This window comes from Phoenix dactylifera, chromosome 8 (genome assembly GCF_051530095.1).
Source record: "Phoenix dactylifera cultivar Ajwa chromosome 8, Ajwa_hap1_PhDact_Kaust_v1.1, whole genome shotgun sequence".
Classification (NCBI taxonomy): domain Eukaryota; kingdom Viridiplantae; phylum Streptophyta; class Magnoliopsida; order Arecales; family Arecaceae; genus Phoenix; species Phoenix dactylifera.
The window spans coordinates 17,793,998-17,938,176 of record NC_143197.1 but is presented as its reverse complement, the minus strand read 5'-3'; the positions used below and the strand labels follow the sequence as shown (position 1 = coordinate 17,938,176).

The following is a 144,179-nucleotide window of genomic DNA, read 5'->3' as shown; positions in this document are numbered from 1 at the left end:
TTGAATAATGTTCATTTTCTTTTCTTTATCTCTCTCTTTTTTTTGTTATTCTCAAGTAATTTATATGAAAGAGCAAAATAAAGAAATAATCTTATGTATCATATAGATGTATATCATGCAAACAACATTTTCATTATGCTCAAGGATTCATAGCTTCTCACAAGTTATTTTAAATCAAAATTTTAAGCATAAACTTGTGTATTTCATGGTTATGACATAGGCAAAGATTTATTTTAGTTTGGGCAAACCATGAAACAATTTCTAAAAGCATAAGTCAATCAATACATATATAGACATGATATCAAGAAATTAATAATTAAAGACTTTAATCATGCCATAATAAGATTTAAGTTATTGACTTTGCTCATCTAATTTATGAGAGAGGTATCTAAAATTACCGATTCATTCTGCATTCTTCAAATCAAATACCTACTAGATTTCTTATGTATAAACTTTTGGCTGAAGAAGGTCCCCTTTCTTGTTTGCATGTGAATGTTTATTGTATCTTATGTGGAGGAGTCCTTCAAATTGAAATCTCTCATTTTCTTGCTTAAGAATCGTGCATTATTAACAAAATCTTTTTCTTTCTTGAAGGAAAGTTATTAGTTTTTCAGGATACAAAACATTAATACAACATATTTCTTAACTGGATGACTCAACATAAGATATGACAATAATTGAATGTTGAGTCACTTTACTCAAGAAATTGCCTAAATATAAGCAAGCACATGTCATTTGAACTAAAAAGATAGTTTCATTAACCAAAATGGTTCAAGGATAAGCATGTGAGGCAATAGGAAGATTCATCAAGGTCAAATCAATTTCTTGTTTTCAGAATCAATTTAGTTTAGATTCTATTTGCTTAAGATAATTATCAATAAGACATGCTATCTAAGTTTTAATCAAATTATCTTAAATAATTGTTTCTATCAAAATTTAGATTATGATTCATTTGTTATCAATAAAATATGATTCATTAGAGTTAGATTGAAGTCTTGCACAAGGGCACATAATGAGCATATAATCTGGTCTATTAACTGTATGATAAAATAATTATTCTGTTGCCCAAGGTGACAACCCAAGAGGGGGGTGAATTGGGTTTTTCTAAATTTTTGGTGCTTGAAAATTTTTCTTGTTAGGAGCGGTGGAAGCTTTCTTAAATTACTTGTGTGAACTTACCCTAGAGCAAGAATCAAATATAAAGCAAGAATAAATACAAGAACAAGCACAACACAAACAAGACAATGTATAGTGGTTCGGTGCACTCCAAGCACCTACGTCCACTCCCCAAGCCTCTCCTTAGGAATTCACTATAATCCCTCGGATTACAGTTGGATTGTTTTCCGGGCTCACAATCCAAAAATCTTTACACTTTGGTTTTCCGGGATCACCAAAAATCTATGTTGGTTTTACGGGCTCACCAACAAACCTTCACAATTAGTTTTACGGGTTCACCAATAACCTATATATGTTGGTTTTACGGGCTTACCAACAACCTACGTTGGTTTTACGGGCTTACCAACAACCTACGTTAGTTTTACGGGCTTACTAACAACCTACAATGTTGGTTTTACGGGCTTACCAACAAACCTTACAACAAGAGTAATAAGTAAAGAATAAAAGCTCCTAAAAGAGCAAATAAAATAATTATGAGCTACAAAGAAGAGTTTAGAATATAGTTATCCCTTTAATAAGGCTCTTCTCTTCTTTGTCAAGATTGCTTCACTCTTCAAGGATTGGTGGGGTTCTTAATGTCTCTTGGAATCTGCTCAACCACTTTCTTTTGGCTCTTTGAATGAAGCAATTGAATGAAGCTTGCCTTGCTAGGATTTTCTCTTGAATGCACTTGATATCTTTTCAAAAGCCTCCTTCCTCTGATGAATACTCCCTCTTAAATACTTCTCCAACCTCCAAATAGTCCTTCCTGACCGTTGGATTGAAGAAACTAGCTGTTTATAGCCGTTGGGAGTCCAAAAAGTACTTCTGCACAACTAGCCGTTATGCTTTTGCCCGTGCTTGGGTCGACCCAAACTTTTCTAGGGTCGACCCAAACCACTGTTCATCAGACTTGGGTCAGCTCAAGCTTTTCTTGGGTCGGCCCTCTCAGAAAATACAGAACCTTGTATTTCAACCTTCCTTCACTTGGGTCGACTTAACTCTTTTTGGGTCGACTCAAGGTTGGGTCAACTCAAGGTTGAGTCGACTCAAGGTGGGGTCGACTCAAGTTCCATTGGGGTCGATCCTCTCAGGGATTCTAGAGACTTGTTTTCTTGAGGCTTAAAGATGGGGTCGACTCAACTTTCACTTGGGTCGACCCAAGTACTGTTCATCCATGCCATAAGTGCTAGAATGCCAGAATATTTCTAAAACGTGCCAGGGTCGACTCCATCTCTTCTAGGGTCGACTCCTACTCTGTGCCAAGTGTTCCAAAGGCGTGCCACTTCGTTCCAAGGCGTACCAAATGTATCGGGATCGACTCCAAACTAATTGGGGTCGACTCTAACCATGTTTTTCTGCATTTTGAAGGTTAGTTATGCACATTGAAACAATAATATGATATTTCAAGCAAATTACGATGCAAGGCACAATAGAGTTTCATACCCTTAATAGTTGAAATTACCGAATTGCCCTTTTAGGTATTTTTAACGTGAAACTTTGCCAAAATGGATTCTTAAGCTTTCTACCATTCTCTATTACAAATTTTATCTCGTTTATCAATTCTTGAGAGTGGTTTTGACCATATAGTCCTAATGTATCGTGAGTGTATCAAGGGTGTGCCATTTATCAATGATGTATCGAGTTAATTTGCATTTCTAATTTGATATGGCCTCAATGGTTGTGTTAATCATCAAAATAACATTATCATCCTCAATCTCCCATTTTTGATGATTACAAAACATTGAGTGTAAGCAAATTGGCAATCATATGAAAAGTTAGATTTAACATTCATAAAGTACTTTTGGTTCAAGAGTTTCAAAGTAGTCTTAATTAGAGTTTGTATAAATGAACCAAGAACTCCTCCTATCCTATCCAAATGGATGCCAAATGAGTTTTAGCTTTGCTCCCCCTTACTCTCGTATTTCATTAAGACAAAATTTTCAAAAGTTTGTGTCAAAGCAGGAGTTTCAAGTCATGTATCGAGGCAAGAAAAATCTCTATGATTATGTGCCAGATTCAGATTTTCTCTTTGTCAAATGTCTCTCCCTTAAGTGTATAATACATATCTCCCCCGTAAGTATATAATATATACCTTTTATATTTTCTCCTCTATACTGTTTTTCTTATAGAATTTGCTTCTAGTTTCTCCCTTATATTTTCTCCCCCTTTTTGTTATCATCAAAAAGATTGAATAACAATGAAATGGATAGCATTGTAATGACAATCACAAAGATCATAACTCAAGAAAAAAATGTATTTCATCATCTTTGCCAAAAGTATAATATTCTAGAGAAGAAATGCAGACAATAATAAAGAGTAGATACTGGTCAAAACAAATACAAAATCTAGAAGACACTAGTCATAATGAACATGCTTCATTATGAGCATATACTCAGATATTTTTTTTCCTTTTTGACAACATCAAAAAGATTGCAAAATAATGAAATATTAAGCACAAGACAATATTTCATTCATTGCATGCCAAATTGTTGCAAGAATATGAATTATGTGACTCAAGGCAATACTGTTAGGGCAAGATAATGAGTATAGATCAGAGCCAATTACTATAGTTTTAAAATTATGATTGGATCACATCAAAATCAAGGATGAAAAGTTTGGCTTTAAAAATGAGACATTTAAGATGTGAGCCAGAAGAGATATCTAAATGTAGATTCCAAAGATAGTTTTCAAATCAAGTGTAGATGGAATCTTTTTCAAGTTATTTCAAGAAGTATCAAGAATAATATTCAAAGAAAGCACGAATGAAAATCCAACACTTTTTTTTTTAATATATTAAGTATATAGCAACATGAGAGCAATCTAATTAATTTTTAGAGTATAGTATAAGAGCAGATAAAGATCAAAACTTATATACTCGAAAAACATAAGATAATGTTGAATCCTTAATTCTTAATGACTTCAAAGTTCTTTCATGATATAAAAGTATTGGGGCATAGATACCAAAACATGAATTTATGCAATGTAGGATACATAAAATTCAGAACTTTGAAAGTTCTTTTAGAGCTCTCTTAAAGACTTTCTTTTACTCCTTTAAAGATCATAGCATCAAAATCAATTAAAATGAATTGGTTCAGGATTGAAACACAAAAGTGCAACCCAATAAGAACTCATAAGTAGATTCTAAGATAAATTTTCGATACTAAGACAGATAGAATTCTTTTCAATTAATTTTTAGAAACAAATGTTTTACCGATGAATATAGATGGAAATCCAACTTTCGAAAGATATTCAATGAAGCACAAAGTTTAATACCACTTTACATTTAGTATTCTTTCTCTCATCTTTAGTTGTGAATTTACACGATTAAGTTCTATATAATCTCTCCCTCTGAAATTTTCTTTCTTTTCCTTAATTAATTATCCCATTTGAGAATTTAGAGTTTGAAGATAATTTTCAATAAAGAGATTGAGTATTTAAAGCTCCCCCTCAAAAGATGCATTTTCTTTTAAACTTTCTTTTCTTCTTTAATATCAAGAATGTAGAGTGATCCAGAATTTTTCAAAATTTATAGCAATCACTCTTTTTAATCTTTCAAGAATAAATTATATTTTTTTTAATTTTTTTTAAAAATATGTATGGAAATATTAATCAGAAAATAATTCTTTTGAAGCTCAAATTTCTTTTAAAAGTAATTACATTTTCTTTCCTATAAGAATTATTGGAGTGAGTTGAAATATTTTAAGCTTTAGGATCATTAACTCTCTTCTTAAGAATAGCTTTTCTTTTTAATGATAGAAGCATTTAATAATGCAGGAGTGTATATTCAAAATATTAATTTCTTAGTCATAGTTTTTCAGCAATATATATATGAAGCACGATAAATCTTTTTAATATCAAAATAATATCATATGTTTAGAAATATTTGTTCGCAATCAAGATCATTGAAAAACACATAATTTAGACCAATTTTAATAAACTTATAAGATAGAAAATGATATGTTTCAGATGCGTATCGGAGCAAACAATCAAGGCATCAAAATTAATTCTATTTTTCTTAGACCGTAGTTTTCATCCAGGAATCATATTGAGTTATTCCCCAAAATGATGCAATCATTGAAGCATATAATGAAAGTTACAAAAATGCAATGATAGAAGCATTTTTTAAATTAAGTTTAAGCTTTTATACAAAATCAGATTCTGAATTTCATAAAAATTTTTAAGAAAGCTTTCAGGATTATAATTTGAGATATGCATCTTCTACATTGTAGCTCATCTTAAATTATTAAGATTGAAAACACATATTTCAAGAACATTAGAGTACATCCATAATCTTTGTAATTCATATTGAATTTTGGTACAAATTGGAGGACATTATGTACTAATGTTAGGTAAGTTGAAAGATAAATTATAATCAATTCATTCTGCCTAATTTGCAAATTCAGATTATCCTTTTCTTTTATTTTTCAGAAGATATTCATTAAAATAGAAGTATCCTTTTCTTCTTCTTTTTGTAAATATATTCAACTTTCAGATTTCAAAGGTGATCATGAACGACAAATCTAAAATTTCTTTCAAAAATATTTTTAGAAAAATTCTTATGTAATTTTTTAAATATTCAAGCATTGGAACCGATTTAATAAGAAATTTTGTTTTTGATCAAAAGAGTACAAGAGAAATCCAAAATATTATTGATGAGTATAGAATGCAAGTAAAGACAATTTTCATTAGGCTTTGGAACACAAGTTATTTCGAAGTCAAAGGTGAAGCAAAAACTTGTGTACAAAGTTAAAGCCTATTCCAAATTATGAGTGTCATAAAAGAAAAATAAATTTGCTATTGGTAGAAACATGTTTCAATCAAATTATTCAAGCATGGAGCATTTCAAACTGAATATTGAAAACATATAATTTAAAATATGCAAAACATAACAAGCATATCATGGATCAAAATCAATTCTTTTCAAATAAAATTCCCCCTATTTAAATACAATTTAGCACTGATTTTATCCTTAAGGTGTGTTTTCAAATGATTGAAACTTCATTTGCTTTTTCACGACCTTCTTATATATTTTCATTTATTTATCATTCATTCCCCAAATTTTTTTTTAATTTCTTTCTTTAACCACTCAATGAACATTTTGATTATCTTCATTTATTTTTCGGATTTACTTTTCTATGCTCTATATTCTATTTGCTCCCTATCCGGTGGAGTTAGAAGGGGCACGAGGTACTACCACTAGCCTCCCTCTTGTGCCGTTCCTAATATATCCTACACTGAATAGTTAGGTCAAATAGTACCGGGTACTACCACTAGCCTTCCCATTGGCACCATCCCTATGATGAGTAATATAGAAAGGTTAAACTGTTATCTTCAACAACAAGATATTCACTCCAAACTCTCCCTATTTAAATATAATTAATTACGGTTATCCCTTCCAAAAGAATGCTCACACAAGTCTCACAAATGTGCCGAATATATTATGCTTGTTTTGCTTTTCTTAAGATTGGAGTATTTGCTTTTACTTTCCTTGAATAATGCTCATTTTTTTTATCTCTCTCTCTTTTTGTTAGTCTCAAGTAATTTATATGAAAGAGCAGAATAAAGAAATAATCTAATATATCATATAGATGTATATCATGCAAACAACATTTTAATTATGCTCAAGAATTCATAGTTTATCAAAAGTTATTTTAAATCAAAATTTGAAGCATAAACTTGTGTATTTCATGGTTATGCTTACATAGGCAACGATATATTTCAATTTAGGCAAACCATAAAATAATTTCCAAAAGCATAAGTTAGTCAATACATCTGTAGGCATGATATCAAAAAATTAGTAATTAAAGACTTTAATCATACCACAATTAGATTTAAGTTATTGACTTTGCTCAGTTAATTTACAAAAGAGGTATCTGAAGTTACCGATTCATTCTGCATTCTTCAAGTCAAATACCTACTAGATTTCTTATGTGTAAAGTTTTTGGCTGAAGAAGATCCTCTTTCTTGTTTGCATGTGAATGTTTATTGTACCTTACGGGAAGGTGTCCTTCAAGTTGAATCTTCCATTTCTTGCTCATAGATCCTGCATTATTAGCAAAATCTTTTTCTTTCTTGAAGGAAAGTCATTAATTTCTTCAAGATACAAAACATTCATAGGACATATATATATATTTTTTAACTAGATGACTCAAAATAAGACATGACAATAATTGAATATTGAGTCATTCTACTCAAGAGATTGCCTAAATATAAGCAAGCACAAGTCACTTGAACTAAAGAGATAGTTTCATTAAGTAAGATGGTTCAAGGATAAACATGTGAGGCAATAGGAAGATTCATCAAGGTCAAATCAATTTCTTGTTTTCAAAATCAATTTAGCTTAGATTTTATTTGCTTAAGATAATTATCAATAAGATAAACAAGTTAGGTTTTAATCAAATTATCTTAAACAATTATTTCTATCAGAATTCTGATTACGTTTCAACTTTCAACACAAGTAATCATGTTTTAGAGAGATAAGCAATCTTCTTTTAGAGCAGATAAGATTTTGTTTTTGACTTATGAGAGATAGTTCAAAGGAATTAATATTCATGCTTTAAAAGATTTTTATGCTCAGATTAAACATGATAGGTTAAAAATAATCAGCAGAGTTCGAGATAATTTTAGAGAAAGATATTAATCATGGATACAATGATTATGCTCAATGAATTATTTTAGTGATCAGATTTATTGATTTTGAATTTTAGAATAGTCTTGAGCATTACTTGTAAGAAGGAAGACAATTTGTTATTATAAAAACTTTTAAGTAAGTTTCTTATTATGATCATAACACATTAATCATTTATGATTGAACCAATTTGAGATGATTATGGTTTAACCTATGATGCATATATGAGACTTATAAAGCAAATCATAATATATTTCAGATAATCATATAAGGAATGAATGGTATAATAATAACATGATGAATTATATTCATACCTTCACAAAGGATAACATAAGATTTCATAAGTATTATGCTCAATAAAGTTTTAGCATGAAATCAGCATCAAACGTTTATACTAGAGAGGGAATTTAGATTTTGTAAACTTGAAGAAGAAGGTTATATATATATCCATTCATTATTTTCTTTATCATGATGCAAGCACTAGAAAGTTTCATGCTAAAATCGTTGAGATAAGATTTAACATATGAGGCATTTAAAAATATTGATGCAGAGAGTATCATAATAAAAAGATAATTTCGATACACGATGTAGAATGTTAAATCTTATACTAGATTTAATGAATAAATTGAGACTTATCTTTAATTATGTGTCAACGCACCCATTTGTATGAAAATTTCATTTATTCCATGGGTAGCTTGGCACACCTACATCTACACCCTCATATTTTCATTTTAGGTACCCAAGCTTGCTTGGGTCCTTGAGGGTTAGTGCATATGGTTCCTTTTGGAACCCAAATCTGTTTAATCGTAATAACTTTACCATTTGATTTATTCGTATTAGAACCATAGGTAAAGTTTTTATGCCCAATCTTTTTATGTTTGAAATAAGTTATCTTATTTGATGGTTTCCTTGGCGAATTGATAACCTTTTTCTTTAGGGGTTTATTGTTGAGCAAAGAAATCCAGCCAAGTCTTGATTTATCAAAAACAGCATGTTGGCTTTCAAACATCGTTTTTAATCTTTTTGAACTTACAGTGAATTTGTTAATAAAAGATTTCAATTGGTTAACTTCTTCACTTAAGTTTTGATTTTCTTTAATTAAATTCTGATTTTTCTGAATCAATTCTTCTGAATTTAATCTTAAGCTTTCATTCTCAGAATTTAATTTGTCTTTCATTTCAGTGGAAGAATTTCTTTCTTCTGACATTTCCAAATTTGGCTTTTTAAGATTTTTATTTTTCGTAGCTAATTTTCTACATTCACCATACAAATCATGAAAAGCATTTAATAGTTCATCATAAGAGAATTTTTCCTGAAATTCATTAGGTGTAAAATCAGATTCAGATTTTACCTTATCTTCTTGTGCCATAAAGCATAAGTTAGTTACCTCTTGTAGTTCTTTGGAGCTAGTATCATTATTGTTGCTCCTAACTTTCATTTTCTTGCTTGACTCTTCCTTGATCAAGGCTTTCTTGCTTTTTATCTCTTTCTTTCTTTCTTCTTGCTTCCTCTTCTTCTTTGTCTTTAGGAAGCTTTTGAACTTTTCTGTGTTTGGGTATGGATCCTTGTTTTCATCATCGAATTCTTCATTTGTTGTTCTTTCTTCCTGATTGGGAGATTCAACATCTTTTTCTGTAGGCTCACTGTTAGTATGTAATTGAAGCACATGTGAGCTAATCTGAATTTTGTCATAAATATTTTCTAAAGTATCCCAGATCTTCTTAGCAGATAAGCATGCAGAGATTTTATTAAATTCAGTTTCATGGATAGCACAATATAGTATGTTCATAGCATTAGCATTCAATTGTGCTAAGTCTTTTTCATTAATAGTGTGAGAGAGTGAGTGAGGGTCATTTGTTATGACATTCCATAACTCATAGTTTTGTGATTGAACAAAGATTTTTATTCTAGCTTTCCATTGGATATAGTTATTTTTATCAAACAGTGGTCTGTTTATGGAAAGTCCCTCGGTAAATAACATATTATGTGGGGTTGCCATGATCTTTGGCTTTAGTCGGTTAAGACTATAAATGACAAGAGAGCACCTGCTCTGATACCACTTGTTGCCCAAGGTGACAACCCAAGAGGGGGGTGAATTGGGTTTTTTTAAATTTTTGGTGCTTGAAAAGTTTTCTTGTTAAGAGCGGTGGAAGCTTTCTTAAATTACTTGTGTGAACTTACCCTAGAGCAAGAATCAAATATAAAGCAAGAATAAATACAAGAACAAGCACAACACAAACAAGACAATATATAGTGGTTCGGTGCACTCCAAGCACCTACGTCCACTCCCCAAGCCTCTCCTTAGGAATTCACTATAATCCCTCGGGAAAACAATCCAAAAACCTTTACACTTTGGTTTTCCGGGATCACCAAAAACCTATGTTGGTTTTACGGGCTCATCAACGAACCTTTACAATTGGTTTTACGGGTTCACCAACAACCTATGTTGGTTTTACGGGCTTACCAACAACCTACGTTGGTTTTACGGGCTTACCAATAACCTACGTTAGTTTTACGGGCTTACCAACAACCTACAATGTTGGTTTTACGGGCTTACCAACAAACCTTACAATAAGATTAATAAGTAAAGAATAAAAGCTCCTAAAAGAGCAAATAAAACAATTATGAGCTACAAAGAAGAGTTTAGAATATAGTTATCCCTTTAATAAGGCTCTTCTCTTCTTTGACAAGATTGCTTCACTCTTCAAGGGTTGGTGGAGTTCTTAATGTCTCTTGGAATCTGCTCAACCACTTCCTTTTGGCTCTTTGAATGAAGCAATTGAATGAAGCTTGCCTTGCTAGGGTTTTCTCTTGAATGCACTTGATATCTTTTCAAAAGCCTCCTTTCTCTGATGAATACTCCCTCTTAAATACTTCTCCAACCTCCATATAGTCCTTTCTGACCGTTGGATTGAAGAAACTAGCCGTTTATAGCCGTTGGGAGTCCAAAAAGCACTTCTGCACAACTAGCCGTTATGCTTCTGCCCGTGCTTGGGTCGACCCAAACTTTTCTGGGGTCGACCCAAACCACGGTTCATCAGACTTGGGTCAGCTCAAGCTTTTCTTGGGTCGGCCCTCTCAGAAAATACAGAACCTTGTATTTCAGCCTTCCTTCACTTAGGTCGACTCAACTCTTTTTGGGTCGACTCAAGGTTGGGTCGACTCAAAGTGGGGTCGACTCAAGTTCCATTGGGGTCAATCCTCTTAGGGATTCCAGATACTTGTTCTCTTGAGACTTAAAGATGGGGTCGACTCAACTTTCACTTAGGTCGACCCAAGTACTGTTCATCCATGCCATAAGTGCTAGAATATGCCAGAATATTTCTAAAACGTGCTGGGGTCGACTCCATCTCTTCTAGGGTCGACTCCTACTCTGTGCCAAGTGTTCCAAAGGCATGCCACTTCATTCCAAGGTGTGCCAAATGTATCGGGATCGACTCCAAACTAATTAGGGTCGACTCTAACCATGTTTTTCTGCACTTTGAAGGTTAGTTATGCACATTGAAACAACAATATGATATTTCAAGCAAATTACGATGTAAGACACAATAGAGTTTCATACCCTTAATAGTTGAAATTACCGAATTGCCCTTTTAGGTATTTTTAACGTGAAACTTTGCCAAAATGGATTCTTAAGCTTTCTACCATTCTCTATTACAAATTTTATCTCGTTTATCAATTCTTGAGAGTGGTTTTGACCATATAGTCCTAATGTATTGTGAGTGTATCAAGGGTGTGCCATTTATCAATGATGTATCGAGTTAATTTGTATTTCTAATTTGATATGGCCCAATGGTTGTGTTAATCATCAAAATAACATTATCATCCTCATATTCTATCATGCTTCAATACAGCTTTAAAACAATAGATCTACCTTGCTCATCCTTTTCAAATTCTACAAGATGGGGTCATAGACATACCTTCTTCATGCCAATCTTCTATAAGAGTTTTCTTGTGGACTAACTTTGGTCAATGAAGATCCCCTTTCTTGTTTGTCTTAATTTGGAGTTCGAGAGAAAATGTTAATTCATTCATTATACATATTTCAAACTCACCTTGCATGAGCTTAGTAAAATCTTCATATAAATCTTCATTAGTAGAACCAAAAATGATGTCATCAATGTATACTTTGAGCAAATAAGATATCACAAATTCTTCTTTTAGATGCATAGTTTTATCACTATTACTTTCTATTAAAAAGTTACTCAAGCTTTTATATCATGCTTTTGGTGCTTGATCCAAATCACATATTGCTTTATCATATTTGTAATGAGTGTTTTCAAGTAAGGTGGTTATTTTACATAGATCTTCTTTAATGAAATAACCACATAGGATTGCATTCTACTCATTCATTTGACAAAATATAAAGCTCATAAAGTAAGCAAATAATAATTGTGATCTTTACTTCTAATCATGCAAGAATTTCATCAAGATCTATTTCATCTTTTCTTGATTGAATCTTTTAGTAGTCACCAATTTTTCTTCATTAAGTGCATTTTTGAAAAACTCAATTTGGTTCTAATTATTAACAAGTTTTCAGATTTTATTGGCAAGATTTCAAATTTTATCTCTTTCAAAAATGATTTAGTTTAACTTGACCAATTATAATATTGTTCATTCTTCTTAAGGTATTTTAGTTTCAGATCGTTATATGTAAGCAAAAAGATTTACCATATACATATATAATTTGATTTTAGTATCTTGATGAAAGATCATTAGTCTCATAAAGAATAAAATGAATTGATATTTCTACAACTAGGATCTTTTTATTGAATATTCTATATACATTACTTGATGAATGATATCCAAAGATAGGAATATCTTTATCAGATTTGGCATTATTTTCATAAGAATATATCAAGCATAACATGTACGACTGAAAAATATGAAAGATATGCAATAGTTCAAATACCTACTCCGAAAATGCCCGCATCAACAAATACCTAAATGGCAGTTAGTGCAATGTTTCTATGACGGATTGACTGAACGAAACTGTCAGATGATCGATGTCGCATGCGGAGGAACTTTCATGCTTAAAAGTGACCATGAGGCATGGCAATTATTTGAAAACCTTAATGAAAACTCTCTCCACCATGCCTCCTCCGCTCGTCAAGCACCCCCGAGTTCTCAAAGAAAAGGGACCATATATAAAGTTAGCCAGTCCATAGGTCTATCTGACAAAGTAGATGCACTGTCCCGCAAGTTGGACCAGCTAATGTCTAGAGAACAGCTTCCAAATTTTTTCCAAGCACAAGTCTGTGCTCTTTGTTCTAGCCCGTCTCACCCTATTCATGAATGCCCTTCGGCAGCTCAATTTTCTGAATTTATGCAAGAACAAGTCAACGTTGCTCAAACACAGTCCCGACCGGGTAATGATCCATATTCCACTACTTATAACCCGGGATGGCGCAACCATCCAAACTTCTCTTGGAAGCAGCAGACTCCCAATACTTCCCAACCTTATTCCCAAAACTTTCAACCATTCCAGAATATTAATCCCTACCGTCCTTCGACTCAATTTCAACACACTCCTCCTCCACCCGATAGAAACACAGCCTTTGAGGAGAAAGTGTGGACCTCCCTTCAAGGTTTGGAAACCATTACACAATTGGTGCACTCTCACACGCAATCTATCGCCAAGCTAGAATCCCAAATGGGGCAACTAGCTAATGCACTGAACAAGCGAGAGGAAGAAAAGCTTCCAAGCCAACCAGTGAGTAATCCTAGGGGACAATACATGGCTCAAGAAAATCAACTAAATATAATTCATCATGAACAAGCCAATGCTTTGATTACCCTAAGGAGTGGACGTATAGTAGACAATAGGATTGGGGAGGATAACAATAAGGAAGGTAAAGAAGAGGATAGAAATGTGTCAAATGAAAATCTAAAACCTTCTTCTTCTTCTTCAGCTAGTCCACCTTCTGCCGAAACTCATATCCCAAAGGCCCCATTTCCTGAAGCTCTTAATTCACCCTCTCCCTTTGGCAAAAAGGGAACTTCACTAGAGGAGATGATGGAGGTTTTCAAACAAGTCAAAATCAACCTCCCGCTTCTTGATGCTATTAGACAAGTTCCCTCCTATGCCAAATTTCTCAAAGACCTTTGTACCCAAAAGCGAAAATCTAGGACACATATGCCTAAAAAGGTCTTCCTAACTGAGCAAGTGAGTTCTATTCTCTAACACAACACCCCACCGAAATTCAAAGATCCTGGTGCTCCCACCATCTCCTGTATCTTAGGAAATAATTTCATTGATCGAGCACTCTTAGATCTAGGGGCAAGTGTCAATCTTTTACCTTACTCAGTTTATGAGAAACTTGGGTTAGGTGAGTTAAAACCAACCTCGGTATCCCTTCAGTTGGCTGATCGATCTGTAAAAATACCACGAGGAATAATTGAAGATGTTCTTGTCAAGGTAGACAAATTCTATTTTCCAGTAGATTTTATCATCCTTGATATAGAACATGAGCCTAATCCTAAGAAACAAATTCCGGTGATCCTTGGGCGCCCCTTTTTAGCTACAGCCAATGCGAGTATAAATTGTAGAACTGGGGTGATGAATATATCCTTTGGGAATATGAAGGTCAAGTTAAATATATTTCGTGCCTCTGATCAACCTGCAAAGAAAGTTGAGTGCTTCCTAATAGACAAAATAGACGATCTTGTAGAAGAAACCCTTCCCTATATTTTGGCAGATAACCCTCTGAAAACATACTTGGCCCATTTTGACTTTGATATAGACAAGGCCATAGAAGCAGTCAACTTCCTGCCCAACAATCAGTCTTCCACAAATTTTCTTCCTTGGAGAACCACGCATGAATCCGGTATGATTTGATAAGGATGCACTGCGTCTGGCTGAAGACGTTAAACTTAGCGCTTGTTGGGAGGCAACCCAATTCTCGTAGGTTATTTTTGCATATTTTCTTGTCGCATTTTTTTTTGTTATTTTCTTAACAGGATCCCTCATATTACTGATGAAACTACGGTAAAATGCTTCTATCCTACATATGCATCATATTTTCGTCCAAAATAAAAAATATAAAAAAAAATAAAAATAATAATATAATATTCAAAAAAAAAACATTGAGGACAATGTCTGATCTAGGTTGGGGGGTATAGGTTTCGAATTTTTGAAGGAATTTTTCGCATTTTCACATTTTTAAGTGAATTTCAAAAAAAAAACCTAATTTCTATGCCTTAGTGCAGAAATGATAATCACACAAAGTATATAAAATCTAAAAAACCCAATGATTAGTCAGGAATAAGTCAATTTGAGTTCTTTTCATTAAAAATTCTTTTAGCAAGTTGTAAGATAATTTTTACTTTGAAATTTCACAACACACATGGCCTGCACTTCTAAGGATGTTGTTAAGTCTGGTAGCAACCTTGAGTCCTAATGAATCATACCTATCTAATTCGCTATTAAAAAAAAAAAGTGAATTTAGTCAGGTACATCGAAAAGGGCTACCTATTGTCAAAGGTCAGCAGGCTTGCAATGATGAATCCGAGCATAGGTCCGTAGGGGAGTCTTGATGCCTAACACCTTATGCCATCTGGTGTGGGAGTGTTGACTGAATGCTCGTTACATGGAGGAATCATTATAAGAGTAAAAGTGCGTAATAAATATAAAATAAAAAAAATATAAAAAATATAAAATAAAAAAAAATAAAAAAAAAAAGAGAAAAAGAGAAAATAATATTGACCTTGAAAAAGACGATAGTGTGAAAGCCGTCGTTGCAAAAATTCGAGTAAACTGGAATATTACAGATAAAGCCCATGAGGTATTAAAGTAGACATCCACAACTCTCGAAATCCTGCAAGGTAGGATGATTTTGAATCAGTGATTAGGTCTTATCTGACCAATTCTTGGAAACTACTAGTTTTAGCAGTATTTTGGAGAATCTAAAGCCTTAGCTTGTGTATGGTCCAGACATCACCGAGCACCCAAGTATAAATTAGCCTTGCAACTCTCTAACAGAAACTTAATGACTTCAACTTAAATTGCATACTGACTTAGGATTTGGGCTGACTTAGTAATTAAAACTTTATGTGCTTTTAAAATTCTTGGCACTTATGCATTTAAAATTAGATTTTATAAAGCAATAAAACAAATTCATTAGGTAGAGACAACAGTTTGTGGGTATCTGAGCCGGAAATCCTCACGAGACAAAACTCGTCCACTAGGGCTACCTAGGGATTTAAAGCCTTATTGCATACGGTAAATGCAATCGCGATTCCTGCGAAAGTGAGTTAGTTTTTTTTATTTTATTTTGCTTGACGACTAGCAAATTGTAGGTTGGAGGTGTGATAAGTGCTAAATAATGCATAAATTCATATCTTATTCATAGCACTTATCATTATTTTAATTCACATATTTTGTAAATTTAACTAAAAAATGTGTTACCCTCATCATTGCATTTTAATAAATTAATTCGAGTTTGTTTTACTTATTTATTTACTGATTGAGTTTAATGTATGCAGGTCAAGTCAAATTCATTAATTTCTGAACCCAAATCGTATGCACCCCGCAAATCAAGACCCTCTCAGATCCATCCTCCCTTGTTTCTTTCCCACATTTGACTCCACCAAACTTTCCTGTGTCACATCTCAGTCACCTAATTTTCTTCCCACACATGTTCCCAGCTGAATAGGATCACATCCCCGAGTCAAGCACCCCCGAGTTCTCAAAGAAAAGGGACCATATTTGAAGTTAGCCAGTCCATAGGTCTATCTGACAAAGTAGATGCACTGTCCCGCAAGTTGGACCAGCTAATGTCTAGAGAACAGCTTCCAAATTTTTCCCAAGCACAAGTCTGTGCTCTTTGTTCTAGCCCGTCTCACCCTATTCATGAATGCCCTTCGGCAGCTCAATTCCCTGAATTTATGCAAGAACAAGTCAACACTGCTCAAACACAGTCCCGACCGGGTAATGATCCATATTCCACTACTTATAACCCGGGATGGCGCAACTATCCAAACTTCTCTTGGAAGCAGCAGACTCCCAATACTTCCCAACCTTATTCCCAAAACTTTCAACCATTCCAGAATATTAATCCCTACCGTCCTTCGACTCAATTTCAACACACTCCTCCTCCACCCGATAGAAACACAGCCTTTGAGGAGAAAGTGTGGACCTCCCTTCAAGGTTTGGAAACCATTACACAATTGGTGCACTCTCACACGCAATCTATCGCCAAGCTAGAATCCCAAATGGGGCAACTAGCTAATGCACTGAACAAGCGAGAGGAAGGAAAGCTTCCAAGCCAACCAGTGAGTAATCCTAGGGGACAATACATGGCTCAAGAAAATCAACTAAATACAATTCATCTTGAACAAGCTAATTGTCAGGATCAAGCGCTACCATTACACCAAAATCGACCGGTGTTAGTGAAGGCGCAACTCTATTTCCTTAAACCCCACCAAAGGCAGCGCCACGAGTCGACTCCGACCAAGGCCTCGCCCAACCCCGGACTCCGACCTGGCCTCGCCATGGGTTCAGGGACCCTCGGTATGACCCACCTACTAACCAGGCCATCACCGTTGGTAGGCGGCAGGACATGCTGACAGTGACCCTCCCTGTGCTGCTCAGGGACCCCGCGGGTATGGCCCGCACAGCGGCCGAGTATGTCCAACATTCCCCCCCCCCAACGCGATGCCTGGGTTTCGAACTCGAGACCTCTGGCTCTGATACCAATTGTCATTTGGGTTTGTTATGATGCATAGTGATGGTTTAAACATAACATTATAACCTCTATCACATAATTGACTAATGCTTAATAAATTATGCTTAAGACCATCAACATATCGAACATTATCAATAAAAGTTGAAGGGGTAATTTGTACTTTACCTATACCAATGATGTGACCTTGGTTATTGTCTCCAAAAGTCACAACACCTCCCTTCTTAGCTTCAAGGGTGAAGAATTGATCCTTGTCACCCGTCATGTGTCTTGAGCAGCCACTATCCAAGTACCAACAATTTTTGTCGACCTTGGCTGCAAGACACTCCTACACAAGCAAATCATATAATGTTAGGTACCCAAATTTTCTTGGGTCCTTCATGGTTAGTAATGTTGGTTCCTTTTGGAACCCAAACCCTCTTAATTTTTCTTTTAGTTTTCCCTTTCCTATAATTACACACATTTGCTTTATGTCCTAAAGTTCCACAACAAAAGCAGGTTATTTTCTTAGTTTTACTTTCCCCTGCTTTAACAAAGAAGTTACTAAGAAGTTTTTGCTTATGTTTAGGTTTATACCCTAAACCCGCTCTATTGAATACCACTCGTTGACTATTAAGTATCATATTCAATTTTTCAGAACTATATGTAAATTTTTCAACCAAGGGTTTGTATTTTTCAAGTTCTTTAGTTAGTGTTTGTTTTTCTGCTTTTAGATCATTTAGTTCTTTTGTGAGACTCTCATTTATATGTTTATTGTTTTTGGGTTCTAATGTTTCTTTGTTCAGCCTTTCATTTTCTTTAGTTAAGGTATTATTCTTTTGTATCAAGATTTGGTTGCTTGTTTTAAGTTCTGCATTTTCTTTGATAAGAACATCTTTATCCTTAACTAATGAATCATACTTACGGAGATGAGTTTGGTTAGTTACTTTTAGTTCTTTGTTTTTAACGTTTATTGTTTTGTATTCATCCATTAATTCATTGAAAGCATCATATAATTCATCGAAAGTAAAATCTAAATGTGGTGCGGATGTTACCTCATTTTCATTGGCCATGAAGCAGAAATTGGCCTTTTCTCCTTGTTCCTCATCCGATGATGATGATGATGTGTCGGAGTCCGATAGGGTGGTGACAAGGGCTTTCTTCTTCTTGTACTTGCTCCCCTTCTTCAGTAAAGGACACTCAGCTCTGATGTGTCCCGGCTTCTTGCACTCATAACATCCAATCCCCTCATTTTCCCTTTTCTTACCTTTATCCTTTCGATAGAAATTTGAGGGGCCTCTCCTTTGATGAAAGGACTTCTTTTGGTTGATGAATCTTCTGAACTTACGTACGAGAAGAGCCTCATCATCCTCTCCCTCGTGATCTTCTTCTTCACTGCTGCTACTGCAAGACAAGTCTTTGTTAGATGATGTAGATTTGAGAGCTATTACCTTTTTCTTATGGGAGGACTCTTCTTCGCTGTGTTGCTTCATTGTTAGCTCGTGCGTCATTAGGGATCCAAGAAGCTCCTCAAGTGGTAGCTTGTTCAAGTCCTTGGCTTCTTGGATTGCCGTCACCTTGGCTTCCCATGACCTTGGTAGACAACGAAGAATCTTTCTGACAAGATCACTGTTAGTATAGTTTTTGCCAAGGCTTTTTAGGCCATTGACAATGTCAGTAAATCTAGTGAACATGCAAGTGATTGTTTCATTAGAATCCATCTTAAATAGTTCATACTTATGAACCAATATGTTTATTTTGGATTCTTTGACTTGATTCGTGCCCTCATGGGTCACTTCAAGTCTATCCCAAATCTCTTTTGCAGAATTGCAAGTAGAGACTCTATTGAATTCATTCCTATCTAATGCACAGTAAAGCACATTCATTGCTTTGGAATTGAGTTGTGCCTTTCTCATGTCATGGTCATCCCAATCCTTTTCGAGTTTGGGTACAGTGACACCCTCTATATAGATGGATGGGATGTATGGTCCATTTACTACAATGGTCCACATCTCATAGTCTTGGGCTTGGATAAATATTCTCATCCTAGCCTTCCAATATGAGTAGTCGGATCCATTAAAGAATGGGGGTCTTTGGGTGGACTGACCCTCAATGTGGGAATATCCAAATGGGGTTGTCATTTTGATCTTTTACTCTTAGAGTAGAAGAGTTTAGGCTCTGATACCAATTGTCAGGATCAAGCGCTACCATTACACCAAAACCGACCGGTGTTAGTGAAGGCGCAACTCTATTTCCTTAAACCCCACCAAAGGCAGCGCCACGAGTCGACTCCGACCAAGGCCTCGCCCAACCCCGGACTCCGACCTGGCCTCGCCATGGGTTCAGGGACCCTCGGTATGACCCACCTACTAACCAGGCCATCGCCGTTGGCAGGCGGCAGGACATGCTGACAGTGACCCTCCCTGTGCTGCTCAGGGACCCCGCGGGTATGGCCCGCACAGCGGCCGAGTACAGTCGGGATCTGATTTTTTAACCCTAACTTCATCGTTTACTCAACACTTCTATTCACCGCCGCCACTGTTCACAAGCCCTAGAGCCGACTCCTAGAGCGTCTCCAGCCGACCTTAAGGTTTTTCCCGTCCATCTTCCTCGCTTCTTTAGGTTCCTTCCTCTTCTCTAGGTCAAAATGCCTCGTAAAGCCGTTGTCCGGAAGAGACCCCAACCCGCGACCGGTGCCGAGCGGCGTTCCAAGGCTCGGAACGATCCCACGAGGCCACAACCTCCGGCTCGTTCCCCGCCGAGGGAGGTTCCCTCGAGGCCGTGCGCCGGGAAGGCGGTCTCCACCGGGAGATATGTCGATTTCGACTATCTCTCCCGGGAGGGCTTTACTATAGGAGAGAGACTGCGGGCCCAGGGCTTAGAGTATTTTTGTTCTCTAGATCTCCCCACATACCCTGGCCTAGTTAGGGAGTTCTACGGTACTGTACATAGGGGCGATGGGGGTATCGAGGGCATGGTAGCCGGTGTCCCATTGTTCATTTCGGAGGATATCATTGCTCAGGTCCTCCATCTTCCACAAGTAGGGGTGGCTCCCACACACTCCGAGGATAGGACTGAGGCCCTTACGGCCATTCTAGGACATCCACCTCAGTCCCCCTTAGATGAGGTGTCCGCTAGCTCACTTTCAGTTGAGATGCGGCTCCTCTTGAGTATCATCTCTAGGTCCCTCTTTCCGAAGACCGGCCGCTTCAATTTTGTATCTGAGAGAGACCTAGCTCTTATGTTCTACATCCTCCAGGACACCCCAATCAACTTTTCCAAGATGATGTATAGATATCTATGTGAGCCACTAGATAGACCTAGGCTCACCCTCCCCTATGGCATGATGTTCACTCTTCTATTTAGGGAGGCCGAGATTCCCATTCCTGAGGGGGAACCCTCTCGCGCATTGCGATGGACAGATCGCATGCGTCCGGGAACCCTACACAGGATGGGGTTTCGGAAGGTCGAGGGAACCTGGGTTAGGAAATCATCCACCTCCACATATACTACCAGACATTCCCCCAGTCCTGACCCAGACTCAGACTATCCTACCTTTCCCTCCACCTCTGCTCCCACCACCTCTGCCGGACCCTCCTCCTCAGCTCCACCTACTCAGCCCATGGAGGTCCGGATCTCTCCTGAGCAGCTCCGGGAGTTGCGGCAGGAGATAGTTAGAGATCTCCGGGACGACCTGCTTAGGGAGCTCCGAGGTTCAGTGCCTGCTCCCTCTCCTGCACCTTCTTCAGCGTTGGTCCCTTCCCTGTCAGCCGTGACTGAGATGACGGCCCATGTGCGGGAAGAGATCTACAATGTAAGGAGCCTGATCCAAGCCCAGTTCCACAGCATGAGCGAAGTCACGAGCACCACTCGGAAGATGCGCGATGACATGCGACACGACATGGGCACCACTACCCAGGGGGCCGAGCGCTTGGCGAATGTGCTCATCGCCAAGCTTGACACACTTCAGCAGTCGGTGACCGAGCTCGATACGACACATAGCAGGGCCACCTCGGCCATTATCCGACAGCTCGAGCACGTCACCAATGCAGTCACACTACTTGCAGAGCGCATGCCCCGGGGAGCCGCATCCTCCTCGAGGAAGCCTTAGATATCTTTTTGTATTTTGACATGTATTCTTTTTGCTTTACTTATTGTATTCACAAATGTATTTACATACACATCAATACAATGAGTAGACATATTCTCTTCAATTTTGTGCAATTTGCTCTCTAATTGATTGCGTGTTATACTCACTTCCTTTTTGATACGATGACAAAAAGGGAGAGAAATATTTAATAGATATGTAAATGGAATCAACATAAAAGAAATCAAAAATTAAAACATAATTTGTTCTTAGTGGATTTGGTACCTCGAGGCTCATTATCTCTCTGTTGGGGCTCCTAATGGAGTAATCTCCAGAATCTATTCAAGGGATATTCGGAGATTAGTTGAATCCTACTCAAGAACAAATTGACAGATTTTCCCTCTAAAAACCAAAAATTTCAGTTCAAAAACTTCAATGCATTAAAAGGAAATTCAGAGAATCAAAACAAAGTAGAATGCATATGTTGATGGGGAGAATCTGAATTTTTAAGAAAGTCAAATCATTAAATATATATAAGCCAAACAATTGAGTGCATGACATGAAGGCTTATATAATTACAAATGAAAGGGGGAGCTTTAACTCCAAAATTTATTGTTTCACACCTTTCAAGTTTGGATAAATTAAAAAAACCAGACACTTGAATTCATTTATAGATTTCATTTCCTTGTTTATTGAGCAATTCACTTTACATATACTCAATGTTTTGTCATCATCAAAAAGGGGGAGATTGTGGAGTGATTGATTAAAACCCTATTTGATTTTGATGAGCTCAAACAATTGAGTATATCTTTTGTTTACTAATGAATTCAATTGAGTGTTTCAGTGAAAATCTTGTCTAAGTGTTTCTAGACTTGGTTCAAGATATTTTGGATAAGTTAAGAAGTCAGTTTGAACCAAAGTCTGAGACTCGAGTCGACTCCGGGATATTACGAGTCGACTCCAAGCGTATCAGAATCACTGGCACGGGCTCGAGTCGACTCCGGATCATTACGAGTCGACTCCGACTGAGAACTGACAGACGAACAGAAAGACTCAACTCAAAACCTGTCAGCGAGTCAACTCCTGAAGTGCGCGAGTCGACTCCGGAGTAGTATGAGTCGACTCCAAGGAGTTACAGACAGAAAAGTCAGAGAGCGATTTTCGACCCTGAGATTCGAGTCGACTCCTGTGGAACGCGAGTCGACTCCGATGGTTGGCAGGTCGACTCCAAAGAAAGCGAGAGTCGACTCTCAGTGGTACACAAGGCAAAAGTCAGAGAGCAGTTTTCGGACTCTGAGATCCGAGTCGACTCCCGCAATGCGCGAGTCAACTCCGAGACAGCGCGACCCCAAAAAGACAGAAGACCGAATTATTGTCTCTGAGAGCCGAGTCGACTCCCAGACAGCTCGAGTCGACTCCAAGGCAGCGCTACATCAAAAAGGCAGAAGGCTGTGTTTCGGAAACTGAGAGCCGAGTCGACTCCGGAACAGTTCGAGTCGACTCCAAGACTGGACGAGCCAAAAGACAGAAGATCGGGAGTTCGGGGTCTGAGCGCCGAGTCGACTCCCAGGATTGTCGAGTCGACTCGAGTGGGCCAAGTTGAAAAATTAGCTCCATGGACTTCATGGGATGAGCCGACTCCAAAAATGGCAAGTCAGCTCCAGAAGTTGGCGAGTCGACTCCGGGTTAAGTCGAGTCGACTCCCAGTCGCGGAGGTCACTTTAATTCAAATCCGGAACAGTTGCCGAGCCGACTCCAGAAAAGCATGAGTCGACTCCCGCTACAGCCGAGTCGACTCCAGATCGCGCGAGTCGACTCCGACCCCAACGGACATATTGTCAGGATGTGCAGAGTGTGCAGAACGGGCAGAAAAAGGTGTCTAATGTTTAGTTTCCGTGGGGGATGGCTTAAATAGCCACAGAGGACTGTAGCAAGGTAGAGAAGCACTATTCCACTCAAAGAAATCAAGCATCCTATCTCTGCCAACTGGTTTTCAACAGAAAAGAAGGAAGAGCGCCATTAACTCCATCCAGCTACCTCTTCCCAGCATTTAAAGAAGTCTCCTCCTGCCTTCAAGTCGACCAGACATTCAAGAGGAGACTCACAGTTCAAGAAGCCCTACTCTACTCCAACTCAAACGTGTTTGAGGGCTCTTAACTCTCTCCAGCTTATATTGCTGTATATCTATTTTTTAGAAGCTCTGTTTTTCTATTTGTCCTTGTTCTTTCCATCTTGTCTTTGCTTGATTCAATCAGGGGATTGAATCAAGAGTGTAGAGGTTGGTTGGTGAGCCGAGGATAAAACCAACGTGTAAGGGTTCGATTGTGATCCCGGAAAAACAATCGGGGTGGTTCTAGTCGGTGAGCCTGGAAAAACCGACCGAGTTCGTTGTGAGCTCGTAAAACAACAAGTTGGGTTGTGAGCTTGTAAAACAACCGGCTGTAATCCAAGGGGTTATAGTGAATTCCCAAGTGAGACTTGGGGAGTGGACGTAGGAGCAAGGGTTAGCTCCGAACCACTATAAACATTGTGTTTGTGATTGCTTGTGTCTCTCTCACTCACTCTCATTTCACTCACAGCACATAGCAACTAATTAATCATCTTGCAAAAGTATTAATTAGTCATCTTCAAACGTTTTAATTGCAAAATTATTTTAAAACCCAATTCACCCCCCCCTCTTGGGTTGTCTATCTGGGCAACACTAATGCTTTGACTACCCTAAGGAGTGGACGTATAGTAGACAATAGGATTGGGGAGGATAACAATAAGGAAGGTAAAGAAGAGGATAGAAATGTATCAAATGAAAATCTAAAACCTTCTTCTTCTTCTTCAGCTAGTCCACCTTCTGCCAAAACTCATATCCCAAAGGCCCCATTTCTTGAAGCTCTTAATTCACCCTCTCCCTTTGGCAAAAAGGGAACTTCACTAGAGGAGATGATGGAGGTTTTCAAACAAGTCAAAATCAACCTCTCGCTTCTTAATGCTATTAGACAAGTTCCCTCCTATGCCAAATTTCTCAAAGACCTTTGTACCCAAAAGCGAAAATCTATGACACATGTGCCTAAAAAGGTCTTCCTAACTGAGCAAGTGAGTTCTATTCTCCAACACAACACCCCACCGAAATTCAAAGATCCTGGTGCTCCCACCATCTCCTGTGTCTTAGGAAATAATTTCATTGATCGAGCACTCTTAGATTTAGGGGCAAGTGTCAATCTTGTACCTTACTCAGTTTATGAGAAACTTGGGTTAGGTGAGTTAAAACCAACCTCGGTATCCCTTCAGTTGGTTGATCGATCTGTAAAAATACCACGAGGAACAATTGAAGATGTTCTTGTTAAGGTAGATAAATTCTATTTTCCAGTAGATTTTATCGTCCTTGATATGGAACATGAGCCTAATCCTAAGAAACAAATCCCCGTGATCCTTGGGCGCCCCTTTTTAGCTACAGCCAATGCGAGTATAAATTGTAGAACTGGGGTGATGAATATATCCTTTGGGAATATGAAGGTCAAGTTAAATATATTTCGTGCCTCTGATCAACCTACAAAGAAAGTTGAGTGCTTCCTAATAGACAAAATGGACGATCTTGTAGAAGAAACCCTTCCCTATATTTTGGCAGATAACCCTCTGAAAACATACTTGGCCCATTTTGACTTTGATATAGACAAGGCCATAGAAGCAGTCAACTTCCTGCCCAACAATCAGTCTTCCACAAATTTTCTTCCTTGGAGAACCCCGCATGAACCCGGTATGATTTGATAAGGATGCACTACGTCTGGCTGAAGACGTTAAACTTAGCGCTTGTTGGGAGGCAACCCAATTCTCGTAGGTTATTTTTGCATATTTTCTTGTCGCATTTTTTTTTGTTATTTTCTTAACAGGATCCCTCATATTACTGATGCAACTACGGTAAAATGCTTCTATCCTCCATATGCATCATATTTTCGTCCAAAATAAAAAATATAAAAAAATAAAAATAATAATATAATATTCAAAAAAAACATTGAGGACAATGTCTGATCTAGGTTGGGGGTATAGGTTTCGAATTTTTGAAGGAATTTTTCGCATTTTCACATTTTTAAGTGAATTTAAAAAAAAAAACCTAATTTCTATGCCTTAGTGCTGAAATGATAATCACACAAAGTATATAAAATCTAAAAAGCCCAATGATTAGTCAGAAATAAGTCAATTTGAGTTCTTTTCATTAAAAATTCTTTTAGCAAGTTGTAAGATAATTTTTACTTTGAAATTTCACAACACACATGGCCTGCACTTCTAAGGGTTAGGTTTAACATGATGTTGTTAAGTCTGGTGGCAACCTTGAGTCCTGATGAATCATACCTATCTAATTCGCTATTAAAAAAAAAAATAAATTTAGTCAGGTACATCGAAAAGGGCTACCTATTGTCAAAGGTCAGCGGGCTTGCAATGATGAATCCGAGCATAGGTCTGTAGGGGAGTCTTGATGCCTAACACCTTATGCCATCTGGTGTGGGAGTGTTGACTGAATGCTCGTTACATGGAGGAATCATTACAAGAGTAAAAGTGCGTAATAAATATAAAATAATAAAAATAATAAAATAATATAAAATAATTAAAAAAATAAAAAAAAGAAAAAGAGAAAATAATATTGACCTTGAAAAAGATGATAGTGTGAAAGCCGTCGTTGTAAAAATTCGAGTAAACTGGAATATTACAGATAAAGCCCATGAGGTATTAAAGTAAACATCCACAACTCTCGAAATCCTGCAAGGTAGGATGATTTTGAATCAGTGATTAGGTCTTATCTGACCAATTCTTGGAAACTACTAGTTTTAGCAGTATTTTGGAGAATCTAAAGCCTTAGCTTGTGTATGGTCCAGACATCACCGAGCACCCAAGTATAAATTAGCCTTACAACTCTCTAACAGAAACTTAATGACTTCAACTTAAATTGCATACTGACTTAGGATTTGGGCTGACTTAGTAATTAAAACTTTGTGTGTTTTTAAAATTCTTGGCACTTATGCATTTAAAATTAGATTTTATAAAGCAATAAAACAAATTCATTAGGTAGAGACAACAGTTTGTGGGTATCTGAGCCGGAAATCCTCACGAGACAAAACTCGTCCACTAGGGCCACCTAGGGGTTTAAAGCCTTATTGCATACGGTAAATGCAATTGCGATTCCTGCGAAAGTGAGTTAGTTTTTTTTATTTTATTTTGCTTGAGGACTAGCAAATTGTAGGTTGGGGGGTGTGATAAGTGCTAAATAATGCATAAATTCATATCTTATTCATAGCACTTATCATTATTTTAATTCACATATTTTGTAAATTTAACTAAAAAATGTGTTACCCTCATCATTGCATTTTAATAAATTAATTCGAGTTTGTTTTACTTATTTATTTACTGATTGAGTTTAATGTATGCATGTCAAGTCAAATTCATTAATTTCTGAACCCAAATCGTATGCACCCCGCAAATCAAGACCCTCTCAGATCCATCCTCCCTTGTTTCTTTCCCACATTTGACTCCACCAAACTTTCCTGCGTCACATCTCAGTCACCTAATTTTCTTCCCACACATGTTCCCAGCTGAATAGGATCACATCCCCTGTATCAAACTCCCAGGATTCACTTCCCAGTCGTTCACCAGTCATTTTTTCCATATCATCTCCATTTAAAAATTCAATATTCCGAGTCAAACCCCAATTCCTTTTCTTAGCGTATTCCTCCCAAACAGTTTATTTCTCCTTCACTCCCACGTTCACAAACAAAGTCTCAACATCTTCACTCCCAGCCGCATCCCTTCATTACCGTTTAGCATCCATCAACAAATTCCACGCGTCTCTCTTCCAACCTCCCCTGTTCCGAGATCATCTTTATCTCGCGGAACAACCAATCTCACGCGTGCATGGCCTCCGCAGCCCACATCCTGTCCGTGATCTTCCATCCTCCCATTCGCGTTGGCCTCTTCCGGATCACTCCCAAACGGCACCAGCTCTCATCCTCTTCCGGATAACCTTCATCACCCACGTATTCCCTGTTGCTTCGGAACAGAGTCCGAGTCTTCATCAATCCAAGCCACGTCCACGAACAAACTCCTCTGTTCATACTCCCAGCCGTTCGACCCACCTCCTAGATTTCCCCAGCCGCATCTCAACCGGATGAGCTTCATCCTTGCGAGCTTCACGGCAACCACACGTATTCTTCCTCTGTTTCGGAATAACCACCAGCCGAATCCCATGATCTTTGCTCATCTTCATCTCCCATGCTTCCGATTCTTCTTCCAAAGCTTCCACGGATCAACCCCATCCGGATTTGTATCCCAGTTCATCTTCCCATCGTATCTTCCTCCCAGCATCCTTATCTTCTCCACATCCCAACATCCTTCCGGACTAATCCCAGCAAACTTCCCAAGCTTATCCCCTGATTTCTTCACCCGTTCGAGTCAAGTCGAGTCCCAAGCTTCATATTTTGATCACTCCCTTCCGCATCCCCTGCTTCGTTATATCTCAACTGCCAACCTTCAAATCCCAAGCCAGCCTTCATCTCATCCGCGGTCAACTCCCAGCTGCCAGCCGCATCCAAGATCTCCTCCCACGCATTGAAGAAGTGGCGATTTCTTCCACTCATCCCATGAGCTAGCAGTGTCCGAGATCCTCTCAACATCCACGTCTTCGCCATCCTCTGCATCCAAGGGAGCAACCGACTTCTTCAACGAAATCAGTTCCCAGACTATAATCCCAACGCCCGGATTAAATCTGCTACGCGTCTCGCCCGTGTCAGTTTCTTGGCCCTTATCTTCCCACGACGTGATGAGATAACAGGGGTCGACAGAGGCTATAAAAGGAGGAGATTTCTCCTCTTCGAGGAGGAAGCTGGGGAGCTCATAGGCCAAATCCCACGGAAACAGAGGAGGGAGAGAAGTTTGGGGCATTTCGGGAAACACTTCCCATATAAAAAAAAAAAAATGATGTGCTGAGGCAGAGGAAGTCGAGATGGGAGCCCGCTGCTGTGCCACTGCTGCTGTCGCCCACGACTCCATGGAAGGCTGATCTCCTCTCTAGGGCTGGATGCAGCCCTAACAAAGGGCCAAGGGTTTTATATTTTTGATTTCTATTCTTGGAGTTGTATAAACTTTATTTTGTTTTTAATGAATATTTTATTTCATCTCATATTTAATTTCTGTGATTTTAAGTATGACGTTTATACAACGGTTTTTTCATGATCACTAAGTTAATGTAAGATCATCCATGCTTAGGGAAGATGCAGTGTCCTGCCGCATTAGTTTAGGGTAGACATTTCATGCTAACTGAAGATGGATATTCCTAAATTACTTTGGTGAAATTTTATTTGAATGCTTATAGGGCTTGTAGCCAATTTGCATGTTAATCCAAGAACGAAATAAATTATAAATAACCCTTGTTCTGATGTTAGTGGTGAATTCCTTGCCTTAGGTTTCCTTAAATTGATATCCCTTTAATTACATTTTCTTTTATTAAATTGCTTAGTTTAATAGTATTCACAAACTCATCCTTTTAAATATTTTTATTTTTAAGAAAACAATTATACCCCAATCCCTGTGGATCGATATCCGTAATCACTATCCTACTAGATACGTGCTATTGCGTGGTCTTTAAAATTGACTATCAGATACTTTTTTTATTTTCATAGTTTGCAAACCTTTTTCATTTGAACGCTTTTTGTCAGTTTGTGTCAATGCGTAAAATATTTTAATTTAAGTGCTAAGAACAAAACTAATGTTAGCTTTGAGAAATCATCCACAATTACAAAATCAAGAAACTTATCTCCTAGGTTCACAATTCTAGAGATCTAAATAAGTTCTTGTGGAGAATTTTCAAGGACTATGAGGTGGAAACAATGTTTTTCAGATTTAGAAGTGATTCTAGTTTGTTTTCCTAGATGACATGCATAGCAAACTTTGACCTTACAGAAATTAATCTAAGTAAGCCAATGACAAGATCTTTTGAGATTAAGTACATACTAGCATGAGTTGATTTTATATGCTAAAAGTGGTTTCTTTAGTCTTGATATTCACAGTCCATATATTCAAAGGCATACCAAGTATATATTCTCATGTCTATGACCAATAAAAGATAATGCCATGGATAAAAACTCTCAATCAAGCATATAGAGAATTCATAGAGTTATTCTTAATAAATTAATTAATCATTTAGCAACTTATCCAACAGTAAGTATAGCATACTATAAAATAAAGTGATTTAATTATATTTTTAAAAATATTATCTATATCACAAAATTGATTAATACCTGCAATTCATATTTTTAATCAGATACTAAGGCAAAGAGAATGATGAGATGCAAGAATTACTAATTTCATTATTCTTTTCATTTCAATTACTTTTCTTAAGTATATTTTAAGTTTCATTCTTTAATATATGTCTAGAGCACCCAATGTCCAAATTAACATCTTTTGTTGGAGCCTTGAGTGCTAGACACACTTGTAGAAAATATTCAGATTTTCAACTTAGGAACCCAAGCTCTTTTGGGTCCTTGTAGGTTAGCTATTATTGTTCCTTTTGAAACCCATATTTTCTTAATAGCTATTTTGTCCATAGGCTTGCAGATTTTAGGATTACAAGGAGTGTATTTCTACATCCTCTTATTAAATTTAACAAACATAGATTTAACATGAGTAGTAGATAAACCTTCAGTTTTCTATTTTTGCCTTTTAGGTTCATCAAATTTGTAATGTACAGATTTAGAAACAACAGAAGAGATTTTGCATAGCTTTTGTTCCTGTTTATCAACATTATAAGAATCTATTTTAAAATAATTAGAAACTGTTTTAACAAACATATTCTTGAAAGATTTTTGGGTGTACCAAGGTTGATATCCCAATCTAACTTTATCAAATTCAGCTCTTTGATTATTTATTATTAGGTTCAACTTTTTAGAGCTCAAAGTAAATCTTTCAACAACAGATTTTAATTTGTCAACTTCTTTAGTTAATCTTCTGTTATCTTCTGAAAGCAATTCATTATTTTTCTTAAGTTTATCATGGTTTTCAGTGAGAAGTTGGCTTTTCTGATTTAGTTCTTTATTTTCCTCAATTAAGATTTCAGTTTTATTAGTTAGTTTCAGTTTTTCATCTATTAGAGTTTGCTTTTCATTCTTCAAGTTCTTGTTCTTACAAATAAGTTTCTTATATTCTACATACAAATCAGAAAAGGCATCATGAAGTTCATCAAATGTAAAATTAGATTGAGTTTCGGCATGTACTTCATCTTTGAATAAGAAATCACTTTGTGTTCTAGTACATACCTCATCTTCATGTCCCACAAAGCAAAGATTTTCAATTTCAAAGTTATATTTGCCAACCAGGGTTCACATCCACCCGGTCTTTCATGTTTCATGGCTTAGGAGGAAAGTTGGAGATCCAAGCATGGGTGTCAATGACTTGCCAATGGTGGATGAGGAAGGAAGGGTTGATGTTCAACCAAAGAAGATATTGGAGTATGGGCAAGTGAGGAAAGGTTGCCAAGTTAGAACCGAAGCCTTGGTTCAATAGAGAGGACTTGCAGCCGAGGATGCTACATGGGAGAGTGTCTAAGTTCTCAAGGAGCAATTTTTTGAGCTAAACCTTGGACAAGGTCGGTCTTGAAGGGGGGAGGACTGATGGAGACACAAGGAAAGCCATAAGGAATGCCACAAGAAAGGCAAGGCAAGCCGAAGCTAAGAAGGCAAGGCAAGGAGCAATTGGTTGCATGCATGGCTCTGTTGGAAGAGAAGAGTGCATGCAAGGTTCGATTGACAAGCAAGGTGGCATGCCTGCCATGCATGGATGGGAGCTAGGCACAATTCTTGGTGGCCGAAAAGAAGGAACGTGCTTAGAAGAAGGAGAGACTAAGGAGGCGCATTCCTATATTTTAGGAGTGGGGTTTAGAAGGAAATTCCTTGATTATGCGCGTGGAAATTGGTTTAGAAAGTTTACTTGCTTATGGAGTTTTTTATTTTAGAAAGTTTGGTTTTGGTATACTCCTTGATTTAAGGAGGATTACCTTTTTTTAATTTAGAAAATTTGAATTTAAAATTTGAATTGTTTTTAAAATTTGAATTGTCCTTTAATTTAGGAAGTTGTTGAGGTCTTTAGGGTTCTTTAAATATTTGCCTCTTGTATTTTGTATTTATATTTTGGATCAATTAAAAAACTTGGAGCACTTTGTTCAAACTTTGTCTTGAAAGAGTCTAGGTGCTAACCCGAGTTAGTTCTAGCTCTACCTATCATTTTCTCTTGTTTTTAGGTGCTGCCTTGAGGTAGTCCTTGAATCACTAACCACCCAATACACCGGTTATACTTAGTTTTTCTATATACCAAAAGAGAGGCTTCCATCACCGTTCCGCAACCACCCTCCAACCGCTTGAATGGCCGCCAATTCCGATCAACTGCTGCTATTCTCGCGGTGGTGAACGAGCCAAAACCCACCTATAAAACCCCTCCTCCTCTATGATTGACCCATCACCGAGCTCCCTCTCTTCCCGCTCCACCATCTCCTCCCTCCTCCTACTTCTCCTGTGGCCGACCCGCCCCAATCGAGCTCCATCCAAAAGTTTTTTTCTTCGTGGCCCTATATCCTCTGTTCCAAGATTTGTTTCGAGCTACCGCTGTCACTGCCACGAGATCCGCTGCTTGACTGCCGGACCGAGCCACCCTCTGTCGAGATCCTCCTCTCCATCAACGTGCCGGTGAGCCACCTTCCCTTTGTTCCATTTCTGGTTAAACCGATTCAAGCTTTTTCTTTCTCCTGTTCCATATCCAAACCGAGGGTGTCCTCGGTTTTCTTCTTCACGGCCGAGCCACCGCAGCACTGTGCCACAGGTTATAGCCACCTCGCCGTCGTTCGCGCCTCCACGAGCCACTGGCTAGGCCACCGCCAGCCCATCGGCCTCCCCTTCCTCTCCCTTCTTCCCTCCTCCCTCTCTTCCTTCTTTTCCTCCTTCTCCCTTGGGTTCTCAACAGGATTAAGAACCCCAATTTTGGGCCATGATTATTCATCTGGGCTGTTTGAATTTGGGCCCAGTTCATTCATTTTGGGCCTTGTTGGGCCGTGCCCATTTTGGGCCCTATTCACTTTGTTGGGCATGCCCATTTTGGGCCCTATCCACTCTTTGGGCTATGCCCATATTGGGCCCTATTCACTTTGTTGGGATGTGCCCATTTTGGCCTCTGTCCACTCTTTGGGCTGTGCCCATATTGGGCCCTATTCACTTTTTTGGGTCGTGCCCATTGTGGGCCAAATATGGGCCCAGTTCAGTCATTTTGGGCCCGTTGGGCCATGCCTATTGTGGGCCAAACTTAGGATCAGTTCAGACATTTTGGGCCCTATTCGGTCATGCCCATTGTGGACCCATCCTATTCACCCTGTTGGGTCGTGTGCATTGTGGGCTATGTTTGCCCATTGTTGGCTTATTCAACTATTGTGGGCCTGCTCATTCTTTATGGGCCATTCACCCATTGTGGGCCCATTCATCCGTTGTGGGCCCGTTGACCCATTATGGGCGCGTTCACCCATTGTGGGCCTGTTTACTCGATGTGGGCACTTTGTGCGACCCATGCCACTAGGTTACGTAGCCATAGCCTATTGATGCTGGAATTCTGATATTAGAGTTTTTGTGAAATTGATAAAAAGTTTCGATTTGTGATTTATTTTTCAATCATTATTTTGTGTTTTAGTTAAATATCTGGCATGTTTGACCCCACATTTGGGGTATTATGTTGCTTGCTGGGCTAGTGTAGCTCATCATCTTGTTTTCTCTATGTTTCAAATTCAGATACATGATCACCCGAGACTCGGGGAGTGTGCTAGATTTCTGAAGAATCCTTTTAGTTATTGGCATTTTAGACAGACTAGTTAGAGTAATTGATCTATGTTGTCATATGTTATTTTGAAACTTTAAAAAAATTGCTTTTAGTAAATTATTGATTTAAAAAAATTAGAAATTTGTCATTGCTTTGATATGATCTGCAGCCTTGCATGCCTGTACGGTCCGCTGTGCAGGCGTGCAGCGTCTATCGCACTTCGGGCTCGGGGCATAACATTATCGAAGTAAGAAGCAAAATTCGAAATATTGTGCAATGGTGTCTGCCTACAACCTCCAGCTGAGTTGTTAAAATAGAATGTAAACAATGATACATTGGTCATGATATTCTAAATTCTTGTAAATTTAAAGTTGCTTGTGGGCTTTCGAATGTAACCGAGAAATATAATCTAAACTGTACCTAGTCTTTCTCAGGGTAAAGTCATCCTCAAATCTATGAATTCGAATTAGTCAATGAAGCTCTAGAACCAAGGACATTACTAGTAAATTAAATTACATAAAATGGGTAAAACCTGTATACCTTACAAAGCAGAATCCATGCCAAATGGAGGCTCAACCTACTATAGAGTTCAGTAAGATAGTCCCTTTCTTTTCAATTTGGTGCTCATCAATGGATCAATAATTTTCCTAAATCAATACCAGCCATTAAGTAACAAGATTTTTCTTCAAACAGAATTTTGGCTTTATAATTTCTTTCCTCCAAATTTAAACAATACTACTTTGCCTATTCCTTGAGTGCGGCCAAAAAATAAAAAGGCGTCATCAGCTGTTCGATCTTAAAACATCCAACAAGCAAACAATTTGTATGGTTATTGCTCTCACCAGTAAGGCTTCAAATGGATCGGGTTGACTCATGACTCCACCCGACCCGTTTTGGAGAACCGGTGGGGCCGGATCGGGTCTTACAATTAGATCCGTTTCATTTTCCAGATCGGATCTGGGTTTACTGAATTCAAACCCAACCCGACCCATTTGAAATTTGGATAATTTTGGGTTTTCAATCCTACGATCCAACCCGACTTGATCCGAATCTATAAAATTATTTTTGTTTTATTTCTGCTTTTAATAAAACTGTAACTGTTCAAGAGTTTATGAATAATTTGTCCAACTGAAATTTATCTTATTGGTGTTCAAGTGATGCTTGAATCTTTTCTGTGGAAATGATGTAATGTTTCGATCTATTAAAGTTCTTTGGCCTGGAAAGGTGGATGAATTATGCACAGGATGGTACTTCTATTAGCATTATGCCATGTGATCTAGTGGTAGAGGAGGCATGCTGAACATTTTTTGAATAATGCTCAGTGCATGATTGAGCACCCTCCCATGCACGGCTGACATTTGCAGGTTAGCAGATTTTACCACTTATGTGATCTGATTTATCTGGTTCTAGAGGTATTTTTTACCTAGTGGAAGTCTTAATCTAAAATTCTAAGCTGACAAGAGTTAAGGTATGATCAAATTTCCAAGTTATGCACTTGTTTGTTCGAACTTCTACTATGGGTATGCCATCAATATGTATTGCATAGAGTCAGATGGGTGGAATGTGAAGTTTGTACAGCTAGTCATTAGTTAGTTTCCTATTGTATTTTGCTGAAACCGATAGATATCAGAAAATTTGTATTTGAACTATTAAAGAATTAATGTAAGTGGATTAGTTTAATTATTGGTATTGTGTGAATTATGCTCATATTTCAGGCCTAGCATATATCATAATTTTTAGAGCTATGCTCTCTAGAAAGTATCTAGCTGTGTCGCATTTCGGACCTAAGTGTTAGATCCGGGGTGTGACAAATAAAGACCTATACTCCAAATCTCATGGCATGCTAATCTTTGTCAGGGTTTTAAGAGGAAGGTTATATGTAAGCCATCGAGTCATACCCCAATGGGGAGGGAAGTAATTGAGATCTCCTCCAAGAAGAGCTTCCTACTTGAGGTGGTGGAAGGATAAGGTGGGTATCGTGACGGGCTTCTTTAATTCCGTCGGCAAAGCGGCAATAGGCAATGAATAAGTGTTCTTTCAATTGAGCGGTGATGGGAAGAAAGGATTTTTTTTTTCTTCAATAGGTAAACAAGCTTTCGGTTAAATAAAAAAAGAACGTGCAGCGGCACTAGGTGTCCCGCGTATTCTTCTAATCTTTTGGTATGCAGGAGATTTCCAAAAAATATAATACATGATATCCAGACCTCGATGTAACTAGGGGTGCAAATGGGTCGGATCGGATCAGATCGGATCCTAAGTAACCCCGACCCGGCCCGGTTTTTTTGTTCGAGTCTTAATTTTGGACCGCAATCCGACCCGGTTGAAGATCGAATCGAATCGGATCTAAGTCGGGTCTGAGTCGGATCTGAGTTGGGTCGGGTTCGAATCTGAATGGTTTGTGCTTTTGGGGAAGGATTTGGGCAAATCTAATTTGGTCATATCATAATTATGAGGTGCTGGGTGACCTATGACTCGAAAGACTTGCAATTAACCTCCAGTCAGAACAGATGACCCGTGACGTACTAACTAAGTCGGTCTACAAGCCAAATTTCATATCACACTATTTTTTATCTATATGACTGATTGGACGGAACTTGGTGTCTCCCAGCTCCCCTCTCACAAGGGCAAAAAAATCCCCTGACCTTCTTCCAAAATCCAATTCCATTGCAAAAAACTGGCACATGACCTATTAGTTCAGCGTTCCCTCACTTTCTCCCTTCAAAAGTTAAAAGAAACAAAAACCAAAAAACAGAATGAAAAAAAAAAAACCAGCTGCTGAGACACCAGACCAGAGGTATCAACAGTGTAATAGATTGAGAGAGAATCCTGACGGGCCGAGGTTCCATTGGATTCTGTGAACCTATGCCTGCTGCTATCCTTCCTACTCTCCTTAGAACTTTTCTCCTCTCTCTCTCTCTCTCTCTCTCTCTCTCTCTCTCTCTCTCTTTCTCTCTTCGGGTCCATTCGGGCCAGGTCGGGTCCGTTCGGTAAACTCAGATCCGATCCAAAAAATGATTCGGATCCAATTTTCGGACCCGACTCGGACCTGCGGGTCCAAAAATTCGGGTCGGGTTGGGTCTACACGGGTCGGGTTGAGTCGGATCACGGGTCGACCCGACTTATTTGCAGCCTTAGACATAACCCATGCTTTTTTTTGGCTTTTTACGCACCCGGAGGTTTTCAAAAAAAAGAAAAAATAACATGGGTATTCACGTCTCAAAGAAACCCAAGGGGCAACGGTTGCATTCACCCTTTGCTTCAAGATATCTGGTCAATGGTGAGGGATGGAGGGGCTTTCTAGGCCAAGCATGTCTTTCGTAAAGCTAATGGGACCGCTGATTGAGTGGTTGCTTATGTAGCCAGTCACTCGAATAGTACCCTGTAGGCTGGAGATGGAGAGTTGTTTCTAACACTCCGAGGTATTTTGTTTTTTGATTTTATTAGGTGCATCCGTACTCGTCTGGTATGATCCATCCGTCTTCGTGAAAAAAATAATAAAAAAAAATAATGTTTTTTTCAAAAAAAAGAATGTGGGATCACACCTCAAAGAACCAACGGTTTTTTTATTTTCAGGAATCTTGGCCATAGGAGCTTCAAAAAAAAAAAAAAAAAACAGGGAGTTTAATTTCTCGTGGGGGTCCTCAGTGGGAGGAATTTTGGTTTTCTGGTATTCTAACGGTTTGAAAGACTCTGAGAGTTTTCGAAAAGAAAAAAAAAAAGAAATCCTATTACGAGAGAGACTTTTAGGAGGCTAATTTTCCTACGTGGAGGATTTGTGCATGGGAGTAAAGTGGAAGCAAATATTCTTTTAGAGAAAAAATTGAAGTGTGTGGGATGTGTGGCGCACCATACATCAAAAAAAAATCCACCAATCGTGGCAATTAGCGAAATGGCATCAATAGTGTAGTTGTATGTAAGGAATGAATATTACACTTGAGACTTTTCAAACAGTCCTTTTATATAGAAAAGTCTATTTTATTGTTATCTAGATTGATGTGGTGTGCCCTAATATCCAGAAAACGATCGATAGTATAGTATAGCACGGAATTCAGTCCACGTGGACAGCGATGGTCGGATGTATACGTGGTGCTACCGTAGGCTACCGAAACTCTTGGTTGCTAGGACTATTAATACTTGTCGATTGTTTTTTTTTATTGGGGCCAAAACCGTTTCCTTTGATTTATGTTTGAGGCTAAAAAGATCAACTTGATTTGAGATCAAAGCGTCCAATATTCCTACGATGAATAAATATGATGGTATCACATCCTACCAATTAATGGTCACGAGGATGACCAATAGGTATCTTACACCACATCGATCATCTTGATTTTGGACTTAGTCTCCAACGTTCATCAAGGTTTTGCCCTTGTCCTCGTGTCTTTGACCCTCTTCGGTATCCAGGCAACGGTCTCCAACGGTCATTAAGATTTTGTCCTGATCCTCATTTATCTCCCACGTCCTGGGTCTCTTCAGCAACTAGGCAATAGTCGTTCAACACCACGCATTCCAACAAAAGCACTCTCATGGAAAAATATCCGCAGCCCTCGCACTGCTGTAAACCCGGTAACCGAGCCCGGTCTATTTGGCGGTACAGAAAATTTAGCCAAAAAAAAAAAATTATATGCTGCACATGTGTGAGAGAAAAAAACTCTTAATAAAAATTTCATTTCTTCCAAATTTATTAGATGGAATACTGACATCGGATTTCAGATGTAACTAAGCTCTATATAGAGTTCCGCCCATCCTCTTGTCCAATCTATCGGAGAACTAGCCCCAATTTAGTTACCGGATTTTTCTTCGATTTTTTCCACAATCGTCGACCATTATCAACACTGTTGCCGCGGTCAAACGTTGCTCGAGGCCAGATGAGAGCCAAAATTCTTTCATTAATCCTTCTCTACTTCTTTTTTGCATTTATGGATCAATGATTCCGGCCGGTGATCGCTGAATTTTTTGCAAAGAAGGAGAATGTTTTATTTCCTCTATTTTTGGAAAACCAACCCTTTTCCTTTCGATTCTGGCTGTCTCCATCATCCGAGCTTGTTTCCGGAGACTTTCCTCGACCCCCCGCAGTGGCTAGAAGACGTGGTGCAATCTCTGGCAACCAAAATGTGTTAGATCCACGGTTAAAAGGCTGAAACCCTATGTTTAGGTGGATTTTTGCGCTGTCGGCCGTCTATCGTCGCCGCCTGCTAGTCGCCGCCAGCCACTAGCAGCTTGTTGGTCAGCCATGGGCCCTCTGACCCCAGCACCACCCATAGCCATGCTCTCCCTTCATTTTTCTTGGTTAGAGAAAGAGAAGCATATTCTCTCTCTTCCCTATCCTTTCTCTATCTTATTTCTCTCTCTACTTGCATTGTCTTTCTACTCTCTCTCTAAGGTTGTTGGACCTGGTAAGGATGTTTCTTAATGACTTTTGGTTCGGCTCGGGTGAAGGGTTCTGATCTAGGGTCATCGAGCGACATACCCACCCCCATCTTGCCCCTTGCTGACCTTGTTAAATTTGGTCACCTTCGATTTTTATTGAACTACATGTACCCTAGCTTGAACATGATCAGATGAGTTTTGCCTTAATTAGGGGTGTTGGGCACTTCCGCTTGGTCAGCCTTATAAGGATGTTAGAATTTAGAGATTTTATTTTTAGAATAATCATGCTAAAATTTTAATGAAAATATAATTTTTGAATATTAGGCTCCAAGTGGGTTGTTTGAAATTAATTGGATCTGTTAGTTAGATTGCGTCCGCCAAGTAAGTAATCTAACTTTTTTCTAGATTTATTAGCAAATTATATAATATTTATATTATTAAGTTTTGAGTCATATTAATTCTAATTTATAAACTTGGAGTATAGTATTTATTTATTGAATATCTCTTATTATGAAATATTATTTGATGCATGATCGAAGGAATCAATTTTATTATGGATTATATTTAATTAGATTCGATATCAGATGGTTTTGCATATTTTTCGATCCGGAGCATAAAATTGATGTATGGAAAGAGAGTCTAATTCAAGAAGATTTCAGAGCCTGACTATGTATCAACACCCTGTTAGTGGAGCTTATGCATTGGTACATTGATACCCTATCCTGCTATTGAGGGTTATACGCTGGTACATCGATATTCTACTAGTAGGGGTTAAATTGATTTTTAGTTTTCGTATTAATTTTTTTCGGCTTTGGACTAACCAAGATCATGATCCAGCTCAAGGCTTATACCATGCATAAGCCCATGGTGGCTTCATGATCCAGCTTGAGGCTGATACCACGTGTAAATCGTGGTGGCTTCATGGCCCACCTCGAGGCTGATACCATGCGTAAGCCCGTGGTGGTTTTATGACCCAGCTCGAGGCTGATACCATGCGTAAGCCCGTGGTGGTTTTATGACCCAGCTCGAGGCTGACACCATGCGTAAGCCCATAATGGCTATCCAACCCACGTTATAGCCCATGGTGGCTTTTCATGTGTCAGCAAGGTTAGTCCAAACCATATCTTATCCATCTGATTTGCCTGTTACTCTTGTCAAATCAACTATCACATATGCAATAATTTTTTCTCAAATTCATTTGTTCATATAATCATGTTCTCAACATTTGAAATGTATAATAACCACATAAATATATTTGTACTGTGAATCATATAAAAGCATATCGTCACATGTCAAATTAATACAAATCTTACAATGCAAATCCAGCGATACAACCAATAAACATGTATATACATCGTGATTCCAGTACAGAGATTCTTACCTTTATCAAAATCCAACCCAACTACAATGCTACCAATTCACACCTAACATGTCTAATTAATTTAATATCATATAATACTAACTTATCCTTCATGAGATACTCGCTATATTAATGAATCAATTATTCGGTAATTACCTAATTTTAGAATTTTAATATTACCCCTATTCTCTATTCTCCTTTAATTGAAAATTAAAATGAATTGTTAGGGCTTTATCTCAATTTAGAAATTAGAGTATAAGAGCTCGTTGGGCTTCTTCCTGCCTAGATGTCTGCATCTCCATACGAATCTAAGGCTGACTATAAAAAATAGAATCGCATAGACAGATATACAAGGCCAGCTAGATGGCAATGCCTAATTATTTGAATTGGTCAGCATAACATAATTTAATTCATCTGATCAAGAAATATTCAATCAAGAAATTGATGATAAATATCAGGGGTTATCAATTATGGGTTCAATGGTAGCTGGCAACAGTGGGGTGCATGATGGACAAGGTCAATTAGGTAGTAGGTTCTAAAGATTCGGGTCAGTTTGTTGGAGCCAATCAAGCCAGTCAACTCATGAAACAAGAATCAGAAATAGTACAGGTAATACATTAGGGACTCATGATGATAGAGTTTTAGCGGTGCTCAACAATGGTCAGAGTAAAGCTAGCGCAATGGATGGTCGCAGCAATATTGGTCCAGGACTGGGGTCTACTGAGGTTCATAATGAAAAGATCTAGGACCCTCCGGCTGGGTCCATAGAATCATGCGAAGAAAGAGATATTAAGAGAGAGGATAGAGGAGAGAGAAAGAAGAGAGAGAATACTCTCTTCTTCTTCCTCAATATAGGGGGGAACCCACTCTCCCTCTTCTTCTTTGAATTAGACTGGTGGAGGCCAAGTCGGCCTGCTTCGGTGGTGGCGGCCTAGGGCGGTCCTCTGGGCGAAGCCTTGACGGTGACGGTGGCCGGCCAAATTGAGAAAAATATGGGTTGATTCATGGTAACTCGGCCTAAATCACGGCCTATCTCTCTGACCGACGGCCACATGATCTCAGAGCACTTAGGAGGTGGCGAAGCTTGGTCAAGCCCTAAGTCCGAATGGCGGCACACATGGGAGGAAGAGTCGCCGAGATAGGGTACCCCAAAAGACCATGAACAGTGGCAGCAAACTAAGGAAAGAAGGAGAGACAGACAGGCGACGCTTACTACGGTCCAGCAGCTCTTTCAACAATGAATCAAGGAGAAGACTCGGAAAAGGAACGTCGAGACTAGTGATGATTTTTAGACTCATTGTGGACAACTTTCAATGGAGGAAGAGTTAAATAGGTGAAATCCTAGAGTTCTAGTCGAACTCGGATTGCTTGGATAACTCCGATTTCCGCTGGAATCGAAGAAGGAAGAAGACTCCTATCCTCTCTGCTACATCGTGCCATAGGGCACGGTGGCCTTGGGCCTGGCCTCTTCAGGCCGACCCATAAGGTCAAGTGCTCGGGTGGGTGCGGCCAGGCTGCCCACGAATCCTAAAAATCAGGATTATTACATGAAATGCCCGATAAATTAAAATCTAGATTTATTATCCAGTTTAAAAATTTTTACAACTTGACCACTCAAAGTCTATGACCTCAACATCAGGGCGGAGTCACATTGACAGGGAGGTCGATGGAAGACAAAGTCAAGCATGGCCTTGGCATCTATTTAGGTTGTCCTCTTCTCTGCTCTTCCATGCCTCACCTGTTATTCAGTAGTATAGCAGCCCCGGCCTTCCTACTCGTCTGCTAAGCTCTTCCATATCTTTCCTCTTATTCCATAGTATTGCAGCCATGAGCCATCCTCTACTCTTTACTTTCCTATTTATCTTCCTTAGCTCTCTCAACATCCCTCACACCTTTGCAGCCAATTCCATCTCTATGAATCACTCTCTCTCTGGAAACCGGACCATAATATCTCAAGGTGGCAACTTCGTGCTAGGCTTCTTCCAACCTGGTAACAAATCCAACCACAACCACTACATAGGCATCTGGTTCAAGAAGGTCTCACAGCTCACTCCAGTTTGGGTAGCAAACAGGGAGAAACCCATCTCTGACCCAACCTCATCAGAGCTCAGAATCTCTGATGATGGCAATCTGGTCCTCCTCAACCAGTTCAAGAAGCAAGTCTGGTCTACAAACCTTACCTCCATAGCTTCCAACTCTACCACTGCTGTGATCCTGGACTCTGGAAACCTTGTTCTTAGAGATGACTCTGACCCATCCAAAGTCTTCTGGCAGAGCTGTGACCACCCAACGGACACATTGTTACCTGGGTGCAAGTTTGGAATGAACAAGGTGACTGGAGAGAGGCAGCAACTCACCTCCTGGAAGAGTTCTGATGACCCTGCTCCTGGGATCTTCTCTTATGGGATAGACCCCCGTGGTTCTAGCCAGTACTTCATGGTATGGAACGGAACCAGGCAGTATTGGAGCAGTGGATATTGGAATGGACATCTCTTCGCTGCTATTCCCGAGATGAAATCAGGTTCTATCAACTACTATGAGTATATCTCCGATGCAACGGAGAACTACTTCACCTACTCTCCTGTCGATGATAAGATCATCGCAAGACATGTTATGGATATCTCAGGGCAAGCCAAGGACCTGGCCTGGATGGAGGGAGCCCAGAAGTGGATGCTCTACTATTGTCAGCCCAAACAGCAGTGTGATGTCTACAATCTCTGCGGTCCTTTTGGCAGCTGCAGTCAGGGGAGCTTCCCGTTCTGCAGCTGTGTGAAGGGCTTCAGTAAGGCCTCTCCAAGCAACTGCGATTTGGAGGATTACAGCCAAGGATGTGCGAGAAACACTCCTTTGCAGTGTCGTACTAATAGGGCTCGTTTGGTTCGCGGGAAGCATTTTCCTTCCTAGGAATATGATTCCTGGGAAACAAATTCCTAGGAAGAGGATGCCTAGGAAAGTACTTTTGGCATGTTTGGTTGACCATGGGAAAGTGACAAATTTCCAAGGTGCTTATGTTTGGTTGGCCATCCACTTTCCTAAGAAAGTTATATATAATTCCTATTATGCCCTTAATAAAAATTAGGTTTTTAATGCCTCTTTAATGCTTCTTTAATGCTGAAGGGACTTTTTTGGAAAAAGTAAAAATGGAGTGATTCCCGCCTCATGGGAAAGTAACTTTCCCATGTTTCTCATGGGAAAGACTTTCCCATGAAATGTGGGAATCACATTCCTATGGGAATACAACTTTCCCTTCTCTCTCCTTTGAAAACTCCAACCAAACAAGAGGCATCTCATTACTTTTCCGTTGACCACACTTTCCCCTCTTCTTTTCCCGCGAACCAAACGAGCCCATAGTTCAAGTGATGGGGATAAAGACAAGTTTTTCATGATGCCTGGTATGAAATTACCTATTAATAACCATTCCGTAGCAGTTGCTAGTAGTAAAGATTGTGAATTAGCTTGCTTGAAGAATTGCTCCTGTACTGGTTATTCTTATAGTAATGGATGCACTGTATGGTATGGAGACTTGCTTAACTTACAGCAGCAGCCGGACGGATCGGCCGGGGAGACCCTTTACCTCCGTCTAGCTGCTTCGGAGCTGCCAAATTCCAAATCAAGGAAGCGACGATTTGTTGGAGTTGGGGTGGGCGTGGTGGTCGGCGTGTTTTTATTTGCAATTGCTTTCATTTTGATTTCAGGACATCAACGTAGACGAATTATTGCTACTACAAAAGCCATGGAGAATAATTTGGTGCTGTTCAAGTATGGTGACTTGCAGCGAATAACCAAAAACTTTTCAGAGAAATTGGGGGGCGGAGGTTTCGGTTCCGTCTTCAAAGGGCTGCTACCAGACTCGACTGTCATTGCTGCAAAGAAGCTTGAAGGTCTTCATCAAGGGGAGAAGCAATTCCGAACCGAGGTGAGCACTATCGGAAAAATTCAGCATGTTAACTTGGTTCGCCTTCGTGGATTCTGCTCTGAAGGGACTAAAAGGTTGCTGGCCTATGATTACATGCCAAATGGTTCTCTAGACACTAAGCTATTTCGAAGCAATTCCATGGTTTTGGATTGGAAAGCAAGGTACCAGATTGCCCTTGGAACCGCTAGAGGATTAGCTTATCTCCATGAGAAATGCAGGGAATGCATCATACATTGTGACATCAAACCAGAGAATATACTCCTGGATGCCTCATTTGTCCCAAAACTGGCAGATTTCGGTCTGGCAAAGCTTGTTGGCCGCGACTTTAGTAGAGTTCTGACGACAATGAGGGGAACCAGAGGCTATCTTGCACCAGAATGGATCTACGGGTTGCCTATCACTTCCAAAGCTGATGTTTATAGCTACGGGATGATGCTTTTAGAGATCATATCGGGCAGGAGAAATGCAGAGCAATCAGAAGAAGGAAAGAAGGCTTTTTTCCCAGTGTTAGCTGTCAATAAAGTTACAGAAGGAGATGTTCTTAGCTTGCTGGATCGCAAGCTGAATGGTGATGCTGACTTGGAAGAGCTTGATCGAGTCTGCAAGGTTGCTTGTTGGTGCATTCAGGATAACGAGTTTCACCGGCCATCAATGGGGCAAGTTGTTCAAATTCTAGAGTGTGCCATCGAAGTTAACATGCCTCCTGTTCCACGGTCACTTCATGTTCTTGCGGAGAACTCGGAGAGCCTGGTCTTCCACTCGCACTTAAATTAACGTCAACCTAAACTAACGTCTACAGCATTCTAGGGGATAAGAAATTGGAGATATTTCATTTTCCCATGTTTGAGTTTGAATGAGTCTGTGCTAATGATAAAAATACAAGGATCTCTTTTCGAAGAGAAGACTAGATTAGGAAAAGTTATACTCCAAAGACAAGCTTATATATCATTCTCAAGTTTTATCTCAGTTGAATGAAGTTACTATTTTGTCTCAAAGAATGAATGCTCATAGTATTGTAAAATTTAATCAAAGAATACGCACCCAAGCAAAGTTCTTCATGTAAGTTAGAAAATAGTAGGGTTGCATGAATATGCATCGTTCATCAAGTGTTTAAATTTTTATATGTTCCGAGCTCTTCTACAAAAATACTGGTACATAGACGATAACACCATTTGACTCTCAGTTCTCATGTAAGTTCATTTGGAAGATTGCCAAAAAATTCATCAAATGTTACATAATTTTTTTAATTCCAGTAAATCTATTATGGCTTGTAGGCTATCTAATTTAATCCACAAATCTTATTTACCTATTGTTTTATTAGCTTAGAACTTTTGACCGCATCTAAACCTTTCATTGTACGTTGCCTCTTGTAAGCCCAAAACTTTTTGACTAGACCATGTCTAAACTTAGAATTTTTGAATATACGTTGATTCTTGCCAGCTTAAAATTTTAGACTACTCGTGAACTTCGACTGGGTAAACTCATCCTCAAATCTGTGAAGTAGAAACTGAAAAACCTCTAGATTCCTAGACAGTGCAGATAAATTAAATTATATTTATCAGGTGAAACTTGGACGGTGTAAAACTTATATATTGATCGTGTTGTCGCGGCAGAGGTTTAAGAATAAGCAAGTAAACGAATTTGACTTGGAATCTATGACTACCTTGACTCCATTTTTAGACTAAAACCAACGCCGGGTAAAGTCATCTTCAAATTTATGGATTAGGAACTTATAAACCTCTAGAATGCTGGAAGACATGACAATACTATAAGATAGGAGCTCCATTCTAGATGATGACATTTGGCCTAAAGTATTCACTTTTCTTTTCATGATTCTGCAAGATAGAATCTCCATCCTATGTATAATTCATCCACTTTTATAGGAAGAAAGAATTATAATGATCGTAACATTACTTTCATATAGATATAATTAACACTAAGTGAGATTTAAGGCCATTCAACATGTCCATTCCACAATATAAGTTGCCCCAAAATTTCTTCATAATGACTCAAGTAGCTTTAAAAAATTTAAACATTTGAACAGGCCTGGTTAAAATAATTTTTAATTTAATTTTAGAAAAGGTTTAAATTTTTAACATTACATTTTGAATAATCCTATATTGTATAATTAAATGCAAGAAGACATGCATTTAATGAACTTCAAGAGTTTAAGGCTTAGTTGGGCAGTGTGGATTTTGGGCTGATGTCCGGCATGTGCGCTCGCCCAACTTGGCGTGGCATGGTGCATGCACATGCATTATGGAAGCGTGTGTGGCTAACATTTTTGGCCACACTCTTCTTAAATTTAAACATCAAAATTTGAAGATGCAAGCCATTTTGATTTATTTCGTATCTGTTGTATATGTAATGTAGGGCTTGTAGAGTTTAGTCTCGCATTTGTAAGCTGGCGTTGTTGTATATACATGCACTTCTTTCACTGCTCCTCTTCGATGCCCTTTTAGATTTGAAAAATTGTGGTTGTCATACCCCCGCTCTTGGGAGATGGTGCGTGAGGCTTGGCGGGTTCTGGTCAGGAGAAATGCTATGTATAGAGTGAGGAGGTGGAATAGGGAGGAGGTTGGTAATATTTTCAGGAGGGTGGAGGAGGCTGAGGAGGCTATTTCCAGGTTGCAGACTTAGGAGATGCAGAATGGAGGGATGTCTTCAGGGGAGCTGGAGATGCTTAGATTCCATTTGTCTACCCATGACTCACTTTTTCGTCAACAAAAAACTTTTTGGAGACAGAAATCCAAGGTCCAGTGGATCAGAGACGGGGATCGAAACACCAGATATTTTCATCAATCTACTATTATCAGGAGGCAGAGAAACTGGATCAGGAGTATCAAAGAGATAGATGGTCAGATGACAGAGGACCCAGATGATATCAGGAGGACACTAGAGCTGTTTTTCAGATCTAGGTGGATGGACCAGTCAGACGGGAGGGGGGGCGTTCTACCATGTTACCACTGTCTCATGCCCGAGTTACAGAGGAGGAGAATGAGGCTTTGGTCCGAGATGTCACGATAGAGGAGATTAGGGAGGCTATGTGGTCCTTGGGAGAGGATAGGGCCCCGGGACCGGACGGCTTCCCTCCGGTATTCTTCAGGAGATATTGGTCGATCATTGGTCTGGAGGTGGTGGAGGCAATACAGTAGTTTTTCAGCTCGGTAGTCCTACTGGCGGATTGGAAGAGGACATTTGTTACTCTGATTCCGAAGAGGGCGGACGCCTCGGAGCTGGCTCATTATAGGCCGATAAGCTTGTGTACTACCCTATACAAAGCTACGGCGAAGGTTCTTGTTACTAGGCTGCATGGCGTTCTACCTAGACTGATCAGCCTAGAGCAGGAAGCTTTTGTAGGAGGGAGAAGCATCACAGACAATATCCTTATTGCCCAGAAGTTTATGCATAATCTACGGAGTGCTCCGAGCCGGAGGAGCTTGATGAGTATCAAGTTAGACATGGAGAGGGCCCACAACAGGATGCGGTGGGATTTCGTGCGCAGTGCACTGATGAGTTTTGGGTTCCATGTGCAGTGGATCGAGTGGATCATGGGGTGTGTGTGTTCTCCATCCTTTGACATTCTAGTGAATGGCTCACCTACACAGTTTTTTGAGTTAGTGACTGGTCTTCGGCAGGGATGCCCTCTATCCCCGCTACTTTTTATTCTCTGTTCTGATGCATTATCTGGGGCCCTACGGCTGGCGGTTGAGCATCAGGATCTAGAGGCGTATAGTCCGGCGGCAGGGGAGTGCCAGATCTCGCACCTACTATTTGCCGATGATTGTCTGTTGTTGGAGCGAGCGACTCGTTGAGCTGCGAGGGTAGTTCGGGATATATTGAAGGATTATTGTTCTGCTTCTGGTCAGATGGTGAACAGGGGTAAATCTATCATTTATTTTAGTCTGAGGACCCAGCGACAGATCAAGACTTCCATTAGTGAGATTCTGGGTGTGGGTGAGCAGGACGGTATGATGCAGTACCTGGGGGTGCCCATTACAGGTCGTCGTCTCTGGCGCAGTGACTGCTCCAAGGTTGAGTTGAGCATTAGACATAGACTGGAGGAATGACAGGTGGACACTCTATCCATGATGGGGCGTATCATTCTGGTGCGGTCGGTTTCGAGTTCGATTCTAGTGTACTTATTGGCGAGCTCACAGGTTTCGGTGTCCCTACTGAGGTCTATGGAGCAGCTATTTAGAAATTTTATGTGGGGCAGATGGGATGGTAGGAGCGGCATTCATTTGATGGCTTGGGAGGTTGTCTGTCAGCCGCTCAGACATGGTGGGCTGGGGGTACCATCACTGAGGGTGAGGCGTGAGCTCCTAGTTGCGACGTGTGTTGCCAGGTTTATCCTGGAGCCGGACAGTCTGTGGGGTGCCCTGATGAGGGCTAAGTATGGTGCCTACTCGACCGAAGTGGAGCTTTGGGCTAGGCAGCATTGTTCTTGCATGTGGCGGGAGATCTCTCCTATGCCCAGATGGTGCTACCGGCAATTCGGTGGGTGGTTGGCGATGGGTAGCCCATTGTTGCCCAGTAGATACAACCCAAGAGGGGGGGTGAATTGGGTCTTTTAAGACTTTTATGCTACTTCTAAAACTTTTTGATTAACTATGCTAAGTTGTATAGATGCACAGTGAAAGTTAAACTTAGCAAGGGTTTGATGTATAGACTTCGACTTGATTAAATATGCTTGCAACTAAAGGATGTGCGGATAAGAATTAAGCAAGCAATTTATCTAAGTAAGTAAGTGTGTTAGTTAGACAATAACTAGAGGCATTACAAACACAAAGGACATATAGTGGTTCGGTGCACCCCAGCACCTACATCCACTCCCCAAGACCTCTTGAGAATTTCACTATAATCCTACCGATTACAGCCGGTTGTTTTACAAGCTCACAACCCAACTTGTTGTTTTACGAGCGCACAACGAACTCGGTCGGTTTTCCCAGGCTCACCGACTAGAACCTCCCCGATTGTTTTCCCGGGATCACAATCAAACCCTTACACGTTGGTTTTACCCTCGGCTCACCAACAAACCTATCACCGTTGGTTTTTCCTTTGGCTCACCAACAAACCTTAACACCGTTGGTTTTTCTTTGGCTCACCAACAAACCTTAACACCGTTGGTTTTTCTTTGGCTCACCAACAAACCTTAACCCCTTGATTCAATCCCTTGATTGAATCAAGTTACAAGATATTAAAATAAAGTATAAAACAAAACAAAGCTTCTTAAACAAGCAAATATGACAATATAAACAAATAGAGTAAAGAGAAGCCCTCAAACGAGTTTTGAAGATGGAGGAGCTCGGCTTCTTCTTTACTTGATCCTCCTCTGATTTGGCATGAAGTAGAGGATCTCCGAGGCAGCACACGGATGGAGAGGAAGCTTTCGGATTCACTTGGATACTCTTCTTCTCTCTATTTCGTTTTGGATGGCCCTTTTGTGCTTATGGAAGATTTCCTTTGTAATCTCTTTGAGATCTCTTTCCTAGATGATCTCTCCCACTTCCATGAGTTCTCCCCTAGCTCTCTTCTTGTTTTTATAGCTTTAGATGGCGTGGAAACAAGAATATAGCCGTTAGAGACAAGAAAAAGAGCCGTTGGACACAGTCTGCATTTCCTGACAATGTTACCGTTGGGATCGGAGTCGACTCACGCGATCAGGAGTCGGCTCGCCTGTTGCAGGAGTCGGCTCGTGTTTTACCGGAGACGACTCGGCCACTGTTCCAAATTTGAATTAATGTGCTTGCCTCGACTGGGAGTCGACTCGTCTTAACCTGGAGTCGACTCGCCAACTTCTGGAGCTGACTTGGCAATTTCGGAGTCGGCTCATCCACTGAAGTCCGTGGATCCAATTTTGAATTTTGTCCTCTCGAGTCGACTCGACTGTCCTGGGAGTCGACTCGAATCTCAGAGCCCGAACTCCCGATCCTCTGTCTTTTGGCTCGTCCAGTCTTGGAGTCGACTCGAACTTCCTTGGAGTCGACTCGGCTCTCAGTTTCTGAAAATTAGTCTTCTGTGTCTTTGGTGAAGTGCTGCCTTGGAGTCGACTCGAGCTGTCTGGGAGTCGACTCGAATCTCAGAGTCAGCAAATTAGTCTTCTGTCTTCTTTGGGGTCGCGGTGTCTCGGAGTCGACTCGTGCAATGAGGGAGTCGACTCGAATCTCAGAGTCCAGAAACTGCCCTCTGATTTTTTTTTTATGTACCGCTGAGAGTCGACTCTTGCTTTCTTTGGAGTCGACCTGCCAACCATCGGAGTCGACTCGCGTTCCACTGGAGTCGAGTCGAATTTCAGACCCGAAAACTGCTCTCTGACTTTTCTGCCTGTGACTCCTAGGAGTCGACTCATACTTCCCCGGAGTCGACTCGGTAAACATTGGAGTCGACTCGAATTCCTCAGGAGTCGACTCGAAGACTATTCTTTTGAATTTTTCCTTTGATTTTACTCCTCCAATTTGAATCCTTTGAACTTTAAGCTTGGGCCAATAAATTGTAGCTTTCTTCCAACTTGAGAGCTTTGGAGGCCTTCTTGTGTTCTCCCAACTTGCTATGTTCCTTGCAAAATAAATATCTTTCTCCTTGCAACATAAACATTAGTATCTATACTTCAAGGTTTTGTGATCATCAAAATCAATCTATGAATCAATCTTTGGGTCATCAATCTCCCCCTTTTTGATGATGACAAAACTTGGAGTATATGCAATCTAAAAGATATTGTTTTCTAGAAGTAATACATAGCTAAGTTGCATGAAGTAGAAAACATATATATTTAAAAAACATACTTCATGATAATGCTTTAGATTTAATCAGCTTAACACAATCAACATATTTCAATTTAAGCTGATTTGTATTCAATTCAAAGCATAAAGGCATTATGAGCATATACTTAGATATTTCTCCCCTTTTTTGACAACATCAAAAAGATAGTGAAACATTAAGCACAAAGATCAGAATGCTCATATATTTCTTTTCCTTATTGTACTCTGATTTGCAAGTCAAATTATTGCAAGGATATGAATCATATAACTCAAGGCAATAATATTAGAATCAGATTAATGAGCATAGATCAGAGCCAATTAAGATAATTTCAGAGCAGAACACATCGAATGTGATACCACAGATAGTTTTCTAAGCAAGTGTAGGTGGAATCTTTCTTAAGTTAATTCAAGAAGTACCACACGAATGGAAATCTAACCTCTCTTCAATAATAAGTATGAAAGCTTGTTCATTTAGGACCTTTTGCCCAATCTATTAAGTATTTTATCAACCATGAGAGCAAATTAATTAATTCTCTTAATGACTTCAAAGTTCTTTTATGATAATAGGAGCATTGGGGCACAAATATCAAAATATACATTCATGCAATTTTTGATACATCTTAGAGCTCTTTTAAAGACTTTCTTTTATTTCTTTAGAAAATAAGCACAATTTGATACATAAAATAATGAATTTGCACAAAATTGAAGTTCCAAAAAGCAAGCCAATTAGAGCTCATTAGTGAAGTTTAAAAAAAATAGATTTTCTAAGAGATACTCAAGAAAATTTAACACATTATTCTCCTCCTTTTTCATTAAATTAGAGGCTCTTAAGATTTGCAATTTGGTTCAAGAGTGATGCATGAGATATACTAACCAAATAACACGCCTCAAGGTGTATCATAAAGATTTTCAGATTTAAATTTCAGATGATACATATTGGAGAGTATTAGAATCACTTTTCATTTAGTATTCTTTCTCTCTCCTTTAGTTATAGATTTATGCGATTAAGTTCCATAAGACCTCTCCTTCTGAAATTTTCTTTCTCCCCCTCAATTGATCATTCCATTTAAGAGTTTAGAATCCTAAGATAATGTTCAATAAAATTGTCAATCTCAAAAATATATTTTCTATAAGTTTCAGCTTATTTTCATAAGACTCAAGGTTTGAGATAAGACAACCTTTATAGAACTCATCTCAAGGTAATTTAAAGCATGTCTTGCAATATAAGGAAGTTCATAAAAATCAATCCATAAGATTTAAGGTATACATCAAATTGAAGTAACTTTAGGATAAGATACTGAATATCTAAAGCTCCCCCTCAAAAGATGCATACTTCTTTAATCATTCTTTTCTTTTGTTGAATTTCAGATTTTAATGACAAACGTGAATAGAACTGAAATTCTATGATATCGAGAATGGAGAGTGATCAAGAATTATTCAAAATTTATAGCAATCACCCTTTTTAATCTATCAAGAACAAGTTATGCTTCCTCTTAATCTTTGAGAAAATGTACTGAAATATTAATCAGAAAATGATTCATTTGACGCTCAGTTTCTTTCAACAGCATTTACATTTTCTTTCTTTTAGAGTCATTTGAGTGAGGTGAAATATTTCTAGCTTTTAGATCATTCACTCTATATATATTCTGATGGAAATCTTTAAGAATGTAGGCGAGAAAAACATATAGATGATCATTGAGGTATATATATTTTTAGAACTCAATTTCTTAATCATAGTTTTTCAGCGATGTATACATGAAGCTCAATAAATTTTTAAATATTAAAATAAAGTCATATATTTTAAAAATATTTACTTGCAATCAAGATCATCGTAAGACACATCATTTGAATCAAAATTAGTATACTTTGAAGATAAGAAATGATATGTTTCGGATGCGTATCGGAGCAATCAAAATAAATTCTGTTTTTCTTACATTAATATTTTATTTAGTAATCATATGGAGTTTAAACTTTTATACAAAATCGGATTCTGAATTACATAGGATTTTTAATAGAAGCTTTCTAAGTCATAATATGAGATATGTATCTTTCACAATGTAGCTCATCTTAAATTGTTACGATTGAAAAATACATATTTCAATAACATTAAAGCACTTTCAGAATCTTTGTGTTTAATTTTGAGTTTCGATACAAAATAAAGGATATTTTAACAAGTATTAGGACATTATGTATCAAAGTTAGGCAAGTAGAAAGATAGATCAATATCAATTTATTTTTCCTAAATAGAGATGTTCTTCTCTTCTCCTTTCTACAATTTTATTTAGCTTTCAGATTTTAACAATGATTGTGAATGACAAATCTGAAATTTCTTTTCAATAAAACTAAACAAAAGATGTTATGTAGCAATTCAAACATTCAATCAAATTGTCCAAGTATGAAACATTACAAAATATTGAGAACCCATAAATCAAGACATCATACCATATGCAAAATATACCATGTGTTAAGTCATGCATTAAAATACTAAGAACAAGAATGTCAAGGATCAAAATCAATTCTTTTCAAATAAACCCCCCCTATTTAAATATAATCTTGCAATGATTTCATCCTTAAAGTGTGTTTTCAAGTGATTAAAAATTTGACTTAATTCTACTTTCATTTACTTTGTTTTTCATTTATAACTTTCTTATGCTCTATACTCTATTTGCTCCCTATCCGGTGGAGTTGGGAAGGGGCACGAGGTACTACCACTAGCCTCCCTCTTGTGCCGTCCCTAATATGCCCTACACCGAATAGTTGGGTCAAATAGTGCCGGGTACTACCACTAGCCTCCCCATTGGCACCATCCCTATGATGAGCAATATAGAAAGGTTAAAATGTTTACTTCAAAACCTCCCTGTTTAAGTGTAATTAATTATGAATTTTATCCCTTCCAAAAGAATGCTCACACAAGTCTCACAAATGTGTCGAATATATTAAGTTTGTTTTGCTTTTCCTTAATGTTGAAGTGTTTGCCTCTACTTGGATTTTACTTCTCTTGAATAATATCCATTTTCTTTTCTTTATCTCTCTCTCTTTTTGTTATTCTCAAGTAATTTTCATGAGAGAGCAGAATAGAGAATTAATCTTACGTATCATATATATGTATATCATGCAAACAACATTTTCATTATGCTCAAGGATTCATAACTTCTCACAAGTTATTTTACATCAACATTTTAAGCATATACTTGTGTATTTCATGGTTATGACATAGGCAAAGATATATTTTAGTTTGGGCAAACCATGAAATAATTTCTAAAAGTATAAGTCAGTCAATACACATATAGGCATGATATCAAAAATTAATAATTAAAGAATTTAATCATGCCATAATAAGATTTAAGTTACTGACTTTGCTCAACTAATTTGTGAGAAAGGTATCTAAATTACCTATTCATTATATGTTCTTCAAGCCAAACTAGATTTCTTATGTGTGAACTTTTGGCTGAAGAAGATCCTCTCTCTTGTTTGCATGTGAATGTTTAGTGTATCTTACATGAAGATATCCTTCAAGTTGAAATTTCTCATTTTTCTTTCTTGAAGGAAGGTCATTAGTTTCTTTAAGATACAAAGCATTCACCCAACATATATATTTTTTAACTAGATGACTCAATATAAGATATGACAATAGTTGCATGTTGAGTCACTTTACTCAAGAGATTACCTAAATATAAGCAAGCACATATCATTTGAACTAAAGAGATAGATTCATTAACCAAGATAGTTCAAGTCAATTTAGTTTAGATTCTATTTGCTTAAGATAATTATCAATAAGATATGTTAACTATGTTTTAATCAATTTATCTTAAACATTTGTTTCTATCAAAATTCAGATTATGATTTATTTGTTATCAATAAAATATGATTAATTAAAGTTAGATTGAAGTCTTGCACAAGGTCACATAATGAGCATACAATCTGGTCTACTAGCTGTATGATAAAATAATTATTCTATCATGCTTCAATACAGCTTTAACACAATAGATCTACTTTGCTCATCCTTTTCAAATTCTACAAGATGGGGTCATAGATATACCTTCTTCATGCCAATCTTCTATAAGAGTTTTCTTGTGGACTAACGTTGGTCAATGAAGATCCCCTTTTCTGTTTGTCTTAATTTGGAGTTTGAGAGAAGATGTTAATTCATTCATCATATTTCAAACTCACTTTGCAATATAACTCTTCATTAGTAGAACCAATAATGATGTCATCAATGCATACTTTGAGCAAATAAGATATCACAAATTCATCTTTTTGATGCATAGATTTATCACTATTACTTTCTATCAAAAAGGTTACTTAAGCTTTTATGTATCATGCTTTTGATGCTTGTTTGAAATCATATATTGCTTTATCATATTTGTAATGAGTGTTTTCAAATATGGTGGTTATTTAACATATATCTTCTTTAATAAAGTAAGCACATAGGAGTCCATTCTACACACTCATTTGATGGACTATAAAGCTCATAAAGCAAGCAAATGATGATGGTGATCTTTACTTCTAATCATGCAAAAATTTCATCAAGATCTATTTCATCTTTTCTTGATTTAGTCTTTTAGTAGTCATCAATTTTTCTTCATTAAGTGCATTTCTGAAAAACTCAATTTGGTTCTAATTATTAACATATTTTTAGATTGTTATATGTAAAAGATTAACCATATACATATATAATTTGATCTTAGTATCTTGATAATAAATCATTAGTCTCATAAAGAATAAAATGACTTGATATTTCTGCAACTAAAATCTTTTCATTGAATATTCTATATGCATTGCTTGATGAATGATATCCAAGGATAGACATATCTCTATCAGATTTGGCATTATTTTCATAATAACATGTACGACTGAAAAATATGAAAGATATGCAATAGTTCATTTTTCATTTTTCAGAAGATCAAAATTTTCATCAAAAATAGAAATCATATGTATGACAAGCAGTGATGATAGTCTTTTAAAAATTATTTAAGTAGATGACTATCATACATAATTGTCTTTTTCATTTCTTCAAGAATTCTATTAATCCTATTTTGCTTATGGTGTCCTTGGTGCTGAAATCATTGGATTTAATATTATTTTCTGTATAACCTTTATCAGGATTTTGGTTTTCAACACTGTGCCATGATACTCTTTATCTTCACAGTTTGGAAACCTTTATCATTTGAACCACTTTTACAAGATTTAGTAAATACAGAAAAATACTTCAGTTTTATTTTTCAAGAATAAATCCAATGTAAGCTTTTGAAAAACTTGGAGATGGAAACAACATCTTTAGATTTAGAAATGATTTTTGTTTGTTTCCTTAGTTAGCATGCATAGCAAAACTTTGACCTTTAAGTAGATAATCTAAGTAAGCCTATGGCAAGGTCTTTTGAGATTAAGTACATACTAGCATGAGTTGATTTTATATGCCAAAGATGGTTTCTTTAATCTTGGTATTCATAGTGCATATATTCCAAAGCATACCAAGTACACATTATCATATTTATGATTAATAAACAATAATGCCATGGATACAAATTCTTAATCAAGCATATAGAGAATTCATAGAGTTATTCTTAATAAATTAATTAATCATTTAGCAACTTATCCAATAGTGAGTGGAGCATACTATAAAAATGAAGTGATTTGAATATATTTTCTTTTCATACCCAAGAAAAAAAAATCACTTATATCACAAAAATGATTAATACTTTCAAGTTATGTTTTAATCAACTAATAAAGTAATTTCAATACGAGAAGATGTAAGAATTACTTATTTCATTCTTTCTTTCATTTAAATCATTCTTTTAAATTACATTTTAAATTCAATTCTTTAACACATGTCTAGAGCACCCATTGTTTAGATAACATCTTTCATTAGAACCTTGGATAGCTAGACATGCATGCTGAAAGAATAATCATATTTTCAATTTAGGAACCCAAGCTCTTTTGGGTCCTTGTAGGTTAGCTATAATTGTTCCTTTTGGAACCCATATTCTCTTAATAGCTATTTTGTCCATGAATTTACAGATTTTAGGATTACAAGGGATGTATTTCTGTATCCTCTTGTTGAATTTAACAAACTTAGATCGAACATGAGTAGTAGGAAAACTTTTAATTTTCTGTTTCTCCCTTTTTGGTTCATCAAATTTGTAATGTATAGATTTAGGAACAACAGAAGAGATTTTACTTAGCTTTTGTTTATAAGAATCTGTTTTAGAGTAATTAAAAACTGTTTTAACAAACATATTCTTAAAAGGTTTTTGGGTGTACCAAGGTTGATATCCTAATGTAACTTTATCAAATTCAGCTCTTTGATTATTTATCATTAGGTTCAATTTTTCAGAGCTGAGGGTAAATCTTTCAACAATAGGTTTTAATCTGTCAACTTCTTTAGTTAATCTTCTGTTATCTTCTGAAAGTAACTCATTGTTTTTCTTAAGTTTATCATGACTTTCAGTGGAAGTTGATCTCTTTGATTTAGTTCTTGATTTTCTTTAATTAAGATTTCAGTTTTACTGGTTAGTTTCAGTTTTTCATCTATTAGAATTTGATTTTCAATCTTCAAGTTTTTGTTCTTACAAATAAGTTTCTTATATTCTAAATACAAATCAGAAAAGGCATCATGGAGTTCATCAAATGTAAAATTGCTTTCAGTTTCAGCATGTACCTCTTGTGCCACCAAGCATGGATTTTCAATGTGATACTGCTCTCCTTCTACACATGATGTTTCAAATTTGTTAGTGCATTCATATTTGTCTTCAAGCATATTCCATATTTCTTTAGCAGTCATGCAAGAAGATATGCAATTAAACTCATTCCTATCTAGTGCACAATATAGTAGGTTCATGGCTTTTGAATTTTGTTGAGCCATTTTCTCATTATGACTAGTGTTTGTGTGTGTTCCATTGACTATAATGCTCCATAAATTATAATCAACTGATTGTATAAAAATGCGCATGCGTATTTTCCAATGTGTATAGTTTATGCCATTAAATAGTGGAGGTGTATCAATTGATTGTCCTTCTCCTAGAAAACTATCTATTTGAGTTGTCATGATCTTTGGCTCTAGTCGGTTAAGACTACAAATAATATTTGAGCACCTGCTCTGATACCACTTGTTGCCCAGTAGATACAACCCAAGAGGGGGGGTGAATTGGGTCTTTTAAGACTTTTATGCTACTTCTAAAACTTTTTGATTAACTATGCTAAGTTGTATAGATGCACAGTGAAAGTTAAACTTAGCAAGGGTTTGATGTATAGACTTCGACTTGATTAAATATGCTTGCAACTAAAGGATGTGCGGATAAGAATTAAGCAAGCAATTTATCTAAGTAAGTAAGTGTGTTAGTTAGACAATAACTAGAGGCATTACAAACACAAAGGACATATAGTGGTTCGGTGCACCCCAGCACCTACATCCACTCCCCAAGACCTCTTGGGAATTTCACTATAATCCTACCGATTACAGCCGGTTGTTTTACAAGCTCACAACCCAACTTGTTGTTTTACGAGCGCACAACGAACTCGGTCGGTTTTCCCAGGCTCACCGACTAGAACCTCTCCGATTGTTTTCCCGGGATCACAATCAAACCCTTACACGTTGGTTTTACCCTCGGCTCACCAACAAACCTATCACCGTTGGTTTTCCCTTTGGCTCACCAACAAACCTTAACACCGTTGGTTTTTCTTTGGCTCACCAACAAACCTTAACACCGTTGGTTTTTCTTTGGCTCACCAACAAACCTTAACCCCTTGATTCAATCCCTTGATTGAATCAAGTTACAAGATATTAAAACAAAGTATAAAACAAAACAAAGCTTCTTAAACAAGCAAATATAACAATATAAACAAATAGAGTAAAGAGAAGCCCTCAAACGAGTTTTGAAGATGGAGGAGCTCGGCTTCTTCTTTACTTGATCCTCCTCTGATTTGGCATGAAGTAGAGGATCCCCGAGGCAGCACACGGATGGAGAGAAAGCTTTCGGATTCACTTGGATGCTCTTCTTCTCTCTATTTCGTTTTGGATGGCCCTTTTGTGCTTATGGGAGATTTCCTTTGTAATCTCTTTGAGATCTCTTTCCTAGATGATCTCTCCCACTTCCATGAGTTCTCCCCTAGCTCTCTTCTTGTTTTTATAGCTTTAGATGGCGTGGAAACAAGAATATAGCCGTTAGAGACAAGAAAAAGAGCCGTTGGACACAGTCTGCATTTCCTGACAATGTTACCGTTGGGATCGGAGTCGACTCGCGCGATCAGGAGTCGGCTCGCCTGTTGCAGGAGTCGGCTCGTGTTTTACCGGAGACGACTCGGCCACTGTTCCAAATTTGAATTAATGTGCTTGCCTCGACTGGGAGTCGACTCGTCTTAACCTGGAGTCGACTCGCCAACTTCTGGAGCTGACTTGGCAATTTCGGAGTCGGCTCATCCACTGAAGTCCGTGGATCCAATTTTGAATTTTGTCCTCTCGAGTCGACTCGACTGTCCTGGGAGTCGACTCGAATCTCAGAGCCCGAACTCCCGATCCTCTGTCTTTTGGCTCGTCCAGTCTTGGAGTCGACTCGAACTTCCTTGGAGTCGACTCGGCTCTCAGTTTTCGAAAATTAGTCTTCTGTGTCTTTGGTGAAGTGCTGCCTTGGAGTCGACTCGAGCTGTCTGGGAGTCGACTCGAATCTCAGAGTCAGCAAATTAGTCTTCTGTCTTCTTTGGGGTCGCGGTGTCTCGGAGTCGACTCGTGCAATGAGGGAGTCGACTCGAATCTCAGAGTCCAGAAACTGCCCTCTGATTTTTTCTTTATGTACCGCTGAGAGTCGACTCTTGCTTTCTTTGGAGTCGACCTGCCAACCATCGGAGTCGACTCGCGTTCCACTGGAGTCGACTCGAATTTCAGACCCGAAAACTGCTCTCTGACTTTTCTGCCTGTGACTCCTAGGAGTCGACTCATACTTTCCCGGAGTCGACTCGGTAAACATTGGAGTCGACTCGAATTCCTCAGGAGTCGACTCGAAGACTATTCTTTTGAATTTTTCCTTTGATTTTACTCCTCCAATTTGAATCCTTTGAACTTTAAGCTTGGGCCAATAAATTGTAGCTTTCTTCCAACTTGAGAGCTTTGGAGGCCTTCTTGTGTTCTCCCAACTTGCTATGTTCCTTGCAAAATAAATATCTTTCTCCTTGCAACATAAACATTAGTATCTATACTTCAAGGTTTTGTGATCATCAAAATCAATCTATGAATCAATCTTTGGGTCATCACCCATCAATGTGCTGGAGGACAGATGGCTGGCGGAGCTACTGCTATGTAGGATGCCGATGATGGTTGACTCTACGAGACTAGCTGGGCTCAGAGTACACAATATGATGGTTCCCGGAGGGGGTCGGTGGGACGAGGTCTTGATTCATGAGGTTTTTGGGGCATAGCTTGCGGAGAGAGTGCTTGCCATGCCGATACCACAGGGTGGTCAAGACAGGCTGATTTGGGCAGCGACTGGGTCTGCCAGGGTGAGGTCGACGAATATCCAAAATTTGGTGAGGGGTGAGATGGCCAGGCGTCGTGATGGGGGCTAGATTTGGAGATTATAGGTTACCCACGAGTGGCACAATTCATTTGGAAGGTGGTCTGGGACTACCTGCCGACGAAGAGCATGCTGGCTAGGAGAGGGGTCAGGGTCTCTCCACCCTGTGTAGATTGCCTTGATTCGGTGGAGACTGTCAGTCATGTTTTGTTTGAGTGCCCTCGGGCTGCCCAGGTCTAGAGGAGGGCATCATTTTCCCTTCTGAAATTCGATTTTGTGGTAGAGGACTTTCTTTAGCAGGTGAGAGCTACTGTACGGTCACCTAGCACTGTTGGATGGGACATAGCTGCGGTTTACCTGGCTTATCATATTTGGCTGGACAGAAATACCAGAGTCTTTGAGGGTAAGAGGGGCCCCCTGAGGTTTGTTGTTGAGCAGGCTCTCCATCAGGCAGTGGAGGTCATTGAGTCGTTTGAGTTGGATTCACCGGTGATGGCTAGGGACATCTGGGACCCCCCCTCCGCTACCATAGCGCCCAGATTTGTTCTTATCTCTTGGGAGCCCCCACCTCCTAGCCATCTTAAGGTCAATTTCGATGGTAGTATGTCTGTTAGTGGAGATTGGGCAGGAGTGGCTTTTGTGATCAGAGACCACAGCGCCAGGCTGATTGCTACGGGAGGATGTCGTTCCTTTGAGGCCTCGGCATTCAGGGCGGAGCTCAGGGCTGCATGAATGGGGCTATCCCATGCGAGATATGTGCTGGAGGTGGATGGGATCATTCTAGAGGGGAACTCTGCTGTCTTGATTGATCGCCTTCAGCTAGAGAGGCGGGAGGTGGTGGAGCACCCACTTTTGTGCGACATGCGACGGCTACTATGGGATTGCCGGGCTATTCAGGTCAGACACGTTCTTCAGGAGGCAAACCAAGCTGCTGATTGGGTCGCCTCCTTTGCTGCACAACATTCAAGAGAGTTTCTATGGACCCGGTAGGCTCTAGTTCCGGATGATTTTACTAGTATTCTTGTTAGTGATGTAGCTGGCTATGCTCATGTGAGAGCTACTTGAGCAACCGAACCACCAAAAAAAAAGAAAAAAAAGAGAGAGCGAGTAGAGATTCATATTAAGAAAGATTTTCTGACTGTCACGCCCCGAATCCAGCACTCAGGTCCGGTATGTGATCGGCCGCATGAGCCCTAGAGCAGTGCCCTAAAGATCATGCAAGGCCTAAGATAAACAAAAATTCAATAAATCCACAACTAATTAATTAATTCAAATTGAAAAATTCAACATGTCTAGATAATCAATTTGGTTCAATTACAAGATCTTCAAATATTCATCGACATCGACATCAAAGAAAGATAAACTAACTAACTAGCTGATGACTTTGATACTCGCGCCTCGCGCCCAACCCATCCATATTTATACATCCTGCAACTCTGAAAAGTGAAAACGAAAAGAAGGAGGGTGAGCTTTACAGCCCAGTAAGAACCCCTACACATCCACACAAACACAATAATAATATAGATTTGAAAACCACGATAAATCGATGCACATTTCATGAAATCATAAACAATTTCCAAAAGACTCAAATAATCAATATAAGTATGTATATCAAACATCAATGCTAGTCCAACCACATAAGAATGATATAGCATATAATAGCTCATAAATCTTTATTACTATTTTCAATGCTTTTTCTTTTCATTCTATATTAACTTGATCCGGATCAATTATCTTTCCGACTTTGGGCTACATCTCGATCATGTTTCCGGCCCGTGATGGGGCAATCGATAGTATCACATTTCCAGCCTGTGATGGGGCAATCGATAGTATCACATTTCCAGCCTGTGATGGGGCAATCGATAGTATCACATTTCCATCCTGTGATGGGGCAATTGATAGTATCACATTTCCATCCTGTGACGGGGCAATCGATAATATCACATTTTCAGCCTGTAATGGGGCAATCGATAGTATCACATTTTCAGTCTATGATGGGGCAATCGATAGTATCACATTTCCAGCCTGTGATGGGGCAATCCATAATAACGAGATAAGCCCAAAGTCCCTGTTCATTTAATCAATTCACAAACACACATCAATCCTTTTTTCCACTTTATTTCCGGCCTAGACTAACCATGGTCACATTTCTGGCCCGTGACAGGGCAATCAATATAACATGGTTAGTCCATAACACCAATTCATTAGTCCAATTATATAAGTGTAAGTTATGCTCAAGTGTGTATCCATCATACTATCAATTACAAATAAACATGATAAATATATGATTTAATACCAAAATATCATAACAACCACATTCATTAATCCAATTATGCAGGTGCAAGTTATGCGCATGCATGCATCCATCATGATACCAATCACAAGCAAATACGATCAAAATATAATTTAATATAAAACTCTTTTTGCTTTTTACTTATCAGGATCATAGCACATCATACATATATAGGTACAAAATATTTATATTATGCAGGTCGGCGTACAAAGATTCTTATCCTTTGTTGAAAACTCAGACAACTAATCATCCGCCCTTACGTCGATCTATGAACCAAAATGCGCAGAACTCTACTCAGCGTCCTTTCATCCAATAAATTATTCCCCTACAGAACCAAGTTAATATTAAAAAATTACTCAAGGCATATGACAACCCAGAATCTTCGAAACAATGAGGAGGGAAGGGCAAAGAAAGAAGAGAGAACCGAGTGGCCCTCCCTCCCTCCCTCTCTCTCTCCTTCCTTCTATTTCCTCCTCGTGGGCGTGCTCGGTGGAGGCAGTCCCTATGGGCGACGATCCCAGCGATCGACGGCCCCAACGTGGTACCGGCCATGCGCCGTCCGACGACAGCAGGCCACACGCCATCCCCGGCGATGAGCCACCGAACGGGAGGAGGAACAAAGCAACCACTCCTTTGTCTCCAAATCTAACGGCTCGCCGGCCGGATTCAAGAGAAACAAGGATCCAGATATTGAGAAAGGGGGAGGGACGACTCACCTTGCCTCCGGCGAGATCCTCCCGACCGGATCGACGGTGAATGCTCTGGTCCCTCCCGCGGCAAGGTAGAACTCCAATCTCCCTCTTTTTTATTTTTTTGTGGAAGGGCTCTCGGTTGATGCCCTAGGGAGAGAGAGAGAGAGAGAGAGAGAGAGAGAGAGAGAGAGAGGAGATCTTGCCTGATTTGGTAGGGTTTTATCACCCTATAACCTTTCTTCCGGTGGATTCGGGAGGAGGGGGAAAATTTCTGAAATAGGGGAGGGAGGATACTCCGATCGGGGGACTCCCTCCCCCTTTTTCATGTGTTGGGCCGCCCTTACTCAGAGGCCGGCCCAACCCAAACGTGAGCCTTCACACTGACTACAAAATTGGTATAAATATTTAGTTCTATCTGCATCACCTTCGGCTCCTATACTTGGAAATTAATTAACCCACAATCAATTGAGATCTTCACTAATGGAACCGTTCACTACTATATTTAGCAAATTATAAGGATTCTCCTTGCACGGAATATTCATTCCCTCTACATATACCAGCCGTTCCCTGTCGATATATCCCAGCCGCCTCGAGGTACTTCGTCACCGAAAGAGAGAAAGAAAGCCCTTGTTGCACCCAGGACAACACTACAGGAAAAGTCGATTTTACCGACGCTTTTTACAAGCGTCGGCAATTTTCGGTCTAACGTCTAAAGTTGGCGACGCTTGTAAAAATCATCGGCAAAAGACGACGCTAATACGCATCGGTGTAGTGGCCTAAGACGACGCTAAAAAGCGTCGTCGGAAGCCAACGACCCCTCTCCAAACAACCCCCTGTCGGAAGCCACCCTCACACGCCTGTCTCTCTCTCTCTCTACCCGGCCACCGCCCTCCTCTCTCTCATCCCTCCTCCCTCCGTCAACCCATTCCAGAGATCGGAAAGCATCTATTTAACCAGTAGTATTACCCATATCTCTCTCGCCCATTCCTCGTCTTCTCTCTCTCTCTCTAGAAACATCGGTCACCCGTGCTTTATAGAGATAGAGGTACAGAGACCAAACCCTTCTCCAATCCCTCTTTTGCTCGATCTTTTCGACTTTTTTTTAGTTGTTTTCTCATATTTTCTTGGGATCTGTTCTACCCTCAGATGTCGATAAGTTCTATGCGATGTGCGATCTGGGTGAGTTTTTTTTTGTTTTTTTTTGGTAAAGATCGGTAGAAGTTTGAGATCAGGGTTGTTTTGGTGTTGGATCTGGTTCTTGGAATCGAGGGATTTGGGTGTGGGTTGATTTGATGCAGAGAAGGAGAACTTGTGCTTGTATGGGCATCTTGGAGGGATGTGGGAGGTGACGTTGCCGGCAGAGGAGGTGCTGCCGGAGCTGCCCGAGCCGGCGCTCAGGATCAACTTCGCGAGGGACATTGATCGGTTATTTCAATTTCAAAAATAAACCACGCAATAGCACGTATCCTGTAGGATAGTGATTACGGGTGTCGGTCCACAGGGATTGGAGACAAGTTATTTTTCCTAATTAAATAATTACTTCAAAGGGGATAAGCTAGAGTAAATGATAAAAACTAAGAATTAATATGGGTGTAGTAGTATGAATTATCTATGGAGAGAGGTGTTTAGGGCTAGATTCCACCGATAGATTTATATCCGTGACGCTTTTCAATGATTGAGTTGTATGTAAGACTTGATTGCTTCCGACTACAAGCCAAAGCAATCACAAAAGAAAATATAACTAATTTCCAGCATGAATCATCTAAGTCTAGCACAAACCATCTACTCTAACGATAAGCATGACCTGTCTAACCTAGCATGATGCATCTGATCATTAAGTCATTAAACATGAAATCGATGTCACATGAATATCTCCCCCAAACCACAGGTGTTGGATTCGATGAAATAGATCAATTTATGTAAAATATTTTATGCAAGATAAATGATTCACATAAATTGGATAAATCATAAGATCAATTGATAAATTCTTCATCATGCAACCTATCTTACAATACAAACTCAAATCAATAAAAATGAAACGAATACTCCTCTATGGCTTCATCAAACCCCTAAACCGAGGCTTAGCTGCTCATGGTGGCCGGAAGTCCTCCCATCTTCATAAAAAAATTGCTCTTCACTCCCTTCCGCTCCCAGCCTCTCTCTCTTCTCTCTTTTTTTATTTTATTTCTTCATCTCCCTCTCGGCTTTCTTCTTCTTTTCACTGAAACAGGGGGTCTCCCCTGTTTTTCTGTTGAACCGAGCTCTCCCCCCCCCCCCCCGCTCTCCCTTCTTCGTCTTCCTCTTATAGCTCGCCGAAGACCAGCAGCGATGGATCCCGAGAGAGGAGGAGGGCGTGATGTTGGGAATGATCTCGGGCGAAGATGGAGCTCGAAGCGGGTGCCGATCCGGAAGGGGCTGGGTTACCGGCTCGTTGAATGCAGTCGGCTGGGATCGCGGTGAAGGCTGAATCACAGGGATTGGAGCTGGGAATCGATGAGAGGAACGCGGACGACCGGATCTCGGAGAAGACGGAGGAGCTGCTCGCTGGTGTGCTCGTTGGATTTGGCTGGAACGGGCTGATGCGGAAGAGCTGGATCTCGGCTGCTGGGAAGAGGGCTGGCCGCGGGATCGACGGGGAGACGCCGGAGGCGTCACGGGCGGAAGAGGAGGCGGAGGATCTGGATCTGGCTGCACCGCGTGGGACTCGTGGCTGGAACGGGCAGCGGGGCACTCTGTGAGGCGAGATCATGGGAAGAATAGATAGAGGGAGGAAGGAGATAAACAGTGAAACAATTTTATTTATTTATTTTTTTATATTATATTATTTCCCACTGTTCATATGAACAGTGTTTTTACGGGACACTGTTCATATGAACAGTGAATCCAGTGATTTTCCCCAAAATTATTTTTATTTATTTTATTATATTAATTATCTTCTTTTTTTATTTTCAATTTATAAATTTTATATGAAGGCTGGTAAGGAATTGCTTTGGGTTTGAGGTGGGTCATGATGGTTGACTTGTCCTTGAGCCCATTGTCATTTAATTCTTGCTAAGCTGCTTCAGATCAAACTCGACCGGTCAAAACCAAGACCATGACTTAATAAAAATATTTTCCATACAATTATAACTTTCAATCTAATCAGGACCAAAACCCATTTAATTATAACCTTAGCCGAGTCAACACAATCTCCTTATATGTTTTTCTATAGTTTTCATGAAAGATTGCAATCAAGAGAGAGAGACAAGTTCAAAATCTGGTTTAAGAAAAGAATTATTTACCTCTTACCATAATTTAAATTTAATTCAATGTTTATTCAATTTCATGGTAAAATATGTATTTATCAGTTTAAAAACATTGATAAGTGCTATGGAAGGATGACTAAATTATAAATTATTAAGCACTTATCACACCCCCAAATCTATGTTTTGTTAGTCCTCGAGCAAAATAAAATTAAAGAAAAGCTCTAACTCACTTTCGCAGGCATCGCGATTGCATTTACCATATGCAACAAGGCTTTAAACCCCTAGGTTACCCTAGTGGACGAGTTATAGTCTCGTGAGGGTTTCCAGTGAAGATACCCACAAACTTCAATATCATTTATTGTTTATGATTAATTTGTTGTTGTTGTTGTTGTTGTTTTTTTTTTTTAAATTCAAATCTAATTTAAGATACATAAATGATAAGAATTTCAAAGCACACACGGTTTTATTTACTAAGTCAGCCCAAATTCTAGATTAGTATGCAATCTAAGTTAAAGTCATTAAGTTTCCGTTTAGGGAGTTGTAAGACTCATTTATACTGGAGTGCTTGGTGAAATCTGGACCGTACACAAGCTAAGGGTTCGGATCTCCAAAATATTGTTAATACTAGTAGTTTCCAAGGATTGGTCGAAAAGACCTGCTCACTGATTCAAAATCATCATATCTGCAGGATTTCGAGAGTTGTGGATGTTTACTTTAGTACCTCACAGGCTTTATCTGTAATATTTCAGTTTACTCGAATTTTTACAACGACGGCTTTCACACTATTGTCTTTTTCAAGGTCAATACAGAACTTTTTTTTTTTTGAAAGATGTATAATTGTGTACTTTTACTCTTGTGGTGATTTCTCCGGGTAACGAGCAATCAGTCGACAACTCTCACACCAGTTGGCACAAGGTGTCAAGCATCAAGACTCCCCTACGGACTTATGCTCGGAGTCCTCATCACAAGCCCATTTAACCTTTGACAATAGGTAGCCCTTTTCGATGTTCCTGACTAAATCCTTTTTTATTGATGAATTTTTTTTTTTTTTTGGATTAGATAAGTATGATTCATCAGGGTCCAAGGTTGCTACTATACTATCAACATAATGTCGAGCCTAGACCTTAGAAGGGTCGGCCAGTGTATAGTGAAATTCCAAAGTATTAATTAGCTTACAACTCCCTAAGAGAGACTTAATAAAAAGAACTTAAATTTGTATAACTTCCCACTAGTCATTGGGCTTTTTAGATTTTATATACCTTGTGTGTTCATCATTCTCGCATAAATGTATATAGATTAGGGTTTTTTTTTTAACAAAAACTTTTTTTTTAATAACTTTTTTTTATTATTTCATAAAAAATAAAAATAAACACATTTTATTTAAAAAAATATTTTTATTTTTTATTTTTTATTTATTTTTTATTTTTTTTATTTTTTTATTTTTTATTATTTTTTTTGACGAAAATCAAGATGAATACCCCCAAACCTAAACCTACCATTGTCCTCAATGTTAAGAAATAATCTAAGAGAATTGGGTTGCCTCCCAACAAGCGCTAAGTTTATTGTCTTCAGCCAGACATGGTGAGATAGTTTTTGCATCTCCTTCTATGAGGTCATCTATTTTGTCTATCATAAAACACTCAATTTTCCTTGCGGGTTGGTCGGCAGCATTGAACACATTTAATTTTACCTTCATATTCCCAAATGATATGTTCATTACCCCTGTTCTACAATTGATGCACGCATTGGCTGTTGCTAAAAAGTGCCGCCCAAGGATCACGGGGATTTGTTTATTAGGATTGGGCTCATGTTCCATATCAAGGACAATGAAATCTACTGGAAAATAGAATTTATCTACCTTGACAAGAACATCTTCAATTATCCCACATTGTGTTTTTACAGATCGATCAGCCAATTGAAGGGATACCGAGGTTGGTTTTAACTCACCTAAACCAAGTTTCTCATAAACTGAATAAGGTAAAAGGTTGACACTTGCCCCTAGATCTAAGAGTGCTCGATCAATGAAATTATTTCCTAAGACACAGGAGATGGTGGGAGCACCAGGATCTTTGAATTTTGGAGGGGTGTTGTGTTGGAGAATAGAACTCACTTGCTCAGTTAGGAAGACCTTTTTAGGCACATGTGTCCTAGATTTTCGCTTTTGTGTACAAAGGTCTTTGAGAAATTTGGCATAGGAGGGAACTTGTCTGATAGCATCAAAGAGTGGGAGGTTGATTTTAACTTGTTTGAAGACCTCCATCATCTCTTCTAATGAAGTTCCCTTTTTGCCAAATGGAGAGGGTGAAGTAAGAGCTTTAGGATATGGGGCCTTTGGGATATGAGTTTTGGCAGAAGGTGGACTAGGTGAAGAAGAAGAAGAAGGTTTTTCATTTGACACATTTCTATCCTCTTCTTCATCTTCCTTATTGTTGTCCTCCCCAATCTTATTGTCTACTACACGTCCACTCCTTAGGGTAGTCAAAGCATTGGCTTGTTCATGATGAATTGCATTTAGTTGATTTTCTTGAGCCATGTATTGTCCCCTAGGATTACTTAGTGGTTGGCTTGGAAGCTTTCCTTCCTCTCGCTTGTTTAGTGCATTAGCTAGTTGACCCATTTGGGATTCTAGCTTGGCGATTGATTGCGTATGAGAGTGCACTAATTGTGTAATGGTTTCCAAACCTTGAAGGGCGTTCAACACTTTCTCCTCAAAGGCTGTGTTTCTTTGGGGTGGAGGAGAAGTGTGTTGAAATTGAGTCGAGGGACGGTAGGGATGAATATTTTGTTGGGTTTGAAAATTTTGAGGATTTTGAAAATTTTGGGAATAGGGTTGGGCTGTGTTCGAAGCTTGCTGCTTCCAAGAAAAGTTTGGATGATTTCGCCATCCCGGGTTATATGTATTGGAAAATGGGTCATTACCCGGTCTAGGCAGTGTTTGAGCAGCATTGATGTGTTCTTGCACGAGTTCGGGGAATTGGGGCGCTGAAGGGCACTCATGAATAGGGTGGGATGGGCTAGAACCAATAGTACACACTTGTGCTTGGGAAGAGTTCATGTAATGCCCACCTATCATCAGTTGGTCAATCTTATGGGACAATGCATCTACCTTGCTAGACAGGTCCATAGAATGACTTATTTCACAAATGGTCCCTTTTCTTTGAGAACTCGGGGGTACTTGACGAGAACATGAAGCATGGTGGAGGGAGTTTTCATTAGATTTTCAAATAATTTCCATGCTTCATGCTCATTTTGAAGCATGAATGTCCCCCCACATGCGGCATCAATCATCTGACGGTTTCGTTCAGTCAATCCGTCATAGAAGCATTGCACTAGCTGCCACTTAGGTATTTGATGACGTGGGCATTTACGGATTAGGTCCCGAAATCTCTCCCAAGTTTCATGAAATTCTTCTCCCTCAGTTTAGGAGAAGCTTGTGATAGCACGTCTAAACTGGTTCGTTCTTCCTATGGGAAAGTATTTTTTTAAGAATTCTTGTTGCATTTGACCCCAGGAATGAATCGAGTTGGCTTCTAAAGAATTCAACCATTGCTTGGCTCTATCTTTAAGGGAGAAGGGGAATAATCTAAGTTTCAGAGCATCATCAGTGAAATTCTGAATCTTGACAATAGTGCAAATCTCAAGGAATTCATCTAGGTGTTTATATGGATCTTCATTGGTGAGCCCATAAAAAGATGGAAGCATTTGGATCACACTAGACTTTATTTCGTATTGTACAGCTGCTACCTCAGGTAATCGAATGCAAGATGGGGAAGTGTAAATAGTGGGAGTAAAAAATTCCCTCAGGAGTTTGGGTTGTTCTTCAGCCATCTTAAGAGGTGGGGATGATCCTAATGTTTTGATCTTAGCTCGAATGTTCCTAAGGGTTCGTTCTATTTCAGGGTCAAAAGGTAATAGGTTTCGTACTCTAGAACGACTACCTTGCATACACTAGTACTTGATCAATCAAGCATGCAATAAAAGATAAACACATCAATCCTTGTGTTTGTCCTGAAACCACTAGACAGCTCCTAACTGGTTTGAAGAGGGCACCTAAGCCTCCAATCCGGTCTAATAAACCGAGTTGACCAGGTAAGCTCCCAGGTAAGTGGAGGGGTCACGATGCGTTCGCAAAGGTCCCACTTAAAACCCACTTGCCTCGAACAGATGAACTGTCTCCCTTATAGGGACAAAGCTTGCCTAGACATCAACTAAGCCACAGAGCGAAATTGGTGCAACCTTCGGTGATCTTCGTCCTATTGAGCTCGAATGTCCCTAGGAGCCAATGTCTAATTGATTTTAATTAAAGTGACACTATGTGAGATTGAGTTCACCTAAGTTGGGCAAGAGTCCGGTGATGAAATCCGGCTCTTATCTTGTTGGGGTGATTGCCCTTACTATGTGCAGATTGATTTGTGTATGTGTATCAAGCATGCATTCACACTCTTGCTGAAATTGAAATCAAACAATCACCACAAAATTTCAAGCTAATAATTAATTTAAATAAGAAAGGTTTAGAGGTTACCAAAGAGAATTTCCCCAGCAATTTTAAATTTTTTTTTTTAGCAAACCTCCAAAGCATTCCTTTCTGATAGCCCAGATCTCCTCTTCGATTCCTGATCAAATAAGACCAAAAGAAAAATTAAAAAAAAAATTAGTAGAAGAGAAAAAGGAGATAAGAAAAGTAACAATAATAGAGAATAATTTATATATATATATATATATATTTTTAAAGTTTTTTTAATTAATTAATTTTTTTTTATGATAGGAAAAATAACTATGCAAGCAATCCCCGGCAACGGCGCCAAAAATTGATCGGTTATTTCAATTTCAAAAATAAACCACGCAATAGCACGTATCCTGTAGGATAGTGATTACGGGTGTCGGTCCACAGGGATTGGAGACAAGTTATTTTTCCTAATTAAATAATTACTTCAAAGGGGATAAGCTAGAGTAAATGATAAAAACTAAGAATTAATATGGGTGTAGTAGTATGAATTATCTATGGAGAGAGGTGTTTAGGGCTAGATTCCACCGATAGATTTATATCCGTGACGCTTTTCAATGATTGAGTTGTATGTAAGACTTGATTGCTTCCGACTACAAGCCAAAGCAATCACAAAAGAAAATATAACTAATTTCCAGCATGAATCATCTAAGTCTAGCACAAACCATCTACTCTAACGATAAGCATGACCTGTCTAACCTAGCATGATGCATCTGATCATTAAGTCATTAAACATGAAATCGATGTCACATGAATACCTCCTCCAAACCACAGGTGTTGGATTCGATGAAATAGATCAATCTATGTAAAATATTTTATGCAAGATAAATGATTCACATAAATTGGATAAATCATAAGATCAATTGATAAATTCTTCATCATGCAACCTATCTTACAATACAAACTCAAATCAATAAAAATGAAACGAATACTCCTCTATGGCTTCATCAAACCCCTAAACCGAGGCTTAGCTGCTCATGGTGGCCGGAAGTCCTCCCATCTTCATAAAAAAATTGCTCTTCACTCCCTTCCGCTCCCAGCCTCTCTCTCTTCTCTCTTTTTTTATTTTATTTCTTCATCTCCCTCTCGGCTTTCTTCTTCTTTTCACTGAAACAGGGGGTCTCCCCTGTTTTTCTGTTGAACCGAGCTCTCCCCCCCCCCCGCTCTCCCTTCTTCGTCTTCCTCTTATAGCTCGCCGAAGACCAGCAGCGATGGATCCCGAGAGAGGAGGAGGGCGTGATGTTGGGAATGATCTCGGGCGAAGATGGAGCTCGAAGCGGGTGCCGATCCGGAAGGGGCTGGGTTACCGGCTCGTTGAATGCAGTCGGCTGGGATCGCGGTGAAGGCTGAATCACAGGGATTGGAGCTGGGAATCGATGGGAGGAACGCGGACGACCGGATCTCGGAGAAGACGGAGGAGCTGCTCGCTGGTGTGCTCGTTGGATGCGGCTGGAACGGGCTGATGCGGAAGAGCTGGATCTCGGCTGCTGGGAAGAGGGCTGGCCGCGGGATCGACGGGGAGACGCCGGAGGCGTCACGGGCGGAAGAGGAGGCGGAGGATCTGGATCTGGCTGCACCGCGTGGGACTCGTGGCTGGAACGGGCAGCGGGGCGCTCTGTGAGGCGAGATCATGGGAAGAATAGATAGAGGGAGGAAGGAGATAAACAGTGAAACAATTTTATTTATTTATTTTTTTATATTATATTATTTCCCACTGTTCATATGAACAGTGTTTTTACGGGACACTGTTCATATGAACAGTGAATCCAGTGATTTTCCCCGAAATTATTTTTATTTATTTTATTATATTAATTATCTTCTTTTTTTATTTTCAATTTATAGATTTTATATGAAGGCTGGTAAGGAATTGCTTTGGGTTTGAGGTGGGTCATGATGGTTGACTTGTCCTTGAGCCCATTGTCATTTAATTCTTGCTAAGCTGCTTCAGATCAAACTCGACCGGTCAAAACCAAGACCATGACTTAATAAAAATATTTTCCATACAATTATAACTTTCAATCTAATCAGGACCAAAACCCATTTAATTATAACCTTAGCCGAGTCAACACAATCTCCTTATATGTTTTTCTGTAGTTTTCATGAAAGATTGCAATCAAGAGAGAGAGACAAGTTCAAAATCTGGTTTAAGAAAAGAATTATTTACCTCTTACCATAATTTAAATTTAATTCAATGTTTATTCAATTTCATGGTAAAATATGTATTTATCAGTTTAAAAACATTGATAAGTGCTATGGAAGGATGACTAAATTATAAATTATTAAGCACTTATCACACCCCCAAAAATTGATCGGTTATTTCAATTTCAAAAATAAACCACGCAATAGCACGTATCCTGTAGGATAGTGATTACGGGTGTCGGTCCACAGGGATTGGAGACAAGTTATTTTTCCTAATTAAATAATTACTTCAAAGGGGATAAGCTAGAGTAAATGATAAAAACTAAGAATTAATATGGGTGTAGTAGTATGAATTATCTATGGAGAGAGGTGTTTAGGGCTAGATTCCACCGATAGATTTATATCCGTGATGCTTTTCAATGATTGAGTTGTATGTAAGACTTGATTGCTTCCGACTACAAGCCAAAGCAATCACAAAAGAAAATATAACTAATTTCCAGCATGAATCATCTAAGTCTAGCACAAACCATCTACTCTAACGATAAGCATGACCTGTCTAATCTAGCATGATGCATCTGATCATTAAGTCATTAAACATGAAATCGATGTCACATGAATATCTCCTCCAAACCACAGGTGTTGGATTCGATGAAATAGATCAATCTATGTAAAATATTTTATGCAAGATAAATGATTCACATAAATTGGATAAATCATAAGATCAATTGATAAATTCTTCATCATGCAACCTATCTTACAATACAAACTCAAATCAATAAAAATGAAACGAATACTCCTCTATGGCTTCATCAAACCCCTAAACCGAGGCTTAGCTGCTCATGGTGGCCGGAAGTCCTCCCATCTTCATAAAAAAATTGCTCTTCACTCCCTTCCGCTCCCAGCCTCTCTCTCTTCTCACTTTTTTTATTTTATTTATTCATCTCCCTCTCGGCTTTCTTCTTCTTTTCACTGAAACAGGGGGTCTCCCCAGTTTTTCTGTTGAACCGAGCTCTCCCCCCCCCCCCGCTCTCCCTTCTTCGTCTTCCTCTTATAGCTCGCCGAAGACCAGCAGCGATGGATCCCGAGAGAGGAGGAGGGCGTGATGTTGGGAATGATCTCGGGCGAAGATGGAGCTCGAAGCGGGTGCCGATCCGGAAGGGGCTGGGTTACCGGCTCGTTGAATGCAGTCGGCTGGGATCGCGGTGAAGGCTGAATCACAGGGATTGGAGCTGGGAATCGATGGGAGGAACGCGGACGACCGGATCTCGGAGAAGACGGAGGAGCTGCTCGCTGGTGTGCTCGTTGGATGCGGCTGGAACGGGCTGATGTGGAAGAGCTGGATCTCGGCTGCTGGGAAGAGGGCTGGCCGCGGGATCGACGGGGAGACGCCGGAGGCGTCACGGGCGGAAGAGGAGGCGGAGGATCTGGATCTGGCTGCACCGCGTGGGACTCGTGGCTGGAACGGGCAGCGGGGCGCTCTGTGAGGCGAGATCATGGGAAGAATAGATAGAGGGAGGAAGGAGATAAACAGTGAAACAATTTTATTTATTTATTTTTTTATATTATATTATTTCCCACTGTTCATATGAACAGTGTTTTTACGGGACACTGTTCATATGAACAGTGAATCCAGTGATTTTCCCCGAAATTATTTTTATTTATTTTATTATATTAATTATCTTCTTTTTTTATTTTCAATTTATAAATTTTATATGAAGGCTGGTAAGGAATTGCTTTGGGTTTGAGGTGGGTCATGATGGTTGACTTGTCCTTGAGCCCATTGTCATTTAATTCTTGCTAAGCTGCTTCAGATCAAACTCGACCGGTCAAAACCAAGACCATGACTTAATAAAAATATTTTCCATACAATTATAACTTTCAATCTAATCAGGACCAAAACCCATTTAATTATAACCTTAGCCGAGTCAACACAATCTCCTTATATGTTTTTCTGTAGTTTTCATGAAAGATTGCAATCAAGAGAGAGAGACAAGTTCAAAATCTGGTTTAAGAAAAGAATTATTTACCTCTTACCATAATTTAAATTTAATTCAATGTTTATTCAATTTCATGGTAAAATATGTATTTATCAGTTTAAAAATATTGATAAGTGCTATGGAAGGATGACTAAATTATAAATTATTAAGCACTTATCAGACATAGCGACACAAAGGAGCCGATGCGTAGCGACTCGTGGCTCCTTTCTGTCGCCTTCTTCTTCGGAGCCCGCTTCAATGGCAACGAGAGGCGATCGCACCCCGGCCATCCGGCCCCTAGGGCCTCATGTTCCCCATGATCGAGTCCCCCGGCGCGCCAAGCTCGCCGTCTCATTCTGCCGTTTCCCGCCGCGCGGCGTCCGCGGGTTCGCCGACACAGTGGTGCGCGCCTCCGCCTACGGCATCGACGATGGCTACCTAGCGCGGGTTGACGAGGAGCTACTGGTGATGTGCCAGGTGGGGATGGCGGCGGGGCTGGCAGAGATTGAGGTGATCGCCGGCATCGAGGGGGTTGACGTGGTGCAGATGGAGCCGCTGGATCTGAGCGCGAGCATGGGGCATCTGTGGGATCTGAGGGATGCGATGAAGGAGGCGGAGAGGAAATTGGGGAGGAATCGAGTCTCTGATTCAAAATATTTTTTTAAAATATTTTTTTAAGAAAATATTTATAACTATCCATTTAGCAACGCTTAAAAGCGTCGCTAATAAACATTGCTAAAAACCACCTTAGCGACGCTTTCTAGAAGCGTCGGCAATTCTTTTTTCCACTCTGACATAGCCGACCCTTTGGCGACGCTTTTAAAAGCGTCAAAAGGAAACAGACCGACGCTTATAAGCGTCGGTAAAGGCCTTAAAAAGCGTCGCCAAATCTTGTTTTTCATGTAGTGCAATATGAATGCCTTCATTATTCTGAAAAAAAAAAAAAAAAAAAAAAAGAAAACGAGAATGCCTCCAATCCACGAGTAAGTACTTCTTGTATCCTATGAATATTTTTCTGTCAATTAATTCTAGTTATCAAAATTAATCATATGCTATTAAGTTTTTACCACTTCTTGATTTCTATATTCTGTGCAACCATTCTTCTAGTTTTCATTGCTCAAATAAAAAGAAAAAAGAAAGAAAGAAATCCTATTCTTCTAGCTCTCTCTTAATGTTTTTGTTGAGGAAAAAGGTATTCTTCTAACTTATTGGAGAACACTTTTGTTTCTTTTTTTCACCATAAGAAAAACAAGGATGCTATTTTAGATGATAGAGATCTCTATATTGATAGAGATCCCTATATTGATGTAGGATCTGGACTCATGAATGGTGTTGTGAAGCGAGTACTTTTGCTTCTCTCGTGCGCTAATTTTGTGCAGGCTAGTTATGTTGTCATATCTATACATACATAGATACATAGATACGAACATACATCCATACATGTGCACATGTGCATTGACAGATGTATATTTTTGTTATTCTCTTTTGATCGTTCAATCTCATATTGCATGCAGAAACTATAGCCACAAACACAAGCCTCAGTCCATCCAGCACAAGCAAAAACTGTCTAATCTTCTTCCTGGGCATGTTGTTTTACATTTCAACGTGAATGGTTTGAGCTTTTACGATTATGGATTTGTTTATAATGAGTTTCAGGTGCATTTTTTTCCAGATCATCCTTAGTTTCATCCAGGAGCAACGTTTTTGCACGACCCTTGTTCCTGTAACCAGCAGACATACTGCAGTATCTTCTGCCTGTTAGGGTCTCGTGGAGCATTCAATCTAATCAGATGGATTCCAGGTATCCAACATATCAACTCTGCACGGTGTGTTTGTCTCAGGCTGCCCGGAGAAGCCCAAGAAGTGCCAAACAATGAGCACTAAATCCATGCCATACAGTGGTGGCGATGTTAGACAATCTGGAGAACTTGGTAAAATGTTTTACATTCCTGTCGATGAACCGAAGTCAGGGAAGTTTCTTCCTATTCCAGATGCTTTTTCAAGAACCGGATCAGAGTTGCCAACTCTCAATCAGGACCCGTCATGCTTGACTATGTTAAAAGCTCAAATAGGAAAAAATGCAACTCCCTAGTTTATGGCCAACATGGCGAACTGATTCGAGAGTTGCCTGCTCGTCATCCTAGAAAAACCAAGGCCATGGCTTGCAAAAATTACGTTCCTCCAACCGGACTGCTGGTCACTTCTGCACACTCTCAGCCACTCAATTTTTGTGGCATACCCCAAAATGTGTCTGCCCCTTTGGATTCCGTGATGTCAAAGAAGATGCATAGCACTTCCTATGTACACAAAAGAACTGTCAATGATCTGGGCAAGTAGGATGATAATTATTTCATGAGCAGTTTAACCAAGGCAATATTGCAGCCTGTGATTCTATCATTCATGATGGGATGGTGCATGTATTCTTCGTTTTGCTCTCAAAGTAATCCTTCTTGTTGTTGTTAACCCTTTATTTGTTGTTGTTGCAGCACTTTTCATTTGGAATACTTGTTGCGGAAGGAAAGCCATAATAGAATTCAAGATCACTAGGGTATGTATTTTCTACATACATGATTAAGATTTTTCATTTTGATGGCTAACATTTCACTGATTGAATGAAAACCAATTCTTCAATATAGACGCTTTCTTTTTTGCTGAGGCTTCTTGAATTTTTGTTATATCTCTAGTTAGATCAGGTGAATCTAAATGTTGTACAACTTAATGTCATTATTTGCAATTCTACTGCTACATAGAGTTTATACAAATGGCGAAATGTCAAAATCACAAACAAAACATCAATGTGATACAGTTCTAGCTATGAACTAATGTCTGAAACTGATCTTCAATTTAGCTGAGTTCTTACCCTGCTTATCAAGTTATGATGGAAACTTAGGGACATTGAAGAGCGAGTATGCATTAGCTGGATGGAAGTATCTAATGTTAATGTTAACTCTATGTTACAGCAAAGAATGTAAATGAGGATAGAAGTGGATAGAAAAACTCAGTTCTATGCTCATTCTAGAATATGTAGTAGAAGACTCATGATTGTAGACAAAGCTAGCTCCCACCGGGAAATGTAACATTAGTTCTCTTTTTGAAGTTTATCCAAAGCAAATTTTCAGGTTTTGTGTCACTACTGGTTTTTCCAATAAAAATTGAGTTTCCATTGTGTGTTCAAAAAACTTTGAATTTCCAATTTAAGAATGAGGATATGCACCGGTTTCCAATATTGCAAATCTCTGTTTGGCTTTTCCTTTTTTCTTGCGGAGAAAATTCTTGTTCTCATCTATGGACCTCTATTTGCACATTATGAAGTTTCCAAATTTTAGTGTAAAGCAGACATCTAGTTTGGGTATTAGAGAACCTCATAGTTACAGAGGAAATATAAGGTTCATAATTTATTGTGGCCAATTCATGAAAACTTCCCTTAGCTAGGCAACACGAAGAGATTAGTGCAAATTGTAAAGATTGATTTTATAGACGGGAGCTGATTGAAAGCTAATTTGCAAAGCCAGCACTAAGTAGGCCAGGCAACCTATCATTTGCACAAACAGGGCAGGCTGCCTAAAACATTTCCCATTCATTATATGTGGATTTTCTTAATTGCTTTTGATTTACTGATAGAGAAAGAAAGTGTCCTTAACGACTTCACTTACGGCATTCGGTGTTGGTTTTGCTGCTAAAATAGGCTGAATAGCTGAAAGATTGCCATAACTGTTTGCTCTTTAGATTCCCTTTTTCCTCTGCTATTGGATTCTTCAGTGTCTTTTTTAGTCGGCTACTCATATTTACAACTACTGCCGTTTATTACAGGAACTAAAAAAATCATAATAACTTGAATATCTTTAGCAGTTTTATCATATGGTTTCATGTTTAGTTATATTCAATAAGTTTGCAGGTGGTAGCTTGTACAAGTGCTTCTTTAGTGTCATCTTTTCAGAAGGTACCCAGATGCGTGTGCACATCTGCCAGTTTATATGAATACAGGGGTTGGCACTCGAGGGCTGCAAATCCCCAACATCGCTGCTTTTCCTGGGGACTCAGATCAGTGGAGGTGAAGCAATCTAAAATGTTGTCATAGGATCTGATTTGATGACCAGAACTAGCAGCTGGAATGTGTAATATAGATAACTATATAGATATTTAATTGGATGCTGAGATAATCATACATATCTGCTCTCCTTGGTTACTTCAAATTGCCCAACTCTCTAAATTTGTTCTTAAATCTTTGGCAGAGGCATGTGGTCGAGTTTCAGATAACTGATCCATATTCTGGTTTAAGAGTGTTGGTGATGACAGGCAATAATTCAGAAGTGACCCAACTTGTAGATGACTCCATTGTAGTTGACATCGAACGAAACGACCAAGATTTGCCTCCAGACTTGATCAGGTGGTTAGAAGAGAGGAATATATCACGCGATGATCGTGTAATGCGCATGAAAGAAGGGTAATTGGATATGCTAAGATAATGATAACTTGATTGATGTATCTACATATTTTTTTTTTTAATTCTCTGTGCTAAAAAGTTGTAGATCTTTGATATTTGCGAGTCTTTGTTTTAAATTTACGACCTTAGAATTTTTGTTCATTCAAAGCTAAGAACTAAAACTAATCCAATCATTTCATTCATTTATGTACCAGTGGTCTTTCTGTAGCCCATGGGTGTGAGTGAGATTTCTAGCCAGATATCATGGAAGTAAAAGTCGCTTCTTTCTTAATTGTAGGTGTATCAAGGAGGGCACTGCTTCGAAGCCAGTCTTTACGGGATTCCAATGGACCAAGTTTATACTACCTGCGAGACTAGAAGGTATACCATTCAGATATGAAGACACTAAGAAGAGTAACGTCGTAGTAGTGTAGCTTGTAAATTGATGGGTGCATTGAGGTCAGGCATGTGCCAGTTCCAAGATATCTCCCCAGTGTTTGTTGGCTGTTGGAAGTGACAGTTGCCTACAACATGCATGACCATGGTCCAAAGTTTAGAATGGTTTGAAGTTGGAGATGTTTTCCTCGACTTCTATAGATTTTTTGGTTCCTTCCTCCTTCTTGCTTTTGTTCCTTTTAAAACACTTTTTAATTATGATTAATTTAGTAACTAGGACATATATACACACACACACACACACACACACACACACACACACACACACACACACACATATATATATATATATATATATATATATATATGTGTGTGTGTGTGTATGTAGAGGAATCACTAAATTCATAAATTAATCATATATATATAATTTAGTAAAGGTGCTTGTGATTGCCCGATCTATGACAAAGAATCGCCGAATCACTAAATTCATGGCGAAGGATTGTTGACTTAATAGATTGAATTTGATGAGTACAAAATGCTTGAGTATAATATTAATAATTTTATAGTATTCGAAAGTTAAATTTGTCTTATGGGAAGCTAAATGAGGTTGAAAAGTTGGAGAAATTTAGAAGAATAATTTTCAAAGTTGAAGAAATTTTTTGAAGAATTCTGAAAGTTTTTGAAGTGGATGAGTCGACCCTAGAGGATCATAAGTCAACTCTTGCCGAGCACGAGTTGACCCAGGCATAAGTTCAGTCAACCCTAAAATGGGTGCAAATAGAAAACAAAAGACAATCAAAACCAATTCTTCCATGAGTCGACTCTAGTGGATCATGAGTCGACCCCAAGCAAACTCGAGTTGACCCTAAAGATAAACAAATTGACCCCAATAATGAGCACGGGCGAAAGACAAAGCACAACGAAAACAAAAGCTTCCACGAGTCGACCCTGAACATCACGAGTCGACCCCTAAACATCATAAGTCGACACCTAAAGAAGTCGAGTCGACCCATCTACACCTGACAACAGTAATGACTAATTTTTCTGCAAAACCAGAATGGCCATATTCACCTCCAACAACTCTTCCAGCCTCTCCAACAACTAGAAACATCTTGCAACAACCTTTTGAAAGTATAAATGTATGGGAACACCCAAAGAAGATAAGCAATGAGGAGAATGGATTAACGAGGACTGACAAAAAGAAGTGCATTAAGTGTGAGCCTCAAAGATCATATCTTCCACATCCAAGAGCTTTCAATGCTGAGCTTCAGAGCATTATTCAAGGCCAATCACTCCATCCTCAAGAGCTCCATCAAGTCACAATCAGCTCATTGAGGAGCATTATCTATTTCTATTTGTAAATTTATTACTCCTTGTTCTAACAGGTTTCAAGAATTGAAACTTGAAAAAAGGTCCATCCAAATCTAGAATTAGATTGTATTCAAACATAGTGGCTTAATTGAGGAGGTTTTGGTTGATTAACTATAAAAATTAACTAGGTTGAGCATGCACCTGTCTAAACAATCAAGTTGTAATCTTGGAAAGATTATAGTAGAATTTCTAAGAAAGATTTCTCCGGGAGTAGATGTAAGTGTCAGGTTTGGCACCGAAATACTATAAAATTTTTATTTCTTATCGAATATTAGGCCATTAAGACATTCTTTATTTCTTATCTTTCACAAAGGATCTTTGGGCCTATTTATAGCCTGAATCTTCGGTAAATCATATCCCAACAAACTTGGATCATGCTGTAACAACTTACTGATGTGGCGTAACACCCTACGATGTGCCATAACCACCTGGAACATGATGGAATTACTAGGACCTTTCTTAGGAAAGAGAGAGTTTAGCTTCTCTCTCTTATTTTCTCTCTTATTTCTCTCTCTACAAAGTTTCTCTCTCTTGATTTATGGCCAGACATGTTAATTGATTTAGGTTGACCATTCCATTGACAACCAAAACAAAACTCCTGATTGAACTCGGTCCAAGATTCTCTCTACTAGACTTTCTTTCTCTACCAAACTTTCTCTCTCTACTCCCTAGTTGGATTCAGTAGAGATTCTTCACAGTGATTTTGATTTACTCTAGTAAAAGGTCTTAATCTACGGTCGCCGAGTGGCATGTCAAAATGAAAGTGAGTCAGCAGCCTGAGCAGCAAGGGGCCTTCTGACCTCTTAGTGATCCAAGAGGATAAAGATTCAAAACTCTTACTATCAGTGTCCCTATTGTTGATGGCCCCATTGACATCGCCTCTTCTCTACTGTCCAAGTCTCCCAAAGATGAAGTTCAGAAAGAAGTGGCGGAGCTTTGTGAAGTTTTTGCCGAGTTACACGACAAACCCTCGTAGGCCTCCATCACTCTTCTAGATCAGCCTTTGCACGATCCAACTGATCTTCCTGACCAGCCATCGCAAGGCCTTACTCATCCAACTCACCAGCCAGCACAGACTAAGTCACCACATGAGCCTCAGCTAGAGCCAAAATCAAACCAACAAGGCCTATAAATAGTGACCTAAAGTAGCTAGGCTGATACAATAGCTATTTCTTGCACGGATCCAATCCCGAAGTCAATTTCCAAACCATCACTCTCAAGCTCATCAACCGCCAGCCAAGAGGCCAAGGTATATAGTCAACTCTATGCTATATTATTCCACCTCAATCTAATGAGCTATCCCTCTTTGCAGACTAGCAATGTCGTGGCCAATCCATCTTCAGCTTGCTGGCCTAGGTGAAAGCTAGCTAGGCTTGCAGCACATTCCACCATGCCTCCTTCAACCAAGGCATTTACTTCATCAAGTCCTTTAGTAGAAATCTTGAAAGCTAGAAGAACCGTTTGGGAATTCACTTATTTGCATCTTGATGACTCAGCCAGTCCTCGAAGAATAGCCGAGATTTGCAGTATAGTCAACACTCCACTGCAAGTGTGAGGATCCGTGCGGACGTGTGTTTAGTCCCATATCGATTATTCGCTGGGTAGATCTTGGGTACTTATACAGGATCAAGGAATCCAAATAATAACCTTCCGGCTAGCCATTTTGGGTGAGGTCTTGGGTTGTTACAAATGATATCAGAGCGGACCCGGCCCATAACCTATGTGGACTAGGGGATACTGCAGCACGGATCCATTGGAGCTGACCACGGGCCAATCGTGGTGTTTGTGATTAGATTTGAACAGATTTGAACCCTTAACCTGACGAGGACGTCAGGGCTTGGACGGGAGGAGTATGTGAGGATCCGTGCGTGCGTGTGTTTAGTCCCATATCGATTATTCGCTGGGTAGATCTTGGGTACTTATACAGAATCAAGGAACCCAAATAATAACTTTCGACTAGCCATTTTGTGTGAGGTCCTAGGTTGTTACAGCAAGCCTCTGATCTACCTATTGATCAGATGGTGAACTCGACTGATTTAAGGACCTGGCTTTCAATGTCTTTCTAGATGCATTAAACCATTGCCTCAGAGACCAAAGAAGTCAAGCAAAGGGATTCGCAAAATGATGAATTCAAGCTCGACATCACTATCTTAAAAAATGAAATCCAACCATCCCAGAAGACATGCGACAGCTTCTCAAATGAGATCAGGTTGATAGAGCATTTGATTACCTCTCTGGAGGCTCAACTGATAGAGGCTCGCATCATGTTGAAAGTGCTAAAAGTGAATCCAACAGAGGAGGAGAGGATACATGAGACAAAACTCCATGGTTTGGTCAAAGCACGTGCCGGCTCCAAGGTTGCATGTCTCGGTTTCCTTCCCTTCTAGACAAAATAAGCAAGGTTGATGAGTTCACCGAACAGTTACAACATGAGAGAGAGCACAGCCAGAAATTTGTAAACTCCTTTGCACATTGTACCCATTGATAGAGCAATGGATCATCCTTTTATTTGAAAGCAACGAGCGAATCTGTTCCATCCACTGAACTTTATTGCTACTTCTAATACTTTATTTATTTTTAACTTCCACTTATGGATCGAACTTGGAACCATCCACGGATATCGGTGGTGAACTTAGACATCAGTCATGATGAATACGTGGATCTCCGATTATTCGAATCACTAAATCCCCCAAACCGAGTCAAAGTTTTCATTGTAATGTTGCCCTCCATTGTTAGGCTTAGTACATGCACTAAGTAAAAAAAACAAATGGCATCCATTGATAAGGTTGCCCCTAGCCCTTATAATGGGAATAGCCGATATTATAAGCCCACTGTATTACTGCCACTCATTTCTTACAGAATGATCGATTCTACCATCAGAGACCCCTGTCGGTGCAGGATTACCGACCTTTCCAACAATGACTATAGATTCCCGTTCCTAATAGCTCTAAGTGTCGATCTAATGTGGACCAAAATATCCACTCCTAGTTTCATTTGGTATAACCCTGCACTTGTTGGTGGAACTTCCGCATTGCCTCGACCAGTGAATCCTAATTAAGGACTCTATAGGATAGTCTTCAACCTCTTTTTAATGATAAGCTAAAACCCCAAAGTTAGGTTCCTCAAAGACCTCGATATTTCCATACAAAGATTAATAGGCCAATTAATCCGTCATGAAAATAGAGTCGACTAATTCCACCACAATGTATGTCGGAACATATTGTGGCTTATAATACCGGCTTCCAATAACAAAATGAAGTCTCTTGACCTATTTTAACATCAGAAACAAGAATACCATGTATCGCTCCATAAATATCTTTAGTATAGCAGCCACTTTACTTGCAACTGCTTCATTGATCTCTGGGTGCAGTGGCATGATAATAGCTATGCAATAATGTCCCATAGAGCATTCCAAAGAACTTGTTTCCTTACTCTTTTCCATCTAGAGGGAAAGACAAGCATCCCAGCAAGCTTGTTAGCCTCTTTTCTCGTACTAGGATGGTTAGAAGAAGGGTGACAGGTCTTATGACTAGTTTGTGCATAAGTGTGCCACTAGCGCCAAATTAGCTGGAAAGAAGATAATGAAAGGATAATAATTAAAGTAGTGTAGATGCAGGTGCCTTGACCATCAAGAAATTTTGCTACCGCAACACCGCCCCATTCAATAGAAGGAAAGATAGGGTATAGTCCGAGCTATGATCGAAATACTTTATTGCTACTTCTACTGATGAATTAGAGTCCTACTAAAAAAATAAAAATTTAAAATTTAAAAATAAAAGCAAGGATAAACTAAAGATAAAAATAAATTAATTTCATTGGCGACACACAATAAAGTAACTGTCCACCCTAGCAATAGTCACTATACCAATTTATTGAAATAGCGATATTATATTTCATCAGCACATAGAAAAGTATCAGTAATTTAAACTTTTTCTTATGTTTGATAATTTTTTACCGAAATTGATGATATAATATCATAGAGGTAAGAAAATTAATAGATACTAGACTTGTTACAATGGCATCTAATAGACGTGCTAGTAATAGGCAACTACAATTCCCTTGTTTTTATTATAAAAAAAGTTTGCTGTCGTGTGCATCCATGTTCTGATTTTTGTGAGAATAAGTACAGCTGGAGCCAATTAATTAGTTGAGGCAAGAGTGATCCGAGTCTAGAGAGAATAGTCGTCGACCCTTTAGCTCTCTCTCAGATGCTCGTCCAAGCAGCCTCCAAGCCCTCGCTCGCCTCCTACTGTGAAGCTTTATCCATCCGGCTCACCTCCGAGAAGCCCATCCATGTGCAGGCTCCAAGCCCTCTCCCGAGTCCCACCTCCGACCAGAGCCCTAGCACCAAGAAACCGTGAAGCTCTACACATCCGGACTCTCTTCGTGCTCACCTACGAGAAACTCGCCTCCTCTTCCTTCTCCTTCTTCAATTAAACCCTCCCACCCCGACAAGCAGTTCAAACCATCCAGCCTGCCAGCCAAAACATCCCCGTGATAGCTGCCTCTTCCATCACCTAAGGCTAACAACTGCACGAGTTGCAGCACCTATGGCCACCCTTGTGAGTCCTTAAAACCTCTCTTATCTCTTTTAATCGATGCCCTATAGTGGATTTGGCAATGAGGAGAGGCTGCTGGGGCATGCTCTCATCCATCGACCGGTCCTCCTCTTCCCTAGTTGATTCCATACCTAAAGCTCCTAAGTTAGAATTAGGTTAGATTCAAACAAATCCAGTATAATGCAACTTTCAACTACCTTCGGCCTTTGTCACCAAATCCAGTGCTCCGACGTGCCCGCTCTCAGAGCTAAGTCTCCTCCACTTCTTCCAAGTTCTTGCTCTCTCTCTAAACCCATATCACCTCCTTAATTTGCTGTTCTTCATCTATAACAGCGAGCTTGGTTTCTTAATTTATAACCCCGTGGTTGTGAAGAAGAGCAAGGAGGAATTAGGTGTTAAAGATGATGAGTACGGCGGGCTCCTGAAAGAATTCTACGACAATGTGTGACACTCCTGAATTTGCCTTCTCCTTTTTTTCTATTTCTTGTCATAATTTTGATATTGGATTGAGATCAATCCTTATGTTTGAAATGGTGTCACTCATTTTTTCTACTGGGTATTTTATCGTATAGGTTTGGAGCCGATTGTTATAAGTTTGCATGCTGAGTGCTTGATTATTTTTTTAATTAAATTCAATTGTATTGGTTTAATTGTGTTATTGTTTCGGTTTTAATTGTGGCTAGTGCTTGAGATAAAGTTCTTTGGGTGTTTTGGAGAACCTTCAAACTAAGTTTTGCATGCTTTACTTTCAGATTGCTACTTACTAGATACCCGTCTCATTCGGCATCATTACATGAACACGTAATGATATCATGGGAGGTTCTTTCTTAAGGAAATTGATTCAATATGGTCATTCAGTAGTGGTATTATGTTTAAAGATAATGCAAATTATAGGAAAGAGTAGCGGTATGACGTTTAGTCTTAGGTGAGCTAGTTTGGATTTTTCTTTAAAAATTGAGTAGGGTAGACTATTTTATGATCATTTGTCTATTTATTATAACATTTGGTAGTCTCCAGATGATAGGAACTAGTGATCATAGCCATTTTACCAAGTAGAAGTTCTTATTGTCATGAATTTGATGGTTTATGTATTTGTAACTAATAGACATATATGAAGTTTCCTAGATGATCCAATGAGCTTACTAGTTTTAGCATCATGATCTGCACTTGATTATTTTCTTAGGAATTATTGGTACCATTTTCAAGGTTGAACCAGGTTTTCAACTCTGATATTCTCATTGTGCTTTTGACAAAAGGTATTTCAGAATTTAAAAGAAACCCCCGTGATTTTGTTTTGAAAGAAAAAAGAACTCTTGAATTTAACAGAGAGCTGATGAATTTCTTGTTCCGAAAATTTGGTCTGCCCCTTTCTTATGAAGTTCAGTTAAAACGGAAACCAAAATAGAATCTGAGTTATTAGTTTATTCCATGGCTTCCACCAACATTTTACATATGTTATTTGTCCTGTTTGAATTTCAGAGGCCATCTCGCTGCTGTGGTCTGCTAGATTTCCTAATTAGATAAAGAGTTGATAAGCTGTTCCTTTGATGCGAAATTTTTCAGCTTGTTCTGTTTGGCAACTAACATGATCTCTCTGCACAAACTCTTTGGGTACCTATTCTTGCGGAAGCTGCACTTTATGGTTCTCACGCTGTTCGTTAGAGCTTATTATGTTCAAAGACCATCTGATTTAGCAAAGAAAATGTGGTTACGAATAAGTGGTTCCATTGATGCAAAATTTTTCAGCTTGTTCTGTTTGGCAGCTAATATGATCTCTCTGCCTGCTAGGTAGTTGAGGACTGTTCCACATATTTACTATGGCACCAGTCATAAACATTGCTATGCTTTTTCCATTTTAGGACTGTTCCGCATATCTACTATGGTACAACAACATTTTCTGAACTCAATTTTCAACCACTTGTCTTTCCAACAACCATAGATAAAGGTATTTTGATTATGCTAGAAACAATTCAGGGAGGAACATAATGGGCAACTTCTATATGTAAATTGTTTCCTCCTGCCTGTAACAATCTAGGACCTCATCTAAAAAGACTAGTTCGTAGATATTATTCGGATTTCTTGGTTCTATATAAGTATCCAAGATCTGGTACATAGCTGATGTGGAACTAAACATGCATCCACATAGATTCTTACATACTCTCCTATTTAAGTTCTGACTAAAGATCCAAATTCATTCAAATCTAATCATAAGCACCACGATTAGTCTATGGTCAATTCTAATAAGCCCATGCTACAGTATTCTTTAGTCCACATAGAACAACAAAATTAGTTGTGCAATTCAGAGACTAGTTGAGGATTTTTTGATTGTTTCGCATAACTTGATAAAGTTGTGCTGATTTCTTTCTTACTTTGCTTATCAAGCATCATCTCCGTAGTTTCTATCCGTAGTTTCCGATATTTTCCATGATTTTGTTTGTTTTGCACATTCATGCCCATTTTACTCGAACAGATATGGGCTTCTCTCATCTTGACATCTTCCATGAAAAAGGGTGAAGGCATTCCTTAAAAAATAAGGACCGCTAACCGTGCTGATAAAGTTTTTTTTTTTTTGGATTTGTCCTCATTCCCACATATATCACACAAATATTCTGCTCATTTCTGGTACTCCATTTTCTACACACCCTAAAATTTTTTCACTCACAACAAATATCCAAGATCAAAACACCTATAAGCTTGTGCGAGCAAAGCATTGAAGAATCTGGCAGGTGTGTATATATATATATATTTGGTACTGAATTTTTCTACCCACTCTACACTTATTTCGCTCACAACAGGTGCTCCAAAGCCTTGTTCAATTCATCATCTGAACGCATTTGGCAACTTAAACCTTGAAATAACTCCGCATGAAATTATACTGTGAGGTAATGCTCGAAAGGAGCTCAATCAGAGAACAATATTAGGTCAGGTTTAATTTCTCAAAAATATTAAGTTGCAAATATCCAAAATTCATGATTTAACATGAACAAAATCCAACCAATGCAAACTCATCCCAGGCTTTATGGTCAAACCCAAAGTACATAAAATACGATAGGTCAGGCTAATTCCATATATACACATTTTAAGATGATTTCCAACATACTCAGAACAAGTTATATCTCTAAAATATGTTAAATGACATCTTCCAGAAACAAGTCCATTTGACGGTTCACTTTGGAAGAAAAAATACACTACATAAATGAAGATTGAAACTTAGAAAATATACTCCCCATGGTTATCAAATAACCACACACTAAAGCCATAACTAAAAGCATATTAAAGTCAAACTACAATTATGAAAGAGTTTTACCAGGCCTCCCAAAACCATTTCCAGATGCAGTCAAGCACAAGAAGCACCATAATTGTGTAGTAAAGCAAACTAGAATAGAGATGTCCCCTTGCCTTTCTTGTCTCCACCAATCTCAAAATGCTTGCACCTCTACAAAAATTGCATTTCAAAGGATAAATAAAAGTGCAAAATCCAACCACAAAAATAGATGCAAGTACTGCTATGAATATAGCACCTTGATCGGGTGTTGAGAGTAGTGCTTGCAGCTCTGACATTGCAGCTTCAGCACAATTTTCTTGGTTGTTTTTGCCTGACATGAAACAATTGCAATAAAATACGTATAGTGACTTTTGTCACCATTATATTCAATCAATTAGACCTTTACAATTGTTCATCTCCAATAGTCCAGACTAAATCAACGTTAAAACAAGTAGAATGATCAGTAACTTCAAGTATTGGATGTGAAAGCCAGAAGGCAATTTTAGAAAGAAACAAAAGGTGTTATTATGGCTTCAATCCACCGGGTGAGTCACAGCTGATGGTCAGGCGCACACACTAAAGGCCTGTTTGGTTCCTAGATATCTTTAGCTGGAAGATTTGAACAGACAAATAAGTTCAGGTACATATTCCTCGTCATTCAGATAAACCATGTGATCCATTCATGAATGGTCTTAACCAGGTTAAAGTGGAATGAGTATCAAGAAGTGCTTTCCAGATTCTCTAGAATTCCCAAAGCACCCCTTCTTCACTGCTGCTTAATTCAGGTAACAAAAAGTTTTTGCTTAAATAAATATGAACAAATGGGCTCTATTCAGGTATATTCATAAACTCCATGGAGCCTAAATAATAATAAAAACAGAATTTTTGAGGACACGATTCCAACTACCATGTGAAAACTTGAGAAATCTGAGATATACCTTCTTGTGGAAAACAGGCTTGGTCTGCCCACCATAACCAGATTGTTTCCGGTCGTAACGTCGCTTCCCTTGAGCCGAAAGACTATCCTTACCCTTCTTATACTGAGTAACTTTGTGCAGGGTATGCTTCCTGCAAGCCTTGTTCTTGCAGTAAGTTTTCTTTGTTTTTGGAATGTTCACCTGATTTATAGATAGTATGTAATTTTAATTAAGCTGCAAAAAAGTGCATCACTTGATATTTTAAAGCAATCAAATGAGACAACACCCAGAAACATGTCAAAAGGACAGACAGGACCATAAGTTTATGATGATATGCTAAAGCACATACCACAAAAGATGATCAAAAGTTTTACATTAAAATAGCAACAGACGTTCTGGCAACCAACAACTTCCATCTTAGTGATAACATTACATGCAAACATAGGAGCTAAGCTAATAATAAAACTAACATAACAACAAATACTGTAATAGACTGCAGAAGCAAATAATTCAATGTACCAAGCACATAGTATCCAAGTAGAACCTTCACATGCCTCCAAATAAGATAGGGGCAGGCGTCTGCTGGAGATGGAGAAACATCACATTTTGTCCAGTACGAGAAGCGAAAACAAAGACATCTGAAACCTCTTAGACCGTAATTAAAAAGGGCTGTCTTTTGTAACCTATATATCAGAGCACATGTTGAAGCTACTTCAAAAGGTAAGGTTGAAATTGAATAATGGGAGAGATCAGCCATGGATTGGTCTAAAGTCAAAAAAACTAAGTCTGCTTCCTAAAAATGTCATGAAGCATGACATGATAGCATTAAACATGTTCAGATGAGAATTGCTTGCCCAGATCAAAATCCAGTCATGAATTGGGACTAAAATTAGATTAAAGAACTGTTATTGAAGGTAAAATAAATACTTTACCAGAATCAAAATTCAATTAATGTTAAAGTAGTGCATATGGATTCAAAACAGAATTTGGTCATGATTGAGGGCAATCAATAAGCTGAATAATAGAAGCCAGACTGAAAATGTAACTAGAAAATAATTAAATAAGCAACTATTTTTATATTATCTGTCTGTCGAGAATGCAGCAGACATGTTGGAATTAGGTTCCAAAATCTGATAATTGATCTGATAGCAACTGTAAACAAAATTTAATTCAAAATCATTGAAGAACGACAGAGCTAATTAGATGTTGGAACTGACCCTTGCAATTGGCATCAGGAAAAAATATTAAATTGACATTGTGCCGCGAATCAAGAAGTCAAGATCACAAAAGGATTTTGCATCATCATGGAGATGGATGAATATTGAGCCAAAGATTAGTTTGAGAATGCAAATGCAAAAGACAAATAAATCAAGTCAGTCAGGATTATGGTAAGTTTCTGTTAAAAAAATGATGCTAACTGTAAAATTGAAATAACAGAGATGTCCAGCCCATCAGAAAGATTAAGTCATAATCACAGTGCGACTATGCTGAGAAAGATTCTGGTAGAATAACAATCAAAATTTGAAAATTGCAATTGCTTATCTTATATCAATCAGAATTGAGGCTGAGATAAAAAATGGTTAAAACAATGTTGAACTAGCAAAATGAGGATATCCAAATTGGCTAAGGAAGATATAATAGTAATAGTTTTTTGAGGACACATGGTGCATAGGAAAAAATTGCAAGGGCTCATTTGAGTTGGTCTACATCTCAAATTTAACTACGCCTTGAACCAATGGTCGTATGCCATTTGCAAACTCAGAATGTTTGGCCATTTAACTTGAAATGCAAGATGGATGAGGTGAGAAACCGAAGGCACTTGCTGCTGAACAATGGACCACACCATACAGGACATCCTCACCAAACAATGTTAGATAACTTATGGGCCTGCTGCTGAAGCCATAACTCATAGTAGCCCGAATCCCCTTTCCACTGTTCTCTCCCTCCACATGTGTGGGTATCCCTAAAACAACCGACAAACCATATTTATTTTATTGGGATTGATCAGAAAACTGGATGAACATCTAATCGTGAGCAAAGAGTTTAACTGCGCTAGGCAACCTCAAACTATCAGAATCCATTATAAATGAAAAGTATGGATACAACAGTGGGTTTATGTGCTAATGAATTTCAAGAACAGCAAATATATTAAATTTCAAAGTACATAAATTTTGCCAAAAGGGTTTTAATATGTTTCCAAACAAAGAGACAAAAAAGAAGACCCTATTGTGAGAGGGAGAGATGATCCAAAACATTAAATACTGCTTCAAACCAATTGCTTTTAAATCCTAATACATCCATTACATTAGAGAATTTTTGATATAAATCATTTATTTACAAACTTAAGATCATAATTTTATACAAGAACATAAAAAACAACTAAAATAACAAGATTTAATGAGGGCATCTAAATACAGTTTAAACCAATTTAACCGGTTTGGCAATGAGATTAAATACGAGCACATGACAATCACATCAAACTTAGAAAAAAAAAAATAATGCCAAACATAAATCCTAATAAATTCATTATATTACAGAATTTTTAATATCTCATACTAATGCATTTACAAACTTAAGATCATAACTTTATTCAACAATATGAAAAACAACTAAATAACACGATTTAATGATGACATCTAAATACAGTTTAAACTATTTTAATAGTTTGGCAATAAGATAAAATAGGAACAGAGGACAATCACATCAAGAATAGAAAAAAAAAATAATGCCAAGTCTAGTAGTTGAATTGAAACTATTAGCAAAGAGAGAATAACAAAATAGAGCAGGAAAGGATTCCTCAAAACCAAAATATGAACCACTCAACTTTATGGAAATAGTCCTGGAATATTGCCATGCATTAGGAATCAGTAACAGATTCCAGGCATTCACTTAGACATATAGCAGCCATGTACAACAAAGCCTAATTTACTGTTTCAGAAAAGAGACCAATCTTCACTTCTTTTTAGTCTCCGCTGGAAAAATGTCCTTGTACATTGACATTAACCCATACAGCTTGTCGCAGTACAGCACAACGAATAATGAATTGGATAAGTTGCTCTAACAGGAAGACTTGTCGAGTATTGTCCAAAATGAGTTACTACAATTAGTGAGAGAAGTCAGCTAATGCCTAAATATGACAAGTTCAGTTCCAAGGTCATTAAGCTCTAGAACGCTTGAATGGGCATTAGACTAAATTTATGTAAGAATGTCAACATTATATGATAATTTTATCCCACTAAGACTGTATTTTCAGATGGTATAAGTTGACATTCTAGTGTAAACAAGTTAGATATTTAAATATAATGAACAAACTATCCTCTCCACAAAGTCACTTCCTCATTATTCCTCTTCATTCCTATTTCCCCTTATTTCATGCAGAGGAGATGCAATCCTTTCAAAACGTATGCTGGGTACGACCAAATTAAATGATGCTTAGAGCTGGGTCTATAATTTGTTCCTTTATAATATTTGCAAGGCTTATAGTATCGGTAATCAATCACCATTCAGGGAAGAAAAAGAAGTTTAAGCATCACCAAATAGGGGCATACTTCTGATTGAAGTATGCTGCTCCTTCACCCTTGGGTGTCGTTGATGGACTCGATCACTAAACATAGAAATACTGATGAACAGGTCCAAAGAGAATTCAGAAGACCAAATGTCACCGAGATATGGAAAATAAATATTACTGTCAAATAGAGCTTATATAGGTAATCCCCAAGAAGAAGAATTCTTATTACATATACCTCAGGATTCAGATCCGAAACCCCACTAGAATATACCACCATATAACAAAAGTGAATCTACAACCCAAGGCTCATTCAACACACATCAAAGCCACAACTAACAACAAAAAAGCATGACGAGCGGAAATATAGTAAGGTAACTATGCGATTTACTTTAACAATTCAGTGAACCATTCTCTTCCAAATCTAACTGATTCCTTTTTTACAGTACAGAAATCTAATCGATTCATACGCAATAAAATGGTATACTGTAACACTAGGAACGAACTTTAAAACCCAATAATGCATTCAGCATACATCAAGATCACGGCTCAATGGTACATATGAAAACTATTGCAACAATCTTAAAAGAAAAAAATAAAAATAAAAAGTAGCTAGAGGCAGATTATCTTGCGGTTCACTCCTGACAATCGATAAGTTGGCCAAAAACGCAATAAACCGACTACTGGAATACCGAATCATGAAGCACATCGAAATCAGACTTTAAAACTACATACATACAAGCATACTATCACATAGTTCACCTCAAAGAAACTATTAACCGCTTAAAACCCTAACTGATCCATGAGGTAATAAAACACTTCGTGGAATCGGAGGAAAAACCGAAAAAAGAATGAAAAAATCGAACTTTACGTCGACAGACACAAGAAGGAGAACTATCACACTAAGATCTCTTATCTTGGTCGCGATTGGAATAGAAGGGGAGATTAAAAGAGAGATTACCATGGCCGAAGCGGCGAAGTGGGATCGAAGCGACTAAGGTTTCGACTCCGGCGCTCCCCACTCTATCTCCCCCTCCCGAGCTGCGGAAAACCCCGACAAGGAGCGTGGGGACGACGTTGGATTAGGGTCCAGATAAATTGGGAATGTGAGGTGATCTTGCCTCCTGCTAGGGGGCCCGGTCTGGTCCGGGTGTAGGCGGGTTTAGTCCCGCATGAGCCGATATTTGGGCTTTGGATCAGCATCCACGCAGCCTGATTTGTCCATGACCTGCTTATCGAGCAGGTTGGGCCAGATTCAGCTAGCTAAAGATACCACGCCATTTTATCAGATCTGGACCCTACTCGGCCAAGCCAAACCCTCGGGCCTACTTTCCGGACCCGAGCCTGCTACTCATCAGGCTTTGGGCTTCCGAGCCGAGCGTCGAGATCAAAACAAAACCCACATTTTCTCTTCCCCATCCCCTTCACACCTCCCTCTTTCTCCCCCAACCTCCCTCTTTTCTTTCAAGATCTCCGCATTTTTCCTCTTTTTCCCTCTCCCTGGCCTCCATTCCTTATTGTTTTCTATCCTCTTCTCATAGGATTCATTGGTTGTGTGCCTAGATCCACTGTCTGAGATGCTTGATCCAAGGATTGTGGGAGCTTAGTCGGGACTTCGAGAGGGCACATGATGTATGAGATAAAAGAAGGTGAGGAGGCGAGGAGCCGATGGCCAGTGGGGTTTGTCAGGTTGAGGGGTGGGGGCCTCACTAGCGGACAATGGCCAATGGCCTAGTGTGGGTGGGGTTGTCCGACTGAGGCGAGGAGAAGGTGCGACACTGCCACTGTCTTTCCTTAATCAGCGATGAAATGAACCGGAAGCAATGGGATTAGGGATTTAAGGGTTAGGTTAGGGATGAAATATTGTAAAATTTTTAAAGGATCTCATATATTTGCATATATAATATTTATTAATTTAAATAACTAGGCTCAAATCGGCCTCAAGGTGGGGCGATGCAAATCCGAGCCTAGCCGATTTGGAGATAGGCTCAAATTTTTAACCTGGTTCAGCTCGCTACACTAAAAAACCAAGCTTAGGCCTGTCAAAAACATGCTAAGCTCATTCATTTAATCCCAAAATATCAAACAAATTCATCAATGCACGAACTTCATGGTGTATTAGAACTCCCTCCCTCTTGTTTTTTCTTGCTCTTTGTCAAGCATATCTTCTAGCTTTTCGTAATCAAACTCTAGTTCAAGGTTTTCGTCAACTACCCAAAATTCCACCTTATCTATGCATTCATAATTAACAAGATAATATTCTCTTCTTATATTCAAGCCTATAAAATATAGGTAACATTCAGAAGTGTTGTCACATAAACCAATGTTTTAGAAATAAGGAAGCAAGAATAATGAAATAATGAGAAAACTAATGAATTAAATAGTATATATATTTTTCATCTTTATACCTAGTTTGCAAACGAAGATTGTAATGAACATATACAAGATCAAGAAGCCTCTGGTGCTCCAATTTTTTCCTTCTTTTTCTATGTATACATTTGAAGACACTTCAATTTTAATTACATCCCAATGAAGAAGCTATTTTACAAAGAATCGAATTGCCACCACCAAGGTGGTAGCTCAGTTGGAACGGGGCGTTTACTTCCAACCAAGTGGTTCCAGGTTCGAAACGCGCGGGCGTCGATTAAATTTGGGGACCGAATGCTCCACGCCTGGACACGGGGTTTGGAAGTGCTACTGGTCGGCTGATAGCCTGGGTGGTGCCAGGTGTGACGTACTCACACGGAGGGTCGGGTCGGGTAACCAAGCCGGCTCACGGGTGGGGAGGGTATAAGTAAAATAGGTCGGCGTGCCCAACACACGACCCGGTTTGCCCGCATCGAACATTCTCCTAGCGGGGTGGGGGGCCCAGTGGGGGCTGCTACGCGGGGTTGGGCTTGTCCCTTCCTCCCCCCTGCTCCCTTTTTTTTAGCAAAAAAAAAAAAAAGAATCGAATTGCCAACTTTCGTAAATTTGGAGCACCATGCCCGAACAAACTCCACTGTTGATCTAGTTGAATACAATGAATTAATTAACAATGAAACAATCTCATATATTTTGGAAAAAGTGCAAATCATGGTATAATATCATTAGTAAGACAATAGACAAAATTACATTTTTTTCTTACTAAGTCAAGTATTCTTGGATGTAGTTAAATCCAACTCACGTCTAACTAAAAATCAATAATCAACTAAGCTTCCTTCTTGACAACCCCCCAATAATTTAACTTGTAAGGAATGATAGCATGGTATTGTGTATCTAGTACCAATACTTTCTATCTTCTTAATCACAGGCTAATAGAAAGAAGAATTAACAGCATTGATCGGGATGCATGCATCATAAAACCACTTAGCAATTGCCATGTCCTATTCATGCCATTTTTTAGAACTCAGCAACTTTGCTTTGTTAGAAATTTGAGTATGTTTCTTTCTAGGAAAAAAGCTCTCAAGCCCACTAATTGGCTTCCGTTTCCTTTCACTAATTGGCTTCCCTTGCCCTTTCTCTTATCTTGTGGACCAAAAATTTCCTCAAAGTCATCATCATCAGGCTTATAACCCCCAAATTGATGCACACTTTGGTCGTATGGATTTGCTTCCCCACAGTTTCCTTTTTTTCCTTCCTAGCTTGTTTTCCTTCCTAAAAAGAATTCCAATATGAAAGCCGATATCTCCCAAAATCTTCTTACCTGAAACAACATTGCCTTTCACTCCAGCAAGATGTTGCTTTACTTTGTTAATGCCCCCACATTGCAAAATCATCTCACAAGAATCCCATATAATGAACCTTCTATTATCTTCAATCCTTCCCTCGGCAGCATATTCCCATGTTGGATCTTTTTTCATCTAAATAGATATAGCACTAGGTCCTAGGTTATTATAAATAATATCAAAGCAAACTTGAACCATAGCCCATGTAGAATAGGAGACAATACAGCATCAGCCCATTGGGGCTAATAACGAGCTGATTATGATATTTGTGATTGGATTTATAATCCTTATGGTTAAATTTGAATGAATTTGGACTCTTAGCCTGGCGAGGTTGCTAGGGTTTAAATGGAAGGAGTATATAAGCTAATATTTAGTCCCACAATGGCTATGAACTAATAAATCTTCACTAAAAGAGCCAAAAAATCTAAAAATACCTTTCAACTAGTCTTTTTGAATGAGGTCCTCGGTTATTAGGTGAATATTCCTAATCAATTGGACTCTATTTATCCCCAATCCACTAAACATAATTTAAAGTTTGGAAAATAAATCAAACCATTGGTGTTCTTACAATCTTTCAAAAGTAAACTTTAAAATAACACTCAAATCCTCATTAAAATAATTTTATCTCATAAACATGAACTCGATCCCAAATTACAAGGATATGCTATTAAATATCACACAACTCAATGATGGGGGAAGGTTTTAGGATAAGGGGCTTGTAGAGACCGGAGAGAGAGGAGACAGACTTAAGAGTCAAGAATGGAAAGACAACTAGCATCGATTCCATCGATGATGTAGTCGACAATAATTAGAGAAAATAGGACCAGTAGAAAGGAAGAAGAAAAAGGAATTAGGAAAGAAATGATGGGATTTTAGGAGATTAGGGTGTTTATTTTATTTAGAATAATTTATAATGATAAAAGACCAAAATGACCTCAGTATAGATATAGAATTGATTTAAAATGGACATTTTGGTCTTTTGATCCTTGTATATCAATTTACTGATTTGTTTTGAACCGAATGGGTCATCAATTTTTCAAAAGAAATTGATCAGGGTTTGCGGGGTCTAGCCAATTTGATGCATCCCTAGTCTTTTAGAAAAATAAAATCGATTGGGCATAATCAAATGTCCAATCCAATTGGATGGTGTAGTCCAAATTTAAAAACTAAGGTCCCAAGCTACCTGAAGGTCAAGTTTAATTCCATGGAATTTTCTATACTTGACCGAACAAGATAAATTTCAGTAATTTCAACTACATCGAATGATCTTTCGAATTAGTCAAGACTCTCCAATTTTAAAAAAACTTTAAAAAAAAGTATAGAGGGGTTGAAGGATAGGAATAGACAAGATGCATTTCAGACACAGAACAAATAAAATTCAATCCATTTTTATTTTGGAATTTCGCTTGTTCTTTTATATTTATTCAAAAGCCGGCTAACGGAGGTATTCCTGCGTATGAGAATATTGTAATGGAGAAGGTCATAGCCGAATTGTTTTATCAATAAGGCTAATAGTAGCTACATATATAGATTCACCTTCATGGTCTCTGATTATGAACCCAGCGCACAATGACCATTGCCTCGAATAAATTTGCTTAAATTTCGATTAGGCTGCCCAGCCTACATGAGGCTAGAGCATTTTGGACTAGCATGGACCTAATTTTTAATACCAACGAGCTAGGCTAGGCCTAAAATTTAAGCTAGGCTGAGGCTAAGCTCGAGCACATCGACTAGGCTTGAGCCCAACCTAAGCCCTAGCTACCACCTCCTCCCTTCCTCAGCTCCTCAACTCCTAGCCTCCTCTCATCTCCCCACCTATCTAGCCCCTTGCCTCCTCTTGTCATGTCACCATGAGTCTTCGTAGTCCGATCTCTTCTTCCTTGATGCCAAGAAGACACCGATACCACTATAGGGCCCCCGAGCTTAGCATCGGCCGATGAGAATCTGAGTTCGGGTCGAACCCACTAAACCATTCTTGCTAAACGATGTCACCAAATTTGAGCTCTTCTTCCTAGGTATGAATCCAATCTCTTCTTCCTCGACGCCGATTATACTAAATATGAGATGGACTTTAGGGTTTCAAGGTGGAAATCCCCCCCCCCCCCCCCCCGACATCGACAATGGGGGGGAGGGTTTCCTTGTTGCCTGTGAGATGGAACTCAATCCTCGGCGATGACAAGATTACCATGACCTCTAACTTCTTTGGCTTTGCTGATCCTTTCGTCCTCCTACTCTTCAGAATGGAATCATCCTCGGCTCCTTGCTCCTCGCTCCCACTCTCAAGCATGCAACCCAAAGTCTAAAAAGCTTGAGGTCTGACCCGAAATCCAAAGCCACCAAGTTCAAGCCTAAAAAGTAGGCCTGAAAATAGAGCCAAGCTTGACTCGGGCCTGGCTAATTATGGTCATACCTAGGGTTGAGCCCAACCCAAACTTGGCCCGACTCACCTGATAAGCAAGTCTAGCCTTGAATAAAGCCATCAAAATTTAGTTTAATACAAAATGGTTGAGGGGATGTCCAACAAGAGTGACAAGACTGTTGCTCAAGTTAGAGAGGGAATGCGGGATAACTTAGATGCTTGGTGGAGGAATTTGACACCACTCCATATTTCTTCCCATATACCCATTAATTCCAATCCCCACCCCTCCTCCCCAAACCCCCAAAATATTTCCTAATTCAATAATATGATTTATTTAAGTTTTATTATTTATTTTGATTTCTTATTCTATATTTTTATTGTTTAGTGTAATCTTACTTATATCCTATTGCTAGAATTTCATTTGCATCTTTCTATGGATAAGATATTTTTCCGTGTGGCATTGGTTTCAATTATTATTGTTCTATTTTTTGTGATTTTTTTAGATTTATTTATATTTTACTTTATTTTAATATATTTTATTGCACCTTCTTAGTTATATTTTTACCAAATTTATCCTTTTTATTCTTCTTTTATGTACTTCATGTTTTGCTTTATTTTACACTCATAAGTTATTATTTTATTTTATGAAGTCCGCTAATCATGTTGTTTCATATTTTCAAATTATTAATTATCCTATAATTTGAATTCATTCACATTATCTATAAATTTTTTATTTACCTCTTGTTTAGATTCATTTCTATTTTATTGTCTAATCCTATTTTTTGTCTTATTTGATTTTGAGTTTTTCATTTTGTGTTTTCTGTTTCATTGCATAGGTTTGTTTTTTATGATTTTATTTTATATACTTTAGTTTTTAAATTTAGTTTACTTTACTATATATTTTAATCAATTATTATATTTTTGCAAGTGATCTTTTCTTCACCCTTTTTTGCATTTTTCTTGAATATTTATTTTTAATCCTTTTTCTAGATTTGATTTTTAATTCCCCTTTATGTTTTTTGTTGTTTGTACATTCATTTTAACCAAAATAAAAGAAATAAATTATCATAAATAACCTACTCTTTTATTATTATTATTAAATTTCCTATATGAATTCTTTTAGGAAAAGTGACGTTCATATAAAAGGGATAAAAACTATTGTCAGAAGTGGGATTTGAACCCACGCCCTCTCTCGAGGACCAGAACTTGAGTCTGGCGCCTTAGACCACTCGGCCATCCTGACAGGAGTGTCATCATTTCTGGGATTATACTATTTCAAGTAACTAAATAATGAAACAATAAATAATTCACCTAAGAGGGACAAAGGAAGACTTAGATATAGATATTGTTAACATTTTAGTATGACAATGCAAAATAAAATAAAATTTAATTTTAAAAAAGATTGATCAATGGAATTTCAATCTTTGTGTCAAAAGTATGTCTCTCTCTTTTGCTCTTTGTCATTCACAAATCTAGTTTAGTAATTTAAATGGTAATGCTAGTATATAATCTGCACAGTATGTTGGTGCAATTTTTTTTTCTTTTTCAAACTGTTCCTATAATATAATAGAATATAATTCTAATAAAATAGATAAATAGAAATAAGAGACTAATTATTTTTTAAATTATTTTTGATATTAACATTATCATACTATTATTATACAAAATTCTAATAGTATGTATACATCCATCGATGCAGTAAAATAGTATATCATTATAAAATAATAAGATTATGATCTAAATTACATATAATAAAAAATAAAAAAATATTACATCTAGGGTATATTTAAATACAATATAGCAGAGTTATTAGTAATTGTACTTTCACTTTTAAGTAAGATCATCTTCTTAAAAATGCATTAGAAAATAACAAAAATTAATCTAATCTAATGACTTGCATGAGATATGGCTAAGATACAATATTCATAAAAAGTGTTTTTTCATTAGTATCAGCACTGATTAAACTATTAGCATATAACCCGCATGATGCATGAGGTACTTTTTTATATAAAAAATATATCGCTTTTAAAATATTACTTTTTATCAATTAAATAGTTATTTAAAATATAATATTTTTATTAATATACAAAATATTTATTTTATTAATAAATAGAGAAAGCAACTAAAGAACTTTTCGGAGATGTTAGTCACCTCTTAATAGCATTTTTTTTTTTTTTGTACAATGGCGGCTCACACACGATGGGTGTGGATGCGCTTCACAACTTTCTTTAATTGGTTGGAATTCGGAGACCGCCCAGAGACACTAATAAAAAAACCCAATGACCCACCATTGGCAATTCGAGATCTCAAGGCGTAAATGCAGGACCCATAAGCGGGAGAGTTTTCCATTTTTATTTTTTTGTGAGGCCTATTGGCAGTGATACGGTGTTGATTAGCACATAAGCTATTTCCCATTTTTGGCGCCATCCACTTTGGGTGCTTGCAAAAATTATTCCTTACCTAAACCAACCCCATGATATCCTCTGATAGGTCATGCACATTTCAAGATTAATTATACCCCTCTTGAGGAGTCCCTCACCAGTCACTAGTGCTAAGATCGCGAAAATTTGCACGCTATAGCAATTTTTAGCACTTGAACTCATAATAGTTCTAATTTTTAGCACCATTCTAACTTTCCCTTTCAACTAATATTCCATCTTAAAATTCTCATCAATTTTCATATTTCATTTATGTTACAAAAATTTTTCAAGCCACAATAACAACACTAACTTGAGACCATTTCTCTTAGCTATTTCCAACCGTTCAAAACTTAAGGAAGAAGATAATTTTGAGCTGCCATCTTATTAAAGATACAAAGAAGATCTCCTAAAAATGAATTGTTAGAGAGATATAAATATTTCACGCCCTCATCAACATGAGGTAAAGAGCTATGAAATTTGATAAACCTTAGATCAATGATTTGAGTGTTTTGAAATATAATCATCCATAGAATGCTGCCTTTTAATTGGTTGTAAGAAAGATTTAGATGAGAAGCTCCTAAAGACAAGTTCCAAAACCACTCTGGGACGGCATTGAAATGCTTGCATTGGAGATTATCAACAATACGCGTCCTACTGAGAGAGAAGCCAAGATCAAGATAATGCAGATTGGTAAGATTTCCAAGTTTAATAAGTAATTCATCCACTTAAATCGGCAAAAGAGAGATTTAAATATCTCAATTATGTTAGTGAATCGATGAATTATGGGATATTTCTATCACACTCCAGATCCGGAGCATAACATGACTATCTTACTGAGGGGTACAGCTCACGGTAACATGAAGCAAAACATTACATCTTAGATTTCAAGTCCATCACAAATATAATAGAATAAATAAAAATCAAATTTCATTATCCATTGAATACAACAAATGGTGGTTCAAAGTATATAAATCCAAACATAAATACTAAATCCATAATCCTTAATACTCAGAAAATCATTAACTACCAAATTCATAGTCAATTAAAAATACTAAAATTCTTCTACAAAACTGTCAAGCTTGCTGGCACAAACTTCAAGCTTGCTAGCACAAACTTCAAGCTTGGACCATCCTTCGTTTCTATCATCCCTATTCGTTTGAAAAGAGAAAAATAAAAATAGAGATATATGAGTGACACAGCTCAATGAGTAAAATCTTACTCTACCTTACTGAATCAAGCATAAGTTTTTTCTATATCAATGCATCATTTAAAAAATAACAGAGATTACAAAATAAAATATTTTATAGTACATTATATTAAAATAAGTCATAAAGCCAATAATGCATGCATAAATCATTCATATTTCATAAACATGCTTCCAAGTTTATTTTGCAAATAAATTCATAAATTATTTTTCTGTCATCTAGCTATATTATAGTTTAAAATATTGCTTACAGATATTCGTGCTACGGTGATTTTATACCTATGATAGGGCCCATATTCATAATCGACAACGATTTTTATTTCATATACCAACTTTATACCTGTTGGCGCGCTTGTGTTCATATGGATGCTAGCTTTGAGTGTCGATTTTTCTAATTCTAGGGATCATACATAGCTATCTGAGCAAATACTTATATTTTTTTCTTAAAACATACACATAAATAGATGAAAAATACTAAATAGCATGATCAAATTAGTCTTTATAATAAAATTATTTTTATTAAAAGATTCATAAAATTATTTTTATAATAAAGCATAATTTTCATAACACGTATGTTGATCCATAATTTTAAGAAAATATGACATCTATGTTGGCAATATCATATGCATGAAAAATATGATAATTTGAAAAATAATAAGGAGTGTAAAATTTACTTACCTCTTTTATCTTAGACTGTCAGATTTTGTTAGGCGACTCTCTTAGACCTATTTAAAATATTAACAACGAAATAAATTTCTAATTGACGACTTTAAAAAAAAACGAAAAGACTTGACCGGGTGTACAATAGTTTCGGATATGTCAGGTCTAGAGGATTCACTCAACGAATCGAACTCAATCAGGTCAAGATCAATCAACAAAGTTTATTAATGAAAATTTTCAGAATATTCAAGAGGGTCGGGGTGATTGATCCAATAGGCAGCCCGAGCACCAGGACAGTTTAGGACCCTTTTTTTAGGGATCAACTCGAATTCATAGATCGAGTTGATAGGACTCGGTTCATGGATCCATGGGTATTTTTAGAAAGAAAAATAGAGAGATAAGATAGAAGGAAGAGAGAGATAATAAGAGAGAGAAACAAGTGAGGGATAGCTCTTCTCTCTCTCCTCCTCCTCCGCTTCTTTCTTTTTTTCTCGGTAAATAGGGGAGGAAGGGAGGTGGGCTAGTGGCTGCCATGGTCATGGTCCGATGAAGTAGCAGCAGGCGGCGGCGACGTCCAGCAAAGTGCAACTGACAACGATGGGTGGCTGGTTGGATTCAGCCCAAAATAGGGCCGAACAAAGGGTCATGGCTCTGTTGATCTCGGGTCCCAATCCGCTCGCCGACGGCTGGAGCTTTGGCATTAGCCAGAGGTCAATGAAGGGGAAAGGCCGAGAGTTTTAACGACGAGTACCGACGATGGCGGTGGTCAGAAAAAAGGAAAGAAGAACGGTAAAAACAAGGGAGGCTTGTCCACGATCAATCCGTCGATTCATCTGCCAGAATCAAGGGAGAGACAATGGCTCAACAACTAAAAGAAGGAGAAGAGAGGAACTGACAACAAGGGCTTACCTTTGGCGAGCTCTTTCGACTGGATCGACAACAAAATCCCTGAGTATATCCCATGGTAATAAACTCAAAAATCTCTTCCAAATTGGTGGCAAACTCGGTGATCAACGGTGAGGCTCGAAAGAGAGGTGAGGTCCCTTAAATAAATATGGAAGCTAGGGTTTCCTAGCCGCTGCCGGAGTCGAAGAGGAGCCGGAGTTGGTCTCCTCTTCCGACTCAAACAATGGAACTTTGTTCCTTCTCTTTTTTTCTTCTTTTTCTTCTTTTTTTTTTCTTTTTTTTTTTTTTCCGTTTGGCCAGAGGCCAAAAGACCGGGCCAATCAAGTGTGGCCCGGGCCCTCACAATTTCACCGTAGAAATCATTTCCGCTCAAGTCCAAGTCAAATATTTTAGCTAAAACAAGGAAGGGCTTATCTCACTCACCAACTATTTTTTGGAGTCAACAAGAAAGCTACACAATTGGAGCCTTACAACAAGGCCAGTTCAGTTGCTGCAGGAAACACCTTCCCATCTACAGCAATCTTCACCGACTCATGAAGACAGCCGACCAACAGGATCGATATGAATCTTTTCTTGAACTTGAGAAGGGCCTATGTCTTAAATGCTCTGCAACTAGTGCTTGAATCCCCATAGCTCGTGCTAAACTCGATGATTCCAATACATAGAAATAATGGAAAGAGAGCAAGAAGCAATTTTACTCACCATTTTCTCACAGAGATGGCAATAGATAATTGAGTAATGAGTTGCTTATAGTTTGAGAAAGATCAGAAATTCAATTGTTAAATAAGAAACATAGTCTGAATACTCTGCTTTCTTCATATGCCCGCATCTTTGTAAAATCCTACATATGTCTCTCTCAACATTAAATCCAAGTGTCATAACTCATATTTTGGTATACAGACTTTCTACATATAGCTCTAATACTCTGCTTTCTTTATAAGCCCACATTTTTGAAAAATCCTATGTATATCCCTCTCATCTTTGAATTCAAGGGTCATAACTCATATTTTGGTCCACACTTTCTACATATAGCATTTCAATTTTCCAAATAACTCATATCAGGGTCATAATTAAAGGCTAAAACAACCACCTTGAAATTTTGATAAATTATCATGCTGCCATCTAGCTTGTAGTCGTTGCACTCTTTCATTTACAAAAATAATAACAACATTTTCTTATCAATTTCAGGATATATATATAAAAATTCAAACTATTCCAGGTTGGACTGACAAAGATCAAGACAATAACCAACTTTGATAGTCCAAAGCAGTTCTATTATTGATCATCCCAGTACACACTGCAATTTTTAACACAAGTCAGCTTCCTTTTTATAGTCTACACAGCAATTTTTAGGCCTTGAACTCCTAATAGTTCCAATTTTTTAACACCATTCCAATTTTCCCTTTTAAATAATATTCCATCTTAAAATTTCCATCAGTTGCTATATTTCATTTATCTTCAAATAATTTTTCAAGCCACAATAACACCACTGACTTAAAACCATTTTTCTTAGCTCTTTCCAACTGCTCAAAGCTTAAGGAAGAAGATCATTTTAAGCCAGACATTTTATAAAGATAGGCAAAAGATCTCCTAAAAATGAAAGGGGTATGAATATTCCATGCCTTCATCAACATGAGAAAAAAGTCATTGAATTTGTTAAACATTAGATCAATGACTTGGGTATTTCGAAATGTAATCAACTCTAGGATTGACCAAGGTCTACTTGGCTAACAACCCCTAAATAGGAGCCTTGATGCTGCGCAAGGACTCTAAAATTTGCTACTCGGTGTAGAGGCAGGAACTCGGTTCAAACTTTTATTGGGGGTGCCCCAGAAGGTGTTAAACCCCCAAGCCGCTTAGACAATACAAAAAAGAAGGGGCCTTTCTAGCCATGCACTGAAGAAGGACCACCCTGGATCAGTCAAAAACCCTTTCGAGTTGAGATGTACTAGTAGCTTCGCTCGGTAGGCTGCTCCTGGAGGATACAACATTCATGGAATTGCACAATTGCAGACTAAATACTATAGAGAGACAGAAGACAAAAAATCAATGATAATTTATCATGCAATGGGAACTAGGTGGGCACTAATCAAAAACTATTGAGAAAAAGAACAACAAAAGGAGAAAGGAAATCTCGACCCAAACTTCAGAGTCAACTCATAGAGATTAACTTGGGCAGAATAGCAGGTATTGGCCCTCTCCACCACCAAGCAACCTAAAGGAGAAGCTGGTCAGAACATAATAACCTTTCTGGAACCGGTCTAAGTCGTCCTGGTCTAGATGTACTCCTCAGTGCCGGGATTGAAGGTCTCCAATTCGATGCTGCTAAAGTTGTCGGAATGCAGGGGCAAAGCCACTCGCTTGACTAGTAGTAGGGAGGTCACTCTTAAATGAAGCAGCCATAGCAACTGAAGAAGATGGAGAAGAAAGAAAAGAGAATGAGCCAACCTATGAAGGTTTGTTGGAAAAGTGACTAATGGAGGGGCACTAGAGAAAGGAAGAAGAAAAGAGCCGAAGCTTCCATCTAATAGAGAACTCCAAGAAATGAGAAAGCACTCACTAAATGGGGAGAATTGGCTTAGGCTTTCGCCCCTTATATACGGCTTTGAACGGTGTTGATCTCATTGCTTGTCCGATCATCCATCCATCAGCTACCACGTGTAAGCTCAGTATTTGATGGTTATGGGCTTCCATAGATTGATCCTCTCCTGAATTGCAAGAAGAAATGATTGCAATAGTGAAAACCCCGCCCGTACGTATGATGCTTCAAAAATGGAACTGACTCTACAAAAATTGTGGCACTCATTAAATGAAGTTCCAGAAGCGCCCAGAGTTATCTGACGGCTCGAATGCAGCTCTGCTAGCTCATTCGATGAATAATTTCACGACTTCTTTCACTCGAGTTGAGCAAGCACAGCTTGGACTCAAAAGTGTGGGACAAGTGATATAGCTTGGATTCGTTATTCCAAAAATATCTCTTGACAGCTCAGCCTACTAACTAGGTGATGACACGTGTCTAGTAAAATTAATGGCCAATTAAATCTTTGAACAATCAACATAATTGGTTGTAGCTGGGTGCACTTTCAACATGCTCGAAAAGAAATATCGTAATGGGCCAAATCAGCAGATAAGAAAAATGCCTGATCATGGTGCATCTAAAAAGAAACATCCAACTACCTTGATCGGTGGATATGGAAAGAGCTTAACTACTTGTTTGCGAGTTGCGCAATCCTAACCACATAGATTCGTATCATCTCCTCTATAGATAATAGGCATTGGGACCCCCAAATATGAAAAAAATTGAATACTATACTCTCATATTTCTATCTTTTTTCATCATTCCTATTTCCATTTGAAACTCTGTTTGATTTAAGCATCGGAAGGTCCTTAGCTAGTCACGCTCCGACGAACCCCTGATCATTTGTTGTAGTTGTAGATCAACTCCAGTGCCATACTACGTTTTTTCAATCCAACTATGCATAGCAACTTGCTTGTCGGCTTGTCTATCCATCAAGTTGAATTTTGACCGGCAACAGAAAAAACAGAAGGGAGATGTGAATTTTACTCGAGAAAAGAAAAAAGAAAGGAGAAAATTTCTCTCCAAATCTCTTTTCTAATTTCTCAAAAAATTAGAAAGAAAAAAAAATTTTCTCTATCTTTTCCCCTTGTGCCTTGTATTCTTTTCTCTTCGTTTCAAGATTCTATTCCTCTTCGTTCTCTTTCTTCTCTCGTTTTCTTTCTTTGTTTTTTTCCTTTCCAAAGAGAGCAAGCTGGTACTAGTAATTTCTTTTCCACTTTTATACCTCTTGCTCTCTCAAAATCATTTTTATAATAATCTAATATTTTTTAAAAAATTAAAAGAAACAATATCCTAATCCTTCAAACTACAAATGTTGCTATTCAGACAGGATATCATATCTGGCTGGACAGAAATGCTTGCACCTTTGAGGGTAGGAGGGTATCCCCGAGGATTGTGGTGGATAGAGCCATGCGTCAGGCGACTGAGATTATCACCGCTACTCGGGCACCTTCATCGGGGTGGATTAGGGACATCTGTAGCTCCCACTTCACTGCTGCAACGCTCCGAGTTACTTTTGTTTCTTGGAAGACCCCACCTTCTAATCACCTCAAGGTGAACTTTGACGGTAACGTCTTGGTAGGGGTGACATATGAGGGAAAGAGTTTGTGATCCTGGACCACGACTCTAAACTGGTTGTGGCAGGCAGATGACGCACCTGTGATATGACCGCTATTGGAGCAGAGGTCAAAGCAGCATGGAAGAGAGTCACCTATGCGAAGAGGTCCTAGGGGCTGATTGCATCATCTTAGAGGGAGACTTGACTACGGTGACTGAGTTGATTCGTGATGTCGGGCGATAGGGCAATGGTCACCCCCTACTTAGGGACATTCAGAGCCTGGGCTGCCGCTCATTTTAGATTACCCACATATTTCGGGAGGCGAACACGACAGTAGACTGGATCACCTCTTTTGCTGCTCAACATTTGAGAGAGGTTTTATGGACAGGGATTGATCCTACCCCCTACCTTTATGTCATCTTATTTTCTTTGATGCTGATGGTAGTACTCACGCTAGGTTGAGCTGAGGTGAGCTATGGATGTACCAAAAAAAAAAAAAAAAAAAAAAGAAAGAAAGAAAAAAAGAAAGCGCAAATGTTGCCAGGAGAAGTGATGGGCATGTGAAATGGCTATTCGAATGAGGCCGAGACGCTGTTCGATGCAATGCCACAGAGAAACGCTTAACCCGATGAATCCGATCTGTTTCGATCTGAGCTGATCCCAATTAACCCGACCCACCTGAATCACAAAATTGTGACCCACTGTTTCTCTCCACCTGCCGCACCCGCTTCCCCCACCCGGAACGCTCTCGCTCGCCCCCTCCCCATCCCGGTCCCCCTCCCCCTCCCCCTCCCCGCACTCACTCGCCCTTGCTCAGTTAAGTCTTTGCACCTTAGAGCATTCTTGTTTGGAATGCCCTCTTTTTCCATTTTTTTTGCCTTAAGAAAATTTCGTCTGCCTGAAGCTCCTTGGGTACTGATAGATCCTCTATTAGATCGTTTGATTTCTCTCGGGTTCTCGCCCCAAGAAGAAGCAAACAAAATATAAATATTTCTTCATATTTGTATCTCAGAGAAATTCTGTTTGAGTATTAATATTTTGTGTATGATTGTATAACTGATGAATAGAAAAAAGGTGTAAACTTGCTGTGGGTGCTTTTTCGGTTGAAATTCTAAATCTTAGATTCTGTTTGAATTCAAAGCTCCTCTTTGACTGTTTAGATCACAATTCACAAGGTCTGGTTTTTGAGGTCTTGGTTCCATTTTAGTCTGATGGTAATGGCATGAGCATCTGAATTGCTGAGTTGGTTCTGATATAGGTAGAAAGGAGGATGAGTTCTAGGCCTGTTCCAAGGAGAGAGAGCCCGTGGGGTTTGCCAGAAGGGGACACTCGGCAGCCTCAAGCACACAGATGCAATGATCGGGTAGAGGATGTGATTCAGGTAGCTCTTGTATCCTGCAACTTCTCTTGCTTTCTATTTACTTGTTTTATGTACTTTTATATTGTTTATTTAGTATCAACATTCTATACTTTTCTAGTAGTTAACAAAAGATTAAACTTGTAAAAGTTTTTTGTACAAGTTAAAAAGTTTATACTTGACAACTAAGGTTTGCTCACCATTGTTACCATCAATTATCATATGGAGAAGGTTGATTGTAAATTTCACTGAAAACTATAAGTAGCATTTTTATATTGTTTGAAGGGTTGCAAATAGGTGATATTATTGCGTTTTAAAATTCTATTCTTTTGGATCCCTTCTATCTATCCATTTTGTTTAGGCCTGTAGTTAAAAATATGAGCTTTCCACTTGAAGTGGACCGTATTTTATTAAATTGCTCTGATGCGGGTGCATTACGAGGCTTGGTTTTGGTACCCTAGGTTCAGGCTTGATTATTTCTGGTTTTAGAGCGCGTGTCACCTGTTCTTTGGTTGAGGCATTTTGACTTTTTCGGTTTGTTTCATGGATTTGGGACAAAATGGGCTGAAATAAGACTACCATCGACAGAATAAAATGTGTACATTTTTAATGAGTTTATCAAGAGAATAATGTATATACCACACTTCACACATATGTTAACTGTGCACTTTAAGTCTTTCTATTACAGGGCAATTTTATGCAGGATTTGATGCAGTAAAGCTATATTTTGAAATGAAATGATAAATTAGAAAATACTTATGAAGCAAGCATTTCAACAATATAAAATTTTACATATACAGCTGGTAACTAGAAACTTCTTCAAGATATATCATCTCCTCTAACTAGGTGTGTTCGCAGAAGTGTGCTTTGATGAAATTGGACATGTCTCATCTATATTAACTAAAACATGTACTTACCTTTTTTGATGTAGATAGTGTCTCTTCCTTGAATGGTTGAAATGATTCTGAGAAAAGGTTTTGTATTTCACAGAATCAATCTATCTTTTGACCCAGACCTAGTTTGGCTCCTGCAAAGCTTATTCCCCAAGAATGAGAAGAACTTTTATTAGTCAAGTAAGCAAAATGGCAGCAAACCTTCAAACAAGCAAAAACTAAAATGATAATTTGTATGCATATGCCAATGGTGACATGGTCACCATCACATACATACCCATGCTCCTTTATGCATCTTGCTATCCATAGGCACACCGACTAGAAGTATGGAGATACATTTAGCTTCAATAATGGAATTATTCTAACTTCTTACTTTTGTTTGTTTGGTACATTTACCAATATCTTCTCAGATTCCTTGCTTCCCATGCCTCTCTCCTTCCATGCTTCAAATTATGGAAAACACAACTTAACCTTCGTAAAGAGATGCTCTTCCATGATTACCCCTTTAACTAAACCTTTGCAAAATGATCCAGCTTGTATTTCTTCCTCATTGAAACTCCTTCCACTCCTCCCCAACTGGGCTTCTTAGGCTATCTTTGGTAGAGGAGATAAATTTTGGAGGGACATCCTTTGTACTGTAGAAGGGATAGGCAATGCCATGGGATAAGTTCTTTTAGCATTTGATTGGAAGGAGAAGTATATAAAATAAATGAGTGCATCCATTTCACAATGATTTGGATTTTGTCATAATTGCAAAATTACCCTCTCATTTATTGGTGTGTTTATAAAAGTGGATAAGTGCAAAATAGTAGTTGGAGGGGAACTTTCCCCCTCCAGGTTTCGAATACTGCTGGAACGGGATGTGGTACAAATGGTGTTGTTTCCAGCAGCTTTCCGACACTAATACATAGTGTGTTGGTATCGGTGCTTTATTGTTTTGGCAAAAAACGGGTATAAAGTCCGGCACCGGTACTCGAAACATTGGTTTTTTCTATTCCATGGAATAATGTATTCCTCCAAAATGGTGGAACAGAAGTATCTCTTCTTTTTGTTAGTTTTTGTACCATAGGCCTCAAGGACGGCGGAATCGGTATCGGGCACCGTACCGATTTTTCGGCGGGACGAGTCGGTACGGGCATGCGCTGTGCCGTGCCGGGCCCGTACCGACACATCTTCTATGGCAGGGGAGAGGGAGAATGAGAGAGGAAAAGAGAGAGAGAGCGGGGGAGGGAGAGAGAGGGAGAGGAGGGAAGAGAGAGGCTGACCGGCGGAAGCCGGGGTGACGCGGAGGCGGGGCTCTGCTTCCGGGCCTCTGTTTCGAACATCCGGTCCTCTTTTATTTTTGGATTTTTTAAGTTAAAGTCGGCAAATCCATTACCGACTTCACTTTATGTTTTTTATTTGCCCCGTCTCCCGTCTCCCGTCTCCTCGGCCTTTGCCTCCTCCGCGCGGAGGCTCTTCGGCTGGCCGCTCTTCCTTCCTCTCCCTCTCCCTCTCCCTTTCCCTCTCCCTCCCTTCTCCGCTCTTTCTCTCTTTTCCTCTTCTCCTTCTTCCCCTCCGGCGAGGCATCTCGGTTTCGATGGCGGAACCGTCCCGGTCCGCCGCCGGTATGGCCCGGGATGCCCCGAACCACTCGGTTCGGGATGGTTCCGCAAACCTTGATAAGCCTATTTCGTGATGCTTTCAGGGTGAAGATGTCCCTCCATTTGGAGTGGTAGCCCTGCCCCCCTCCCCCATTTATCCCCTCTACCTAATGTAGCATTAGTATTCTAAATCTCTGCAACACCATCTCTCTTTCATCTTTCTATCTAGTAATTGAACTGTGCTCAAGTTCACTTTTTCTTCCCCAACTTGCTGCCATCTAAGGGGAGAAGAGCTAAAATGTAAATGAGACTAGAGATTGAGAATAGAATCAGATAATGGAGATATGATAATTGTTAGAGTCTCATTAGGTTGGAGGGAGGGGGACAAAAGATCTCTGTGGGTTGTGTCAAGGCATTAAGAGGCATGAGAGACAAAGGCCAAAAAGAAACATTACTTCAATATCTTCATTTCACAAAGGAATTAGATGACAGGGTTTTTTTTTCCTTTCCTTTTTCCCCTTATTTTATTCTAGATAGCATTTAATAAGTAATCTAATTTGATAGGAGTTGTTTTTTCCTTGGGATTTGAGGAAATTTCACACAAGTGTCACATCCAGTGGAGAACATCACTAACATATCCCAATGCAACATTGTTCAAGAACCATCTGCCTTGAACCTTTAAGAGTCATAGAACTTGAAGGAATAAGACTCTCCACTTGACCCTTTGCCCCTTTCGGGTCTCAGTAGGCACAGTTCCTGATGCTGGACATCAGAGGAAGGAAGAAAAATAGGAGAAGAAGGAGAGGGGAGGAAAGAAGAGAAGAGGGAAAAGAGAGGAAGGGGAGGAAGGGAACTAGGCTTCACGCCTAGCTCTTGCTCTCGGCTTCACACCAGGGCTGAAACAAAGGGAATCAATTTTTTTCATTCATAGCATACCCTAAACGATGTACGGTTCAACATATTTATAAGATCCAGGAAATGCGAAAGATCCCCTAAAAAGAAACTAGTCTCACAAAAGACCCTCAAAATAACGAAATACCAAAATAAGCCCTAAAGATTATCAAATAACAAAATATCCTAATAAGCCCAAATAAATTAAAATCACTCCAAAACTGGCTGAATCATCCCTAATCATCCCTCTGCAGCGGCTATAGACCCGAGTGACGGGCGGTCTGGCACTGGTGTCCGCGTCAGTTCCCTACAAAACAATGGGGAAGAATAGAAAGGGAAGGGGAAGACATAAATAAGGATATGTAGTAAAGAGGTAGGTGGAACTGTTATAAAAAGAGAGATAAGGTTAGATACCAATTTTTCCTTAGGCACCAATAGGCTACATGAACTTGGGTATGTTATCACTTTCATTGTTGAAATAAATTGAAGAGTTTCTCTCTTTTCTTTTCTATATGGGATGGACAATTAAGTAATCTAAACCTTAGTTGGACCCTATCATGCTTTGAAGACAAATTTCTTAACCTAGGAACCTTATTGGGAATTTGCAGGTGGCCCTCATTGTGTTGTTTTTCTCAGTAACCCACATCAAATCATCCATTTTAGCATTCTTCTGATCCAAAAATATGCCATATTACATGTGTGATAATTATTGTAATTCCCTTGAGAATAATTCAATTTTAAATTGTATTCTAGTTTTAGACTGTCAATAGTTTGATGTTTAGGTGAACCTTTGGTATGAGTTTATAAAAAAGATCATGTTGTCCTCTAGCTAGAACATTGTAATCAAACATTAATAGCCTTTTATATGGTTTATAGATGCATTAGGTTCAGATTTTTGGTAAAAAAAAAGAAGATGAATACCACTTCAAGAGTATTATAGTAAGATAATTGTTGTCATTAGTGGCTTCGTATCTGCTTGACATGGTTAGATGCGATCTAGCAAGGTGATCTTGTAGCCTTGCTTTGGCCTAGATATGTACTAGTAGTAATTTCTATTATTGTTATCATCAACCAAGCACAATATAGAGATTATGAAATTAAGTACTTTGTAGTTAATCTTAGTTACTAGGAGTAGCCTGTAATGCTTAGACTTATTAGACGTTTGGAGCTTAGCTGCTCGAATTGTGAGCTGGTTTGGGATTTTTTTTTTGAATTATTTTAGGAGAAACATAATTGATCTTTTGTTAAATGTGTATGCTTTGTTTTTCTTTACATGGTTTGAGTATCTTGCTTCGATCGAGAGAACTTCGCCTCAATGTTTTGGGTGCCAGCTTGCTAGTCGGTATATGCCATGCCATTCTAGTATCGGCACTTGATATAGGTTGGCGCAACATATATTAAACTCATTTTTTTAATTTTTAAGAGGGATTTTTAAGTCCTTTTTTTTTTCTTGGACATAGGAAGGCAAATGTGTTGGCTTTGATACTGACACCTATACTTAAATCCTTGGGTGCCTCTTAACCCTGTAGAACTAGCAGTGCTAGACTCAAGAGATGCAAGAAATGGCATTTGAACACTAGAATACATCCCACACCCACTAAACTCTGCTCCCAAGCATCTTCTCTCAGATGGTGAACTTACCTAAAACTCATTGGGCATGCTTGATAAATGTCTGCTTTTTCTTGTTGGCGTCCTTAGGCTGCCTATACTCATCATCATAGCCACTAGGAGCATCCCTATTATCATACTTGTCTCATAAACCATCCCTAGAAATATGCATGAACTTGCGTTGAATTATTTGCCTTTTGACTCTTTGTCTCTCTCCCCCAAGTTCCCCTCTCTTCCACCTTCTTCCTTTCTTTTTATAATAATAAATAATGACCCTCTTCCTATTACATATTGTATTGGGTGCTTGTTTATGTGGCCCCACATACTTAGAGATACAGGCAAAGGAAATTTTAGCAAGAGACTCTGCTCATCTTTTTATTACAGCAAATGCATTTTACCCTCCTTGCATCATTTTCAGTAGAACTCAATCCTGTCAATTGACATCAAGATTCTGTGCTGAAAAAAAAATTTGGGGCCATGATGAATTGAATCATGTAAAAGTCCAAGATCAAGATCGACATCCACCACTTTCATGATTACAAGTGGTTTGGTATTTTCTTGGCATCTCGCAATAGTAGTTGGGATCTTATTATATTTGTAGGACTAGAATTTGATAAAGATAGAAGTGTATATTTTACTAAGAAAGACCTGGTTGGTTCAGAACAAAAAACAAATTCTGGCTACCAGAGAAATAGCCATGCTTGGGAGATCAAATTATCAGAATACAATGGTTGAAGCAATTAGATGCATGCTAGTTCAATAATATCATGTTTTATCTTCTCCATGCTCTGTTAATCAGTATTTGTAAATAAAAAGGGTAAACCACTAAGTCAATTTACTAAAAACAAACAAAGCAATGATTTATAATATTCACTTATCTTACGTAGTAACTAAAATTTAACAATCCCGTAGTAACTAAAACTTAACTATTCCATAGTAACTAAAACTTAATTCCATTTATATGTTAAATGTTGGCATGGATATCAACAATTGTATGCTTTTAAATGTTCAAAACATGCTACTTATTAATTGATAGCATTTAAAAGCTGTCTACAATAGAAAATTAAGCATGTCTAACATATATTTGCATTAAAAGAACTTTGAACCTCTTTAACATGAAGATGTATTTACTGGTACGGAGGTGCTCCATCTCGGCACTGGACCCCGCACCGGTATCACACAGCACAGTGTTGGTACGATACGGTATGGAGTTTTTTTGGCGTACCGAGTATCGGTACGCCACTCTTACCGGGTATTGGTACCGAATCGGGCCGGTATGTTATGCTCCGTACTGTCTGGTTCAGGCCGGTACGGCATACTATGACTATAGTACAATTATGTGTCACTCTATGCCAATACTTTTAAAGTGTCAATATGACATTACTGCATCTCCTCAAGCACAAACCAAGATGGACATGGTTCCACTTCTTTGAGTATGAGATCTGATTTAATTCAGGTTGTTATTGAAAGCTCTTTTTCGACCATAATCCTTATAGAGTTATTTATAGGCCTTTTACAGCATTTTCAGTAGCTTTGCTGCCTTCATGGAGTTATTTATAAGCAGTTTCAATTTTAGACACTTTTAATCTGCAAAAAGTATGTTGTCTGTTTAAAAAGTTGCCATGTCAGTAAGTCTCTAGGCATCCTTATAGTTTGTCGGTTCAACCATGTTTTTGTTCATAAGGTTAACTATGGTGTTGAACTACCTTAATTAACTTAGCAATATAAGTAAAGAATTAGAGCTTCTGGACTTTGCCTATCCACTTCAAGTAAGTGATCAAGAAGTCTAATTACATCTATTTCCCTTAATGTTTTTTACAACCTGAAGGAAGATGGCATTCATTAATGTAGTAAATGATGATTGCATGATGAGAGCTGCAGTGAGAAACAAAGGATGTGAAAATGACTTCTAGTTGAGTCTGAACCATCTTTTTAAGCATGGAAATTTAACTTTAAGTTTTATTTTTATGAAGGTTTTGAGTTTTAGTGGTATTCTGTTAAGCTTGGGGTGCATTTGAATGATCCTTGTTATGGCACCCATACTGTAGGTAGGAAGCTATTTGAGTGACTGGCATCTAAGTGTTGATCCCATTCATATTAATACTGTTAAAGACTGAAATAGTAGCTTTAGTTGATGCTGTGATGCTGAAATTAGAAGTGGTCTATACTTTGTGTTTCTAATGTATTGTATAAAATTTTAAATCATGCTGAAAATAGCTAAAATAGAAGCTGATTAAGAAACACAACTATCCCCCTTGGGAAATGTTGAGAAATTAGAAAGTTTAAACTAAAGCAGTTGCTGCTATAATTTGTTTTGTAATGTTGAACTAAATGAGTTCTCCTCTTGTTTTGTTGATCTTCTCTCTTCCGATCATATTAAGTGTTGACTATGGACTCCATATCCAGCTATAAATTTTTGCTGAAGTCCAACTTTATATCTTACTCTTTTAAAATCCAATGTGTGTGTAACAAGCTCATATTAGATCTCATAATATTCTAGGTTGAGCGCTTACATTCTATCCCTACTTTGGTATCAGTGTAAGATCAATATACCCAAAAAAAAAAAAAAAATCATCTATGCAGATAGTTAAATTTGTTGCTTAATAGGTGTTTGGGGGTATTTTCTTAATCTTCCCCCTTGTTTTTTGATGGAATCTTGAATATACTTTGCAAAGTTTTAGGTGGTGGAGACTGCAACTCAAGCTGGAAACTATATCATGTGGCAAGCCTCTAGAAGTGGGAGCCTTGTATCATAAACATCATATCAACACAAGAAACATTTCTGATTGTTGGAATCAATGAGGAAACATTTAAGGGCAGACTTGGTATTGAGGCCGGGGGGGGGGGGGGGGGGGGGTGCTGTGGGAGGTGGAGCATGCATGTATAAGGTTCTTCCAGTCATTTTGGTTTCTGTTAGTAGCTACCCTCGAGCCAGCAAGCTGGGTTCTTATTGATGTCTTATTGATGTCTCTGCCATTTCCTTCTTTAAAGACATATTCATAATGACCATATTACTCAAAAATATGTTCAGGGAGACTGTCCTCTTGGTAAAAGTCATGGTGTTATTTTTAGAGGTTAAGATAAGAAGGCTGTTGCCATAAATGATTGTTATCATGTAGAACTAACTTCCTTTTCTTCCATCAATTTATGAATCCTCTAGATTGAGTTTCAGAACTTTGCCTTCAAGTTCGGGTTTCAAACTCTACGAAGAAAAATCCTGCAAATATCATATGTTTTATTTGAGAGTCAATGTTTAACTTTAAATAATATTATGTCCTTTCATTAGGAAGGTTCAGCTTTGGGTTTGAACAAAGTGAATTAGGTCTAGTCATCTGGGTTATAAAGCAATTATGCTGCATTGTCATTTTGAAACATGACTGAGATTTAAATAGCACGGCATATATAATAGCAGTCCAACTGGTCTTTTTGTTCTGAATTTAAATCCACTGGATTGTAAGGACTTAGATTGGACCAATGGGCGGATTCAGCTTTAGATGATCACTTTCTTAGATAAGTGTTGTGTGCCTGCACTGTAGTTTCTCCAAACATATCATCAGATCATATGCCTTGCTGATTTATCATATCTTCACATTTTGCTACTGGTAAGCCATTGGCACCTCTCAGAGCAAAGCCAAGAACATGTTCTAAACAATTGGTAGTTTAACCGCTGTATCTATTAACTACTTTTATCCTTCAACCAGTCTCTTCACTTTCATCAACTTCATGAACATTTTAGAAACACAATCACACACATATACTTACATAACACACCAAATATACATACATATATAGTGTACAATACAAAGCTATTATGTATATATGAAAGCAGGAAGGGAATATTCTCTTACCGATTCCCTCATTTTACACTAGTTTTGGATCTGGCTGGGATCTTTTAGGCAGTGGGTTCTCTTTCCGATTTTAAATTTTTTCTTCAAGAGAACGGTAAGCGGCTAGTGGAAGAATTGTGAAACACGTACACTGAGGTATAGGTTTCCTCTTTTCAACTTTTTTTTTAATTATCTCAGATATCTGGAATTTTTTGCTAATTTCTGTTTGATCCCTTTCTCCTGTTGCTATGTTCTGCTGTTTCAACGTAGTCCTGTAGTTTTAAATAACAGCCAGTGATGCTCTCTTTATGTTATTGGGTTAAATAACATGGCAAAAAAATGAGGGCTGTTATCTTCTGTTATCTTCCATTATTTCCCATTATAACAGACCATTAGAATGTAAATAAGAGCTCTTATTTTCACTTGTACCTCCTTTTGAATAATATGACAAATTTTCAAACATCATTTTTTTCGTCAAAATTTGCTCAAAAAGTGACTGCATAGTCCAAAAAATAATATCATTTTACCTAATTTAAAATAAAAAAAGATAATGCAGTATTTTGCATTATTGCTTGTTATTTTTCCATTATAATGCTGTTATAACAGCCATTATTTTGGTGGTTATTCTAATATTAAAACTTCAAAGTTACTTTTTGGGAGAAATAATGGCCATTATGACTGTTATAATGTCCAATAATGGTTTCAGTGAGGTTCTGTTATAATGGGATAACATGTTATTTCAAACATTTTGTAGGCACGGTTATTTGTTCTCTTTTTTCTTATATCAAACCATATGTTAAAATCCAACTTCTTAAAATATGGTTTGGAACAACTATAGTCCCTATGCGGTTAAAATAAATTCAAAAGTGTAGCTAATCTTTTATGTTACTTATAATTGTTTCGTGTGGCTGCTGTTGGCAACAATAATGTAACGTAAATATTATATTTCATTAGTATCATTGAGATCAAATAATCCTTAAACAGCTATTATATAATATCATTATAATTGTTATAATGCATATATGACAGTCTTTAATGTTTAATGCTGTTTGGCAGTACACATCATAAAATGTAAGGTAGTGATCAGAACTATGATAGTGGCCATTGTTTGATATAATGAATATTATGTAGTTATTGTGCTCCATGTTTGCTTGTTGCCGTATATCTTACTATAAAATATTAATAATATAAAATGAATATTCAAAACATTATAGAGTATGAGCGCTAACTGTTCCATAGATTAATTATATACAAGTCTATTCTTATTTTTGTATACCAAAGATAAATGTTTATAAAAGATGCATGCTGTAGAGATACATATTTCACTTTTATACCATGAAATTTGTTGATGGCACGTGCAGCGCAAGTGCCAATCAACTGGTAAACGCATAAATACATATACTCATATGGAAGCATGCCATAATGCATGTGTAGAAACAACATATCTTAAAAACTCAAAAGTAAATTCAATATATAAATAAAAATGTTGCAACTAATATAAAACTAAAAATATAAAATAAAAAATAATGAAATTGAAAAATGAAATAAAATATAGAAAAATGAATATACAATACAAAATATTACATAACAAGAAAAGCTAAAAAATGAAATAAAACACATGTTTGTATGAAATAGAAAATTGAAGAAATACAATACAAAATGTAAACATAAACAAAGAGAAAAATAGTTAATATAATAAAGAAGATACGGAATGAAATATAAAACAAGAAGTAAAACTGAAAAATAAAGATATGAAAAAAACAAAAATCAAACTAGTTGACATGTGAATTGCATAGTCAAATTACATATTAAATAAGTATAAGGGTATAATTATTCTTTAAAAGGATGCATTTGGTACTCTGAATATTCCTTAACTCATGATATTTTTGTGATTTAGAAATTACATTTATTATTTGAGAATTATGCCCATTTGGTTCTATTGTAGAAATTCATGGAAGTGAAAACTTCTACTTTTAGTACGTTTTTCCAAGTTCATGGTTTTCTCCTCATTATCTTATAACTTGTCTATTTTAATCTTTCTTATTTTTAACGGCCAAACACATCCCAAACAAAATCTCAACTTTCAAAATTTAAACAGAGTGTCAAATTTAAAATCATGAGTTTTTTTTTTTATTCTGAACCGTCAAACATAATCAAAAATGAAATGACTGCTACAAAAGTTAAAAAAAGAAGGGGCAAAAATTACAACAGCATAAAGAAGGTTAGTGAAGAATAAATTACGAGAGTAAACATCAGACACCCTGGCTGACAAAGACTTTTCCTCTCCTTGAAAATTGATGCCATACTCCTCATTAGTGCATTAATAAATGTGTGGAAGGGGGGGAGTGCCTTTGGGAGGAGTTGTTGTTATAGTAGAAAGTATTTTAAAGAGCAAGTTTATTAGGTTATTAGAGAGAGATAGATATCATTGTTATTGGGATAGGAGAGAAGATAGAGAAAGTGATTTGCCATGTTAGAGAGGTGTCTGGTAGGGAGGAGAGCCTATGATGGTTATTGGGATAAGAAAGGAAACGAGGTTAGAGGAAAAAGAGATTGGGCGGGTGGGATTCTGAAGACAGTGCACGTGATAAGAGTCCAAGAAAGTATGATTTTTTCAAAGCACTCATAGGAAGCAAAATTGCAAAAAGAGAAATATATTTTACTTTCATTTCTAATTTTCCACATGTGCCCTTGGTTATGAGCAAGGTTCGCTGTACCGGTCGGTACCAGTCGGTACCGAGCGTACCGTACCCGTACCGATGGGTACCGGTATCGGTACACCAATGTCGGTACGGTCGGTACCGAGCGTACGGTACCGTATCGACACTCGGTACACCTATACTGGTGCGGCACCGGTACGGGGTTCGGTACCGGTACGGCGAACCTTGGTTATGAGTATTCTATAATAAAGCTTTTTATGTGATATGGTTGATTTTCCATCTAGGTGTAATTTGAAAAACCTAGAAGCCCTAACAAGCTCTTTTAATATAGAATATCTATAGAGATATGTGTGTGTATAAACATACAAATACATACCTATATGTGTCTATGTATGATATTGTTATGCATTGCCATCCAGATGAAGGAAAGCATGGATGTCTTTGACTAGTGTTTTAAAATGTAGCTATAGTATGCAAGTGGTTGAGGGACTGCATAGTGCCTATGCAATATGCAGGCCTCATATAGAGGTTTATGTGCTTTAATTTTTTAAAATTTCAAAACTAATTAAAGCTTCAAAATTTTCAATTTTTAAGACTAAATAAATTATATTGACATTATTAATGTACATGTATCTGGTCCATTTGAAACCCACACCATCAGCTTGAACGTGCTCTATTTAGATGAGCTTGTATAAAGAGTAGCCGTGTGTTGCACAGTGTTCGAAGGGCCATATATGTGGTTAGATATTAACAAGTAGGCTATATATGTAGCCAGCCCATGCTTATCCTGCTGTACATTTGTTGCGCAATGCTAGATGAATCATTGCTTTAGTCTATACATGGCTCAGCTGCATATAGTATTTGCATAATAGGGTATACGATGCAATTGGAGGTTTGGATTTGTACATTCAACCTCACACATAGACCTGTTCACGGGCTGGGTGGCTTGCCCAGCCAGCTTAAGCCCGAAGCTTTTTAGGAATGCTTGGGACAAGATTTTAGGCTTGGTGGGCTAAGCTAGTCCTGAAAAATAAGCTTACTTAATAATCGGGCCAGACTTGGGCTTGGGGACTAAAGCTTGGCCCGAGCTCGGCAATGGCCTGAATTTTTTAATTTTTCTTGTGCTGTTGGTTTATATTGATGTATTTATGACAATTATTATTGATATGTGAACTTAATGGATAATAGACATGTTGCAGATTCTTGACAATATTTAATTATTCATATGTAGCATTTTTTAAAGCATTTTAAAGCCTTTGTTAGCATTTCCGAAAGAAATTGTTAGGGAGCTCGAGGTCTGGCCTGAAACTTGAAGCTTGACCAAGGGCCAGGCTCGGGCCTGGAGGTAGGCCCGAAGGCCAGGCTTGGGCCCTAGCCTATGTAAATTTTGTTGACCTATGAGCAAAGCTTGGCTTGAGAGACCAGCCTGGCCTAGCCCTTGAACAGGTCTACTCGTGCAACACATTCTAAAATACTGACTATGATCATGGGAGAGGAAGCGCTAAGGCTATGATTATACGAGGAAAGCACTAATTGTTCTTAACATTGTCTCATAAATGCACCCTCACTTTTATGTTATGCACTTTTTTTTTAATAATATTTCTCCCTTAAAGAACATCTAAAATAAGCTAAATAAGTATAGGGAATATGTGTAAAACATTGGACAGGTTGGTCGCATATAAGCACCATTGAAGGCTTATGACCATGAAGGACCACTTGGTGTAGTTGCTTTGTGTTTTTTTTTTTCCAGATGTGATTGCACAAGGTAAATTGGATATATACGATCCTCCAATGTGATTATAGATTTTTTTTATTGTTTATATAATTTGATAAGGACAATCCTAGTCCTTAAATGTGCACTTCCCTTGTCAACAAGGATTGAACTAAATGGGAGCATACATACAGTTTAAAATTGAAGTAGTTCTAGTATTGTGGAGGTGGACATGTGTCTAAGTGGAGCATCACATATAGTTTGGGATTAAAGAGTTCAGCATGTGAAATGCATGTGGTACATGATCCTCCAATTTGAGTTTGTCATTTATTATAATTTGATAAATGCATATCCAAAATTTGAGAAGTGCATTTTTCTTGTATCTTTTACTCAAAATAACAATTCTGAACTAGCTTATCAATTTAATAAGGAGTGGTTTATTTAGCGAGAAGTTGACCAACTGCTTGATATGGAGCTCAATGTAGCACTTTGTAGTTTGGATTTCATATTAAAATATAGGCTCACACGTGCATACATATATACACATATACAAGCATGTGTGCATGCACAAACACACAGTACCTGGCTGCCCACCTGCATGCATGGATATATGTGTGTGTCTATATAGGTATATGTGTATTTGTTTATGTGCATGCATATGTATCTGCATTTATGTACATATATGTGTATCTCTTTGCATTTGTATGTGTGCATGCTTGTGTATGTATTTGTAATGTGTATTTGTATGTATGCCTATACGTATGCATGTATAGACGTATCACTAATGGTGTGACAAATTTATTTTTTCTATCATGAATTTTAGTGCACCAGCACAATTGGTATTATCTGTTTTTGTACCAACTTGATCCATAGGATTTTTACTATCAAAATCTATGATTCTTTCTTGGCATTTTTAGTGGTGTATATCATGGTGCATGTCTCTCCAACTTGAAAGGCTCATCATGGATTACGATTTGGAAAATCATTTACCTAAAATTTAATGTTTAATGTGTAGTTTAACACTCTATATTTATAGGTATATCTTCTAGATGTATGTACATATATACATTTATGCATGCACACATATATAAATGAATGTTTCTAATAGCTACATATATACTTATGTATCCATAAACAATAGAAGCTTTTGCATTGTTCTCAATTTTTTCCTTGGCCAAATGATTCTTCAAAGTTATTCTTCACACATGAATCAATCCGAATTTATTCAATTATTCATGAATTATGCACAAATTAATGATTTATCATGAGTTACTGATGATTATTTTAAAAAATCATTTTGCATCACAAACTAATGATACTATTTATTCTTGTTTGTGGTGTTATTGTTTACCATACCTAATATTCTCTTCTCTCCTATATTAATTTTTGTTGGGATAAATCTTGTTTTCTTTATTTTGTTGTTTTTTGCGAGTTTTTGACTATTTGAAATTTTGGTGAATTTCCCTGAATGATTTTGGGCTTTTATATTTGTTGTTCCCTTTCCCTAGTCGCTTTCTTTAGAAAATACTTTGCAGCATGTAAAATTTGTTGATTATTTTTTAATGCATAATACATTCACAGGCTTGTTTTGAAGGAAATCCTTTTAAAACAGTTCCAGGTCCTTTCAAGCTCTTTTGGCGATGCATGCGGTCGAAACCTGGGTATGCTTTCTTGTTCCCCATATTCTCTTTCTTTAAGATTTTAGATGATGAACAGAAAACAGAGATTAAATACTCCAGTCTTGAATAAGATTGGCTAATGATTGATTCATCAACTGGGACTGTATTTTCTCTTTGCAAAGCTCCTCATAGTTGAATTTGTTCCCTGTATCAAACATTGCCTTTATCCCTTCTTTGTTTGGACCCTCTCCAATTTTCAGGAATCTTGGAGGGTTACTCCCTACCAGCCTACGATTAAGTATAACCAACATGGTTAGTCATTTTACCAAATTGAGGTTTAATAGCATGCCCATCTTGCATAAAAGTTGCCTTAGCCATATATTTGCACCAGTCTATGGAAGGTCAGAGGCAGGTTGAGAGCCAGTTTTGAAAGTTCCAAATTTTTAGTGACAAGAGCAGAAATTCTACTGAAAACTTTATAAGCATGTTGTTTCAGATTGTTTGTAGAATTGCATGATCAGTGCAAGAGTCAGATTTAAATCATTTAATCGTTGATTGAAAAGGCATATTGCCTTTGTTGTACTTGCATGTTAATACTCTGGGTTCCTTTATGTCACATATGGCTGATGATGTTTTGGTTTAGACTTGAAGCTTTTCTAATTTCAATGAACATCCGAATTTAAAAGTTGCACTTCTTGATAGGAGTTGAGAATCTCAGAACATTTGAAACAGGCTAATTTTCATTTACATGTGACTTTTGTGGACTAAATATGCCACAATGTTGCATTAATTGATCCTATTTTTGCAGGGAGGAGCCAACCGAACCTTTCTACTACTTGCAGTTGGATCCACCAAAGAGAGAAGAGGCAAAACTTGAGTGACACAAATTCACCACTGCAAAGAAACCTTGTTATAGGAGGATGATGTCTTTGATATACTTGAATTTGATGACATTATGTCCTCCATTTGCTTTCTTCTGACCTTTTTTTTTTTTGTTTCTAAATCATGATAAATATCATTCCCGAACTATTGGTAGGGAAAGAATGTTTTCTTAATTTCCTGGCACAGGTATTGGCAGGAATTGGTTGAAACTTTAGCATGGGCTCATGAATGCACATTAGGCTAATCTAATTTGATGGAGAGATAAGCTAGTGGCTCTTTCTGCTGTGCGAGCAAGCTTGGTTGGTATGGAGTCTTGTTGAAATTGAGGAACATAGTCCTGATTACCATCCACACATGAATAGATGGGGTTTTCAAAATGGACCTCTTAGTGGGGCAGACCTCTAGGGATAAGAAATATAGGGCTGAAGAGAGAGCCAAATGTGTCAAAACAAGTTTGATCATGATTATTCATTAAACATAGCACATCTATTTATAAACACCTACATGACCTCTTATTGTTATAAGCTTAGTCCGACGTGGAATGAAAATTATAGACTGATGACCATGTCTATTCCAAGTATAAGTTTTTGATTTTGATTATGATGTTACTTTATCTTGTCTAATATTTTTTAGAAATAAAAAACAAAAAAAAAAGTTATTAGATTTCTAGAATTCATATTCAATCTTATATTAATCAAAAAGAGTTACAAATTATATGGCTCCTGATAAAAAAGCTAAAAGAAGTTCAGCCTACCCTACAATTTCTCAGTTGGGTTATATGTTAGCCCTAGACGTGTGTTCTCATAGGCTGACTTTACTGCACCTTGGTAGCTATTCAGTCCTCTGTGCCTATATGACCTTTCTCATTATGAGTCCCATATGGAATGAACTTATTAACTGATGATTATGTCTATTCTGTGTATAAGTTTTTGATTTTGATTATGATGATGCTTTATCTTGTCTAATTTTTTTTATAGAAATACATAAAAAGAGTGATTTGTTTTCTACGAGTCATGTTCTTATATGCATCAAAATGTGGTACAAGTTTATGTTTCCTGATCAAAAAGCTAAAAGAAGCTCAGCCTACTCTACAAGGTCTCCATTGGGTTATATAATGTTGTCCCAATTTGGTTGTATTATGTTAACTCTAGGTGTGACTTCTTACGGACAGGCTTTCTTTCAGCATGGTTACCATTTTCTCCTCACCTTGTTTGCATGAACCTGGCACTACCATTTTCTCTGCCTCGCATGGGGCTAGTGTTCAAAACGTTAGGCGTCGTTTCTTGGACTATTCATAGGTGAGATCAATTAAATACATACAGCAGTACCACTTCTCTGCCATCATTGTGCCCTTGTTGGACATATAGATTTATTGAAATCAAACTTAACTAAGTTGGAACTTGTCAATTAAACTATATCCCTGAGCAAGATGTTCTCTAATGTGAGTATTTTGTGTACTTTTTGCCTTTTCCTTGCACCAACCCTGGCCCATCTCTAATATTAGTACTTTGATGGTTCTTTTTGGTTGGGGTATGTCTGCAGAAAAATCTGGCAATTACTGGAAATTGTTTATTTGGAAAAATGATTGCGAAAATAAATTTTTCGATGTTTGGTAGGTGGAAAAATTATTCTAAAAAATGGTATCAAAAAAAGATTATTTTATTTGATCGGAGGTAATCTTATATAGAAATATTGCCAAATTTTCAAAAATGTTGTTGAATCAATAATTTAAGTAATGACATTTTTTTTGTTCAGTTCATTTATTGGCCATTTATAGTCTACTTATATGAAGGCTATCAATATAAGCTATTTCGAATATTAAAATATATTTACATGAGTTAATAACTAATTTTTAGGTTAGATATACATACTTTTATTAATATAAATAGTCATATCTTTCATGCTAACAGTCATGTATTTTAAATGAAAAGATGCATCAATACAAATGAATAGATGCATATCTTTTGAAGAGACATACCTCTTTCAAAAAATAACATTTCAAGTGGGCCACTTTTGAGTTTATTTTTTCATTCACCTCTTATTGTCTAATAATGAGTACTCACTGTAGAGACAGAAGGAGATATGCTCTAAAAAATATGCTTTGGCATGTTCACTCAATCAGCTTCTATCACATTGAACCTCTTGTGTAAGATCTTCAATCATAAAGGTTGGGTATCTACTTTTGGTGGCCAAATAATGGGCTTAAGTGCCATCTCTCTTGAAGACTCTAGAACTCCATAAAAGCTGGCCAAGAGGTTCCGTTAGTGGTAAATTACTAGCTTAGGATAGGTTGGCTTTATTCTCCAATTCTTATATTTCTTTAGAAGTTTAGCCGTTCTGCTTTCAATTATATTAAAGATCAGTAGAATACAATTCATCAAGTCCTGATTGTTTTTTTTCTTCTCATACATTTACATAGTCTATATAATTCCTGTGTAGTGAAAAAACATATTTACATAGTCTATATAAGCCATTATGATAAATATGTATGGGTTTACTTTCTACATAAAAAGAAATATAAAGCCTCTTCTAAACTTTCTTAGCACAGTCTGCACTACTCTCTTGCGATAATAGGCATAATAATGGGCTTACTTCTTGGTGTGGGATGATTTCCACATAATTAAGTTGGTATATATTCCTCAGGTATTTAGATGGTGAAGACATATATGCAAATGGGGCTTATGTGGGTTTGGCTTAACTAGGAGAAGCAGGATCAAGGGCAAAGAGAATGCAAGGTTGACCATTTAAGTTTTGCTTTGCTTTTAAAAAAAATGCGTTTACTTTCTGGTTGTGTTTTAGCAGAACCTGTGCCGTAAATGAAGCTTATGTATTATGGTTATATCAGGTATATTGGACCAAAGCAGATGCGAATGGGAGTTTCAAAATTAAAAATATTCGAACTGGAGAAGTTCTTAATCCATAGCTCTCTTCTTTAGCTAATCCACGGATGCCAATCGGTCTCATCTTAACTCTTTTCTAATTTAAATTCTAAAACACCACCGTTGATTCTTCCCCCCACTCCCCAACCAATCCAAAACCCCGCACGAGCTATTGCCATGGCCATTTAGCTTTGGAGGCATTCACACACGAAATCCACCACATCTTCCATATAAGTTACTGCTGTTTCAACACCCAGATTTGTTCATGTAAAAACATGTTCCCAAATTTATGAAAGAGTGTGACACCCATCAAACCTCACACGTAGAGAGAGAGACAAAGAAAACTGCCGACTGGGTGGCTTTCTATGGGACCACCGCTTCGATTGTTTCATCTGGATGGACAGTGGAACTGTATTAGTACATTTACATTGTCTTCTATTTTCTATTTTTATTGGCTGGATTTATATTCGTAGTATGTGAGCTACCGTTGTACCAATAAAAAAAAATTATTTAAAAAAAATATTAAAGGATGACCTCCTCGTTTTTTTTTAGCTGGTAATAATTTTACAATAATTAAAAAATAAACAATGGCCAGCAAGCTACCAACCACTTCAACGCGAGTACACCCGTACCTCACCGTATCTCGCCATCACTTCTAATAATAACGTGATGGAGCAAATGATACTAAGGAAAGTTCTCCCACCCAACAAAAAGTTATCCTGAGGATCGCTGTAAACTAAGACAAGTGCAGCTGACCATGGAAGGAATTATTCATCAAATACACAATACATTTCAATTACGGACCTGTGATATTTTAATCCTTTTGAATTCTGTTCATGCTAAGGAAGATAGATATTGAAGATATTAAAAATAATCAGCTAAATTATCAACAAATTATATTTGATATTACTAATTTTATTCCTGTAAATACTTTAGGGCATTCTTTTTTAAGCTTTTTTTTTTTTTTTGTTAAAACAGATATTTCATACATTCGAGCACGAATACACTCAATGAAATTAGAAAACAAAAAATTACGGAATGCTTGAGACAATTTTTTCTTTTCAGCCTATATGATGCTTTTAGAATGGCCGGTCACATAGGTAGTCATCCAATCAGCAACTTTGAAAGTTTTCAGATTTTATAGAAGGTCACCATCACAGTTCGCGGAACAAGGAAAATAGGAAAGATGATCAACCGCCCTGTAAAGAAAGAGGTAAAAATGGGAAAGGCATTGGTGTCAAACACAGGTCCCAACACGGCATCATCGCAGTTGAACTGGTTTAATTAAAATATATTTTTTAAAAACTAATATTTAATTATATAAATTATTTTTTATATATTTAGTTGATCATGTGCTCATTTCAGGTCATATTTAGCTGGGCAGCTATTTTATTAAAAAAATTATATAAAATGTTTACTATAAAAATTTTAAAATATTTTTGAAAAAAATTTAACTTCTGTCCAATAACTATTGAACCTTCTCATATTCTATATAATTTATATCTAAAATAAAAAAAATATTTTTATAATTTTAAAAAATTAAATATATATATACATATATATATATTATTTATTATTTATTTTTTTTGCCTTGCAGGCTCCTTGGGATCTAAGTCGCCGGACAGCTGCTTTTGAGCTGTCCTGGCTCCGGGTCCTACCAGCATTGAATTTGCCGAACTGTACAACTACAAACATGCCGCTGGTGGCGTCGGGTTAACGTCTTCGGGCGATGAGGGCGTGCCTTTCAGGAAACCTTGCTGTGACCGGAGATCGGATTCATGGTCCGTTGCGGAGTGGCCTTCGCTCATGTGAGAGGTTATGTATGATGGAGACAGGAGGATAGGGGGGGAATTTAATGTTCATTATAGCAAGCATCAGCTGCCGTAGAAAGTGATGGGCATTTTGAGCGCTCTCCTCGTCACGGCTATTGAACCTTTTATTAATTGCTTATATTTTAAAAAAGGATTTCATGTTTTAATGCACTTCGGATGGCCACGTGCTACATTAAATTCTTCAAGCTGTGGGGTGTGGGCACCATTTGATCCCCCGTACAGGAGTGCTTTTTTTTTTTTGTTACAGTATGGAAAATGCTCCATTAAAGCCTAACGTGACTCTGCAGGGAGAGAGATCGCTCTGGAAGGTCATTTTGCGATTGTCATTAAGGGCTCGTTTGGTTCGCGGGAAGTATTTTCCCTCCTAGAAATCTGATTCCTATAAATCATATTTCTAAGAAGAGGATATCTAGAAAAGTACTTTTGGCATGTTTGATTAACAATGAAAAAGTGACAAATTTCCAAAATGCTTATGTTTGGTTGACCATCCACTTTCCTAGGAAAGTTATGTATAATTCCTATTATGCCCTTAATAAAAATTAGGTCTTTAATGCCTCTTTAATGCTTCTTTAATACTGAAGGGTCTTTTTGGGAAAAATAAAAAAGGAGCGATTCCCACCTCATGGGAAAGTAACTTTCCCATGTTTCTCATAGAAAAGACTTTTCCATGAAGGGCTCGTTTGGTTCGCGGGAAGTATTTTCCCTCATAGGAATATGATTCCTGGGAATCAGATTCCTAGGAAGAGGATACCTAGGAAAGTACTTTTGGCATGTTTGGTTAACCATGGGAAAGTGACAAATTTCCAAAGTGCTTATGTTTGGTTGACCATCCACTTTCCTAGGAAAGTTATGTATAATTCCTATTATGCCCTTAATAAAAATTAGTTCTTTAATGCCTCTTTAATGCTTCTTTAATGTTGAAGGGTCTTTTTGGGAAAAAATAAAAAAGGAGTGATTCCCACCTCATGGGAAAGTAACTTTCCCATGTTTCTCATGGGAAAGACTTTCCCATGAAATGTGGGAATCATATTCCCATGAGAATACAACTTTCCCATCTCTCTTCTTTGAAAACTCCAACCAAACAAGAGGCATTTCATTACTTTCCCGTTGACCACACTTTTCCCCCTCCTTTTCCTGCGAACCAAACGAGCCCGAAATGTGGGAATCATATTCCCATGGGAATACAACTTTCCCATCTCTCTTCTTTGAAAACTCCAACCAAACAAGAGGCATTTCATTACTTTTCCGTTGACCACACTTTCCCCCCTCCTTTTCCTGCGAACCAAACGAGCCCTAAGTGAAATGGATCGGGGATTATCAGTTATTGCTAAAAGATATTTGAATTATGATTTATGATGAAATATTTATTGAGACGAAACATATATTTTAAAAAATAATAAAACTGCGAATTGGATGGCATTTTTTTTGTTGACAACTACTCAGAGGACCATCTATAGATGTAAAAGATGAAATTACTTAGTACTTTCCATGATGTATTGCTTTTTGAATTTCTTAGCTATATCTATATACGTTATGTATAATATTTCTGTTAAAAATAAAATAAAATAAAATAAAATAAAAAAATCTAACATGACTTGTTTAGCAAGAAAAGAAAAGAAAAAAAAAGAAAAAGCTTATTATCTTACTTTTAAAAAAGAAATAGTTTCTTTACATGTAAATCAATCGGCAGCAAAATCAATTTGTGCTAATCAACCCTTATCGTCCTTGTTTATTGATTAATTCTAGAAATAGTGCCCCAATGATTCTCTTAATAAAGGGCCTCACGGCCACCTATCTTAGGCACTCTTTCTCTTTAAAAAAAGAACCTTCCAGCTGTCCTTGACTAGCCATCTAACAAATACAACTTAGGCAATATTTTTTTTTTCTTTTTGGCAGAAAGAGGAGGCAGAGGCTGAGTTCGGATCCCTTGTGTTTTTTCTTTTTAAAAAAATTAAAAATAAAAAATTATTTCTATTTTTCTAGATTTCTAATAATAGAAAATTTATTTATTTTTTTGTACAATGAGTCGGTGATGTGGTTGAGGACAAAAAAAAAAAGAGAAGCTCGACATCAGATACAGAGATGGTTGATGGGGTGGCAGAAGAAAAGAAGGATGGGGCTGGTGACACGGCAAAAGACGAGGATTAGCTCGATATCAGCTAGAGAGATAAGCGGCGAGGCTTAGAGAGTTGGAATGATTAGACGGAGATGATAGGGCTAAGAACAAGAATGGGAGAGATTGGGAGAAGAAAGTTGAAAATGCACTTTCAAAAAAAATTGGAAGTGATAATTTTACTTGCACTTTTTCTAGAAATAATAGAAATTATTTAAAAAAATAGAAATATGAACAAATAACTAAACATATTTTTTGCATTGAATTCCATATTCTTGTTTTAAAACAAACGAATAAAAAAAAATCAAATGGGAACAAAAAGTTCTAAGCAAGAACAAATTTATCGCACGTTGCTGAATCGAGGTTGAAGTGCAACTCGGACGATCTTGGAGTCGGCTAGAGGCTAATTGAGCAGGCTGATAGGACTGTCAAGTGCTGGTCTCCACCGAGGACGGCCTGCAAGAAGTCCGTTTGCCAAATAGTTTCCGGCAGAGGACCTCCGATGCCTAAGTCAGAATAAGGAAGCAATAGTATGAAAGAGAAAAAATTTCAGCAGAGTATCAATTTGGTATCGCATGTATGTGTCGTTTTGATATTGCATGTGCGTGTCCTTACATGAGGTCCTCTGGAGTGCCTCTTTATATAGGAAAGTCGGATTTGTCGTTATCTGAGTCAGCAAAATGCACTCCAGATGCCAAATAGCGGCTAGTCGTATGGCCACGAAATGGATGACAATCCGCTTTAGATTTGGTCATCCTGATCTCTATCAAACAACCTGTATCTTAGGCTAAGCATGATCAGATGAATTTCGCCTTAATCGGACCAACCAGTATGTCAGACAGTCTCGCTTAGTCAGCCCTATGAGGATGTTGGAATTTAGAATTTTTATTTTTAGAATAATCATGATGAAATTTTGATGCTAATATAATTTTTGAATATTAAGCTTTGAGAAAATTTTTCAAAATTAATTTAATCTGTTAGTTAAATTGCCCTCGCAAGATAAGTAATATGTCTTTTTCTAAATTTATCACCAAATTATATAATATTTATATTATTGAGTTTTGAATCATATTATTTGTGATTTATGAACTTGAAGCATAGTGTTTATTTGTTGAATAGCTCCTATTATAGAATATTAATTGATAAATGATCGAAGATATTGATTTTATTATGAAATATGTTTAATTAAATTCAATATCGAATGATTTTACATATTTTTTGATTTGGAGCATGAAACCGATTTATCGATAGAGAGTTTTCGAGATAATTTTGCAACCTGACTATATATCGATACTCGCTAATGGAGGCTATATGTTGGTACATCGACACTTTGCCAGTGGAGGTTATGCACCGGTACATCGATATTCCGTCATTAGGGGCCATGCATTGGTACATGAATATCCTATTAGTGGAGGTTATACATTGGCACTCTGCCAATGGAGGTATACGTTGGCATATCGATATCATACTAGTAGGAGGTTCTAAGTTGACATATCAATACCTTACCAATGAAGGTTATATGTTTGCACTTTTATGAACAAAATTCAAAATTCAAAATGATCGAATATTGTTTAGTTTTGGTTTTGTATTGATATGATTTGCATGCTTATTTTCAGGATATTATTATTTTATTGCTTGATTTATCTAGCAAAGGTATTCATTGCTTATTGGGTTGTCTAGCTCATTCTACTATTTTTATAGATTTGAATAATTAGTTCGACTCGAAAATTTGTTATAAGATTGCGACTAGAGACAGCAATTTTGGTATCTTTAGTTTAGATTAGAATTTTATGAAAGTTGATGCAAGTTTTAGAATTTTATTACTTTGGTGAGATATTCAATTTTGATTTAGTTATTTAAATTAAAATTTGAATATTAATTATTTAAATACATTCCGCTACTTGTATATGATATCATGTTGAGATGCTTTGCATTCTTATGGGGAGTGTTCTCTATGAGTATGCGGCGGCTGACTCACTGTATATATTGGGGGTGTGGTACAAATTGATTGTAATATTTGTCATCTATATTCTATATTAGAAGAGAAGAGGGGATAGACAGAAAGAGAGCGACCATTCCATAATATTAGAAAATTCAAAAGGAAAGGTAATAGAATTAGATGTAGAAATCACCCATCTGAAGAAAGATAATATAGGTACATATCTAGAACAGTGTCTAATGTTGGAAGTTGTTTAGTTCACCGCAGCAGGCACTACCCGAAATAAAGGGCGATCACAGGGGGCGCCTACGATATGCCCTCATAATCAAGTGTATCACAAGCACAGGTACATCGTAACAGTACTCGTCCCCATGAATGGCATTAGAAGGCATTAGTGATGACTAAGCTTCATCTACTTAGCATTGATGAAGACATAGAGTTTGTTTTGTTGGGATATATTATAGTACAAATAATTTGATGATTATTAAAAATTATTTATTTAAAAAATAATTACAAGTAAAAAAAATACTATATTTGGTTTCCGAAAAGATTACTCTAAAAACAATATTGAAAAAAGATTACTATATTTGAATAGAGAAAATCTTACATGAGAATATTGCCAAATTTTCAATAATACTTTTAAATAAATTAAAGGTAATAATAATTTTTTTAAGTAAATTTGTTGGCCATTTATGGCCCACTTACATAAAAACCAATAATATTAGCTATTTTGAATATTGAAATATATTTACAAGAGTTAATAAATATTTCAAATTTATTATACATATATTAGAAAATATATTTCTTATTATAAATAAATTTTACTATATTTTGGCATATAAATAATTATATTAATTATTAATAAATTCTATGATAGATTTATCGATAATTAATAAATATCTATTAATTATTTATTAATAATTATTAAATATTAATTATATTAATATATTAAATATATTATTATTTATAATTATTATTATTTAATAGGTTAATATATTTATAATATATTAATATAATTAATATTAAACATATTAATGCAATTAATATTGTATTAATATAATATAAGTGAGGTTATTTTTGTCAAGAAAAATGATATTTTCATATAAGTGCTACTTGATAATTCAGCGTGGAAAAATAAATAACATCCTCTTAATTGTATTTATTTTATTATTTTTTAACATCCCTCTCATTCATTTTTCATACTAAATACGATAATCTGCTATATAATTTATTTTCTATGCTATGCTAGCTGGTAATTTGGAATGGAGTCCAATTCAAACACGAATAGAATGATAATTAACATTTTTCCAAAGAAAAATGTGGTGTCGACGGAGGACTTTCTGAACCACATGAGTACATTGGTTGGCACATCGGGTACAGTGAAGCAAGGCATCATCTGTATCTATATGGTATATCACATTTGGTTAGACAGGAATGCCCGTACCTTTGAAGACAGGAGATCCCCGTCAAGGGCCGTGGTGGATAGAGCTACTTGTCTAGCGACTAAGATCATTGCCACCACCTAGGTATCCCTCCGGGGTGGGCTAGGGACATCAGGAGCTACAGCGCTCCGAGTGACATTTGTCTCTTTTACCGGGGTGGGCTAGGGACATCTGGTGGCGGGGAGATGGCCACCATATATTCAGGGATATATAGAGGCTGTTGTGTTTCCCTAGGTGACAAGCCAAGAGGGGGGTGAATTAGGTTTTCTAAATTTTTAATCCCTTAATCAAATTGATAGATGAATGGATAGTTTAGTTAATATTAATTAAGTGTGTGTAGTGAAATTAGAAAGACACATAATGCAAACACACAAGAAGTAAAGTAGTTCGGTGCTCTCCTAAGCACCTACGTCCACTCCCCAAGCGTCCTTTTGGAAATTCACTATAATCTCGCAGATTACAGTTGGATTATTTTTCGAGCTCACAATCTAAAAATCTTTACACTTTGGTTTTCCGGGATCACCAATAACCTATGTTGGTTTTGCGGGCTCACCAACAACCTACACTGTTGGTTTTACGGGCTCACCAACAAACCTTAGAAGGAATTTAAAAAGAAGAAGTATGAAGCTCCTAAATGAGCAAATATAACAAATATGCACTAAAAGAAGAGATGAAATAGTTATTGCTTTAAGGAAGCTTTTTTCTTCTTTGCTCAGGTTACTTCACTTCACAAGAGGTTGGTGGAGCTGTTGAATGCACTTTCAGATTGCTCAACTACCTTCTTTTTGGAACTTGAATGAAGCAACTTGATGAAAAACACTTAGGCTTGCTTTCTCTTGAATACTCTATTAATTTCTTGCAAAAGATGCTTCCTCTGATGAATAGTGTCTCTTAAATACTTCCCAACTTCTATTGGTAACTCCCCAACTGTTTGATTTGAAAAACTAGCCGTTTCTAGCCGTTGGGAGCTCAAAAAGTACTTATGCAGAACTAGTTGTTATGCTGTCAGCCATGCTGGGGTCGACCCAAGCTTTTCTGGGGTCGGCTCAAGTTACTGTTCATCAGCTTTGGGGTTGACTCAAACTTCTTTGGGGTCGACTCCTGCTACAGTGGGGTCGGCCCCTGCTACAATGGGGTTGGTTTTCTCAGAAACCACAGAACCCCTGTTTTTCTGACTTTTTCACTGGGATCGACTCATGCTTTCTTGGGGTTGACCCATGCTACAGTAGGGTCGACCCAAGCTCTATTGGGGTCGGCCCACTCAGGAATTCCAGAGACATGGTTTTTGGACACTCATCCTGGGGTCGGCTCAAGTCTTTCTGGGGTCGACTCAAGGAAACTTGGGGTCGGCCCTCTCAATAAAGTCCAGGGAGTTGTTTTTCTTTGAGGTTGCACGTTGAGGTCGGCCCTCTCAGTAAAGTTCAGGGAGTTGTTTTTCTTTGAGGTTGCACGTTGGGGTCGGCTCAAGGATACTTAGGGTCGACCCCAATTACTGTTTATCCGTGCTATTTTCGCAAGGAAGTGCCAGAACGTCCCAAAGTGTGCTAGGGTCGACTCCGCCTCTTCTGGGGTTGACTCTTACTCTGTGCCAAGTGTGTCACTTCGTGCCAATGCATGCCATATGTATCAGGGTCGACTCCAAACCTCTTTGAGGTCAACTCAACTCACAATTTCCTGCATCTTGAGTTTAGACTAGTTCATAGGATCAATAGAGCACGATAGAGCTTCATACCCTTAATAGTAAAAATTACAGATTTGCCCTTAAAAGTATACTTGACTTAAAACTTTGCCGAATTAGATTTAAAAGCTCTCTATCATTTTCTACTACATATTTTATCTTGTTGTTAATCATTGTGAGTCGTCTTGATCTCATTTTCTTAATGTATCGTGAATGTATCGAGAGTGTGATATTCATTAGTGTCTATCAAGTTAAACTGCATTATTAATTTGATATCTACTTAATTGTTGTGTTAATCATCGAAATAATACTATCATCCTCATGTTGTTTGGCTACCGCTCGATCCAAGTTGTTCTTGTTTTTCGAGAGGCGAATAGAGCTGTAGACTGCATCATTTTCTTTGCTGCTCATCATTCTAGAGAGGTGTTATGTATTGAGACTGCAGTTACTCTTTTATCTTTATGTGATCTTCTTTCTCTTGATGCTAGAGGCTGTGTTCATACTCGTTTGGCGTGAGCCATGAATGTAAAAAAAATAAAAAATCCCTAAATTAATTTGGATAGGCGAGAAAAATTAGGCACCAATCCGGTACATGAGATGAACATGTGATATAAATATTTTAATAATAATATAACAACTTCTTTTGGACCTAGATGGCAAGAACTCACGCTTCATTAATTACGTCCTTCTACGTCCCTAATAGTACTTAACGTAAGGCCCTGCTTTTTTGTCCCATCAGACGTCCCTCTCCAAGATGGCTGCCCTGAGGGAATTCTTCATCACCACTGTGAACGCAAACGTCTCTGTCGGGTCCGGCCGCTCCCCGGGCACCGCATCCCACCGGAACTCCCTCACCATCCTCGCCAGCATTAGCTGCACGTGCAGCAACCCCAGCGTCGCCGCCGGGCAGATCCTCCTTCCGGCCCCGAACGGCATCATCCTCAGTCCTCGCGTCCCGGTGACGTCGGTATCCCACCCTTCGCCGCCCTCCTCGAACCTCTCCGGCCGCCACTCCTCCGGCTTGTCCCACACGCTCGGGTCCTCCGTCATCCACGCCGTGTAGAACTCCACATTTGCATCGGTTGGAATCCGGAATCCCCCTAGCTGCGTCTCCCTCGTCGCCGCATGCGATAACACGAAGTGGCTCGGCGGGTGCCGCCGCAGCGTCTCCTTCACCATCGCCTGCAAGTAGCCCATTCCCTCGACGTCGTCCTCTGTGATCTTCATCCCCTTCTCCGTGCCGACTTTGCGGAGGATCTCCTTGTACAGCCGCTCCTGCGCTGCTTGATTAAGAATCAGATGCAGCAATGCCCACTCGAGCGCAGTTGCACTAGTGTCGGTGCCGGCGCTCATCACCTCCGAGCACAATGTCATCAGCTCCTCCTCCCCAAGCCGGCCCCTCCCGGCCGGCTCCAGCCCGAACAACGAGTCGACGTAGGCCTCACCGATCGGGCTCACCATCTCCCATGAACAGCTCACATCCTTCTCCCCGCCACTCTCCACGAAGGCCCTTCTGGCTCTCGCCAGTGGAAGCAGGCAGTCCATCTGCCTCTTTCTTAGCTTCCTCGCCTCCGTGAGCTGACCGCGGAAGAGCGGAGTGAGCATCGGAAGGAAGTCGGGCAGCTTCGGCGTCGTCATCATCATAACATCCTTGAGAACAGCCTCGATCTCGCGGACATGGTCTTCGGGGACTTTAGCTCCAAAGCAGATGCAGACCAAGATGCTGCAGATGGTGAGCCGGCAGTTGCTCATCACTTGGACGGCGCCGGTCTTTTTATACTCGTCGCGGAGGCGGGCGAGGTGGTTGGTCATGGCCCAGTCGCGGATCCAGCCGAATTTCTTGACGCGAGCAGGGGTGACGATCTCGGAGACGAAGTTGCGGCGGAGGGAGCGCCAGAGAAGGCCGTACTCGGCGGAGTTGATGGTGCACTTGCCGGCGCTGAAGAGGAGGCGGGTCGGGGAGTCGGCGGGGCGGCTGGCGAAGAGGGGGCCCTTCTGGACGAGGGCCTCGTGGATGAGGTCCGCGGAGGTGATGATGATGAGGGTGCGCTGGCCCATGCGCATGCTGAAGATTGGGCCGTAGCGCAGCCGGAGGTCGCGCACCACGTACATGAAGGGCCGGCGCTGGAGGATGACTTGGAAGAGGTTGCCGACCACCGGCCACCCAGGCGGGCCCGGTGGGAGGTCCCCGGGTGCGCCTGTCCCGCCGGTGCGTGAGCAGCGGCGCCACCAAAGTGCTGCTAATAGCAAGGTGGCGAAAATTAGGAGGAGATCCATAAGATCCATGGCTAGTGGTGGTGCTGGTGTTGGTGGTAGTAGAAGCAACAGAAGCAGTAGCAGCAGCTCTAATAAAAGTGGTGGTGCTAGTAGCTCCAGTGAAAGTGATGCTGGGGGTAGAGTGAGGACGACTGAGAACTATGGTAAGGTAATAAAATGGAGGGAAATATAAATGATAGTATTAATATTACTATTAGTAGTTGTGGAGGGTTGAGGACAAGAAGGAAGGTAATGGTTTACAGGGAAAGGATGGGATGGATATAGTAGTAGAACTGCAGAGAAGTGAGGAGCAGTAGAGAAAGAAGTGGAGATACCGGTGGTATATATAACTCGGAAAGGGAGTGAAAAAAAATTGGAGTAGAATAAGAGGAGGTATTCAGTGGCAGGGGAAGTAGAATTACGAGTCTGGTTGCGATGGAGTGGGAAAAACGAGAGTTGGACGGTATATAAGGAGGAAGTGAATGAGAGAGGAATTCGGGAGTGAATGAGAGCCATCTGCCAGCTAAATGGAGTGAATGCTTAATTAAGGGATTCTGAATGGTGACAGAGGGGGCGAGCGAAGGGTGTCTGGAGGTTGCAGAGTGGGATACGGGTTGAAATCTTGGAGATAGCCATTGGGGAGGACATGAAGAAAGTTAGCGGCTGAAAGTAGGAGCCCACGGTTGCGTAAGAGAAACCATATTGTTTTAAATTGTTGGGAGTTGTGGTGGGTGTTGATCTGACAGAGTAGTTGGCAGAGGAAGTTGGGTCGGAGCCAATTTGGTTTGGAAGGAAAGTGATGAGAAGCAATCGAGGACGCTGTATTTAAGTTGGTCGGCATGTTACAATAAATGGGGTAGATTCGGGGTTGTGTAAAAGGATTCACCATCCTTCAAACCAAACAGCCATTTGATCACCCACCCTCGCTACGAGAGCTATGCATGCAGCATTGTGCATAAAATATCTTTCGACTAGTCATTCTGCATAAAATTTTAGGTTGTTATAAATGGTATCAGAACGAATTCAGCCCATAATCTATGTGAACTAGAAAATGTTACTCGTCAGAACTTAGACGGAAGAAGTACGTAAGATTCGTGTAGATGTGTGTTTAATTTCATATCGATTATTTGTTGAATAAATTTTGAATTCTAAATTGTTACAAAGTGCTTCGAGAGCTGCGCGGTAGGTGATCCAAGTTGGATTCGCCTTCTTTCAAAAAAAAAAACCACCGTTGGATCACCCAGCGCAGAGATCTCAAATTATGCCAAACTCTGTCATTCATCTGAAGCACCGCTCTCAAAGCGAGCAATTGATGATCCAACAGTGGCTTTACGCGAAGGACGGCGAATCCTCCTTCTACGCGAAAGATGCACCCGTACCTTGTTTGGAGGTGTGACATCTGAGGGAATTAAATATGTAGTAAATGCCTACAGAATAGTGATGTACCCAAAGGGAGAATTGAAGGGTAATTCATTTATGAATCCAGTTACGCTTTGGGAACTGGTAGCCATGAGATTGGCTGGGCTTCGATTCTCGGCCATGTGAGATGTAACCAATACAAGGAATTGATATATACAAACCATATACATGGTATTGTTCCTACCCTGTGTCTTTCTCTACATAATTTTGTGGAGAGGGAACACCAGAGGATACTGAAAGGGGAATTCATTTGCAAATCCATTTACGTTTTCGGATATAGTTAGTGATGACACGGGGTTTGGCTTCCACTCCTGCCATGCTGCAATACATTATTGATGGTACTTGTTGAGGTCGGAGGAATCTCAGACCTTATCTCCACCGAACTGAAATAGAAAAAGAAGACTGCGTTCCCACATAAGGTATTGTCTGTTTTGCGGAAGTACGTACGTATCGCGTGACGCGTGTCGTGGTCAGCTTACTTCCCTCACGGTTTTGCCTTTTAAAAAGCGCCTCCTAAGAAAAGGATAATCGAGCCCTCCATTTGAGGCACAGACCTTTTTCACTATTCAGTCGATGTGGGACTAAGTCCGGACCCCTTATTTCCACAACATCAGCCCTCCAGCAGGAAGGTCTGCGCCGAGGTCAAGGGCTCCTACCTGGCGTGCCATTGTTGAGGTCGGGGTTCCCCGACCTCAGAACTTAGCCCCCACCGAATTGGAACAGGAAAAGAAGACCGTGTCCCCACAGAAGGTATTGTCCGCTTTGGGAAAGTGCGCACGTATCATATGACGTGTATCGTGGGCAGCTTACTTCCCTCACGATTTTGCCCTTTAAAAGGTGCCTCCTCAGGGAAGGGTAATCAAGCCCTCCATTTAAGACACATACCTTTTCGTTATTCAGTCGATGTGGAACTAAATCCGAGACCCTTTATTTCCACAACATCAGTACTCATTAGCATGGCAGATGTTATTCGAGTCCTTTGGAGTCAATCCACGATAATTTTAACATCCTTCTCCCTCTTGGAAAGCTCCCAGCGCATACCCGAACACACCATCCAGCCAGCCTGGATGAAGAAGACTGAGGGAACGCCATTCCCAAACAAAAGAAGCAAGTGCATCAGAAACATGAATCTGAAAGAAGGTATCCTGTTCATCAATTCATTGACTATTGGGGATCTCATTTGTTGGGGGAAAAACCCCAAGTCATACTGTTGCGGAGGCGCTCGGCCAGAAGGCACTGACCGGGAAGGCGCTCGGCCAGAGGGCATCGACCCAAAGGCTGCTCGGCTGGAAAGTGCCGAGCAGAAGGAGCGTTGACCGGAGAAAGCGCCAAGTAAAGGCACCCGACCAAAACACCCAAGTGCGTCCGCTCGGCCGGAAAGAGCCGACCAGAGGATGCCGACCAGAGATAGCACCGAAGGGAGGCGCTCGGTTAGGAAGCGCTTGCTCGAAAGACGCCGATCAGGGATACTTCGAAGGCAACCCCGCCACAGGGCGCCCTACTGGGCGACCAGCTCGGCTCGGCACCCCTGCCGAGCCGATGCCTTAACCAAGCACTCAATCCTCCAGGGGATTTGACAACTCGACTACAACTTGTCGCCTGCCATAATCTCTAAGCCGTCAAGGCATAAGATCTCCGCAGGTATTCGGCACGACCTGCCATTAATGCATGAGACTCCCTCAAGTCTCCGATGCACCCAGTCATTAAATGAACACGGCTCAAGACGATCTCCGGATCATTGAACCGTCAGAGCGTATGGCTCTCCCTGACCGCCGGTTCATTCGGTATTAAATGCACTCACCATCCACGAACCCCAGGCCCACTACGGCCGGCGGTTCAACAACTCCAACAGGTCCGATCGACCGTGACAGCTCTCTGACTCCGGTCTGATCCGGCCTTATTCTCCACTACGCCATTAATGGGCTAAATCATTACAAAAGGGACAAACTCCCCTGTCACCTCCCAGGAAACGCAAAACCCCACTATAAAAGGGGAGCCTGGGGGGAACGGGGGGGAGATAGACACAATTGATGACATCAAAGCTTTCATCTTTGCTTCATCTTAACAAAATATTCTGTGCATACACTCTCTCTCCTCCTACCCTCTCCACATATTTGCCCCCTCTGACTTAAGCATCGGAGGGCCGGCGCCGGAGAGCCCGGCCACCGGTTTTCCTTGCAGATCCGGAGCCCCACCAGTGGAGGACGCAGCCGACCGGCGCACCGCCGTCCGCCCCCTGTAGCAGCGGAGCTTCGCCTTCCCCGGCTTCGCGGCGGCCCCCGGGTCCAATTTCCAGCAACAGTTGGCGCTAGAGGAAGGGACCGAGTTCGCTGCCATGAAGCTAAGAAGTAAAGGGGCCTCCAACGCCTCTCGACGTCCTCCACCCAGTCCTGAGCGCTCCGTCCGAAACTCACCACCTCCGGCTGAGCCAGTTCATCAAGTTCGGCCGGAGCAGTTTGATGCCTTGGTGCAACAAGTGCAGGCCTTGGCCACCGCCGTCCAAAGCCTGCAACCTAGGGGCATCCCAACGGCACCGCCTCCCCCGGCTCCAGTTCAACCGGAGCCCCCTACAAGCGGGTTTCCTCTTCAAGGTCAGGACTCTCAAGTCCAGGCCCCTCTCTGGAGAGAGCACCCAGCCAGAGGCC

At 38.5% G+C, this 144,179-nt stretch overlaps 4 protein-coding genes, 1 long non-coding RNA gene and 1 other non-coding gene across 18 annotated transcripts; 3 read left to right on the top strand and 3 right to left on the bottom strand.

Moving 5' to 3' along the window:
• The first annotated feature begins 41,580 nt into the window (after nucleotides 1-41,580).
• On the top strand, nucleotides 41,581-44,933 carry LOC103696884 (G-type lectin S-receptor-like serine/threonine-protein kinase At2g19130). The gene is made up of 2 exons (XM_039116535.3): nucleotides 41,581-42,945; nucleotides 43,433-44,933. Exons 1-2 carry the CDS (start codon nucleotides 41,916-41,918, stop codon nucleotides 44,776-44,778), a joined length of 2,376 nt encoding a protein of 791 aa, XP_038972463.2. The 5' UTR covers nucleotides 41,581-41,915; the 3' UTR covers nucleotides 44,779-44,933.
• A 17,786-nt stretch (nucleotides 44,934-62,719) lies between these two features.
• LOC103723203 (uncharacterized) lies at nucleotides 62,720-79,901 on the top strand. Of its 4 annotated transcripts, none has more exons than XR_015968042.2 (3): nucleotides 62,720-63,342; nucleotides 76,790-79,561; nucleotides 79,839-79,901. It is a non-coding gene; the product is annotated as an uncharacterized LOC103723203 (long non-coding RNA). The 4 variants fall into 4 exon arrangements; XR_015968043.2 differs by having other exon boundaries at nucleotides 76,790-79,168; nucleotides 79,350-79,895; XR_015968045.2 differs by having other exon boundaries at nucleotides 62,729-63,342; nucleotides 76,790-77,665; nucleotides 79,006-79,895.
• Nucleotides 79,902-88,882: 8,981 nt separating this feature from the next.
• On the bottom strand, nucleotides 88,883-94,673 carry LOC103723197 (large ribosomal subunit protein eL42-like). 8 transcript variants are annotated; one of them, XM_088702945.2, is made up of 6 exons: nucleotides 94,515-94,673; nucleotides 91,829-92,011; nucleotides 90,593-90,627; nucleotides 90,070-90,249; nucleotides 89,388-89,462; nucleotides 88,883-89,302 (listed from the first exon to the last, which is right to left on the bottom strand). In XM_088702945.2, exons 2-6 carry the CDS (start codon nucleotides 91,956-91,958, stop codon nucleotides 89,243-89,245), a joined length of 480 nt encoding a protein of 159 aa, XP_088559071.2. In that variant the 5' UTR covers nucleotides 91,959-92,011; nucleotides 94,515-94,673; the 3' UTR covers nucleotides 88,883-89,242. The 8 variants fall into 8 exon arrangements, with proteins under 8 accessions (XP_088559071.2, XP_088559072.2, XP_038974866.2 ...); XM_088702946.2 differs by having other exon boundaries at nucleotides 91,910-92,011; XM_039118938.2 differs by lacking the exons at nucleotides 90,593-90,627; nucleotides 91,829-92,011 and having other exon boundaries at nucleotides 94,515-94,669.
• Nucleotides 94,674-100,778: 6,105 nt separating this feature from the next.
• On the bottom strand, nucleotides 100,779-100,862 carry TRNAL-CAA (transfer RNA leucine (anticodon CAA)). Its single transcript has one exon. It is a non-coding gene; the product is annotated as a tRNA-Leu (tRNA).
• An 8,644-nt stretch (nucleotides 100,863-109,506) lies between these two features.
• On the top strand, nucleotides 109,507-126,241 carry LOC103723198 (hexokinase-1 protein). 3 transcript variants are annotated; one of them, XM_088702941.2, is made up of 4 exons: nucleotides 109,507-109,761; nucleotides 110,204-110,326; nucleotides 125,057-125,136; nucleotides 125,903-126,241. In XM_088702941.2, exons 2-4 carry the CDS (start codon nucleotides 110,216-110,218, stop codon nucleotides 125,973-125,975), a joined length of 264 nt encoding a protein of 87 aa, XP_088559067.1. In that variant the 5' UTR covers nucleotides 109,507-109,761; nucleotides 110,204-110,215; the 3' UTR covers nucleotides 125,976-126,241. The 3 variants fall into 3 exon arrangements, with proteins under 3 accessions (XP_088559067.1, XP_008812261.2, XP_008812263.1); XM_008814039.6 differs by having other exon boundaries at nucleotides 109,729-109,857; XM_008814041.6 differs by lacking the exon at nucleotides 109,507-109,761 and adding an exon at nucleotides 109,873-110,120.
• A 12,191-nt stretch (nucleotides 126,242-138,432) lies between these two features.
• LOC103723199 (cytochrome P450 77A3-like) lies at nucleotides 138,433-140,789 on the bottom strand. The gene has a single exon (XM_088702940.2). The coding sequence runs from the start codon at nucleotides 140,143-140,145 to the stop codon at nucleotides 138,595-138,597; it is 1,551 nt and encodes a 516-aa protein (XP_088559066.2). The 5' UTR covers nucleotides 140,146-140,789; the 3' UTR covers nucleotides 138,433-138,594.
• Between the last annotated feature and the right edge of the window lie 3,390 nt (nucleotides 140,790-144,179).

Excerpts from the sequence above, each read along its gene's own strand:
- LOC103696884 (XM_039116535.3), top strand. The coding sequence starts at position 41,916 with ATGAGCCATCCTCTACTCTTTACTTTCCTATTTATCTTCCTTAGCTCT. Across the intron at positions 42,946-43,432 it reads AAACACTCCTTTGCAGTGTC|CCCATAGTTCAAGTGATGGG; the intron begins GTACTAATAGGG and ends GAACCAAACGAG.
- LOC103723197 (XM_088702943.2), bottom strand. The coding sequence starts at position 90,805 with ATGGCTGATCTCTCCCATTATTCAATTTCAACCTTACCTTTTGAAGTA. Across the intron at positions 90,250-90,592 it reads TTATTTGGAGGCATGTGAAG|GTGAACATTCCAAAAACAAA; the intron begins GTTCTACTTGGA and ends TCTATAAATCAG. Across the intron at positions 89,463-90,069 it reads AGCCTGTTTTCCACAAGAAG|GCAAAAACAACCAAGAAAAT; the intron begins GTATATCTCAGA and ends GTTTCATGTCAG.
- LOC103723198 (XM_008814039.6), top strand. The coding sequence starts at position 109,798 with ATGCCCTCTTTTTCCATTTTTTTTGCCTTAAGAAAATTTCGTCTGCCT. Across the intron at positions 109,858-110,203 it reads GTCTGCCTGAAGCTCCTTGG|GTAGAAAGGAGGATGAGTTC; the intron begins GTACTGATAGAT and ends GTTCTGATATAG. Across the intron at positions 125,137-125,902 it reads TGCATGCGGTCGAAACCTGG|GGAGGAGCCAACCGAACCTT; the intron begins GTATGCTTTCTT and ends CTATTTTTGCAG.
- LOC103723199 (XM_088702940.2), bottom strand. The coding sequence starts at position 140,145 with ATGGATCTTATGGATCTCCTCCTAATTTTCGCCACCTTGCTATTAGCA.